Here is a 144,179-nt window from a genome sequence, read left to right on the forward strand (position 1 = left end):
ACAACATTCTGCCAGGGGCCATTTAGCATTAGCACTGTTACTTTTCATACTTTATGTAGATTTAATTGTGGTTTTGTACATTTAAGTAACATTTTAAATTCAAGATTACTTGTAGTTACTTGTAACAAAGTATTTATACATTGAGGAATCATTCTGTACTTAAGTGTACAATCTGCTGCTTGCCTTCCCACTGGTCAGAACAATTCCATTAGTAGGTCATCAGAAAATGAACAATTTTGATAATAGATTTATTCTTTAAATGGGACATATTGAAAAACTCACTTTTTCACTGTGCACATACATTTGAGTGTCTAGACAAGACAACACAGTCAGGTTTTGGTGGGCTGCCTACATCAGAAAGTATGTGATTCAACATCAGATCAGATGTGGCTTCTGTTCCCACCGTGTGTAACATGTAGGCTCACTAGAATATACCCACCATGGCTTGACAACTACCTTTGCAAAGGTGCAGCATGTTTTTCTCATGAGCCAATCAGAGCAGGCTGGGCTTTTTCGGGGTGAATACTGGTATATTCAGACTAGGAGAAAAATAAAGTGTTTTTTGAACATTAAACCCACTTTAAGTAGATTTTCAAGCAAATTTACTAAATATTTGTTGGATTCAACTTCTCAAATGTGGTTTTATATCATTGTAAATTGAGATTTTTGGGGTTTTGGATTGGTCATTGAACCTAACAATGAATTTGAAGATGTCATGTTGGGCCCTGGGAACTGGGTATATGGTTTACCTTTGTTGAGTAGACAGAAAGTAGACACCATCAAGAGATGAGGTCCCCAGTTGGAATTGAACCAGGTACATGGCGACAAGGCCTGTGTCCCAAACCCCGAGGTCATCAGGACTTCTGAACTCTTACTGTTTTTATAGAGATCAAACAAGGAATCAATTCATTGATAACCAATCTGTTGCTCAGTGATGAAAATAATGATTAGTTATTAGGCCTAAAATAAATGTGTTTGGGACGCATAAAGAATGAAGCAGAATGAAGGATGACTAGGCGGAGGAGTCACAGGGAAGTGAAAGAGTTACAAAAAAGGTAGACTGAATGCAGGCAACGTGGGAGAGACATTGAGAGATGAGGGAGAGCTTATTCCTTCCCCCTCATCTGCTGTCCTTTTCTTCTCCTCTATCTAGATCTGGCCTGCATATCTTGGAGCGATCCCTCCCCGGGGTTCCTCAAACTGCCCCTCTGGGTTTGGGCGAGCTTGAAAGAGGGCTGATAGTATTCAAAGTACCACGACAAGCGAGTGACGCACGCGGTCGCTGGGTTTTATCTCGCCATCGGCAGCTGGGAGCACGGCTCCCCCCCCCTCCTCACATTTCTACAGCGGCGGGCCCAGATGCAAGACGGGCCGTGAGAGGTGCTTCATAGGTCAACGGCTTAGTGATTTATGAGACAATATAGTACCACGCTATAGCAATACACTGCAGGGTGCACTCTGGTGTCACCTGAAGAGATGAATTGAAGGTCTCGAAATGTTATCAGCTGGATCACCCGTAAGCCGTGAAGAGATGAACTACAAATTGCAGAACGCCTCGAGGGCCAGTCAGCTGATAACTTAATTATGTCAATGTGCCAAAGCGGTTGGTCTAATTTCAAACAGCTTGTTCTAGGCAGAGAACAACAGGATGTATGTTATATTTCAGACCAACCAGGGTGCTTTCCTGCATTACTGTCAGGAAAACTGGCAAACGAAACCCACCGCCAACTGAGCGGATGTCACTAAAACACCCTTCGGTGAAGATGTGTGTTGAACTCTTCCTCGTTCATATCAGGGCCTCAGATCGCTGGAGATGGCTACGAGGTATTTCACATACAAGGGAGGTCGATGCTCCATTTGTTGCAGTTTTGATAAATAATGATTGTGTTTGTTTGATCTGCAGCATTTTCTCTTTCTGGATATTCAAGTAATCTTGTAAAAGCAGGTCACAAATACCACCTTTAATCAGATTTGCTCTACTTTGAGATTCTTTCTCATTGAATGTGAACAAAGAGGTGGTTATAAATACACATGGTGTCTTAGTTTTCATCCCACAGTGGATGATTTCACAGAGGCTCACAGAGGTTACGTTTTGGGAGTATGCTGGTTTGATGTCAGTGTGCACATGTGGACTGTGTTTCCAAATGAATGCAGGCGCATACATGTAGTGTCTGTTTGTTTACCTGAGGATGTGATCAACAGGTTTACCAACGGGGCACCGTGTCCCAGAGGCCCCAGACTCTCAGGGGCACCAGGTATTCTGAGTGCCACTTGTTTTATGGTAACTGATTCATTCATTTTGTTTGGGAATATGCACCACTAAAGGCATTGACGGATTATGAGACAATGCGCCCCTGAGCACAGACATGTAAAAAGCCCCCACCCTGTCGACACAAGATCAAGACACCCAAATTCAAAAAGTCTACTTGATGTCCGTTTGTGGTCATTTGTGGCATCTATTTTTAGTCATTTTGCATCTCTTATTAGTCAAATTCCATCTTTGTAATTGTTATTCATCTATTTTTAGGGGTTTTGCATCTTTTTGCAGCAGTTTTGAGTTTAATTTTGCGTCTCTTTGCTGTTATTTTATGTCTCGTAGTTGTTTTGCATCTTTCTTTAGATTTTCTTTTTTACGTTCCGATGTGGTCATTTTGTGTCTTTGTAGACATTTACGGTCGTTTTCGCTTCTTTTGTGGTCATTTTGTGTTTTATTTTAATTCTCTTTTTCATCATTTTGCTTCTCTGTGTTTTTCTTTGCATCTATATTTAGTCATTTGCATCTTTCTACGGTGGTTTTAAGTTATAGTTTGCATCTCTTTGTAGTAATTTTGAGTCTCTTTGTAATCATTTTGTGTCTCCTATTTGTTTTGCATCTATCTTTAGATTGTCTAGGTTCCAATGTGGTTGTTTTGTGCGTCTTTGTAGTCATTTAGTCTTTTGTAGTCAATTTGCATCACCGTGATTTGTTTGCATCTAATTCTTGTCAATTTGCATCTTTTTGTAGTTTCATTTATTTGTTTTACATTTCTTTGTGGTCGTCTTTGCATTCAGTTTGTAATCATGTGTGTGTGTTTGGTTGTTTGTATCTATTTTCAGTAATGTAGCATCTCTTTGCGATTGATTGCATCTGTGTGGTCATTTTGTGCCTCTTGGAAGTCATTTTGGGTCGTTTGTTGTATATGTGTGGTCATTAAGCGTCTCTTTGTGTTGGTTTTGTGTTTTTTTAAGGGACATTTTGTGAGGCAGGACCCCTGACCCCTTTGGGGTATCTTCTTTCAAAGGATCATACATCGAGTCGTATTATTGTCAACATACGGATTGGCTCCTGCGGGGGTGTAGGCAAAATAAAGTAAAGCTGCCATTTGTAGCATGCAACTCACAGACAGTAGAAAGAACAGAGTCTTATTAATATGTAGGGTAATCCGGCCCCGCGAATCATTAGTAAAGACTGAGATGATGTCTGTGTCCTACAGGACGTCACGGTGCCTCGGGTCCAATGTTCCAATGTTACAATGTACTGTTTTTGTTGGAGATGAAAATGTCAAACGTTGAGGCACCATGATTTGGGACTGTGTAACCTGAGCTTTCAACCCTTGCCTGATGTTACCTTTACCCTTGTCTGTTCCTCTCTGAACGAAACTCGGACCTGGCGACTCGTTTGATGACTTGACATAAGATAGTGAGGTGGTGGTTATTGGTGCGAGCCGTGATGCATATTAGATGAGCTTTCAATTCAATTTGGTCTTTCTCTACTGGTTGAAAACAAATAAATATTGGCCACTATATGAGCAAAGCAATAAGCACATAAGAATTTCAATTCTTAAAAGTTAAAAAAAGTTGTTGTTGCAAAGGACCGCGAACAAAAGCAGATCACTGGTTCCTCCTAGTGTTCACTAAAGGTAATCAACCTGACACTTGCACACAACTCAGGGTGAGAATCTGAACTCTGCACAAGCAGTTAAAGCACATTTATTACTTCTATAAAAGAAAACAGTGGCTCCAGCTGTAAACCTCTCTCTAACGTGGGATTTTGTTTCTCCTCTTTTACCGTAACAGCGGGGGAACTTTTTACTGGATCATTTGGAGACCTCACAGAACTCCCTCACTGATTCCTCGCCTGAGAGAGACTGTTAATGTGTGATTAGTGGTCGGTGTGCGTGTTGACGTCTGGTGCTCTCCCATAGGCCCCCACGCTGCATGCTACCGTGACTCCAAAAAAGCCAGACTGGGCCGTGAGTCAGAGAGGACAGGGCACTCACTCTGCCAGCTGTGACTGCCGCGGTGAGGCCTTGGCTGCGGATAGCCTGTCGGCTGCTGTATCTGCAGCAATCTGCGGTCAGAAGTCTGGACCTCAAGTGACCAGTACAAAGTTCTCGTGGTCCTCAGGGGGGAGATGAAGGAAAGTCCCAGACGGAGTCATATCCGAGAGAAGCAGCCTTGTAATTCTCCCCATGGATGAAAGTAAAATTAGGTTAAGATGACATCTGAAGTCTTAAAACTTAAAAATGACTCGTTCCCACCTGCTGGATCCTTAAAACCGCAAACAATGACAACTTATTGACCACTTCTTCCAGTTAAGCCAACAAAGTGCCTGGACCGGATGTTATAGACCGGATCCTTTGAGGTTGACCATGAGTCACTGAAAGGGGACAACACCCTCCCTCCCTCCCCTCTGTTTCGGTCCCCTCCCACAGCTTTGAAGTGGTGGCAGATTGTGCACAAACAACATAAACCTTCCCCGTGACAAACACTGTGATTTACCACCCAAGGCAAGGAAATGGCCAGTAAGACAGTTCCATTCAGTTTATAGGGCTGTTTTGTAGCCTTCGTACCTCCGGACGGACGCTCTTTTGTGACGGCCACTTTGAGAATGCTGGAAATGAGGATTCCCAAAGCGGAGCCTGAACAAATGTCTGGCCAGGCCCCTAACGGAGGCTTACAAGCTCAGGACAGTTTTGTCCCAACAAAACTCACACTCTCGCTGCTGTGGTGAAGAGGTCCTCTCTCAGGCTCAGGATTCACACTTCACCTGTATTCCAACAGTAAAACTGGATAGCTTGTTGGTTATTGGACATATTTTGAGTCAACTACTAATGGGACTGAAACTGAAATCAGTCCAACTAAATTAGAAATCAAACAGAGTGTATCTGATTTTGAAAAGTATAATGCTTTTGTTCTTATAGATATGCATATTTTATATATATATATATATATATATATATATATTTACAGATTGATTTGAGAGCATGTTAATTACACCATCACTAAATTTGTAAAACAGACTTGTCACATACACATACAAGTCTTTTGGGGATATTCATAATACCAGAAAGAGTATTCCCCTACTCAAATACAAAATGTTGGTATTAGTACTTTACATGAATACTTGTGATTTATTTTACTTTACAAGTCTTCCTTTTTGTTCTAGAACTTTGCTTGCTCTAATGTTACCCACAACATTTACATTCATTTAGAAACACTTTTCAGTGTAATGCGGTCCCAAACTACAACCGTAGTAATAAACATACCTACAGTTAAACGAATACCTCTATGAAAGTGTCAATGAAAACCGATCATTGTTATCTTTGTAAAAGTAGAATTAATGGCTGAGCTGTTCTAATGGATTGCATTAGATTTGATAGGTTTACCTAATAAAGTGGCAGTAACTTTCAAACGAGCGCTGTAGTCTAGGTGGTCGTATTAGAAGTACATTTCTCTACATACAGATGTTGATACAGTATGTGTCTATAGTTGAATGGATTTATATCCACAGTACCTGCTTAGACTTATAAGTGACAGTAAAGATGTACATCCCATGATTGCACAAAGTATGTATTACATAAAGTATAAATGATATGTATGTACACTGAGATGATTTAGTGTTACAGATTCGTTCTACAAAAATAGTTTTCTGACATCCAAACCAAATGTCACTCCCACTCAAAGTCTTACTTTACTATCAGGATTAAAGGTTCACCAGTCAGAGTGGAGCTCTGCTGGAACAACGGGAGGTCACCAAACCACCAAAACCAACAAGAATGACAACGGTTCGACTTCTCTTATGAACAGCAACAAAAAGAACAGGACGAAGTCAGAGAGATGTCAATCAAACACGACGGGCTCTTCTCATTTATCTTTTTATTGAATGCCTGTTGTCTGGACTCCTCTCTCCTCGTGTCGCATCCTTGCATCCTCTCTTGCATGTCCTGTGGGAGGGGTCTAAAGGCCCCACTTTACTCAGTCCGGAGAAGGAGTCTAACTCGGGTAAATAAGTGCAAACACGTGTGGGCGGACCATGTGTTGGGCCTTTAAACTCACTAAAGGTCTAACTAATCAATTATAAACATAGTAGCAAACAGGAGAAAATACACCATTTTTTCTTTTTTTATCATTTTTATACAGAAATATTTAAACTGTGAATGAATGTGTTATTTATAAGGTCAAAATGTTAAGGATCGAGCCATAAATTATAAACAAGTTGTAATCTTCCAAAGTAATCACTAGAGGGCAGCATGTTCTAAGAAATCCATACCACGGATTCATCTAACTAACGTGTTATTGTGACATTGGCTGAATATATTCCTTTTCTATTTGACAACATATTTGTCCAAAGTACTTCTTAAAATCTAGCACTAAAGCATAATATAGTACTGTGGTTTCTAACCTGGGGATCAAGAAAGAATTGAGAGGACAGAATAATACTTCTGGGACACAAAATGATGGATACTTTGCCCTAATTGTGGTGAACAACTGAATGCTTTCACCTCTCTAGGCCTCTAAAAATCCCTCAAATCAAACAAATGAAACAATTTGAGAAGGAAAAATGACTCTTTGGTTGAACTGCTCACAGCCAAAGTCCACACTAAAGCCAAGACCTGAGAGAAGTAGCAGAGATCAGGACTTAAGACTTGACTTGTACTTTCAGAAAATAACTGTGTATCTCTGTGTTTGAGATCTAGAAGGATGTGTTCAGTTACAGTGAATAATAAACACGAGTTGGAGACCCAGTGTAATTATACGATACGGTTGTACTCTAACTGTCATGGTTGTTGTTGCATGCATAATCATTTTCCTTTTACCCTGATTAACGCTAATCTATATCCGTTTTTAGGGACAAAGTACATTTATTGACTTTAAAGGAAAGTTTTCTCTGTGTGTTTTTTTTTAATATGACATTGCAATATCTGGTTTAAAGTGATCATAAACCAAATAGCTAATCAATGCTGCTACTGTTTACTAATAGATAAAGGAGTGATGATAGTACATGACTGAATTCCTTAGACATAGCTATGCAGTGATCTACGCAGACCGGATGACATGCAGCCGATCAAGAATTACTTATTACAACCAGAAGATACTTGGACTCCAGCTCAAAGACTTGAGACTTGATGTGGACTCCAGCTCAAAGACTTGAGACTTGATGTGGACTCCAGCTCAAAGACTTGAGACTTGATGTGGACTCTGGCTCAAAGACTTGAGACTTGATGTGGACTCCGGCTCGAAGACTTGAGACTTGATGTGGACTCTGGCTCAAAGACTTGAGACTTGATGTGGACTCTAGCTCAAAGACTTGAGACTTGATGTGGACTCCAGCTCAAAGACTTGAGACTTGATGTGGACTCCAGCTCAAAGACTTGAGACTTGATGTGGACTCCAGCTCAAAGACTTGAGACTTGATGTGGACTCCAGCTCAAAGACTTGAGACTTGATATGGACTCCAGCTCAAAGACTTGAGACTTGATGTGGACTCTAGCTCAAAGACTTGAGACTTGACTTGGACTCCAGCTCGAAGACTTGAGACTTGATGTGGACTCCAGCTCAAAGACTTGAGACTTGACGTGGACTCCAGCTCGAAGACTTGAGACTTGACGTGGACTCCAGCTCGAAGACTTGAGACTTGACGTGGACTCCAGCTCGAAGACTTGAGACTTGACGTGGACTCTAGCTCGAAGACTTGAGACTTGACGTGGACTCCAGCTCGAAGACTTGAGACTTGATGTGGACTCCAGCTCAAAGACTTGAGACTTGATGTGGACTCCAGCTCAAAGACTTGAGACTTGATGTGGACTCTGGCTCAAAGACTTGAGACTTGATGTGGACTCCAGCTCGAAGACTTGAGACTTGATGTGGACTCTAGCTCAAAGACTTGAGACTTGACTTGGACTCCAGCTCGAAGACTTGAGACTTGATGTGGACTCCAGCTCAAAGACTTGAGACTTGACGTGGACTCCAGCTCGAAGACTTGAGACTTGACGTGGACTCCAGCTCGAAGACTTGAGACTTGACGTGGACTCCAGCTCGAAGACTTGAGACTTGACGTGGACTCTAGCTCGAAGACTTGAGACTTGACGTGGACTCCAGCTCGAAGACTTGAGACTTGATGTGGACTCCAGCTCAAAGACTTGAGACTTGATGTGGACTCCAGCTCAAAGACTTGAGACTTGATGTGGACTCTGGCTCAAAGACTTGAGACTTGATGTGGACTCCAGCTCGAAGACTTGAGACTTGATGTGGACTCTGGCTCAAAGACTTGAGACTTGATGTGGACTCCGGCTCAAAGACTTGAGACTTGATGTGGACTCTGGCTCAAAGACTTGAGACTTGATGTGGACTCTGGCTCAAAGACTTGAGACTTGATGTGGACTCCAGCTCAAAGACTTGAGACTTGATATGGACTCCAGCTCAAAGACTTGAGACTTGATGTGGACTCCAGCTCAAAGACTTGAGACTTGATATGGACTCCAGCTCAAAGACTTGAGACTTGATGTGGACTCTAGCTCAAAGACTTGAGACTTGACTTGGACTCCAGCTCGAAGACTTGAGACTTGATGTGGACTCTAGCTCAAAGACTTGAGACTTGATATGGACTCCAGCTCAAAGACTTGAGACTTGACGTGGACTCCAGCTCGAAGACTTGAGACTTGACGTGGACTCTAGCTCGAAGACTTGAGACTTGACGTGGACTCCAGCTCGAAGACTTGAGACTTGATGTGGACTCCAGCTCAAAGACTTGAGACTTGATGTGGACTCCAGCTCAAAGACTTGAGACTTGATGTGGACTCTGGCTCAAAGACTTGAGACTTGATGTGGACTCCAGCTCGAAGACTTGAGACTTGATGTGGACTCTGGCTCAAAGACTTGAGACTTGATGTGGACTCCGGCTCAAAGACTTGAGACTTGATGTGGACTCTGGCTCAAAGACTTGAGACTTGATGTGGACTCTGGCTCAAAGACTTGAGACTTGATGTGGACTCCAGCTCAAAGACTTGAGACTTGATATGGACTCCAGCTCAAAGACTTGAGACTTGATGTGGACTCCAGCTCAAAGACTTGAGACTTGATATGGACTCCAGCTCAAAGACTTGAGACTTGATGTGGACTCTAGCTCAAAGACTTGAGACTTGACTTGGACTCCAGCTCGAAGACTTGAGACTTGATGTGGACTCTAGCTCAAAGACTTGAGACTTGATATGGACTCCAGCTCAAAGACTTGAGACTTGATGTGGACTCTAGCTCAAAGACTTGAGACTTGACTTGGACTCCAGCTCGAAGACTTGAGACTTGATGTGGACTCCAGCTCGAAGACTTGAGACTTGACGTGGACTCCAGCTCGAAGACTTGAGACTTGACGTGGACTCCAGCTCGAAGACTTGAGACTTGATGTGGACTCTAGCTCAAAGACTTGAGACTTGACGTGGACTCCAGCTCGAAGACTTGAGACTTGATGTGGACTCTAGCTCAAAGACTTGAGACTTGATGTGGACTCCAGCTCGAAGACTTGAGACTTGATGTGGACTCTAGCTCAAAGACTTGAGACTTGACGTGGACTCCAGCTCAAAGACTTGAGACTTGATGTGGACTCTGGCTCAAAGACTTGAGACTTGACTTGGACTCCAGCTCGAAGACTTGAGACTTGATGTGGACTCTAGCTCAAAGACTTGAGACTTGATATGGACTCCAGCTCAAAGACTTGAGACTTGATGTGGACTCCAGCTCAAAGACTTGAGACTTGATATGGACTCCAGCTCAAAGACTTGAAAAAAGTCTCTGATAATAGCCATACATTTATTCTAAAGGGTCACAAGCCAAAAAGGTTGGGAGCCATATTATAGTATGCATAATATACTACTGACCCAGTAGACTTGAAGCAATGTTCATGAAGAAAGAAAGAAAGAAAATATCCCTTGTGACTTTAACTATTCAGCACGTGTAAAATGTAATATTTAATATATGCTAAGCTCCTGTCTGCACTCGTGGAGCGTGTTGACCAGTTTGCTGCCCTCCTGAATAAACAGCGCATTGCTGTCGAGGCCACAGTGAGTCTGGTTGAATGGACTGTCAGGAGCTCAGTGATGGGCCGATAAGAGGACAAAGTCACTACTGTGCTCCAGCGGAGGGCTGCCTCACTTATCCACTCTACATGGACGTGAGCGAAGGCAACCTTATTTACCGAGTCTAAAGAAGGAGAGTCTTTTATTTCGTGCAGATTGTAAAACCCTCTGAGGCAAAGAACATAGTCACCACATACAACAGATTTGTTTTGGGTATGAATTAATATGTTTAGATAGTTCTGATGGACAGGTTGCACCGTGCATGGCCATCAGTGTATGAATGAGTGAATGATGACATGAAGAGTTTAAGCTCTTTATGTGGTCGGAAGACTAGAAAAGCTCTATACAAGTACAGTCCATTTACCATTTATATGATACAGTACAGGTCACTTTTGTGGACACTGTGTTTCATTAATAGTGGATTTTTTTTTACATCTAACAGTAATATAGATTTTTAAGCTTAAGTGCCTTATGGATAGTAATAACAGTACTTTACCTCTGTTCACATCTAAAATAGTTTTTAAAAAAGCAACATTTCGTTCATTGACCTTTATAAGGCATTACACTACTTTGCTTTGATTCTGGAAAAACCTCAAACATTGGGCCTTTAAATGAGAAAGACATTCACCCCACAAATAAATGACTAAATACGTCACTAAATCATACTAAACAACCAAAGAGGCTTGTTTTGGTTACAAATGTGCTGAACATCAACATGACTCAACAGTAAACTGCATCATAATCTTGACCACAAATTCATATTAAGATTTGTTTTAGACTATCCACTAAAACGGGCGATGAGTTCATTCAAACATTTTGCACCCCATAAACATTTGGATAAATAATGAGTTGCACTATCAAAGGCTGCAGATGTTACCACAGAGGAATGCATGATGTAATGTGATCAAACCATAATCTTATGGCCTCCCTATCAAACTCCTCAACTTTAAACCCCCTTGTCCTCCTCCTCCCTCTGTGGACCTTTTTACTGTCCGCGCTTTGCACTCACATTCTTCTATTCCAATCAGAAAAGCTCATTAAAATTCCTGCTTGTAAGAACCATGCGAGCATGGAAGAGGAGGCCAGCGAGCCTGACGCGGGCTCTGGCCCTCTTTGGAAGTACATGCTTGTTCAGAGTGGCAACTCAGGCTTGATGATGCAAGCGCACGGAGAGACAGTAGGTGGCAGCACCTGGAGGCCCGAAACCAAGCAGCCTGACCATCCATCTGTGAGTCAGTCTCTTTTTCATCCTCTCCATCCGTCCACCTGGTTTTGTCTCAGCAACAATGAGATCCTCAACGTAGGGATGAACATGTCGTGGGGAAAGACTGAGAGAATGAAGGGATGCAGCCTCAAACTGAGGATTGTATTTTATTACTTCATTTCATAACAGAACTACGTATTGTAAGGTACTTTTACTTTGCTCACTTTTTTTCCATTTCATTCTACGTTGAACTCATATTCCACTACACTCCATGAGGAAATGTTTTACTTTTAGCTCCACTACATTCATCACACAAAATATATAAACAGTTAATCAGAGAGGATGCATTGTTCTGAACCAACAAGGATACACTGATACTGATATCAATATCCATGTTAGGCCGATACTGACTCAAATAGCTGGGTCAGGTACTATGACAACAGGGCCGATCTATTCAATTCAGTTCTACGTTTAAATACTTCACACATTATATACTGGAGTTTAGATTCCTGTTTCACTTTTGACCAATTTGTTGCTGCATTAAAGAGGTTCGCACTTCAAAAGTAATTTATGTTAAAAGTTGCTGGTGTACATTTTTTTTTAATAATAAATACCAATTCAGTTCATTTATATTTACTTATTTATCATCTACATTTTGTTTTACAAAGTTAGGAGAGCAGCCTTATACATAAAAGAATGGCCCAGTCCCTTCCCACAGTGAGTCACTGTTCATGAATGATCTCCACCAGCAACATGCTGTTTACCCCTGACTGTGGAACAACTCATGATAATAATCCAATAATATCAAATATATTACATGATATGTAATATATGTACTCATACATTTTTTATAATTTCTATATCAACTTTTAAATGGCGTAGACTTTGTCAGTTATGTGAGTTACATCTTTTATGATATTATTTAATGTATGAACTATAAATACAATATATGATTTAGAACTCAACAAGGACTTTTGGTTGAAAGAAAATAAATCAATGAACCACTTTTGCTTGGTCAGAATATCTTGACAATCTGTAAGGAAGGTGTCTCCTGCATCTGCTATCCTCCAGGATGTGCTCCTGTTTCTTTGTTTTAGGGCAGGGGTGTCAAACATACGGCCCGCGGGCCGGATCCGGCCCGCCACGTCATTTTATGTGGCCCGCGAATCTACCAGCAAAAAAAAAAAAAAAATGGAAATCGCGCACGGCGGAGCTCCTCCCCGATCCGCGCGCACACACCTCCACCAGCGTATGTGGCAGCAGCAGCAGCCCCCCCCCCCCCCCCCCCTCCCCCCGCCGACGACGACGACGAAGGAGCAGCAGCACCCCCCCCCCCCCCCCCCCCCCCCCGCCGACAACCGGCCCTTTGGGGGCAACCATGATGCCGATGCGGCCCCAGAGCAACAATGAGTTTGACACCCCTGTTTTAGGGCCATGTGATGTTCAGTGTGTTTTATGCAGCAATGATTCATCTTTCTTCAGAACATCAACTAACAGAAGTCTGCTATTATTGTGTGTCACATGGGATGGACTATGTCAATATCACACAGACACAAAAAATACATCATATTAATTAATAGTTTAAAAATTACATTTCCTGCAATTTTTTTATAAAAGTAAAATGTGGGACTTTCACCTGTGATGAAACATTTTTAGATCATGGTGCTCTGAGGCTCGGTTACCAGTTGTCCCCGGGCCCTGGAGCTCCAAGGGCCTCCGGAGTGCAGTCAGAAACCATTACAACAAAATGTTAACTTATCTTCTCTCAAAACTTTAGAATTAATGTCATCTGAAGAACAACAATTAAAATAGATGATTGGTATTTTAGGAAAGTTACAGTCAATTAGCATATTAGCACAAGAGGAAATGTCTGTCTCCTTCAGAATGACTGTGTGTGATTAGGACCCGTCTGTTCTATTGCATCTATTAAACTGCAGAGGCTGCAATAGGCTTCTTTTGACTGGAGCCCTCCAGGACCCCAAATACATTCCTATTTAAATATTATTATTTTTTAAACAGACAATGACAAGAAAACAATGATATGAAGTTATTAGGAACAAATTGATTGACACAGTCGTGAGAAATTGGAATGACAGAATAAAGCACCAGTGAGATATGAGCAGGTTTAGCTCGTGTTTCTTCCATTATCTAATCTCGACAGGACTTCACTGTGTCTACTTTTAAGACCTTCAACACTTCACTTGTGTGCTTATGTGTTGCGTATTCATAAATTCATGTTTTGAATAATAAAACCACGCAGCTTATCTGTGGCCAAGTCTGTACACATTGTTCACACAGAGTGGGGGGAACAGTGAGGCTGATTTTCTGTCTTCTCTTTACTCCACTTTCCTTTAAAATAACAAAGAATTAAAAAAAAAAAATACTAAACGAGCATTTAAATGCACTGTCTGGCACAGACAGGGTTGTTTTGGATGAAATCTACATGAATGGCATCATAAATGCTGTTTGTCCACATCACATCGCTGAATAAAAGGTTCCAGCCGAGATGAAAAAGAGCATGGGAATAAACAAAGCGTGAATTATGAAGATTGTTTGCTGTAACTATAAGGTCTGGATGTGCTTGTTGGGGAATGTGCTGGTTGGTCCTGTTGGTCTCAGCCTTGATGATCTGTCCACCCACTCACAGAATCACTACAGAAAAACAACACAATTAGACTCCGTGAGCTCTTTTCTTTTCCAACGAGGAACTTCATGCAACTCTTCACGTCAACACGAGCGTTTCCTTCTGGAGCGATGCGACGGATGCAAACGCAAAGCGGGATCATTCCCGTCAATTGAGCCAACCAGTGTGAAGGGGAAAAAATCGAACAATAAATGAAACTTTATCTAACTTTTTCCCCCCACCCGTCTGCAACTGCTGGATAGAGTTAGCCCGGCCCATCTGGTGCAGCAAATGGCCCAACTCACCAGGGAGCAAGGGGAGTGAGAGAGAGGGGGAGATGGTAAAGAGGGGGGAGGAGAGAGAAGGGGGGAGATTGAAAACAGATCAGCAGCCTGGAGATCTCTGCACCACCGCATGTCTCTGCAACAACTGTCGAGTGAAGCCAAACCGCTCTAACTTCCAAACTTTTACTTTGTAGAGAAAAACCCAACAACAACAACAACGAAGCTTGAACACATCACGCTAGTTTGCTGAAAAGAGCGCTAAGCACGCACGCGAGAGAGCGCACCTCTAGGGAGAAGATGGATTGTATGAAAAAGTTCGGCTCGCCTCGCGCCCCGCACTGAAGTCGCTCTCCGGGACAGAGAGGAGGCGGTAATGCCGGTCGAACTCTGAGCGTCTCCAAAACTTTTTTCCTGACTCGGTTCATGGAGTTTCGCGTCAAGTCCGGAGAGGCTCGTTCCACGGTGGTGCCCGCCCGGTCCTAGTGTACGGGAATCTGACTACAGGGCAAAGTTTTACTCGGACAAAAATAAAGAAGAGAGGGAGCGCGAGAGCCTCGAGTGGTTTCGAAGTGTAGAAAAAGAGACGGCGGTGAAAAAGGTAAGGGCACTTTAGCGGTGATGCTGACAGCGGCGCTTTCTTTGCGCCGTGTGGTTCCTCTGCTCTTATGTTGACTTTCGGTGTATTTGTCAGTGTTTAGCCGCTGGCTCTCCCCACTTTCCCCCTCTCTCTTTGTGTCTGTCGCCCTGCGTGTCAGCGGCGGACGACGGCTTCATGTGGCAGCTTCACATCTCTTTTGCACTTTGAACTTATCTGACACAGGAATCTAAAAAATGTTTGGCCGTGCAACCTGATCCATCACGGGAAGAGATGTGATCGGGAAGCTCGGCGCCAATCCCTCCTGCACACAGCTTTTAATAGTTCAACACTTGACGGTTCTGATTGTTTTCCACTGAAGTCTCCAAACAGTGACGCTGCTGTTATGGTTCCATCTCAAGATCTAAATCCAATTAAAATAATTAAAAAAAAAAACTTTTACATTTTAGTACGTTTTCCTACATCAAGAAAAACCACGTTGCGTTGTTTTGTTTCCACCTTTGTGAGGCTTGAATGGAAAACTAATAAAACTATTACCAGTTTGGAGCCCTTCACTTTTTTATAAGCTCTTAATGTCACAAAGCTCACATCAGGCGTAAAGTGTGTGGAATGCAGTAGCAGCGTGGGGACGTCGGCCTGTGACAGGGCTGTGGGAGATGTGTACTTATTGTTGAAAGATTCAAAGTTTACTGTTTGCTCTGCAGCCTGAGCAGTCAACAAACACTTGACGCCTTTGTGGGGCCCTTAAGCAGCGATATTTGCTGTTGGCTTTTCCTCCCATCTAACAGGCGCTGCTAATGATCTCCAAACTCATGTGTGCACTCTCGAGTCCCACTTTTTCTGTTAGTTCTTTTGGCCTACATATAAATGAAAAAGAAAGTGTTTTCTTAAAGCTTTTCCCAAATAATTCAGATTTTAAAAAAACATGCCGGATCCCTCCTTGATCGACTTTTTTTTCATACTGATGAGAATAAGATCTAGAAAAGTTGGAATATTATTTGAGTTTAAAACTCAGAAGAGCATGCTTTTAAAAAGATGAGTAAAGATAGAATTCAAGTTAATTAAAAAAAAGGAATGGTTGTGCAAAAATTTCAAATTACAATATATCTTTTTTAAATCCACCAAGAGTTTTGTGCATGTGTGTTTTCTGCTTCACATGATGACAAACCGGGTCGGGCCGAGGTGATTTGCATGAGAAAAAAAAAGAAAAAGTTTTAGTGCGTTTGGCCATTGTGAGGAATGAAGAGTTCCAACAGTTAGGGCCGACGGAGAGTGAAAGGAGCGAAGAATGGATGAGCCTATTCAGCTCATTCAGCCTCGGTTCAGGGGGAGACCCATAGTGGCCATGTCACTTTCATCTCCACAGCCGGCCCCTCTGTGCTCTGTTGTGTGTCCGCTGCTTTAGCCCCGTTTTCACACACCACCTCTGTGCACAGGCCCCACTTTATTGATCGGCCTCCCTTTTTATTTTTTTTTGTGCTTCTTTTCTGGAAGTCTGCAGAAAATTGAATGAACCAAATACTGGAAAAGGAGTGACTGTGTGTGTGTTGGAGGGGTATAGGCCAAGGAGGAGGAGTTGGGGGGGGGGGGGGGGGGTACAGCTCTTTTTTGAAAGCAAATACCGATGAAGTCTAGCGTACAGGGACAGAAAGGAGGGTTGGAGGAGCGGGTGAAGAGGGTGAAGTCTGAGTGACTCTGAGGAGGGGGAGGAGCACACCCCACCACCACCCTCCTCCTCCTCCACCACAACCACCCACTCCTGCTGAGTAAACCCAGACAAGTTGGAGGAAAAAAAAAGGGAGAGAATTCCTCGTGTCCCTGACTTGAGATGCCATATACTGTACCCATGACACCTGTGTCACCTCATGATGGCAGCCCTAAGAAAACATGGCCAGTGTGGGGATGCTGCAGGTTTGTGGGGGGGGGGGGGGGGGTTGCCTGTGGTTCGGCTGAAAAATGTTTGTGCTGGAGTTCAGTGGCAGTGGATGAAGAAGAGCTGTGGCCTTCACTGTGTAAACCTGCCCCTAAACATACTGTGGTTAACAGCATTGCATCAGTGCATTCTGGTCGACTGAGGATGTAGAAATAGGTATTTGTGCATGTTGTATCATGATGAACCAACACGTTGGTCAGTGGCCATCCGCGTCTGAAACCGATGCACTCTTGAGCTCCTGAGTGGCACAAAGCCCAATGTGAACCCATCTTCATCATTAGGATGGATGGGTCAAACCAACACAGGACTTTTTACCCAGGAGACCGCTGTTCGTGTCCCGTGTGAAAGCAAGTCAACTGACTTACTTTACCGTCATTTTGTGACCTAACTTCTGGACTTAACTTACACTAGTTACGTAACAAATGTAGTTATTTAACCTTATTTGAACCCAAACCAGGATATTTTTCTACACCTAATCACGTAGTTTTGTTGGCTGAGTAAACCTAAAAACTACTTCAGTTGGAAGTTTATTTTGAAAAGATATGATGCAGAAACTTGACACGCCGTTCCTAACCCGTCCAAAACTGACACTAGAGTTCTAGTTTGAAGTAAAGGGCCACTGACCAAGCGAGGTGGGAGTGAGAATGTGACGAACACACGCAGGTGTGAAATGTTGCTCTTTTGTTTGGATTCATCAAAGATGGATAAAAAGAACTGTGGATTTATGCTTCAGTTCTATCAAAGACATCTTGTATTTTTCAGCTTGTTTAGTTTTTAGGCACAGGAAACAGGAAGGATATTTTCTCCGCAGTCATATCAGTGTTCACAACTGAGAATCTGTAGCAGCAAATGTTTGATATTTCTTACTTAATAATTTACTTTAAATAATAAGTTGGTTCTGAATATCATTTTAGAATCCGTGATCTGAGTGAGACTTTGGCCGTCGCGGTGTCTCCTCCACACACAGAGGAGGGCCGCGTTGTGGATTGAAACTTACCCATGAGCAGGGATGAATTGATGAGACTTTAATGGCCATTTAGGGGGCTGTAAAAGGCAGCTATGTGTCGGGCGATGCCACAGCCATCTCTCACAGTCAACCTCCACTTCAGACGGAGGGAAGAGTGGGAGAGCTGGAGAGAGATGGCCGCTCACACTCATCTGTAGAGCCCTTCACTGAATCCCGTCTCCTTTGCCTTTGGCACGGGGGACGGCGCTGGACAATCCCCGCTTGTTTTAGCACCCGTTGTTTCACTCCCCTCGAGGCATCCTGTTCATTCTCCCTCAAGGGGGTGAGGTTAAATAGGCTCACATCATATCTGGGTTGGGGTTGCACACATCCCCCCCCCCTTTTTATCTTTACACTACAGCAGCTATGAGTGGGCACTCCAAATCCCAGAACAGAAAGTGAGGTCATGCTGGATTGTACCGTCAAAAGAACACGTAAGGCCCCTAAAAACACACATGATGGGCGCAGAGCCCGATGTGCATTTAACAAGCCATTTTAATAGCTGTCCGGTAAAATAACTGACAAGCTCATTACAGGCCGATTGACCTCATCAATCACTATGGAATTGCAGCGGAAGCAGGTTGTCTCAGGAAGACTGTATTTCCAAGTCGTGCAGCGAGGTTTTAACAACCCTCCTTCTATGCTGGTGCCTCAGACTGCAGAAGAAGAGGAACCTCAGCAGCTCCAATAACTCCAAAAGGGAGGAGAGTTTAAGCAGATTGAGTGTTGTGTACAGTGTACTCCGTGTGATGCATGATGTGTCATCACCGGCACGCCACACAGAGATCTTCCCATCACGTCCTGGCCGAACTCTTCACACACTCCTCGACTCGCATACTGAGTCATAGGAAACCCAGTTTCCCAAAAGCATTTCAGCAGGAACCTCATCATTGTCCATCGGCTTACAAAGGAACAATGGCAGTGGTAGCTCTGGGGTCTTCAGGGGGAACCCTGCCCAGGTCACGGGAGGTCACTTCATTTGTAGGGGGGGGGGGGGGGGGGGGTGAAGCTAATTTCATTATCTCAACACAAGATCAACTCCACAGACAATGTAAAGGGACAGGTTGTTTTGTTATCCTTATCTTTTTACACACCACTGCTCACAGTTATAGAGCCTCAGTGATTAGTCGATTCATGTTGCAGGTATTCTGATCATCAATTCATTGTATAAATGAGTATAATCCTCGAGTTCCAGCCTCTTAAATGTGCATGTTTGCTGATTTCCTGTCTTCTATGACGGTAAACTGAATATGTTTGTCTTTGAAAACCCATAATGTGGACTCAACAATGAAGATAACTTCTCAATTTACTCTGTTGTTTGTACGAAGGCATGAGACTAAGGAGAGTGTCATGTCATGATTATCCTGGTCAAAATGATATTGCAATAATCATCAAAATATGGTTTAAAACTCTTGTCAATGGCACCAAAATATATGGAAACATATGGAATCACTTTACCTGACATTTAGTGCTATTGCATCACAGATAGGACACACATCTTTCATTGTTTTTCATTTTCATTGAAAAACAATAGGAACATTTTAGATAAGTTATTATGAATCAGAAGGTCCCCCTGCATTAATACAGGATCAATCAATAAAATAGCAACATTGTGAGTGTGTTCTATCTTAAATGATAATTCCTCTATTTGTCACTGCTCTACCATGATATATACAATCCTGTGAGTTTGGATGTTTCACATTGAAAAGTGAATGAAATTGACTGCGACTTAAATGACCGGCCTGGCTGGCGGTTGTAAAAAGCTGATCAGCTGTTAGCAGACTGTAGGAGAATGATCACGACTCCCCCCTCACTGTATCATTAACCCTTCCTCATTAAACACCCCAACAGGCTTTGCTGTGTGACTGTGGGCTATGGAGATAGTGACACAGGCCCGCAGACAATGCCGTATTGTCTGCGATGTTTGCCGCGGGCCTTAATCTGATGCAGAGGCAGAGATCGGGTCTGTGCAGAGGCCGCTGACAACAACATGCAGACAGCACAGAGAAAGCGCGAGAGAAGGGAGGGAGGGAGGTGGGATCTGTTTGTGCTCCTAACTCTGGGGTTTGTGTTGGGAGGGGAGAGGGTAAGAAGTTATGATCTACGCTAGGCCCTCCCATAGCTACAAAGTCAACGCAGCCCCAAGGGCAAGGGCGGCTGGGCTCCCTTTCTTACGTTTCCACATGATGGGAGATATTAGATTCCAAAATTGTGCTGACTCAGTGCCAGGCCACAGTCTCCTCTCAGATAGAAGCCGGAGACAAGAGACGGAGAGACGGAGTTCAGCTTGGATATAGAGACATGTGGTTGTCTTTAGCAACGAGTCCCGCAACTTTCCCCCCTCCTCCCTCACAACACGTCTGTTGCTGCCATCATCATCTCTCTCTCTCTCTGCCTTTCTCTCTCTCTTTCTCTTTCTCTTTCTCAGGCTCCGGGCCAAAGGGAGGTTTGTTCATGTTTTGTAATCAGCTCATTAGGGGGAAAGTGGGATGAAAACCGCACTGGTTACGTGCTGCGCAGTCTTTCTGCGCTCGGTTGTTTCACATGCAAGACCCGGTAATGTGAGGCTGCTCTCAGACTGAACTCATCAGTGTCAACAGGTGGTCGTAGCTTAGCACGGCATTCCAGGAACAGAAAAGGTGACGAGGACAGCTGAAAATCTACATTATACATTCTGATTGTCAGTGTGGAAGGCTGCATGCATAGCAATAAAGTATTACTGGTCAAACAGACCTGAAGTTTGAAAGTTGCGCATGTAAGACGGCAACAACATTAAAATGTGGTTGTATGTGGCTCTTGATTGATTGGGTTGGATTTAGACTGACTCACTAAACTAGATCATTCAAAACACGCAATTAAAGGCTCTGCTGAGTTTACCAGCCTCCAGTTCTAAAAAGTGAAGTCAAAGCAGAACTGCCTTAAACTTGCATTCTGTCTAATGTCCATCAGGGGGCGACTCCTCTGGTTGTATAGAAGTCTATGAGAAAATGACTCTACTTCTCTCTTGATTTATTACCTCAGTAAACATTGTAAACATGAGTTTATGGTCTCAATCTCTAGTTTCAAGTCTTCTTCAATACAGCATGATGTTCATTTAGTAAATGATGGTCCATTTAGAGTCAAATAGACCATAAAGAGGAGTATGTTTTAGGGCGGGGCTACACTCTGATTGACAGGTCTCTACCAGAGCATTATCCGTGTTTTTGTCTTAAAACGTTAACCCTTTCAAAGTGTGTTTTCACTTCATGAAAGTAACAACTTGATTGCCTAAAAATGATTTATTCAGCATTCGGTTGCTCCACCTTCTCGTGTCACTCCTAGTTGCACGAAAAACAAGATGGCGAAGGCCAAAATACGGAACTCAAGGCTTCAAAACCCTAGTCGACAAACCAATGAGTGACGTAATGAAAAAGGAATGTTATTTGTGTTATGGGAAATAGAGGATTCAATGACTAGGTGTCAGGATGTCTCAGTCTCTGCATCATCGATTTTGACCATTCTTTTTTCTTTTTAAGCTCTCTCTCTTGAGAGTCCGCCAATTATATGCAAGTGCAATAGTAATTAGGAAAAAAATTTAGTACTTGGTTCCGTTACCAGCGAAATTCCATGATTCTCGGTTCCCAATTCAATACCACAAAACAAACAAAACTGTAAATCCCATGTACTTAAACATACACTCTTTTATTATTGTTTGCATACTGTTTTTTGCAAATTTATTGATGATCTGCCTCATGTTTATTAACCAAAACTACATTTTACAAGACAACATTTTAACATATGATAACGTTTTAATTTATGTTCGCACAATACAGAGTTTGAGCTTGAATGCGTCATGATGTAAGTCAATGCAACCTCCGTTAATGTTAGCTCTGTTATTTAGCCAAGCAGGAGTGCTCTGCCCACCGACTGCTAACAGCTAACATTAGCTAGCTCTCCTTCTGCCAATTTTAACATGGATGTGTTGTTCACAATGTAGTATTATCAGGGAAATGTTCATTATCCCCGGATGACGTTAATACTATAGAAAAATGAGAAACGCTACGTGTTCATAATTTTGCCATCGCGGCTGCTCGTGATATCATAATATTAATATTGCGTGTGAAATGTGTGAATGTGCCCACAATGTTTTCAAAAAGATCTCCACCCTCAATAACAAAGAAAAGGAGGTCCAACCTCCTTTTCTTTGTCTTCCTGCAGTCGGTTCATCTATCAAGGAGTTGAATCTCAGCTAAATAAAGCCTCACTTCTGTCCCCTCTTGCTTTTCTTGATCACGATCAAGCATTAACACAGCCAGACTCTGGATTGAGTTCATCTCATTTACAACAGAAGGAGCATGAAATAGTACTTTAATATTACAGCAGGCTGTGAGCAAAGGGCTGAAATGGTGAGAAAAAGATACATAGTTAGTTCCAATTACCACAGGATCTCACCTGGTGACATGCTCTGACAGCTGCTACAGGCAGGTCCTGGTCCAACACAAACACACAGACACACACTGACAACCCCCCAACTTCAAGGGGAGTCCCCCTCCCGTCACCACAGGCCTGAGATCTGACTTGGACGTAGCAGCAGCTGGCTTGTATGGGCTTAGCAATGCACAACCACAGACTGTCAACTATCACAAGCACTTGTACTGGAGTGCTGAATCCACCGCAACAATGTGGAAGTCGCACCACAGCGAAACCTGAGAGCAGCGAATGCCAACTTTGATTTGGCCAAATCTTTTCTCACTGGCTTGTAGGCATATCCGCTGTGGTTCTGCGGAGGAACACATGTGCACGCACACAAAGCCAGTTTTGCTTAAGTAGTTGCGAGGTTATTGACAGCTGAAGCAGTCAAAGAGTGAGTGCTAACAACACATTTAGGATGAATGGCCCAGTCCAAATGCTTCAGAGAGGAAGCTGGCTCCATTCAGCAGCGTGCAATGTGGCACCAGTGACAGCTGTGACTTTTACACACACCTTCATTACATGTTCATTCAGCTGTGACGTGTCAGCAATAAAACATCACCATTTTAAACTTTGATGAATAGTTCAGAATATAAAATGTTTGAAGATGAAGCAAACAATTCCCAATTTTTAAGAGCCCGAGCTGACATTTTTACATTACATTTTAAAATGTTTTCACATTTTACTTTTTTTCTCTGAAGACCAAAAAAAAAATCCATGTAGATTCGTCCCTGCCTGGGACTGTGTGTAGGCCTTGAGCTCCACATCTGTTTTCTGTTGGTTGAGGGAGACGAAGAGATCAACCACAGGATATTGCCTTTACTAGCAGGAAAGGTCAGGTTCAGGGGTGGGGTAAGAACTCATCCACAGGGCTTTTCTCTGCTGTTTTAGATGCCTTTTATATTACATCAGTTGTAAGCTGCTCATTACGCTCTATCTTCTGCAATCCACTGGATGATTGGGTTTTGGTAAGGGATTTGACTCCGTTTGGATCGGTCGATGGAGAAGATCTTTTTTGATTTTAAGTGAAATGTGGAGGAAAGATATCTTTTTAAAGCCCTAATTTACATGATTAAAAACAGAATTGACATATATGAACAATCCTGCTCTAGGTCAATATGATAAACCATTTTGATTTTGAATTTCAATCATGAGAGTTTAAATTTCCCTTCCTTTCTAATGTCCTCAGTTACTGAGCCATGTAAAGCACTTACTGAGCCATGTAAAGCACTTTAACAGCCAGTCTATAGAAAACCTGCACCCTGGTTTGAAAAACGCATATTGTGGCAATACTTTCCTTCCTGCTTGAGTGACCTGAATCTATACGTGTGCGACAGCCTGTAGTGATGTTGTTTCAACCTCTGAATCAGACTAATGGCTAATGTGTTGCTGCAAGACCTCTCACATCTACTTCATGACCTTTAAGACCTGAGCTTCAAATCCTCACGGAGACGTTTCTCCAAAGAGTGATTCACTCATGGAGAATGTGCCCTGTCCCAGTCTAAACTTGTCTTCCCTCAGAAGTCTCTGAAAACTTGCTGTCCATTGCGGTGTATCATCTGTCAACATAAAGATTCTCAGTCTGATATGAATTGCAATGCGATGGTGTCATGCAATTCTTATTGGATTTTCAGATTGTTAATGTTTTTTAAAGTACGAAGGTAAAAGGTAATCATCAAATAAGATCTTGTCAATTCACATGTAAAAAGGATATACGGTGAAAATGTATTTTTTGGAAGAGCGTCAAATATTGCTATAATTTTTGGTGTTTAGGTTAGTATTTTTCTCTAATATTTATTTAATATTTAGTTATTAAACACACACCAACTTCTTGGCCACTTGGGCTGTAAATAAAGCGACTTATTAATACCTTTTAACTTTTAAGCATTCAACTCACCCTTTGCTAAGCCCCGCCTCCTGCTGCTACTCAGTTACCACGGAGCCCACACTGACTAACTGCACTCCCTGAATACATATTATCTAGTTTTTGGAAAATCAAAAAAAAGATTCCAAAGAGAAGCAGACAGAAGGGTTTAAAATATGTGTTTGAAGGATATTTCCCAGATGTCAAACTGATTCAGCAGAGAAACCAGGTTAAGATAAAGATAGAAGCTGCAGATCACAGTGTAAAAGTGAACCACCACATCATCTGGAGATCGAGACAGAAGACAATGAAATGAAGGAACAGCAGTGTTCCTGTAAAGCCGGGATGGTCTTTAGTCAGTTTTACAACAATTATAAAGCAATGTAGACATTCAGGATACCTTCAGTAGCTAGCCTAGCATAGAAGTGCTAGTAATGATGTGCTCACATACTCTGTTAATGTTAGCTCCATTGAAACGTATAACTCCTTCCAATCTCTCAGGGTAACGAGTATCTATTGTCCAGTCTGTGTTTTGAGGGGCGGGACATAGCAAAGGGGTCATTTGCCTGTTTACAAACCCAATGTATACGTAGCATCATTAGCATTGATTTTGACTTGTGTTTCTTTCCATCTCTAAATTTTAAGTTGACTTATTATTCTCATTTTAGGTCTGTTTTGGTCTTGATGACTAACTTCTAAGGAAAATATGTGTCTCTTAAGCTGCTAAATGCTCCACTATGTTCAATGGCTAACTGTTGTCTGCCATTTGGTGCTGGGCAGGTAGTGCACTGTGGGTTTCAAGTGCCTTTTCTGTGAAAACAGCTGCTTTGTGGGCTGTAAAATCCCCCAAAAAACTATTGGGCAAGAAAATCCAAAGGGTCTACAAAGCACATTTGATAGACTTCTGGGATTATGCCTAATGGATGGGTGCTATAACATAAACTTTAACTTATAAAGGCAGCTTACTCTATAAGCTGTAATCGAGTTCACCTCACTATGAACCAATGATCGTGTTAATATGTTTTCTCTTTATACTGGCCAAAAAAAATGCAGAAATCAAGCAGTTGAAACAAATCAAGTTACGGTTTCAAATGTGGTAAATCAAAAGTAAATTTTTTAGAATGTGGTTTATAAACTAGAGTTGCTGGCTGCTGGAAGTTGGACTGCATTGCTTCATGTTTAGCTGGGAGCTGAACAGCACTGCTGGATTAACTTTATATGACGGAGCGGATGAAGTATTGAGTTGCAATAATTGGAAAGCGCATTACTCAAGGGTATATTGATGATGATATGAGACACCTCTCAAACTCTGGCAGTACTCAAAGAGTGCTATTCCTATTGTCTAGATTTTATATCCATAGAGAGAGGTGACTGCTGAACACGTATTTGTATAACACAAAGTATGTGTTCATAATGTGGGAAAGAAAGCTAGATAGAAAAGTCCATTTCTTTGCTTCCCTCTTGTAAATTCTGGTCCCACATTGGAGTCAATGGGGCAGTTGGATGGTACTCCTGTCACGTTGATGCTCATGGCGCAAAATGTGTTACTTAATTTGCTTCAATGCTTTTTCTTTCATTATTTTTGTGTGTTTTTATGAAAACGTAATGTGTGAGCTGTCCATTCATTTGAGTAGGGGGGAAATTTCCCCCAAATTGTTAAATATTTTAGAACTTACAAAAAAGAAGGTCCTCATTGAGCTGAACAGTTTGAGAGTTTGAATAAAGTTTCTACATTAAACGGTGTTGAAGTAGTTAGGTTCCAAAAAACAAGGTTAATAATACGAAAGCGAGACAGACAGAACATATGGGATCGCTTCCTCCGGTCCACCAGTGAGTTCCATTTGACTGTTGGGTCTTCAGCCAAGACTAAAAATGAGCAGTGTTGTCTAAGGAAGTCTTTGGTAGGCTCTCATGGAGAGAACATTTGGTAAGTTAAATTAAAGATTTCTCATAAAACTGTCGCAGAGTACCAGAGAGAGTCCGGCCAAGGTGGTTAGAGGGGAAAAACAGCTGTATTTTGTATGAATTATGTAAGGACCTCTCTGGATCCGGATATAGTGAAGGTACAACTGAATCACAGTGAAACAAGAAGTCGGTGTGGACTCACCACCACCTCCACCTCCCCTCGCTCCTCCACCTGTCCACCTGTAAATTGAATCTGACGGTTCCAGCATTCCTCCAGAGTGTATCATCGTGTTTAGCCTTTTTTCCCTACTTAGGGTGCAACTAGAGGAAGGGTTAGGAGTGGTTCTCTGTGTGTATCACAGCTTAAAGGAGGTTTTGGAGTTCCTCAAGAATGTCTTAAAGAGTTAGTCATTGGAATCATCCTGTCCTCCTTTGAGTATTCTGAGAGACAATCAATACTCACAGTACTATAGGTAGCACAATACATTCTGAACCAGTTCTCAGAAATACCACGTCAACATCGCAAAACACATGAAACCAAATCATATTTTGTCTTTTGAAGGTTGTTACGTTACGCTGGATGAGTTCCTCTGTCAGAAACCTGAGTAGAGAGGTCTGCAGGTGGCATAGGGGGCAGGAGACCTCACCTATACTCCCCCTCTGTGTCTGCCAAGTGAGCAGAGTGTGGGACAGCAGTTGGTGAGCCGGTTATTGTGTATGCGCAAATTCACTGTCTGCACCCATGTAAATGTGTGTGTGTGTGTGTGTGTGTGTGTGTGTGTGTGTGTGTGTTCTGCCAGGAAGAGAGAGCCTACCAGCATACGGATTACAATGACTGTAAGATAGGAAGGAAGAAAGTAAGAAGAGCAAAGCCTGGAAATCTTCAAAATGAGAGGGCCTCTTTTGATGTGTGTTTGCATTCCTTTCAGTGTTGGTGAAAGGGGAGCTGTTGAACGGTAGTGGAGGAGAGGAACACTTGAAACTGACCGGGGCGCTAAGAAAAACACACACCAGGGCTCATAACAAAAGTCATGGTGGAGGGGGGTGAAGGTAAATGCGGGAGAGAGAGAGAGAGAGAGAGAGAGAGAGAGAGAGAGAGAGAGAGAGAGAGAGAGAGAGAGAGAGAGAGTGGAGAGACGAGAGAGGGAGAGAGAGAGAGGAGAGGAGAGAGAGAGAGGAGAGAGGAGAGAGAGAGAGAGAGAGAGAGAGAGAGAGAGAGAGAATTGCCTTACATACATTTCTGAACTTTAGATGAAGCCAGGTTAAAAGTTCTTGTTTCATTTCGTTGACATTTCAGAGTCAAATGTTTTTTATAGAGGACATTTTGAATATCTCTTTGCATCACTCAATAAATCAGAAAATACAGCCCAAAGAAAATCCACTTTCTCCATTTTTTAGTGACAAAATGTTGCATGAATCCAGCTCTGATATGTTATATGAACAAACTACTCTGTAAAAACCTCCAGAAATACAAATACTACTGAAGTGGAGAAAATAATTTAGAGGAAATGTAGAATTGACTACAGACTGAAAAAACTACAGATGAGTAGGGTGAATGAAAATAATAGATATCACTATGACACTTCCCCAGTTGATTACTTACATGAAGACAACCGTTTTCTGTATTACAAGTTTTATGAAATGTTAAAATATGCAAATGAGGCATTATCTAATGCCAGCTTTTGTGAGTTTTGGAGAAATCTCCAGACGCAAATAGACAAAGTAGTAAAATAAACACCTAAATATGTACGTTGGATGTTTTCTTTTCACGATTCGTACATTGTACATTTAGTATCTCACCCATCAGAGAAAATCTGCAAATGGAGCAAGATAATGACTGACGTGAGTTATTCAAGTGATTATTCTTTCTTGTTTCAAGATATCAGCATACTCTTAAAAAAAAAATACACAAACCAGTTCTGCACTGGAAACAAGTGAATCTGAACCCTGTATGATTTTCAGGCTGACCTTGGCAGAAGAAAATATAACAGTGACTTTCCCCATTACCTCAGTCTTTTTCCTGTGCCTGGTGTGGTTAAGTGGCATGTCTGGATGGTGCATCAGAGCGAGGGCTGCCGGACGGAAATCGAGACGTAAAACATCTGCTATAAACTGTACTTTTCTCTGTTTAATATTTGCCATCCTGTGCACTTACCCCGCTCAAAAAGCTGACGTTTTCTGTTAACCATTTTATTTGTAATTCATAAAATATAAGCCGGAACATATTCATAGCCTTCCTGGTGTGGGTGGACTGAAGGAATTTGTTAAATTGAATAAATACAAGACATATTTTTTGGCATCTGTGATCAATTGCAACAGTTTAACCTTGTCAAGCACTTGGATGAAAAAAAAACAGACAGACAAAGAGTCTTCGTCAAACCTCACTTTGAATATTTGTAAGATAATTCACGAAAGCAAAGACATTTCTCAATGGAAAGAAACATCCAGTTCTGTGGCTCCGAGTGGCAGGAAGCAACAAGAACAAAGCAGCCTCACTGTAAAACTTAGGGTTAAGGTTTCGGATATGGTTAGTCTAGCCTTAAAAAATACATCAAATAAAAGCAGCTTTGAAATGAATGAAATAAATCACTTAGAGCTGTAATCTGTAAATTCTTGTTTTGGGAATTGGCTGCTAGACAGACACTGCTATGGATGTTTTTTTGCATTTCCCAGAAATCATGTGGTGATCGGACAGTCGATCCTTCGGCATCTTTTTCCTTCATTTTAAAACGTTTTGAGGTCCGTTCAGCATCGCTTCCTATGACAGGTCCTCAAGACACCACATGTGGCAGTTTGCATGATGTAAAGAGGTGATATGTATATCAGACATAAAATGGAATATGTATTTGTTTGAAAAGGGAAGAAGTCTCCGGCCTGTGATCACATGGCACAACAGGGGGGGAAGGAGGTGTGTGTGTGTGTGTGTGTGTGTGTGGGGGGGGGGGGGGGGGGGGGGGCTTATCCTGTTCGTGCTGCAATGGGCTGCCCAGCCAACCAGAAGATGAGAAAAGAAGTGCACCCTTGTTGTTTGTTCGCCTTTGGCCCCTGCCATCTGTCCGCTTGGTTCCTGACACCTGTACCAGCCTGTCAGAGCTGGGCTTCCCTGTCAGCAGGGACCACGCGGGTCCGGCCTGTAGGGAGACACCAGGGTGGGGGATGGGGGGGCGGGGGGGATAAGGGTGAAGTTGGGGCCACTTTTTGGGAAATTAACTCAAATCTAGCAGTTTTATATAAGCCTGGTGCACTCTGGAGGATTTTCAAATCTTAACTGATTTAAAAACATGGGAGGCCACAGACAGATTAAACCGATTTTTATTATTATTCTAACCAGACCACACAGTCAAGACGCAGGAGCACCCACTTTATATGTATACTAAACCATTTCAGTGTGGCGATTCCAGGGACTTGGGATCTCACAGAAACTCGCGTGACCAAATGTGACTTCTGAACAAACGCATACATGGAGGCTGACTGTCTCCGTCACATAGTTGCACTTGTGTGTGCTTTGCACCGAAAACAAAAATGGAGGAAGCCATGTCATTATTCCACTCGCTTGTCCTCCTGTTCTACTGTCCACCTGGCTCGGCAGACAGAAGTTCTATTCGTGCTGTTGGCAGCCATGTTTCTGTTCTAAACAAGTCCACCACATCCTGTTGGTGACACTTCTCGGTCAGCTCTCTTCTCATTGGCTATTGTGGGTTCCTGCTCAATACCATCCCATCACTGTTCCTTCCAGAAAACAGGATTTCGAAATCGCAGAGATCTTTGCTTTGGTGACCGTCCATGTTTTTACTGCCGCTGGTTCAGCCATCGCCATGTTGAGAAATGCCCCTAATCTGGTATTTAGCACCTTTAAGATTATATCCATAAACCTCTCACACTGAAGGATCATTTGGAGAGATAATCTGTTCGGTCTGAATCGGGAATATCCCTATTGTTTAGAGGAGTGAATGTTAACCAAACTCTGCCCCAGTCTGGGGCCAGCATTAGACAGTTTAGATCTAACCGTCCCCTAAACTGCTGATTCAGTTTTTTTTATTTCTAAAGTAAATTACCTTTACAGGTGCCTCCACCCCAAACCTCATCAAAATGTTGGCTTGGGGTTCAAAAGGCAATTGGAAAGCAAATAGTTGGCATGCTGTAAAAGCACGGAAAGAGCTATTAATGCGGTGCCAGATGTTCATCAGACGGAGATGTTAAGGGCAGGATTCTCAGTTATTTTTAAGGGAAAGGCTGCTTGAAAGGCAAGCTCTGTTGCTGCGAGCACTGATGTGTTCACGGGCACGTCTTATCTCTGCCAAGAGGGTTCACCCCCGAAAAGGAGCCCGTTTTCTGGCCAACTGTGAATACGATAAAAGCCCATGAAAGAGCACATTAAATTGTAGCACAAAGGTGATGTCAGAGTGACGGAGTTCTCCCAAGACAAGACTCGAGGATGTCCTGGCACCAAGAAAAAAAGAAACAGATGCAGCCTAAACCTGTTAGTCACCCACCTCTAATCGGCTTACACTGGCCCGGTGACAGGCGACTGGCACCTCCGAAGGGTCACAGACACGGCTGCTAATACACACACCTCACACTGAAGGATGACATGTTGGATATCCACATGAAACCGAAGACAGCACACGTTCGGCTAGCGGTAACCAGATCACTGAACAATGACTTTTTTCCTTTCAAATGACAGCATCACTCTCAGCACTCATAATTATGTATTTGCGTTTCCATGTTCTCATACCCTCTAGTGTTACAAAGAGTGTTTTTAATATCCTTTGATCCCTCAGAGTTTTTTTCTGGTCTTTCTCTCTTCCAAAAATCACAGTTGTTTCCCTGACTTGAGTGAAAATGAATTGCCGTTTCAGGGTGTTGTTTGTGTCATTTGGACACAAGTCAAGTCGTAAACACTTTTGTTTTGCAAGACTTGAGATTGCAAAATTATTTTGTGTAAAAATGTTTTAATCAGCTGACTTCCCGTAGCTGCCAACAGGTGTGAGGAGCTGAACTAAAATTACATTGTTTGGATGCCCAAAAGCACTCAGACGCATACTAAAAATGTTTTTCCCTTTTCCAAACATGAAAGAAGTCTTTCTCCTCTGCACCTGTGAAACATGAAGTCACCCCCTCTGATCACATCCACGTTGCTCGTAATGTTGTCTCAGCGCTCTGTCAAAGCGCGCTGACATGTTCTCCCAGCGTCTGAGAGCAGGTGGAAAAAGCGATGACCAAAGGAATGACCTCTCCCTCCCCGGCTGGGAGCTGCAGTCTTGTTTGTTCTCGGTGGAGGATGATCTTGTAGGTCCCACCAAGTCAAACAAGTGGCGCGTTGCCAAGTCATCGGGCCATTCACACAGACATGAGGAGGTATTGACACAGTGCGAGCGGCTAAAAACCTCAGTGCTAAAGGGCCACTCACATTTACAATTGGAACAGAAGAGGACTGTGGAGTCATTACATCTAACTGAGAAATCCGTCTGTGTGTTTAGGGCCTGACCTGACATAAGTTACACTGACAGAATAAATACATCAATCACAGTGTACACATTGTAATACACTTCAGTTTGTGTTGCTACATTGGAAAAAAAAGACTTGCTTCTTTGACGGTCTGGTAATTGAAAAAAAGTGAACAATTCAAGGATATATTTGACTATATTTAGCTTAAAAGGGCAATAGACAGCTATCCAAAAAATTAGCCTTTTTGAACAATACAATTTACTGGGGGGGGGGGGGGGGGGGGGGGGGGGGGCGGCTATCTTCTTTAACTAGAAATGATCAATACGATTATTTAACAAGGTTTTGGTCATCCTTTGAGAAAAAAATGAAACGTGTTTCAGGGGTTCACTATCTAAGGTTCTAGGGTGAATGAGTATGTTACACTTTGCTGGAAACCTTTAATAAAATGAACAAGTACAACAAAACTACAGCTCCCATAAACTTTGTTTTTCAATGCAGTACCTATTTTCTGCTACGCGGTCACAGCCAAGATCAAACATTTGAACCTAACACTAGTGCCTCTTGCCTCTCCAGGTTGTGACGGAAATCGAAGAGCAGCATGGAGACTTCAGCTCCAACAGCCACTGAGAAGAAGGAGTGTAAGGGTTCAGGTCTGGATGGGAGAAGCTTCTCAGAAATCCCAAAGAAGCCCTTGCCCACCACTCTGACCAGAGGTACAGCTTTTTTTCCAATCATTTACCCTTCATTCATTTGGTCATTTGGTGGTAACCGACTTCAGCTATTATAATAAAGTACTCTAGTGTCCTTTTGTTTTCTGTAGCATCATGTACTTATAGAGGGAAACATGATGGCCAGTCACATAAGTAGCTGGTTGCACATGAAAAGAAGAAGACCAAGAGATGGGGGACGCATGTTTCAGAGACGTCAGAGAATGGGTGATGAAAAAGTGTTATAATGAGGTCGAAAGACCTTGTTCTCACCTCCCGAGTGTAAATTTCATGAATTACTAAAGAAGGCTGGCATAGCAGTGGACGACATGGTGTACCAGGGTCCTCGGATAAAGGCCGGGCGGAGGGAAGCACCTTTGAAATGCTAAGGAGACATCGGATGACATTGTGGCGTGAGCGGTATTTCTGCTTAATGATGGGCTTGGTGGCCTGCCACGAGAGGAGCCATTAATTGTTTAGGGATGTGGGGTGAGAAACTAGGACGTTTCAGCGTGCCCTCCCTGGCACCTCCACAAAGAGGACACAAGTTTTTCATACCAGCAAAGAAGAAAAAAATAGTGCGCTTGCCATGATATGAATTATTTAGTCAATTACACTGTTATGATCATTGTGTATTATGTAGACTGTGGTGGTTGAATTTTCATAACCTTGCACCACTGAGAAAAAATAAAGGAGTCTGCTGCACCCATTAGGGCTTATTTGTGCTTGTGTGGTATCACAGAGGTTGCAGGGTTTGCAAGATTCCCACTATAAAGGGGTCATAATTAAAAGATGAGCGCTCATGTTTTCATTAGTAGATGTGTGATGAAAACTCCTTCTAACGAGGTCTGAGGACCTTGTTCGGGCCTCTGAGGTACCAGTGTTATAAATTACTAACGCCTGCTGGTGGAGCCGGCTGGTGGACACTAAAACCCCTCAGGAAGACACACTGGCATCATCTGAGGGGCCACTGCAGGAACATATCATTCAAGTTGTTTTACTGTTTAATGAAGGGCCTGGTGGCCTGCCATCACAAAGCTCAGCACGTCACACGAGGGAGCTGTAAAAGTAGGACGTTAGTTTGTCTTTAGCTAGTTTTAAGCCTCTGCTTTTGTTTCCAATTTGATGATTCTTTTCTTTTTTATTTCAAATTAGCATGCATGTGGAAACCCAAATGTGGGGTAAATTTGAATACATCAAGTAGCTTGGAAACATTCTTTGTAAGATGTCACAGACATATTTTCAGTTAGCTTACTCGTATTTGAAACGGAATTGCAAAGTACTCCAAACTATGCGGACTACATTATAGGTCTCTGTAAGCTTGAAAATGAAACCACACAATACAGTAGTGTAACTTAAGCAGAAACATCCTGAGAACATCCTGTTCACCCTGATCCGCTGTGTCAGCCGGCAACGAATCTCATAACTTGTTTGATGAGAGCTCACTTTGCTCGTGTTTCATAGAGACATGCCTCACCCTGTTGGACATGTCTGTGAGTGTAAAGACATAAGTATGTCTGGCCACTTATGCAGAGTGTGCGTCAGGGTCCAAGGGGAAGCATAGCAAAGACGATAGAGGCCAGGGATGCTGGCACTAGTCCCTATGATAGGAGTCTGGCTTCTTTCTCTGGGCCTTGTTAATGGTTTTAAATGGGCACCCGCATTTCGTGTCACAGCCTGCATCCATCTCGCAGCTACAGGGCATGCTTCCACAGGCTACGGCCCTTGCAACCTGACTCCCAGGCCCCCGGGATTTACGAGTCTGTGTCGGCTTGTGCTTCACCATGTCAGAGTAACATGTGTCCAGATTAGGTACCAGGACTGTAAAACATCTCACGGTTTCAAAGGAATACCTGTGATTGATGCACCCCCCTCCTCCCAACTTCACACCATAAGACTGGCATATGGATGCTCGAAGAAGTGCGGAAGAAGACTGACCGTTTTTCAAATGCAGATCTGCCAACTTGTTGTTTTACGGCCCTTATTATATCCCGAGAAAGTTTGCCAAAGAGAATTTTTCCATCATCCCTCACTTCGGTGTTGACTGTACGAGGCCAGTGGAGCAGACAAGCTCGCTAACACTGATTATTTCTGCCTAAGCAGTGTGTTGTATTCATCTTTCTTGGAGTTCAGCCGTAGCTTGCGAACTCCCGACAGAGATTGATGTTCTTCAGCATAAGAAACCCATCGTCCACAGATAATTATTCACAGCTTTGATGTATCTAAGGAGGATGCCAATGAGAGGCGGCACAAAAAGAAGAAATGTCCTCACCTTTGTCAACACTTGCCGTCTCACTTGTACTCAAACAAGAATACGGCATTAAATCACCCGACCTTTAGTTTTTCTGCATGAAAATGGATCGGCCAAGTCTGATTCGGAGTGGTCACTGGAGCACAGATGGATGCAGAAGAGAAGTCTGGTGTAATTAGTCTTGCAGTCAGTAGAGCAGTGGCTTTGCGATAAGGAGCCGTGTGTTAATCATGGCCATCACGGGTGAGTCTTAGACGGCGCTAGAGTTTGAAGGGTCTCCGAATTGGTAGCAAGGGCTTTCTCTGGAAGGTGCTCTGGAACGGGTCACCTCCCCCGGCAGAGAAAAATGTCCCAGAGCAAAATATACCCCCTCCTCCCCCAGCTCCCTCCCCATCCACAGGCCTACTCCAAAGGGACAGCCACTAATCTTCCTGAGAAAGAGATTTCTGCCTTTCTTTCTGTGCTCCTAAATGAGGCTCTTACGCTGCTGTGGTTCCATAGATTGGGTGAGTGGTGGAGGCGAGGGGGTGGGCGGGGGATTCAGTGGCCAGGGTTATGCAGGGATGACCACATTCAAGCCAGACCCCTTGCCCCCTTTGGTTTAACTCCTTGGCCCTCCACCTTAGCTGAAAGAATCAGAGAATCCATCTCCTGATGCCTGAAGTATTCTACTTAGCAAAATAGAAAAAGAAAAATACAGTTGTTCACGATGGCCATGATGCTCTAACATCCGGACCAGTTCATTATTGTTTTTTGACCAAGGAACAAACCTGTGGGTTAAGTGTATCTTTTCCGGCGATGTTGGTACCAATACCAGTGAAATTCCGCGATACGACACCATTAACCATAAAAACATCATTAAAAACAAAACAAAACTATAAATCCCATGTACTTCAACATACACTCCTTTATTAATCTTTGCATACTGTTTTTGCAAATGTATTAATAATCACTGATGATCCGCCTCAAGTTTCTCATTTATACTGAAGAGATCTTGAACGCACCATAATACAACTCAATGTAACCTGTTTGCTAGCTGTTAGCTTGATTATTTAGCCAAGCAAAACTGGTCTGGCCCATGGCTGCTAACAGCTAACATTAGCTAGCTCTCCTCCTGTTGATTCTACAGATTTGTAGTTCATGAATGTAGCATTATCAGGGTAATGTTCTATCCGTCCCCGGGTCGTTGGAACGCCAATCAAGCCCTGATCCCTGATACCTGCAGTACTGTAGAATAGCAAGTACCATCATGGTTTCAGAATTTTGGCATCGACTTGGCAACAAAGTACATGTTCTCACGACGTTCCCTAATCTTTGCTATTTAAGGAAATACTGCAGATCAAGTTACGAGGCTGTACATAGAAGAAACACATCCCCTGGTCCCGAAGGCCTCCGAACATGTCATGGATTTCATTCAACAGCCTGGTTTCCATATTTGCATCCTCAGTGCGAAAGAATCAGCTCTATCAGGTGTCATCTAAAGTAACGTTTTGTAACAGCATCAATAATGCCTCTACTGATACTTGAGATGACCTGCAAGCAACAAGCTTACAGGAAGGCCTATTGACCAAGTCCCAGTGTTGTTTATTTTCCTGTCAGGGTCTATAGCCACACACTATCAGGAACTCACCGCTGTCCTCCAAGAATGACTTTAAGAGAGACCGATATTGTTTCTGTCCCGGAATGACTTTCAATTTATGGCCTTCATCATCTGCAGAGTCAGTTTACACTATGTGCCTGATATGTCCAGTATGTGCCCTTACTTGGGACTGCTCACATCTAATTCAATGTCACATCCATTTTTTTTGTATTCACATATTCCCAGTCTGCATGGGGAGAAAAACCTGCTAAAATACTTGAATGGCTGACTGGCAACCTGGGTAACAGATTACTTCATGTGGCTCTTACAAACAGTTAATTTGGTCTTTTCCCAAGTCACTCCTCAACTCCCCTTCAGGCTTCCATCCTCACATTTCTGTCTCTCTCTGTCATATCTTGAGTTTCATTTTATTTACTGGCTGGCCAAGACTGGATCTAAATATTAGACATGTTAAGTAAAAGCATCTTGTTTTTTCATAGTTTTTTGAAAGGTATATAAGAAGTGGACGTATTGTCACCCATTGGTTTGTGGACTACGGTTTTGAATCCTTGAATTCAATATTTTGGCCATCTCCATCTTGGTTTTTTTTTTGGAACCAGAAGGTGGAGCGAAGTATAACCAACAACACTGAATTAGACATTTTTAGGCAACCAAAATGTTACAATTAACTTTCATGAACTGAAAACACACTGTGAAAGGGTTAAAGTTCTAATATGCAAACACGGACAACTCCCAGACCGTTCAAAGCTGTGGTAGCAACCTGTCAATCACAAGGTAGCCCCGCCCTAAATCATACCCTGCTTTATGGTCTATTTGACTCTAAATGGACCATAATTTACTAAATGAACATCATGCTGTATTGAAGAAGACTTGAAACTAGAGATTGAGACCATAAACTCATGTTTACTAGAGTCATTTTCTCATATCATCGCCCATCACAGAGTTTCTGGCCTACATACTAAGAGAAGGGAACTGCTGTAGGATGGTGAATTCATCCAGGGATTGTTTGCAAGGGTTTTAAAGCCTTACAGCCTTAGAGAGGGGGCAATTCCCGCCTCTAGGAAAAGGGGCGTAAACGTAAACGGGAAGACGTTATCGTTTCACCGTAGCACTACCAGCCTAAAGTACCATCTCAACGCGACGCATGCGTTGGTCGGTGAGGGGAGTTTAAGTGGAATGCGCCAAACCACCCTCACTGAACAACGTAGTTCCCTCACTAAGTCTGCCTGTGACAAGTTGACTAGCACAGTTGCCAAATGGATTGCAAAAAGCTGTAGACCGATTAATATTGTTGAGGACGAGGGGAAGTTTTGTGAGTGGCAACGGGGGACTCGAGCATCAAAGCACCGCAAAGACGCACAATAATGACAAAAATCGGTAATATGTGATTAATCATGATTAATCCACAGAAACCTGTGATTAATTTGATTAAAATTTGTAATCATTTCACAGCCCTACATTTAATATAAAGCTGTATTATACATTAGTTTCCTGGATTCTTTTTTATGTTTACTTGAATTAAGAAGGCAAAGAAACCACAAGATGAATCCAACCATGGGGTTCAGAGGAATTCTTAACCAGTTTTAAGCACTATCAAGACTCGCTTTCCTAGTTTTGAAAAAGAATGTCTCAAGACAAATGTTTATTTTAGTGAATGCTTACAAGACAGTCATGAAGGCAAATATTAAGAAGGCTATTTTCTGAGCAAATGCCTTGAGTATGACACCCTTTGGAAGCTCTCTAATGTGGTTATGAAACATAAATCAGGCTCAAATGAGAGGACATTTCTGATATTGGTTGTTTCTTTGGAACGCTCTGCCCCCGCTTCAAAGCAGCCAGAGTTAAAAAAGCAACGCGGTATGCTTTGGGCAATGTCTGAGAATATAAATCGCTCTGTACTAGAGACGTCTACAAACACACACACACACACACACACACACACACACACACACACACACACACACACACACACACACACACAGGGCCCAAAGACAACATGTTACATTCCTTGCCGTTTACAAGCAGTGGGAGAGGAGGTGGGGGCAATATATGGATGCTTTAGGGGATTACCCAACACCCCGTCCACCAGCTTTCTCTCCCCATCCCTTCTTCCCTTTTTCTTTTTGAGCTTCATCCTCTCTTAAACAGAAAGCTCTTTCCCAGCATGCGGAGTGTAATCCAGGCCCCTGCCTCTAAGACCCTTCCTGTCTGTTGTGTTTGTCGGCCTGAAGGGAATCAGCCCAATAAGTTATAGCTCTCTCCTCTTCTCTGAGGTGTCGCCTCAGGCAACCGCTTTCTTTTGACTGGAAGGTGCCGCATGTTATCAAAGAACTTGTTGGTTCGAGGTCCATGCCCACGCATTTCTACGCCGTCAACTCCCTGACCCGGTGCAACCCTCCGTGTCCTTCAGACTTGAGCCACCAGCCTGCCAGCCTCGGCTACTCCGCTAATGTAGCCCCAACACTCACAGTTCAAGTGAAGCAAAATAAACGTCCGAGGAGTTTAGACGTGGTAAAACAAAAATGTGTGCTAGCTGTAAACACGGACGGGAGGCGCTTGTGTAAACAGGCCTGGTTCCTACGGCTGAGTTGGTCTAGAGACGGGACAGTTTGTGGTCGGGCTCTTCCGGTTCGTACCCCCGCACACATACCCCCCCACCCCACCCCACCCCACCCCCAACGCCTGCAGACACAGCTGCGGTCCGCCCTCGTCGGAACGCTGCTGGAGGAAAAGAATCAATCACAGCGCTGCACGGAGAAAAAAAAAAGCCCACTCACCCATGATGAGAAGTGCATGTCTGCAGTTGCTGAGGTATCAGACGAGAATATATAACGATAAACACCTTACAAATTTGCATCAACATATGTCTTTCCAGGGAGAACGTCGGTGTGTTTTATTATGTTAATGTTCCAGACTTCCAGACAGTGAACAATAGGTGCCTTTACAATTAATACCTGCTGTAATTGTACTGTAGCTTCCCAAGAAAGCAAGAGGAGGAAATTGATTTTTTACCATCAGTGAAATTCCTCCTGAGAGAGGAGCTGCTTCTTGTAATTACAGATCTAAGGTTTCACTGCTGCTGCTCTCCAGCCTCTGCTAGCATTTAGCAATTAGCCAACTCACTGAGAGTTCTGGGGCACAGCCTCATAGAGCCAGACTTGTTCACACGTATCACCTGCAAACCAACGGGTCAGCTAAGTAAAATGAACTGGGTTCAAACGTTCAAACTAAAATGGTCGCGGTGAGAAACAATAGCAAACCATCCTGCCCAGTCAGCGGCTACGTTTCAGTGGAGGTGGAGGAATTCCATAAACATTTATGAAAAAATAAACTTTGACGATGTATGTTCATGGTCACAGCCCCAGGAGGGTGAGTCTTTCTCCAGATGGAGTGTGCGGCCGTGACACCGGTCATCCTCCATGGACTCATTCCGAGGACAGGACGCAGGCGAGTCACAGTAAACTGTGCAACCAGCAAAATAAGCAGCTGAGGTTGCCTCAGTAAATACAGTGGACTGCTGTCCCTTCCCACAATTCATTGGCTCTTTAAAACATCGTCCTAAAAACTGGATCACACTGGAAAAACTGAAAGGCTTCTTAAACAAATGTCACATATCAAATTTGGCTTCATTTTTGCTTCCTGCAGTTTGTTATTGATTTTCCTTTTTAATATTAAGGCACAACTTTTACTACGGCTGTTATAGTCTAATATTTTTAGCAGTATGATTAAAATCTCATATCAAGGGTCAACACATTTGACAATTGCATCTCAGCGTCTTCTTCAAATGGAGCTGCTCAGGTTTCATCACGTGACCTCAGTGGAATGTTGGTCACACGATAACAAGTGGACACCGAAGACCATATTTACAGCGACGGATAAAAGGAATCGTTAAATAGGAAATGTGCTTATTTGATATCTGTCTGAATGAGAAGAGAAAATCATGTCTGTGTGTTAAGTATGAAACTAGAGACAGGGAGCGCTTAGCTTAGCATAAACACTTGATTCAGGGGGATACAGCTAGCCTAACATTGACCAAAGTTTAAAAAATACACCTACACGTGTGGTTTTAGGGGAAGGTGTCAAAAGGTCTTTGATGTGCACTTGTTATTTGGGGTGTAAAAAAATATTGATACGCTAATATATACAGGAGTATCGCGATATGTCGCTTTATGATACTTTATCGATTCTCAAAACCATGATAGATTTATAATCAATATTTTACGTGCAAGGATTTGGGGCACACAGGTGCTCAGATCACACAAAAAGAAGTGCTACTGTATGATGTTGGATGTTATAGGGACTGTGATAAATGCAAATGCAGATGCCACTGTTGTGATTGCATACAGAAGTAAAGACAAATACTATAAAGAAGGAATTCCAAATGGAGGCTGGTTGTCCTGCACTCTTCCTCTTGTACCATTCTTTTCTGCGGGTTAAAAAAAGGACTTTCTGCCAGCCATACGCTACAGTGTCATATTCTTTGTGAGAAAGTCATTCTGGACTGGGCTGCTATTAGTTACACTGCTCTGTAATCACAGCAAAGCCTGTCATAAGGCCATTGTATGGTTGTCATGGTCCAAACAAAATGCTGCCATATGGAAAACTGATTTGTAATGTAATTTATCATACAGCAGCAGGAAAGTGGAATAAAGACAGTGGTTCTGTAACAGCTGGGTAGCAACAGATGATTGAGTGCTGAGCCTGGCTGGGGTTGGCAGTTCACTTTTTTGGTATGAAAGGCACCACTACGTGTCCAGAAACAGGATGTCTGAGATTTAAATCTGAAATTCTTACCCAAACATTACATGTGATACGATACATTTACTCAAAGTGCTTTCAGTGCTTTGTTTGTTTTTTACTTAGATGGCCCTCAGTACAATTCTATGGTTGTGGTGCAGCAAAGTAGATGTTGTGGAACATTAAAACTATGACTGCTGTAGATATAGTTTCAGCATTGACATTGCGATGTGTGCATGTGCAGTAGTCACAATGCAGGACGTGCGTTGTCGGCAAATGACCTACGTCATGCTACAACTTTGTTGCCGTTTGATATTTTGCTTGGAAAGGCACAGGGGGAAGGTCGCCTGTGGCTCTTACCACAAGCTTTATAGCGCCCCTCGTCGTACATCGCCGCCTCCCCAGGCCGGTGACTTCATGCTTGCTGCGTGGGTCAGGGCTCTCTTTGCAACTGTCAACCATGGCGGACTTACTCAGTGCGAGGGGTCTGCTACAATGTCGGCAACCCGCCTGACTTGTTTATTTTTACCATTCATATCTATACAACCATGGTGTTTATGATTACAATTTTAATAGAACACAACATTTCTTTAAAGTTCTTCATGAATCCAGCCTCTTCATTGCGTTCTGAAAGTGCACCGCATTTAGAATATACAACATTTTCTTTGTATCGCTAAATATATCATAAACATTTTTTTTTAATATTGTGCAGCTTTAATTACAGCAAGGTGTTGTGATTTTGTGGCTATACTTTAAACCAGAAAGTATGGAAGCCCATTTCCCCCAGCAAAAAAAATGCACCATCACTTTTGCTGCATCAATCTGTAACCATGACACTGACCAGATGTTTCCAGTTGCTGTTCAATGAAGGTCGCCACCTCAGCCACATCGGTGTTATTCTTTCTACACCAGAGCTGCTTCTTGCTTAAAATCCTCTCACGGGTGCGTTTGCTGAGTACAATCCCCCGTGAAGCAGCAAGCAATTGAAGTATTTCATTTGTTGTAAAGCCACGTTTAAAGTCTTCAATGTACTCACAATACATTTATATGTCAAATGTAGGGTAACCTGCCAAAGAGCTGCTTCTATGACTGTTAAATTATCTTATCATTTCGACTTTCTATTTCATAATTTCTCTTTTTTTTTTGTGATTTCTTTTTTTTTTTTGCCGGTGGAAATGGGCTTCCATGAGACAGGCTATGTAAGAACTTAAAGAAATGGAAACTCATGAAATCATGTATGACGCAAAGCGATAAATGTTGCTCAGAGAGAGTGTGAAGTGAGCGATAAAGAGCAGGAGGGAGAAGCCTCTTCACAAGGCAACATGTGATGTTTTGGTCCAGCTACAGATGAACAAAGACGTTCCACTGTTAAGCCTATGTGTTCAAAGTCATCCATTTAAATCATACAATACCAACAATAAAAATACCCTCAAACCCTTTTCTGTCAAATGAAGTTGCATAACTGCTAATTTAAAGTTTTCTTCTGGGGAGATATAATTACACTCTTCATTTTGCGATTACTGCGACGAGGTTCATTGCTGTGCTTTAGCACCATTACGTAAGTGAAAGGAGGCGGCTGTCTAACAAACAGTCTGCCAATGAAAAGGGTTCGTGAATGAAAGTCTGTGTGTTAGTATAGCGTGTAAGCCTGTTGTGTTTTGTTTGCCAGGTGATTTCCCCGACGGTGTTAGCTAAGCCCGAGAATATTTGGCGCTGGCTTCAAAGAGCAGCAGGGTCATCCCCTGGCAGCGGCGAATACAGACATGTTCACGGCAGACATGGCGCTGACGTGCACACTGCAGGCAGACTGTTTGTCAGCTTGACCACCGTCATCTTACATTTAGAAGTTTGTCTCAGGATTTGTACAGCTAGTTTCAGAAGAAGACCGTCCATTATTCCACACTCACTCACTCTATATTTCCACACAGTGGTGAAACAATTAGTCAAGTGACAGAAAAGCTGTTCTTCTATTATTGTAAATTAAATACTTTTTGGTTTTAGACTCAAAACAAAAGAGGCAATATGAGGACACTTTGGCTCTGGGGAATGGTGTTGGTAATTTTCAGATTAGATCTTCAGATGGATAGTTTTTAGAACAGATCACTCTATAACGAAAACTATCATTAGTGTCAGCCCTATACTTACATTCACACACAATGTGCAAGGTAATATCCTATAAGCTGTGTTTAGATTTGACGCAAGGGGTTAACTGTGGTGCCCCAGACCCCTGCTGCGTAGGTGTCGATTTATAATTCGTGAATTGATAGCACCGCCGCAGGACCCAGCCGTAGTGTGCTTTAGTTTGACTTCTTCGCCAGGCTTTCAGTTTGGTTTGTTTGTCAGCAAGGTTACAGAAAAACTACGGGCTGATTTTCATGACCCTTGATGGAAGGGTGTAGCATACATTTTGGAGTGGATCCGCATCACAGAGAAGATCCACATGTCTGTCACTTATAGAAACTGCCATGGTGCGCTGTTAGTTTGTTTTGTTTGTGTCTTAGTGAATATGAGACCCTTCTTCCATAATAGCCTGGTCTGTTACGTGTAACATGTAACATTATTAAACTATGTTTACCGCAACTGTTGCACAAAGTTAACCAGGTATCAGGTTAACTGCGACAGAGGCATTTAATTATCTTCTTATTGTTTCGGTCTTTCAGTGTGGACAGGGAGTTTAATGATAACAACCTGAAAATCATAGCGTGGAGGCATTTTTTAAAATTTCAGCCAGCTTACTGTGGATATTTTGTCTCACAATCACCTCTGGACCCTGGTGGCTTAAACGGCCTGTCTCCAGATTGTAATCTCATCAGAGATTATAAGGTAAACTGTCACGGTAAAAGATTGTACCGTCTGACGGGTTGTGGCAAGGTGCTTCTTCCGCAAGCACAAGGTATCATATCACTCAATGCACACGTCCTCAGGGAGCTTTCAAAAGCTGAAATACTGAGTGGAGCCATTGATGCAGCATTTTCTTCATTTTGAAAATCATATTTATTTGTCACCATCTTGACTTTATAATTAATGCTAATAAAATAATAAGTGTTGTAGCATTACTGGCAGTGTGTGTGTGTGTGTTTCAGGGTATGCTTTATCCATGAGCGCACATTCTCTGAGTGTTAGCTTTGGCGGACAGGTTTGAGATGCTTAGGCGATAAAGGCACTGTAAATCCTCTTTATTCAGCAGAGTTGTAGTCTCAGGGAGAATCTGGCCCATCTGAAATTCCCACGGAACAAAGAGGGAGGCAGGGGGGTGACGGAGAGGAAGAGAGGGAGAGGGTACTCAGCTGAAGAGGGGGTATTGTTTACATATCAAGACGCTTCCTCTAACTCCCAGGAAAAGCAGTAATTTACCGAGCAAGGTTTTACAGTTTAATTTCTCCATTGTGCTGGGGGATAACGCCTTAATTATAGAGGAGGAAGTGGCCCTAAGCCCCGGACAGAGGGCGAGGGCTCACGGAGAGCCTCACTGAGTTCTGGACCCCCACTTCTTCAGCCTCGATCTGGATATCTCACTCCCTCTTGGCTGTGGCCCTTTTGCCTGTTGATTAGCACTTGTGGGGTGTCTGGGCACTGGCCAATTAGTGCTCTGCTCCAAGTAATATTTCCTTCCATGAGGCCGGACCAGTTCTACTAGTGGAGACTTCTAGGTGTCTTGGGGGGGGGGGGGGACTTTCACCCTCTACAGACTGGAAATCACTTCACACAATCATCCCAACTTTTGTAACATTTAATACAAAAGCCATCTAGTAGCTACTGGGTAATATCACATCCAGACTGGTTCTCTTGCACAGTTAGTCATAATGACAGACATGAGCAAATATTGACCAAAGCTATAAATGTTCAAGGTATACGGGGTCAAATATATGGATACTGCAAAGCTATCCATCAACCACTTGTTAAGTTGTGTATTGAGTTTGAAGAAATGTGCTGAGTGTTTTGGGTTTTTCACGTTTTTTTAAATGCAGTTTAACTTCTGAGTGCCAAAAACTTAATGGACGTTTTCTCAAGACGTTTTCACATGATTTAGGAAATCTCAGTTTTACTTGGTTACTTTGATAAAATAACTATTTGCCACTGTATCCTGAGAGTAGTACTTGACACAGTAATCTGTGAACAGGTCAGGTTCCTCTGCGTCCTCATAGTGCCGTTAGGAACATCTTTTAGAACCGAGAAATGATTTCGTTGACTGATGAAGATAATCGTTACGACCTGCTAATTTATTGAATCAACTCATTCAGAACATGAAGCCATCGAGGACAATATATGTTCTTGTTTGCACGCCACAAGGTGAGAATAATTTTTTTTGTGAAAGCTTTATTTAGTATAGCGTAAGGCGTGACTGACTAACTGATGCAAGCGGCAGGGAAGCTGCAACAGAGCTGTATTTACATGAAGTAAAGTCAATACTGGATGGCTTGTGATCTGGTGAAATGAGCCTTGTGCATATATCGTGTGTGTGTGTGTGTTATCCTGAGTGATTGCTGTAGAGAGGGTTAATGCCCCAGAACTTGGCAACAATAAAACAAGCTATTCATTTAGTGTGACTCACCTCTCCTCACAACAAGGACAGCTAACAAAACTAGCCTAGTTATGAATATTTTTCTGATGTGAAAGAGTCTGTGAAGGATTATATGTGTGTTTCAGCTCAACTGTTGCCTTTGCTACACTCAGGTAGTTTGTGTTGCCCTTGCCATGCATGAGTCTGCCCTGGGAGAAGGAACAAAAAATGATTGCAGAATTCTGCTATTCAGGGCTGCAAATTGTATTCTGATTTCACTGCCAAAACACTTTTAGGTTTAGAGGCCTGTGTTGATGGTACTATATTTACATTCTTGGAACCTTTTTTATAAAAACTTTCCAAAGCATTTAATGCTAATAAATCTTTGTTTCTTTCATAGCTACTAATGCAACACAATATTGACATTGCTACACCTCTGATCTTTGTGAAAGACAAGCATCTCTACGCTTATTAACCTCTGTCTTTCTCTTCTACTCTCTAACTTTCTCTCTCTCCCTACTCCTCCCTTCTCGCACTCTACTGCCACACAGTTACTAGCACCATTAGGCTGTCATAACACGGCACATATAACCCGAGGTGATCCCAGGACTGAGTGAACCGAGCGTCCCCGGGGGCGAGGCGCTGCGGCAGCCAAACAGGATTGCTACCTCATGGTCTGGGGTGATGGGTACCACATGTAAGCGGAGGCAACTGCTGGCCCTAATAGGAGCCGACATGTGGCGGTCTGACGGGGAGATCAGATGGCTCGGACTGGCCTATCGCTTTAGTAACAGGGCTATGTGTCTATAGGCCCTGTGTTAGAGTGGTTTGCTTCAAATAGAGACTTTGTACAGAAGAAACGCTCACTCATGGCTCCCCTTCCGCCTTGGTCTCGCCATCATTGTAGAGCGAATCTGGCTTGTTGGAATTCATACGTTCCACAGACTGGCCATTTCAGTGTCTCGCTCAAAGACTCGACAACATGCAGACAGTAGGAGACGGGGATCAAACCGTCAACCTTTATGGATTTCAAAGACTTTGAAAAATGAACTTTGTAAATGTGTTATGAGGAAGGAAACATACTCGACGCATTTGTTAGACCTCAAGGATGATTAAGAATGAACGTAAACATAACTTTGGTTTGTTTACACAAAAACTCCACAGAGCTCCTGAAATGAGTCGAGTTGGATTGTGGGTAATGTAGGCATCAAGTGTAGACAAGAGAGAAGTCATGTTATGTAGATATGATGTGTGCTTTTAGTTGCCTGTCCTGGACAACAAATGCGTTGCAATCATAGACTGTATACAAAGATGGACGACATGACATCTCCCCTAAAGTGAAGCCAAAAATATCTAGATCGCCCCCTGGTGGCTGCCTGCAGTTTAGCTCATAAAGCCCGCCATCTCAATGTAAGCAGGTGGAACTTTCTGTTTCATCCATAAACTGTATCTTTATATACAGCAGCTAATAGATTTTTATATACAGTCCATACGGCCACAGACCGTGTTGCTAGCTAGCTTAGCAACATCTCCACTGACTGTAATGTTCTCGAGCGCACTCGGACGGGCGTGTGTGATCGTATCCACACAGAGAGGTGTGTGATTGGGCGGTTGTGTGGGCGGGTTTCGACACCGCGGCTCCGCCCCCCGATCACTACTGTGCAGACTTGATGATGAAGTCAAAACTCAAAATGGCAGCACCACTGTCCGGGATGTGCTGATAGTTGTTACATGTGTTTGCCTACGTTTATTTACCATGCTGGTAATTTTAGTACTTAGAATCTGTTCGATATTAAACAGGAAGAATGGCTCAGCTGTGATTGTTGGCCCAGCAGTAGTGGCTTTGGTTGCCATGTAAATCTACAAACCAGAGTGCATCTCTATTGAGATTATTTCTGTACGATCTAATCTATATCGTTTCACTATCTCATTCAGAGTTAATATTTCTCCGACCTCTTTGTCTTTCTACCATTTTCTCCTCTGCTTAAAAAGCTCTTTAGACTCTTTAAAGTCCTCCCCACAGTTCTTCACCTTAGGAGCTCTCTTAAGATGCTTTGGGAATAACTTTTATCCTCATAATGCTGGGACTGTGGCTCGCCAACGTCCGCAGAACTCGAAGAAGATAAATGTTTCTCCTCACCCACTGTGACACTTAGAACACCACACAAGAAGACATGCTATCACCAGCCCGTGGGGGATATGAAAGAATCACAGCTTTTCTGGAGTGTCAACTGGTATTAATGGCAGGAAAGTAGGACAGTGGCGTTTGCTGACATGCAATGACTTTACATTGAAAACAGCAGTACGTACTAAGAGTAGGCTGCGCCGTACACAGCTGCTGTGTTGCACTTTAAGTACTACAGACTTTTTGCTACTAAGGTCTTTGAGTGGATGACAGAACATATCTAATAGGCTACATACTCATGGAGACATGCAAGTGTTGGTGGGCATAGGTAGATGGGTGGAAACCAGTGGATGACTGCTGAATCCACCAAGGATCACAACTGTTTTTAACCCCATTGTTGGAGCCATGATTCATGCCCCCATCTCCTAAACCACAGCATACAGTGTGACTTCACATGATGTTTGCTGTAACTGCTTAATGTGGTTCATTTAAAGTGAAGATTAAGAATAATACGGTGGCAGCATGTGGCACCCTTTACCCACAGAAAGAACAAGAGTTGGTTGATGAAGGTCACCACTGTGCCACATGTGGATCATTATCAAGAGCCAGGCAGCAACAGTTAAAACTTCAATGTGCTCTTAGATTGGGGCTTTGAAGCAGAGCAAAGAAAAAAATGCTTTCTAATCAAGGCCTTGCAAAAGCAAAAGCCACAATGCCCAAACTGTAAGACGACCATCTCCAACCTGAGGAGCCAGATGGTTTCTGTTTGTTTGTTTCTATTACAGGGAAAACCAAACGAAATACTCAAAGAATGATATGATAAGTCAGGCTGTAGTCATCTGTCTGTTTAGTACATAAAGGCTGAGTAAAATGTCCCTTTGGGGATTCTATAAGATCTATAAAACAACAACATGTTCTAGGTTTAGTGAATGGAACTTTGCACTGGAAACAGACTGTAAAGAGAATTGACCATGTTTTTTTTTTCCTTACTGAATTGAATCAAGATAAGCGTACACGTTTTTACCGTGGATTTGCTCTGGAGCCTGGAGTTTGGCTTGAGTCCACGCTGTAATTGCTTCACCATGTCGCCGCTCAATTGCGCCGTCACAAAGACTCAGATCGCATATGGAACTCCCATTTTCGGTTTTCTTATTTTAGCCCTCCAAATTCTCAAGGTTTGATGATTATTATCGGCGTTGTAGTCCAAGAAAGAAATTCTTGTCTCTTCAATTTGTTCCCCAAATATTTCACTTTGTATGTTGATACTATGCCCCCTAATTTGCAGCATTGGTCTTTCAGTCAGGATGACTCTGATGATGTCATCATTACATCATCAGGGTTAATTTTTCCCACTTTTACAGAGCCACAGAAAACAACTGTTAACACCGGGTGAGTAGTTCTCACCACAACTGGGAAACCGACCCTCATGTTTAACATCGTTGCAGTGGCCCTTTAAGAGAAATAAATGATACTTTAATAGTTCTAAATTATTATTTAAAATACATTTTAGTCAATATATTTTTGAGCAGTTGTTTTTGTCATGAATGTTTTTATGCAGAGCGCAAATATTACGTGGCGGAAAAGCGAAACAAAGCACATTTCAAACAGCCAATCACGTGCAGATTGAGTTGAGGTGTGCCTATTTAAAAGGATTATATACTAACAACACAGGTGATCTGTAGTTCTAACCAAGGCTGCAAACTTAATTACTCCTTTCAACCTTGACAAAGGCAGCGCAGACCAGATCCACTGCTTCCGTTCTTACCTTTCACAATAAAAGCCTTTATTGGCAGGCTATATTTGGCATTTTGTGTCGTTTATTCGTGACACCCGCCGGTGTGTGAAGGCCTTTGTACTGGAAGTGACACATCCGTCACTCACTGACTCTGAGATTGAGTTCAGTCTTCCAAGAAGTAGCACAACAATTGTGCTTTCAACAATGAGGCCCTCATCTCTGTAATTACAGCTCAGTCGCCTCCTTCTCTCTTAGTTTCAGGTTGCATGAGGACCAGGGATACAGGGAGTTCAGGCTTTAATCAGAACCTGCATGCTTTAGCTACGTTTTCAACTACTTGATTGTATCGCTGTCATCGCCATTTCCATTCTCTTTTTCATTTGCTTTAACCTCCCCGAAGCGGCCTATAAAGGTTTTGATCATACGCCTCCATGTGGAATTGGATTCTTGTATTTTGAGATTTTCATGTTTTGACATGTTCGCTGAAACATTGTCAGGGTATATCTGAGTAGTTTAGAGCAAATGAACACAAAATGCAGTCCAGATGCAGAGAGAAAGTATGCTATGAGTCAAAGGGAATCCGATGGTTTAATATAAGAGCCATATGAACACGGGGAGCTTTGCAGACGGACGTAACCCTTACGTTTGACATAATTCAGAGGAGTAATTTGGATAATTGTTCAATCACTAAATGAAAGTATCCTGTTTGGCAGGCTTTTGTGATCACTAATCAGAAAGAATCCTATTGAGCAATATGAATAACTAATGGACTCTCCATATTCTTCCTATAATCTTCCTTAGAAACGTGACGTCAGCATGGTGTATACCACAATGCCCTGACCTACTAATCATTATTAGGACTTTTATAACAAAGCTAATTTGGTTGTAGTAACTACTGTATAGCTGTCAAATTACTGGAGTAGAGTGACAGTAGTGGCGTAGGGGTATAAAGTAGCGGTAAATAGTTTGGGATTTAGATTTTGGCGGTCCCTGTGGACAAAAGCAGTAGTGTTTCCGAGCACTAAAGTCCTTTTAGAAAACCTCTCATTCTACTGCAGTCAGGCGCTGGCAACGCTCTGCTCCTGGCTGGAAATAAGAGCCGCTGCAGGTCAAAGGCAGCAGCAAAGCCGGATCTGGGTCTGTCCTCAGTGTGGAGGCCCCGCTGGAGTCTGAGCTGAAGGAGTTTCTAGTGAACCTGCATGATTTCATCTGATTTCACTCGCAATCTGACCCGGTGGCACCGATGACGAGCATTAAGAATAACTAGAAATAGACGCTGATGGTCTCGTTTACTGATGTAGGTCATATAGAGGATCAGGATTACAATGAGACTGTTTCATAACCAGTTCAAAGTTCCTAACAGTAACTTGAAGTACTGTACTTTTAACCACTGTCCATTAAGTATTTGAACAAACTAGAAGTTACCTCAAAGTTCTTTGTATGTCACAGACAAGCATCAGTATCATGTCATGCATGTTTATGTGTCCACAGGGATGCAGAAGTGTTAATGGGGATAAACTTGGACCCATGTAAGGTGTTTTTCCAGGCCAGACTGCCCAGCCTGTCTTAAACCAATACTACCCCTCGACCACCATAGGGGTGAAGTTTTAGGAAGACAGACACCTCTCCCTCCATCCTCTGACACTGTGAGATTGCTCCGAGGTTTGTGTGAAGCAAACTTAGCAGCAAGTCTCCTGGGCTTTACTCCAAACATAGCAAGCATGGCCCCAAAGTGGGCAGTACTATTAGCAATATCAGCTTGACTTTGGATGCTGCTGCTTGTTTCAAACATCAGATATACCTGATTGTTTAATTACATTTTAAAACATGTGCTTAAGAATGAGGAATTTAAGCTGAAAGAGCTGCCATAATAGATACCAAATGTTTTCCCAAGTCTTCTAAACGCTAGTTTGAATCCCCGGGCCTTTTGGGAGACTTAACTCAACAGCTACTGTTAAAGTGGTGCTCTCTAAAGCCCAAATGTTCCAGTAGAGATGTTCAGTAAAGGTCTATGGTTGAACTGGGCAGATTCCCAGTATGAATGTGTGTGAAAAACAGGATGTACAAATGCCAGACAAGAGACAAAACTGATATATTTAATCATCTTTAATAGATAGACGGTAAACTGACATGCTAAATTGATGGAGATGCATGATAAAACAAATTCAACTAATTAGTTTTCTATTTTTTGTTTAAATTCTTCTCTTGTTTGTTACATTTTGTCATACATTATTCCTTTATTTCGTCATAATGTAATTATAAAACAGGATCATTATTATCCAGCTTGGACCAACCCTCATGAATAAAAGTCACATTACCAAACTGCAGAGCAGCTTCCTGATGATTGAGAGCCCTTCCCCACCATATCCACGAGAGTGCTTGTCAGATAAAGGACATTCCCCCACAGGCTTACCCCGAGGTGACTCGACTCTCTCAGTGTCACACAAGGGAAGCCGCGTGTTGGCTAATTTTATCGCACAATGCATGCTGTTTGTCAGCGCAGCTCCAGTGACGAATGATTCCTTATCTTGAGGGCTGTTGTTTGTTGTTGCTGAGTAATGTCCTGGCAGCTCGCAGCTGTCTCTGGAGCCTTCAGGGGCTTCAGCTGCCCCGCTGTCAACTGTCAGGGGCCACACTCGCATTACAGTCATGTGTGCGCGTGCACTCACCTGAGCACACACGATCGAAGATGCAAAGGATTTCAATTGCAGCTCTGCGGAAAAGCAAAGTTTCTTTGTACACAAACTCAAGTGTGGTTACCAGCGTAGGCCAACCCGTCGTTACTCTCCACTCGTTAAATACCGACGCTTGGTCAGTAGCCTTCACCATCTCATGACCCACGCACTGAGGCACCCTTTAGCATCAGCATGAGACGCATCAGGCTTTCAACTGACTTTAATGTAAACCTATCCGTATCGGTGTTACACAGTCAGAGCAACGACCTAGATTAGAGAGCGAGTCCTCCCAGCGCGGGTGAGGTTGGATGGGTCGTAAAATAAGTCAACGTTATTTACCGTTTTGTTACGTGATCTCCAGACTTAACTTGCATAACAAACGTATAGTTATTTTGAACCAAAAACCACAATAACTCCTAAACCTAACTATGTAGTTTTGCTGCGTAAGTAAACCTCAAAACAAAGTTTATTTTGAAAGAGACACTATGCATGTGGCCAGCAGAAACTGACATGCCATCCCTGACATAGAAACCTAGAGCGTCAGTTTGAAGCTTAAGCCACTGACCAAGCTGTTGTATTTAGTGGGTTATGCAGTCTTCTGTTTTCTGCCATTTCCTCTCTGACTTAAGCTTTCCACCACTCAGCTTGATGGCCTTTCTATTTGCCCGCATATAATCTAATAAAGACAGACATGTCGACTAACACGGAGCAAGCCCCCCTTTTTTTTTTTCTTTCAATGTTCCGAGTCCCTCTCTTTTATAAACGGTTCGACCCTATTGCCAGCGAGGGACTGATGAAAGCGACATGTGTTACTCATAGAGCCCCTTGTTTATTTGACTTCCATAGTTGCATTAAGGCTCAGTAAACATATCAACTGCCCTCCAGGCTGCAGGCGGAGCAGCCAGAGAGATGCAAGTGTTCAGATCCCTCTCACACAGCGCCGCCCCTCCTGCCAGAGGTAGCTGCAGGGAGGAGACCGACATCTCACCTGGCAATGAATGAACCGCTGATTAATGCCATTCAGCGCTCAGGGTAAAGCTTGTGCGCAGTTTTATATTCCAGAATAATAAGCCTTTGAATCTGGACACTTGACAAACTATATCGTCACACAAAATCAAGTCAAGAAGAGCAAAAAGGAGCATCTCTGCCCGAGGGCCCTGTGGTAATCCTGGCACCCCATGGCAGAGAAACAATCAAATCACATGTTTTGTGACCTGGCAGATCCCAGAGGTCGTGGCCTCTAATAATATAAAGTCGGAAAACCGATGCCGTTTATAACACTGAAGCCACACAGCTCTGATTCCATCTAACTCATGGAAAATTCACAAAATGTAGCTTTTTTTGCCCCCCGTCTCTGCACTTGTTCAGATTGTTGGGCTTTCCACGCTGAACCATGGAACTACTTTCTTTCACTGATTCTGTATAAAACAACCTGGATGCTTCAAGAGCCTTGTGTCAAATAGCTAGAGGGAGGAGGGGGTGCTGAAAGGGAAATGTCTCTCCACAGTTCTTCATCAGAGTGGCCGTGCAGGGTTTGAAAGAAGCGACGCAAGGCTGTGCAGTTAAAGTTCCGTAAGTCGGCTCATAAATCAGTCCTCTGTCGTCACTGTGATAGGTTAAGAATTGTCCTTTTTCGGGTCGCTCTGGCAACAGAGTCCAACTAGCTGAAACAACAACAGATGGAAAACAAGTCAGCAAGCATGCCATACTTTACTGCTCAGGACAGCAGGAGTATAGGGTCCACTAATGCTGCTCTACACTTTGTCCGCTTTAATCACAGATTTATTTTACATTCATGACCAACATCCATCAGAAACAGTAGAAGTTATTTCTCTCGATTTGATATGTAAGTAGACCTGGTCTAGAATCCTACACAAAAACAAAACAGATACATTTCTAGGTATATAATAGAACACTGTTTCAAGTGATTTAGTAATGATTGCAGATTAATTGATATTTCTTTATATAGTTTATGACAAAAAATGACAATGTAAAAATCTTTATTTCCTTTTTTTAATTACTGAATAAAAAATGCTCCAGGAGATTAGAACACCTACTGCCACGGCAGAAATATGAAACATGGCCAGTGATATACTGGGGAACTTGTAAATCAGGGAGAGATTTTTTTTTACAAAATGCAGCAGAAAGTGTATTGTTTATCTCAGTTTGTGGGTCAGTGTCATGTCATCTGCCTTTGCATATCTCAAGAACCGCCCATCCGATCTACTTCACATGTGGCGAGTGTATTGCTGGGAATCCAAGGACGTGCAGTGTTAGAGTTGGTGAAATTTGGCCTCACGCACCTTTGATATTAATAAACTTTGAATAAACAAGGGATAGTGCTCTGTGCAGCAGCAGGGACGGGGCTTTAGGGCTCTGCGGACTGAGTCGAGCATGTCGTCCATAGTGGGTCTTTCCAGGCTTATTGACCAATATACTAACGTTACAACCAAACTTTTCTTCACTTCCGTGGAGTCAACGAGTGACTTGAGTTGTTGTCATCACTGAAAGCAGTACTTCAGAGGACCAAGCAATGTATGGGGCCTAATCTATCTAGATTTGATATTTTCACACTATATGGACGCATGACCCTTAACATAAACAAAATATGGTATGTTGTTAGGGGTCAGTGTGCTGTAGTGTTAGCTGCTAACGCTAACGTTGCTAGCCTCGGACGGTGAGTCGGAGAGTCCAAAGCTAACATAGCTTATTAGCTGTGTTGCATCTTTCACTTTTACTTAACCTCCTCTGTTGGAGAAAAACTGTTCCATAAAGACAGGAGACCATGCTACAAATGTGTCAACTCAACTTTGAATCTATTTTAGCAACCAAGCTGAGCTAACGAGCTAGAGTTTGCTAACTGACAAGCTCGCTAGCTCAGAGAGCTTTGTTTCCCTTCTTTTATAATCTAGAAGCAGCAGCAGGAGACACAGTAGTCTTCCATTGGTTTGATGGTTTTTCATGTATTTCAGTCATATCTGTGGTGTATCGAGGACGTGGTTTCTCAGTATTTAATGGCTTTTCTGGTCATCAGTATACACTTCTTTCGAAACATAATATTATTCTAAGACTGTCTTATCTCCTTGGTATCTTTTAAATAAGGGATGAATTATTTAACTATGAAGCAATTCTGATTTTGACAATATTTCTGTGTCTAAATCTCTCCATAATTTTAAGGAACAGGTCATTCAAGACACCTTTTGATACGAGATGCTCTGTTTCTGTTTAGCAGATAATCGGAACAACTTACAGAGAGCGAGCCAAAACACTTTGCTTTTGGGATAGAGGTCATTATAACTAAGAGGCCCTTTGAGAATATAAAATAGTACATATAACTATCAACTTCATCTTTTCATGCAAAACGTGGACTCTAACATACGGACCGCTTCACAAACAGAGAAAGAGCGAGGAGCACTGTCAGACCGGGAGGGGGATCACCTGACAGCCAATCCAGTTGGTCGGAGGCCCTCTGACCTGCTTCACAGCTGCTTCTTGTTAGTGCTTTAAAACAAATTCCCAGAGCGAGATGGTTTCCACGCTCAAGCCTGCCCTGAAGAAAGAGGCCAGACAAGAAGGGGGTTTATAAGACCCCGCTGCTGCTGCGTGTGTGTGTATAAACAGCTCAGTCTTAATGTTTTATCTTATCGGGATAAGGGGCCTGCACTGAAGATGCTCTGCCCTGTGTTATGAACGCCACCAACAGTCAGCTGAGCTGGTCTTGCTCTCCTCAAAATCTATTTCCAGCTTTAAAAGTATCAACCCTTGACTGAGCTTCAGTAACACTCAGAGGATGTTTAGTTTAGTGAGAGTCGACCTTTTAATTCAACTGTTGCCAAATATAAACAAGTGCAAGTAAGCCTCATCTTAGATGGTACAAACGGATGGTACCAAATGTTTTTGTCAGTTTATTCTCTCCTCTTTGTAATGCAAACAGACATGTAGAGAAAGTGGAGGGGTGTTCGCCGTGTTCTATAGTTAAGTCTGAAATGGGCCACATGTTTTTAAAGCTGTTGTAAACTCTGCTGCTATTAATGTCACTACCAAACGAATGGATATCAGTCGTTTATTTAATAAAACCCTCCTTGCTGACGGGTGTAAACATTCTTAGGGGTATGAATTATTTTAAATATGAATTATTTTTCCCTCAAGAAGAATCCACCTCTGGCCTTTTTAAGCATAAATCCATGTGTCTTAAACAATATTTGGTGTTTTCGCTGTTCAAAAGGGGAAAATGGTGTGCATCATTCTGTAAGAAAGACCACAGACATAACAGACTCAGCGTGGCAGTTTGATGGAGACCAGGCCAGGTCCATCCAGGATACTACTTGGGCCTGGAGAGCAGTCTCTCGGTGTGTGGGGGGGGCCTCACCTCACGGTGACCCTCAGCTGAGACGGCTTTTAGATTGATGGGCACTGCCTCCCTCTCCCTCACATTGTGTGCTGTTTCGGGTATTTCCTCTGCCTTTCCCTCCCAGAAAAAAGCCCTGTTTACAAGTCGTGGAGGGGGAATGCTAAGCTAGTGCTGAAGATGCCGTCATAGAGCGCTGAGGACGCTCTTTGTGTGAACTGGCAGCTTCTCCTTCAGCTGTGTCTCAGAGGTCAAAGGGCTCACAGAAGACAGAGGAGGGCTTTTGGTTCCCGCCGTTTGAAGTGACTTGGCTTGATTGGCGCGTTAACACTTGCCAGAGGGGCAAGCAAATGCTTTTTCTAAGAGAATGAGGAATAGATTGATGAAGTCACACATAAACTGATTTTGTATGTGTTGTTTTGATGAATGGGAATAGCATATGATAGTGACAATTATGTATTTCAAGTATCACTCCTCTCTGTGCAGCCCGATGGACCCTCTCCAACTGGGGCCGAGGTTTTATCTCGTTTTAACTTGCATCCTCCTGAATTGAAATTAGCAGCGCCGCAACAATAACAAACCCAATGCATTAATTACTTGATCAGCCCTACACCTGTGCTCTAAAGGGGCCAGGCGATAAATCAGAAGTCTGCACGGGAAGCTGATTATCCTGACACCTCATCAGTCTTCACAGAGAGGCCCGCTGCCTGCCACAAGGAGAGGCTTGCTAAGCCAGGCTACCTGTAGGCTAGCATCACACACTCACACATGAAGGGCACACCCAGCCCGGCTAAATGCCTACCACTACGGCAGGGTGATGCATGACCGTCGTAAGCAATGATCCCCAAGTGCTGCTGCTGGACACTCCCTAATTATAGCGCCACGTCAAAGATGAAAGCTTTGATTTCTGTGTTTTTAGTCGACTAATGGGCCTCAGAGGGATGAGATCAAAAAAATTCGGAGAGTTTTTAGGAAAAGTACAATTTCAGAAATATTTTAAAGGAAAAAGAAAGAGGTGCAAGCGTCTGAAAAAAGCAAGAGTATCTTTGTGTCACGCTACTCCCCCATGGTTCCTCTTTCACACTGAATGGACTTTAGTACAACCAGCTGATGGCGACCCAGGTGAGATAAGGTCTTGGTAGCACTCAGTCTTTAGAACAATTAGTAGAGGCGGTGTAGCACCTTGTAGCCCAGGTGATGGATCATACTGGTGGTGGGTTTCTGGGGTTGACGCTAAGACTAGTGATTGGCTGAGGCCGGCGTACAGATTTGACAGAGACTGATTGCAGAGGAGAGAGGCCAGCTGGGTCTGAGGGGGATCTGTAAACATGCTGGGATAGGAGCGGAGGCCCTAGCAGCTACACAACAACCCCTATGAGGTGATACAACACATCTGGGGGGGGGGGGTTATGGCAACGCGATATAAACACAGGCACAAGGCCATCTTCAGATTTTAATCTCACACTTGCTGATACGCCCAGCTCATGAGAATACACTCAATAATAAATGTGCCTGTTATATTTCTCGGGAGTTGGTGGAGACCAAAACAGAGTTTGAATATTGCACTGACCTTTGTTCGGTCCCCAGAAACAAAACTCAAGAGTCTGTTAAAAGTGTATATAGGGTCACTTAAGTTAGGGTATAGTGTGAGGGAATACAAATACGCTCTTATTAGAAAAAGTCACGCGTCCCCCGATACTACTCACTAGCTTTCAGAACTACCTGTAACTACTGTTACAATCATTAAAAAGCAAAAGCAGCAGTTTATACATTCAGTATATCTTCAGTAGCTAGCATCGCTAACACTAGTTTCTCCTGTCTGCTAATGTTAGCTCCACAGGTTTTTACGTATAAACGTAATGTTGTAGAAACATTTATCTCCTTCTAACCTCACTGGGTAACAAGTATCACTATTATGTTCAACCATGACTAGCTCCAAATCCACTAAACCTGCCTGTTTAGAAAAGCTGAAATGATTACATGAGAGCCTTTGGAGCAGAGCCAGATAGTAGTCGGACCCTGGTCAGAGATGGCCGACGCTACGCTGTGATTGGCCAGTCTGCGTTTGAGAGGCACGACTTGACGAAGGGTCAATTGCTAATCTTAGCATGGATTCAATGTCAGTTTTGAATACCATGTACTATGGACACATTTCAGTCTGTTCTATAAAAGTGTACCCAGCTCGAGCCATAACTACTGACTAATGGACGCGTGTTATATTTGAAATATAAACATCTGATTTCATAATGTGCTATAAAACAGTTACAAGCTTCAGGCACCATGCTCTCTTCACAGCGCTGACTCAGAGCCTCTGGAAAACAACAGCGTTAGTCTTCCCAGGGAGAGTGTTTGATGTGTACATCATAACATATACAGACTTTACACGAGTTCACAGGGACTAATGAATTTCCGCTCAAACCATCTCATGTCATTACAGGGACCACTGGCCTAATCCACTTACCTTCTGCCCAAAATCCCCCTATCAATAAAAAAGGTATCATTTTACCCTCCCTGAGGGCTGTTAAAAGTAAAGAGCCACTCTGTTAAGACTTCCTTTCATAGATGGCAGTGGTTCCGTGCTCTCCTGTAAGCCTCTAATCCCTCTGTCGCCATCACTCGCCCATGCACTGCCCTAGAGGAAGCGACGTCTTGCGAACTAAACCTGCAGGTTTCGTGTTGTGTGTGTAGTGCAGGATTCCCGGATTAGGCTAAACATACACTTTTTATTAACTTTGGGCATAACACTTGCTGTAGTGTTTTTTGTGTGCGTGTGTGTGTGTTTGTGTTTTAGAAAGGCATGTCTGTTGAACCTCAAAGTAACACATTTGTGTTTGTCTCCGTCACTCTTGATGGTTGCTTACTGAGAGTGAACTGCAGAACAAATCAGTATCTGTGTGTGTAATTGCGAGCGAGTGTGTGTGTGAGTGTGTGTGCATGCACATGAGCGTTTGTGTATAGCCGTTGGCACGGCGCTGTGTAGTTAGGACCCAGGCCAACTTTTTCTGCTGGAATTTCCTGTCTGAATTGAGCACCCCCAACCTCTCCTACTCCTCTACTCTTCACTTCTCTCTCTCTCTCTCTGTCTGTCTCTCTCTCTCTGTCTCTCTGTCTGTCTGTCTGTCTGTCTGTCTGTCTCTCTCTCTCTCGGTCTCTCTATCTGTCTGTCTCTCTCTCTCTCTCTCTTTCTCTCTCTCTCTCTGTCTCTCTTTCTCTGCCCCTTTCTCTCAAAGCACGACAAAGGCTTTTTTTTTCTCCCAAAATTATTCCTGGCCTGGCCTCTCAGGGCATTATTATTATCGTTGAGTACTTCCTCCAAGACATGAGCCCACTCCACTCTCCACTTCAGCATGGTCCTGATCTGGGGCTTCATTTGGACGTAATGAGAGAGTGCTTTTCCTTCTTCTGTCTCTGAGTCATGAGACCCGACGGGGCCTTTGTTAACATCGAACACCTGGCATTGTCTTTAGTGAGAGATCAAACCGGGGCTTTGAGATGAGAAGCTAAAAAGGAGGAGAAGATGTGGCAGGATGTTTGGGTTAGGGGGTGCAGAGACATGTTCAGTCTTAAAACACGTTATGAGATATCGGAGCACATATATATAGTGGCTGAAAACGACCACCAGCTAAAGGTTCCTGTGGCCTGGATTGATTTATTATTTAAGATCACGTCAACAAAAGTGTGCACTTCCTGCTTTGTAATGTATTTTAGAAACATTTGTTATATTTGTTGAAATTCTCTTTATATCCCGACAGTAAAAAAAAAAAAGGGTTTTTTTGGTTGGATAATCTTTCAAATCCAGCTTGCTCTTGCTGGTGTCTCCAGTGTTTCAGACCCAAGCTTTAGCTGCATTTTGAGCCCTTTCCATTAGTTATAAAATATGCACCATTCAGCAAAACACAGCTTATAGCCGAAAAGGACAGAACACCAATGGACCTTAAGTAAAAGTTTTACCTGTCTGAGTGACTGAGTTAACGACAACAAATTCAGGCGTCACGGTTATGATATCAAGCTTATGCTTAAGCACTTTTTCTGATCCAAAATAGCGCTGCATTGAAAAGGGCTTGAAAAGGGTGAGACGATGAAATATGTTTCAGGAAGTGCGCTTTGAGCAGTAGATCTATGATTTCATGGACGTATCTGATGCCAAAACATTGCGCAGGGTTAAGAAGGGATTCTACAACTCTGGACAACTATCACTGTCAGCATTTCGCCCTCCGTCTCAAATGTCACATTGTGTTGTGCGTTGCGCTAACGTCGGTCTGAACAGTCCTCAGCACTCTTTGGATAGACAACATGTGGCCCAGGGTGGAGTAACCCTGCATGCCAGCACACCCAAAGGGGACAGACGGGCGGTAAATCAAGAAGCTGAGGCGTGTGAATCGTCCCGGCCATGTACCTGTCGGTAGCTGTCCCTGCAGCCCGGGAAACAATGCAGCTGTCTGGGTGATGGAAGGGCCTGTTCAGCCCTTATCGCCCCCACATTCAGAAGCCCCGATCTGGGGAGGAAAGCAGCCTCTGGGGCTTCTGCTTGGTTATTTTAGTGTGTTTGTTTGTGTGTTTCAGTAATGAACATCATTTCTTACTGGGAAAAAACACCAAGCCATGCTCACAGTTTTGACGATGACATCATCGATGACAGGGGTTCTCAGTTCATGACAGCTTTTTCATCTGCTACTCTAAATATCTGATGTTAGACAGGTGTTTAAGACTTACATCAATATAAGCTCCCCCAGCTGGAAAAAGGTGAAGAAAGCTACATGTTGAAACCAAGATATATGAAAAGGAAAACACAACACAACAAAAGTGCAATGCAAAGTATTGAATTCAAGAAAAAAAATGAATAGGGCCCTGTTTGACAGTTTAATTGAGCAGCTTTCCAATACTTCTAAAAGAAAATACCAGCACAACCTTTGTCTTAGTCTAGTCTCCTCGTCCTGTGCCCGCCCCGCCCGCCTGCCCCTCTCCACCAGAGATGTGCCAGGCAGCACAAGCAGGGGGCAGCTCTCAGACAAAGCCCCAACTTCTGGCTCCACTTGTGAAACAAAGCTCAAACTCCCTTTCCCAGCTCCCACTCCCTCTCGCTCATTTACCGGGTGCCTCTTTTGGCTTTGTAACGCACAAGTTGACTCGGAATTGGCCGCCCGTCCGGCTCACAAAGGCAAGGGAGGGTCGCTGGCTGAGATCCAGCGGCGTAGATCTTGATAGAAACACAGAGCCCTTAGCCCTCTGAGCTCAAAGACGAGAGCAGACAAGGAACGCAGGGCACCAGATGGATTTTTACAACTCACTTTGGCTTCACGGGTCATTTTCACACATTCTGTGGGAGAGCAGTTTGAGTTTGAAACATATTTTCCCTGCTTACATCCAGTGCTGCTGTGCATATCTGCATGCCTGTCTGCCTGTCTGTAATTTCTGAAGTAGAAATGATCCAACATGTTTCACAGACATAGGCAATACTTAGCAGGTTCTATACGCTGGAATTTTTCTGACAGCTTTGACTTTCATGTTTTGTTTCGCAAAAACAGGAATTAACCAGTCGTATTAAAATCTTATCTTAATCAACTGCATCTTCAGCAAATGTCATAATGTTTCCAAAAGAAAAAACAATCATTGTTGGGTAATGCTTGTTCCTAAACAAATTCCACACCAGTCAAATGTTTCACGGTTCAGGGCTGCCCTCAGGGAAACTCCTCTCCCAGTCGTGTGTAATCCCATCAGAATTAACAAAGAACAAGATGGTACAACGTCATGATGACTACCTCAGTCACAGTAACAAAAGGCTCAATCAGGGTTTAAGTAGCAGTAATGTCTGTCTTTGTAATTGGCATCACCTAAAAACAACATTAAGCGTTGTGCCATAGCCTGGAGGCCCAGAGTCCTGTTACACCTTGTCTTCACCGCGCTGGCTGCAGCGCGTTAGGAACCCTGAGGCACAGCTCAAGCAGGGAGGTGTTTAGAATACGCAGACCTTGACAAGAAAAGCCACAGGATGTTATAATCGCTTGGACGTGATAACACTGGGCGTTACATGCAAATTCCATGTGTCCAAAAAATGAATTTTCATGCAGTAAAACAGCAAGCAGATGAAGACAAAAATCAATATCTGAGAAGCAGGTATTTATTTTGAACAAGCTTATATTAGAGAGGTCTTTGGATCAAGTTTCTCCTCTTTTCCATTAATATAAACGTCCATATTTAACTGTTGTCTTGATAAGGTTAAGGTCTCTGCATATACTCAGACTGACCTCTCCACATTTTTAACAGTTTTACTTTTTTTATTCCTTAATTGTTTCCATTCACTTCCACTTTTCTATATTTCTTTGCCCTCAATCAATCCAAATACCATTAATGAAACACCTTTCTTCCTGCACCGATGTTTCACATTAAAAGACCTCCAGGGGCTGAATGGCTATAATTTATTCTATTCCTGGCAGACTTTTAATGTGAAAAATAAGCAGGAAGTTTTGGGTTTCATTGTCAGCAGCATTACTGCGATCGAAAAAACTAAGTGATGATAAGAAAATTGAACTAGAAGAACAAGAATAGTGAGCATGGCATTACAACAAAATATACATTTTGCTGAATGTCTTTTAATTCTGGCAGCATGTCCTTTGGACTTAAACATCCTCAATATGTTTGCTCGTGGCACATTGGCATCACATTGGTTTGAGAAGAAGCACCCATTTCCAGTCCCAGTGGTCCTCTCCGGTACAGATAATGATCTGCTCTCACTGAGCTTTGGCCTTTAACCCTGGTGGTCTCTGCTCCCAGGTCATCCCAGGTTTACTGAACCGTACAGCCAAAGAATCCTAATAGTAACCAGGGATCATCTCAAGGGAGCTGCGTAGCACTATGCTCTGTCTCTGTCCCTCCACAGTGCACACACACACACACACACACACACACACACACACACACAACTGAATGGGCTGTGTGTTTTTTCTTTTTTTCCTGCATCAAACATGTGGAACTTTAACATATGTAACTGGAGATAATTAGTAGGCTTTTGTCTATGATTAGAGCTCTCCTCCTTCAATCAAGACAATAAAGTTTCCTACTCAGCCGTTGTAATCACAGTAATTAATGGAGATCGGCTGTGTTATCCTAATGAGACTTCCCTCGAGCCATCAGACCATTTATGGCAGGAAATGGTGGATGCGTGCATTCTTTGTCTGACACATAAAAACACATTCATTGTTGTGTAAACCCTGCTCTGGTCTCATTGGATAGAGAGGGCCATTAATGAACGCTTCTCGGAGCAAAAGCCACAGACAGTGGAGAAGGTTTCAATTACTGCTGGATTACAGGAACTGTAAAAGGGTACAGTTGCATCTCACGCTGCGTTGCAGGCATGAGTCAGGAACTGTATATCAGCCTTAATATTTATTGTTCTATGTTACATCAGTACTACTCCTCTTATTGTTTCACTGTATTTTGTTGTTTTTTGACGTGGGACCGTTTTCTGTCTTCCGATCACTCACAGGTCCCCACCACCTCTTCCCCACGTTTCACACGCCCATCCCGATCGACATGAGACACCACGAAGGGCGATACCATTACGAGCCACACCCACTCCACGCCATGCATGGGTAAGTAGCATTAGATGTCGGCAGTCCTGTATCTTCCATAACAAACAGTGACCCACCGGTGGGCCGCTCGTTGCACCCATTCCAAATATCAGCTGATTGAATGGTCGTTATCAGTTGTTATCACTATCATAGTAATGCTTTAGACGGAGCAAACTGCACCCACCAACACTACAAATAAGTATGTTTGTAATGTGACACACAAAAGTTCTCTATGTTAAGTTACGTTACCAAACGTAATGTTATAAAACATTACGGTGGTCGACTAAGTGAATAGATGATAACAGCCGTCTGAAGCTACTAGCAGGTGTAGCAGGTCCCTTCTTACCCATGTCTATGAATCATTCTGTGTAACCAAACATTATTCAAATCCACCAAAGTTTATTTCTAATTTTAGTGGAGATCCAAAAGTTTCCAAACATACCAAATATGCAATCCTGACCTTTAGGGAAAAGTGCATTAAATGATGAATGAGACGTCTAGAATATTTCCTTTTGATGGAATGGAGTCCTTGGTTTGAATACTTCACTTTGTGTTAATATCATACAGTTTTAATGAAGAGTTGATGCAAGTTGATTCATATGACACTGTAAGACAATGTCAATATAATGATTTTCTAACCTTTCCAACTGTTTGTTTACAGATTAATGAAACAAAATCCTGTAACCAACACAAATTAATTTCACGGCCGTCGGCCCTGTTTAATAATCAGGAGATAATCTCTCAGTAAATTGAACACATTGTACATATCATTCATACTGACCAACAAAAGAGTCATAGGATCCCCCTGTCAGTAGCAGGGAGGCATTTATTTACATCCACTTAAAACGTTTTTACAGAGGTCTGTCACTTTTCATTGCTTTCTCTCTCGGAGAATTGTGCTACTACTCCCTCCTATTTGTCAGCACCCGAGCTGGAACTAAAAACTGCCCCTCTTTCTGAGCTTCATTGACAGAGCCAAGTTCAAATACACCAAAGCCAGACACGATACATGGAGCAAGAGGGAGACAAGCTACATTAGCACAGTACAATAGACTGTTGACATGTCCGCTATCTCCTCTCCTAAAATGTCATGTTGTGGGAATTCTAGCACTCTCTAGGACAAACGCTGAGTTGAGATAACGTCCAGTGAAAGACATTGTTGGAAGAATTACATGTACAAGTATGTTTCACTTAAAGCTACAGCGAGGATTTCACTTTCCGTTGATTTTGGCGGTCCCTGTGGACAAAGGCGGTAGTGTTTCCGAGCAACAGTCTATAATTTCTAAAAAGCATTCCATTTCAGAACATAAAGTCAGAGTTTATTGGTAAGCATAAATAGTCCAGTTGTGTGCTTGGATTTGAAACTTGTATCCTAACCTGACCTACAAAGAAACACCAATTTATTTTCTGACTTTATTACCATAAAAGTCTGGCCTTCCTAACATTGCCAGGCCTCCTTATGCTTATCTAAGATATACGAAATCCGGGAAGGGAACCCAGGAGTAAGATCAATGGAGGTTTTGTGAGAACTGTGCTGTTACATTTAAATTCAGCGAGATCAGGTGATACACAGTGTCTGCAGAGCTATTCATCACCTGCAAAGCGAGGCGATGGGAGGAGGGAACAGTGTGGCTGCGCACCCGGTTTTGTTTTGATTAATGTGACGGGACTCTGACAGAGTGCTCCCACTAATTCATCAAGACCTTGATCTAGCTGTCTTTTTCACTGCGCCAAATTCACCTAATTACCGTTGTCCCGGCGAAATGGAGCAGGGTGTCGGCGCGGGGCGCTTGGTGGCAGCGTTTTGTCGGTGGCTGGTTGCTGTGTGTCAGGGTTGCACTTCCTGTCTGAGGGATCGCGCTAACTCCATACGGAGCGCTCTTCATCACTGTTTGCATGTAACATAATGAGGGCTGCGGGTCACAGTGTCACAGCTGTCATGGTGCAGATGCTGCAGTACTCACTGCTTTGGTCCCTGCTTTGCTCCCCGGCTGACAGTGCTAAGGAATAGACTAGGTACTAGACTAGGTAGACTGGGTATTGATGTGACTCAGAAGGCCAATGCTCGTACCCCATGTGTACAGCAGCTTTGAGTGCAACATATCATTTCCTGACTATCTCTTAGCTTTCTCGTCAACATTTGCTGTGTAATTTATCTGAAATTCAAAGTATTACGAAGTAAAAATGTAGCATTGCACTCCTGTAACATAGTCTGAGTCACTTTGGACAGTTTAAAGAAAATTATCAAAATGCAGCGGAACCAGAAATATTCATCAATATTCCTCCGTCGTGAGGCTGTTGGTATGTTTTAATTGAGGTGTTTTTTTTCTTTCAATCTGCCTCTATTCAAAAAGATTCGACACACAGGTGGTTGGACAAATGTATTACTGAAGTGTCCGTATATAAAACACCATCTTGTGCCATCTTTCTGTCTTTCATACAGGATTTAAAAGTAGCAACCTTCGAGCTGTGGTCCCACTGCCTTTCACAGACGTAGCAGCCATTAGAGGGAAAAAACATGCAATGTCTCTGGAACATGTTAGGAAGAGCCTCTCATGGGATGACAGTAGAACATGAACTTACAGTAGAGACAGCTCTTGTGTGCTGTTTACTGCATATTTTGTTGTCGGGCATCTTCTGTACGAACCCACAAGCCAGGAAAGCCAGCCACCGTGCCAGTATGTTTGACCGGGTAATTAGCGATCCGAAATCCGGCCTTCCCTTCCCGGAACCTCAACGACAACGCAACGGATGAGAAAAACAGATCCCCCGCTCATTCCACAGCCCGTATTTATGCTTTTTGGGAAGCAGTCGGGGGACAAATTGCAGCACTGCAAAAGTTGAAATATTCCCAAGGTTTTAGTGTGGCAGGGCTGCGGCCTGTACCGCACCGCCCCTGTACACAAACAGATGTGGTCCAACTCGCCAGGCAATTAGCCTGCTCAAGGCCCACAGGGAGGAATGTGTTGATTAAATACAGTTTACAGATCAGCCATTCGGGCCTGTGTTGTTTTTTCCCTTCTTTGTTTTGGTTTGGTTAACATGGAGGGTAGGGAGATGAGCAAGTAAAGGGAGGGAGCCTGGCTGTCAGTGGTTGTGACAGACAGTATGGTTATGTTACGTTGTTGCTTGTTGGCTCCAGCACCGGCTCATCGTCACGGCTGTTTGAATTCGGATGCTCCCCTGAGTTACAGCCAGGAATGTGCTACTGGAAAGACAAGGGACCCGTCAATCAAAAGGCTGGGAAGCTGCAAATCAATAGCCTGACATTTCCACGGCTTATCACATGGTCTCACCGTCATTTTTTCGCACTCAATAAAGACTAAATGGGATGTGACAGCAACGGAGCCGAATAATGGATAATTACCCCTCTGTATTATCCCATCGACCCCCCTCCTTTGTGCACAGTCCTCTCTTCTTCGGAAATACAGTATCAAGTTGTGTCCAAATCCTCAGCATCCTGATCAGGGCCCCAAAAACAACTAAGGCAGGATCTTAGCATGTCCCCTGTGGGCCAGCGTGGTGATTTATCTTGATCGCCTTGGCTGCCCAGAAGTACAGAAGGGAGTGTGTCACATCATAATTCATCCCACGCTGAGCCAGTAGGGAAAATGCCAGAGAGGCAAATTCTAACTTGTTGGTCAGCCAGGAGGGCAGGGAGGCAGGCAGGCAGGCAGACAGGGAACTTGAAGTTGAAAGTGTGGCTTTAACACCTCACCTTGAAAACAAGTTGCATGGGAAGCATCTTGTAGCAGTGAAGATGGATGATTTTCAAAGGCATCACTTGGAGAACAAACCTGTCCGACAAAATTGCGTTCCCACACAAGTAAACTGCACTCTCAAGTACGTTTTGAGGGAAGGTATTTTCTTACGGACCGAACAGTCAGTTTTAAAGTTGTGGTAAACTGGGGGAATAGAACAGATTACATTTGATAGGTTTAGGTAACTGACCTCCTAAGTTAGGTTGCAGAAATGTTCACACTACAGTGAAACTAGATTGGTTAAATTTGCCTTACAATTACCTTACAATAACCTTATAACCACCAATAACCAGTCCATATGAAGAGTTAGTCGACCCTGTCCGAAGGCAAAAGGTATTCTGCCTGTTCCAAAAAGCCACACTTCACTTCACACGTGCACTCTGGTATGTACTTCCTCGCAGGGTTACTCATGTGCTCTACAAGCTGCACCATGTCCAATTCCCTTTTTCTCACAGCAGAGTTTTAACAATGCAACAACAGAGAGCATGGAATCACAGAACACAGAGACAAATAGCAATTACCTAGTCGAAAGCATGTCATCTGCTGACTCACATTGGCTCCCTATCCCTCTATCTCTCCCTGGCCCTCCTCAAGTATCATCCTTACGAGGACGGATTCCTGCTACTGTTGTTTGGCAGCAATGAAGAATTTAGATTAGAGTGCGTTTCCACCAGGCCAGCCACCCATCGTGTTCAGGTATGGTGGAAGTTTCTTTAAATGGCAGCCACTTATTAAGAGACAGGGCTCTCCCAGGGCTCTGAGGCCCTCAAAGAGCTTCGCATTGCACCTCTGTGACTGACGCCTCTCGACAACACACTGACTTCAAGTAACATCTTGTCAGAAAAAGGGTGGATCAACAAGGCTTCAATAATGGTACCTGCCAGACGGGACTATCATTTGCAGCCTCCTGACAGGCAACAGCAGTAAATTTCACCTTATTATCGAGCCTTCATACACACTCTTGGTCGTTTGAGTGATTTACTGCAGCTGGAGTGATGTGTGTGGACACGCTGGTTTGCTATCGGCTAAATCAAATAACTATTGTTGGCGGATGCAGATTGTAGTCAAGTGTTGCAAAATGGTTTTGAAATGTATTTATTTTCACACTTGTGATTATATTTGTACCTTTAGCAAACACATGAAACACGCTGAGGATTCTCATATCACAGAATGGGGGGGCTCATATCATCATTGTCATTGTGTTTGAACTAGCTTTTTTTTAGATGATGCTATACTAACGTATGTAGCTGCGGCTCGATTCATCAGTGCCATAGAGCTCCATATTGTTGTTAAACGCGTCATTGAGCCACACTGTTGCACTATTTGACATGTTCCTTCACTACAATGAACACACACTCTTACACAGTCCCACATACACCAAATCACTCATCAGAGCACCAAATGTGGATTAAATGAAAAATGTAACTATACATTTGTGACCAGTTATTAAAGAATTACACCTTCAGTAGGAACCAATGGGCCCGAGACACAGACAGTGGAGAGAACCCAACCTGTTACCAGGTGTGCTGAATGATGAATCCCACTACAGCATAAATTGGAGGGGTGTGGAAGATTGTTTATTATTAGCACAGCTAACGCCCACTGAACAATATATAAGGGCAGGTGCTGTGCCGTGTGCAAATACTCTGGCACATGGCCAAGAATTGAAGAGATGCCCCCAAAAACAGCACATAAGAAGAAGAACTTCAGCACAGTGAAATTGAGGTTCGGTTCAATATATTTAAAGAAAGTGAACACGTGAACTTTTACAGGAAAATGCATTCAATATCATCCAAGAGTTTATTTAGTCTCAACTGTTGATAAGTGGACAAACAGTCTTTATTTAACAACCTAATATAATAATCTACAGTTTACTACCATATTCATGCACATTTGTTTTTTTTATGTTATTTAAATTTAAAACTTGCGTAGGACACAATTTGTGGACGCTGAAAACAAGATTTGTTACAGTGCTCTCGACAATAAAATGTTCTCTTTCTTAAGAGAAGAATAAGAAAACCTTTGATGAATCCCAGATATCAATGCGTACTGACAAAATAACATGTGTGGATACGAACAAAAACAAGAGCAAATTTGTACATGTGTCCGATCCTGCTATCGCTGCATGAGGCCCAATGTGTGTTTGCTTCCTTTAGAGATGGAGGTAATTGATGAAGTGTGTTAAACAGGTTCCTGCATTACATTTGTGAGCCTTTTCTGAAATTCTATCCATTCTAGAAACATATGAGACGATATTGCATTATAGCTTTAGACGTTCGCTAAATCGTGGCAATCCCAGTGTGTGATTACTTTGATGACCCTTGAGTCACCCAGACTGATAAGAAAGAAAGCCAGCACCAGTGCCAGCTTACCCAGGTAGTCCTTCAGTGAAGCACCCAGCCACTAATCTGAGGCGGCACTGCCAAGCTCCCTGTATGCTGCATCGAGGCGGACCGAAGGAAGCATGTTTTTGTGTATGGAGCGTCTGTTTCTTCTCACTTCTCCCCTCCCGCCCAGAACAGAGGGCTCTTTATGGTTGTTTGTAGGGGAAGACTGGGCCTGACGGCAGAAAGTTGGCTCTCGGACAAGGCCGGCAGTCTGCAGGCGCTTACTGGAAATGGAGCGAGGGCCGAGGCTCTGGGTTGGCTGGCTCGGCCCGAGTCGGGGCAGGGCTGGGCCCGGGTGCAGGCTGGCAACCGCACAGAGACAGTGAATGAGAGACTGAGCAGGGTAACTCTGAGGGGGGGGGGGGGTTCTGCCAAGCATGCATGCTAGGTCTGAGGCCCCCCTTTCATAGACACAGACATATAACTGCAACCTGAACCAGTCACACTCATTTCATCAGAATCAAATGATTTGACAGCCCTGACCAATTTATTTCAGATGTATAATAAGATATTTAAGCTTCTCCAGAATGTTGACCAACTCTACTATTTACTGGCCTTAAGGCATGTCAGTCCACAGAGATACAAAACATAGATGTAACATTACTAATCTCCATATTTAATTGAAAAGCATTACTGAATCATGTTACCAGCTGAGTGATCCGGGCAAACTTTTAGATGAACCGTTCTTTACATCCTTCTCTTACACATGCAGCTGTTGCTGCCAAGAGTTAAAACCACACATATAAACACTCATGTGTTCACCGCAGCCATCATGCTGCTTTACTGTCAGATTAAACAGAATTAGTTCTTCGGCCCTCATAAAGACAGCTATTCTGTTGTTTTGATTGTGTTGTGTTCTTGTATGAGTGTGTCACTGTGGTCACATTTTCTACAAATGAATCACTCCCGCTCGACCTGGTCAGTGGCTCTGAGCTTCAGACTGAGACCTCAAGTGTCAGTTTTAGATGGCATTGCTTGCATAGCGTCTTTTCAAAATAATCGTGTTCAAAGGAAACATACAGATTCTACTTGTGTCTTGACTTAAAATAAACTTTAAATGTAGGTTTACTTAGTTTTTAGCTTAACAGAGTTTTTAGGTTTACTTTTGCAACAAAACTACTTGGTTAGGCTTATGAAAAGATAGTGGTTTGGGTTCAAATATGTTTGTTACGTAACTGGTGTTAGTAAAGTACAGAAAGTGAAAGTTGTGTTTGTTTAAACCCATCTAACCTTCCCTCCCCACCACCCTACTCTGACTTTCTGCCTCCTCATACTATGTTATTTGCTCTGAATGTCTAATAATGACTACGATTGGTTTACATTTAAGTTAGCTTAAGTAAGCCCCCATTGTGTCTAAGGGCGCTCTAGTGTGTCGGTATCAGACGCCGTGGGCCACTGGTCAAGCATCAGTATTCGACGAGTTGGGAACGGGACGCCCGGTTATGAGGCGGATTGAAGTGGAGTAAGTAGTGTGTGATCTGTGACACATAAAAGGACCGGCATGAAATCACTCCATTTTCTCAATACAAAACGTGAAGTTGGGATAAACATGGGAGCAAAATGACCAAAGAATATAAATATTTTAAATAAAAATGTTTAACTGACAGTGAAGTGAATTCCATTTTGAAAGGAGGCTACGATGCCTAAAATTGTACTCATGAAAGAATTACAGAGTCATGAGTCTTCTCATTCCCCTTCAGGTTTAATACCCTTAACCATGGTCTTGTTTTCCTCCTTTTATCTTAAGAGAGATTGAATGATGACTTACTGTATAGTTACCATACCATTAGGGTTAAAAATACTTGTTTTGTGTCTTGTTGCCACGTCCATTTTTCAGGAAGACAATGGCTTATGGGGGGGAAGTAATTATGAATTGTAGTCAGTATTTGTTGTCTTCTATGCCTTCTTTCTCCTGGATGGAGTTAACTTGTAAGCCAGGTAAAGCATTGTAATCTACTGGTCTGTTCAACCATAGAGCAGTTTCAACCTAAAAGTCCACTTCAATTTGAAGCTCTAAAACAGTGTTGATTGACAATTTATTAGTTACTGTAAAACCAGCAATGTAACCAGTCATTCAGCCTTTTCACCTATTAGTCATCTTCCCCCCAGCTTAGTAGTCATCCTTGAGGGTTGACTACTACCAGGTGTTCTCACCACACACTGGTGGAGTGGCGGGCCTCTTATCAGAGCTGAACTAGGTTTGACATAAGTACTAATGCCCCTTCAAAGGGTTGTGCCACTGCCAGCGGCCAGCCAGACGTTTTTATCTACAGTTCAGCCCCTCGGGGCTGTTGAGCACTATAACACCCACTTGTCTGTGTTTCTGAAAGCAGAGCCGCCTAGTACCTGTCAGAGATGACACATTTACTGTATAGCCTGTTGTGACCGACAGGCTGTCAGACAACTTCTGACTTTTCTTGCTAAAGGTGGCTATTGGCAGCTACTTAAGGTTTTGAGCATCCAGTTGCACTCTCTTATCAGACACTATGTATTAGCTGATGTAAGAGACCCTGTAGTTTTGCCCACCCAAACAGATAACAAATACGCTTCCTGGGAGCCTTGCAGTGGAAAGCCCTTGGTCTCGACTTGTCTGTAGCTCTAGGGCTTAATAGGAGAAGGCGAACAAGAGGGGATTATTATGTATTAGCTGTGGGACTGGGAAGGGGAAAGGGTGTAAGTGGATTGAGACTGCAGACACTTTGGTGGAATAACAGAAGTTAAGGCCTGTCTATGAACATACCAATGAAGATCACTCACAATGATAACGGAGCACAATACAAGTAATCACATTAGTACAAGGTCTTTTCCCCCCTCCATCTCCCACTATGTGCTTTTTGTCTTGCTATCTACCTATGACCCTCCTCCTCTATCCCTTCCTGCCTCCACACCTTCTTTCTTTGTATCATTTATTTAGATTGGTCTAATTTTGAATTCCTCTTTGTAGACCTCCAGGACTGACGGGCAGTCCAGTCATCTCAGACATTTCCCTGATCCGTCTATCTCCCCACGGGTTGCCTGGGATGGTTGAGTCACCATTCAGCCCTCCACATCCTTACGTCAGCCCCCACATGGAGCACTACCTTCGCTCGGTACACGGCAGCCCCACCCTCTCCATGATCTCAGCGGCCCGAGGACTGAGCCCTGCCGAAGGTAAGATTCACCCCATGTACCACCAAGATATAGACTAAGATATCGATCTGATATCTACAATTAGATGTTGCTATTACCACAGGAAAATATGAACCATCACACTGCTGTATAACGACCTCGACCACTATAACACCTGAACAGCAGTATCACACATGAGGAACACAAAGTGGCACAGGGCTTGAGATCAATTTGACAACTCCTCATCTGGGTTTAAAGACAATTTTTTTGACGCTGCTTCCATGTGTTTTTAACTCTTTGTATTTTAGCTCTTCGCTCTACATTACATTTGGATACCTACTATGGATGGCTTCACAAACACAAACTGCAGCTGCCAATCAAATTTCTCTTCTTATTTTCTTACTGGTGGTTAAAGTTGTTAAACAGTTTTTCGCCATCCTACTGGGCTGCGTTGTCTGGTGAATTTGGAGAATCGTTTCCTTTTATGTTACTTGTTGCACATAAAAGTATTTACGCACACTTATGGACGAAGTCAATTTACTTACCAATGGCAAGCGCTGGAACAGAGTGCGAGAAAGACATACTAATACTCACACGCAGTCATTCACTCATATAAATGGCTAATGTGTGAATAACTTGCGATGCTCAGGCACACACGTTCCATCCATAAACACTCTAATACCTGTTAGGTTGCAATCAGCATCATGCAAGGTGGAAACACTCCGCCTCAGTGTTCTTATGATGTATGCAATGTACACAGTGTGAAGAACAAACTGCAAGTGATGTGGAAAATCTTTGACAAGTTAACATTAAATAGGTGGGATTAGAGTTGAGCAGGTTCACAATTTATGTATCCTGTTCACTATAAACCAACTGTGTCTGCGTGGATGCAGCTCACTGCATGCACGCTTTAGTTTACACAGTTGATTATTTAACCAACGTGATAATTAGTCTTGCACCCTATACACTCCCCGATATAAGCTAGTGAGGCACACGCTTGTTATGGTGTTTTGGCAAGTGTGTGCATGCTGGTGATTTGTGGGTGTATCAGGGATATGCTTTTCGGTATGTGCAACTTCCCTGCTTGTCTGTATATATGTCTTTACAGGAGAAAACATGGAAATTAGCACAGTAAAGAAACATGCGTCACCGCTGCACCATTGAGTTCACACGATGACAGACCTGTCCTCGCTACCCTTGCTCAAACAACAGGTCGGAGAAGTGAGGAGCCACAGGCCCGCACCCAGCACCAATAAATCACCAGGCACACGCTGCTGGCAAGTAATGCCTCGCCGCTCTTCAAGAGAAGCAATGCGGAAGAGATGCTGTCCCTGATAAAGTGGCAGGGAGGTATGGCTCCAAATGGAGGGCACTCTACAGCTCTAAATAAAGTCAGTGGAACCACGGAGCTCAGTGGAGCACACGCAAACCCTCTGATCGGGATACCTGGGTGTCAGGCATGTGTTAAAGTATACTCAGAAGTGGAAAGAGTATTAGAATATTGTACTCAAGTAAAAGTAAAACGAATGTGCTTGAATGAAAATAAAGAGTAGGTCAGTTCAAATGTGCTCTGAGTAAACGTCACGGTAATAAATAAAAAGAGCTATGGACACCGCGGCGGGTGCAACAGGTCATATTTAGTGTCATACAGTAAATGACACTTCTTACAGAATCAACAGCAGATAAAAACATAGGCATCAACAGGGAGCTGTATAATATAACACCATAAACTCCACAGCAGCTGCAGCCACAAACACACATGTTACAGCAAAGGAGAGCCTGCATAGCTTCTCTGCTCGTTCACTGTGCGGTTACCCCTTAACTTGTTATATTTTGATTTATTTTATCAAGTAAAGTTTTCGAATTTGCTAATACAGGATAACCACCGCTTCACTCGGCTGTCTTAAATAAGGAGCTGGACGTATAAAAAAAAAACTCAAACTGGTAGGAGAGATAGATATCCGCACACTTAAATCTACACTATATGTTTTAGCTTTCGGTAGACCAAAGCTAAAAAATAGTGTTCTCTGCATAGTGTGCGGATATCTATTCTACCAGAATTGGCCAATACACCTGCAAAAAACAAATGGCTTTCCCATCTGTGAAGATGGAAAACATTATACATGCCAAACACTAGCATGTTAGCATTGTCACTTACGTTAGCATATGGCTCAAAGCATCACTGCAATTAAGTGCAGCCCCACAGAGCCACTAGCATGCCTGCAGACTCTTCAGCTGTAAATGTTCTGTCATTTTATTAAATGTACGTATGCCCTACATAGTCCAAAATGTCAATTTACTTCTCCTATGGTGTAAACTGCCCAGCATTTCTTATATTTGGGGTAGTTGATGAGTGAGCAAGAGAGGGAATTCAGACACAGTGTCAGTATTGTTTCACTACAACATGGTGTTGTGTTTTTCTTTTAATAAAAAACTTTTTACCGGTGTTACTTTTGTCTGATTTAATTTGGACCAGTGGAGGTGGAGCTGCTATCTCTCATCATGTGTCCATAAGTGAGGTCACGCACAGACTTGAAATGCTACTCTGCAGAGTTGGTAACATGATCTGGCAGCCACGGACAAACCAAAGGTATATGCCCGGGTCGTTGCAGCCGGAGCACAAACACACTGCCTGTGCACTGTTACCACAGCCATGGCCTAATAGCTTCTGATGGATCCAGATTTTTTTGGTTTATATACGCGATTATGTGTCAGAGGGTGGGGGGAGGCTGTGGTTTTGCTCCCCCAATATCCCACTTGGCTCCCACTCAGTGATCCCAACCCCCACATCCCCCTGTTTCCACCAGCATGCATATTAATCTTCCATCGGCCCACACCCCTGTCCCCTCTCACACTACTGGGGGAGGTTAGGGGGGGAGCCGGAAATGGAGGAAAGGGGGACACAGGCACAGTTAGATGCAGGAAAAAGGAAAACCAATCCATCTCTCACTCTTATAGTTCCTGACACTTTTAAACGCGGCTTTATTAGGAGCAGGTGTTAACACATTTTACGTCAATATTACCTTTGCACAAGCAGCATTTAAGGCTTCCTCGGCATTATGAGCATGCGTCTGTTTGCACCTGCAGTGTATGACTTCAGCCTGTCCAACTTAGAGAAGTGCAGGAATGTGGTATTCCTTCCCTCCGTAGCCCCCCCCCCCACTCCGCCCTGCTCCATCTCTCCCTCTACTTCCTTCACTCCCTAGAGATATTTTCCCTTAGCCCAGCGAGCCTCAAAGACAGACATCTTTTATCAAAAGGCTCATGCCCCGCGGCATGCACGCAAGCGCGAATCCTCAAATCTGTAAAGCAGATCCTTCGTCTCCTCTGTTCAGTCCTTCTTGTCTGTTTCTGTTTTTGTCTCTGTTTTTATCATTCTGTCAAGGGGAAGGCAAAATAACTAAATCTAAATGTTTTTTGCGTCCCTTTGACTTGTCAAAGTGTTCAGCATCACTTTGTGGGTTATGACCGCTGTGCTGTGGCACCAGCCGGTATTGTATCTAATACAATCCCATTATCTGTGTTTTTATTTTCTTGATATGGTCAAATTTCTTTCACGAGACGATGAATGTTTAAAAATAATAACACATGCTAAAATTACAAGTCGGCATAAACAGAGGGGGATGGGAAATTGACCATGTGACCATGAAGACAAGTAGACATTTTTTTTTCTTTCAAGAAGAAGAAAAAAAATAAACCTGTTCTCCTACATCTTCTATTTGTTCCTCCCATTTCTGCTGCAGTGACCCACGAACACCTGAAGGAACGCGCCCTTTTTAGTCTCCCTCCTCCACCACCAGGGGCCAACCCCACAGAGTACTACCACCTGATGGCCAGTGCCAGCCAGCGAAGCCCTTACGGAGACCTGCTGATGCAGAGCAGTGCAGCAGCAGCAGCCGCGGCGGCTGCTGCTGCGGCAGCTCATCTGCCAGAATACATCAGCCCTGTGGATGGTGAGGATGAACTGACAGCTTGTGATTTGTTGCCTTTTGACAGAAATACAACTTAAAATGTTATACTGCACCTAAACAATTTATGAATGTACAGTCCAGTGTAGCGGCATATCTACAGTTACAATTTGCTATTCATAAAATGAGAATTACACTATATACATTAATAGCACATCAGATTATAAAACTGTTGGATTTCAACGTCATTTTATCATATCTTAATCTAGTAACACATTTTGTTTATCTAATTCGAAATCTGTTATTATGAAATCCACATTTTACTCCCAATGAAACGCAGCATATTTGGGTTTCACTGGGAGATTCCGACTTCTGAAATTGACAAGATCTTTTACTACAAGACTTAACACTGCTCAATGTGATCTCCCCACTCTTCATTTATTTGCTGTTTGGGCAGCGTTTTGCGTAATTTCTTGAAGCAGAGGGTTTGCACGTGTTAATGTTGTGTAGCAGTGGCGGTTAACGCTGTAACACACGGTTAACATTGTGAAATGTCACGGTTAACGTGTTAATCTTGTGAAACGCCACGGTTAACGTTGTAACACATGGTAATATTGTAATAAGTGACAGTTAACATTGTAACACAATGTTGACATAGTAATAAGTCACAGTTAACGTAACACATGGTTAACATTGTAGTAAGTCACAGGTAACGTTGTAAAGTGCTTAATGATGTGAAACGGTTGTGGTTAGGTTTAGGCCACAAATCTACTTGGTTAGGGTTAAAAACAATATCATGGTTTGGCTTAAAATAAGTACGCTTGTTACGTCAATTAAGCTACAGCCATAACCTCATGTGACTCAGTGACATAACATCAAGTGACATGACTTCATCAGTGAAAGTAGGCACGGGACACGGACGGCGGTCCCCTGAGTGAGTGTCCCGTGTATGTTTGACCCATCCTCCCAACCTTATTGGACTGTTTTGCTCTTCGTACTACTTCAGTTGCTCTGAACGTCTCATAATGATGCGTCTCATACAGATGCTGAACCTTTACTGGAAAGCTTACTGAATCACCAACATGATATGTCAGTTTTATATTTCCATGTCAAAAATGAATAATTATCTTTAATAACTGCCATCCCAGTAATACTAAAGCACATGCCTTTCATCCCTGGTACAGTAACAGCCAGACTTAACATCCATCTTGCCCTTTGTTCTCTGCACCAGGCATGTTTATACCATCCTCTTATTCTTCCTCTTGAGGCGTTTTCATGGAAGAGTTCACCACATCAAAGCTAGTGTAGCTCTTTAGACTTACACGTAGTATGGGGGCCGCAGCTAGTTGAGGGTTGAGGGTGCATAAACACTAAAAGCCCAAAGGCCAGGAGCTCGTAAAAGCACGTGTTCACTAAGAGTCTCTTGTTCTGATGGTGGTTCAGGTGTGCTTCTACTGAGCAACGTCCTACAAAACAAATCCAGGGCAACTGCAAAAAGAGCAGCATGAGGAGAATGTGTCCGTGTGCGGCGGAGTGTTGCTCTGAGACCTTTGCGTCTGCTCTCTCTTTGTCGGGTGGTTAAGGCAGAGGTTACCCTCACGGGCTGCACGGCTGTCCACTGAACGACGGGGATGAGGCAGCTTAGCGCTGAGACACACACAGTGGTGCACAAAAAATGTAACAGCCAGGCAAATAGGCGGGCAAATGCTCACACGTGTTTGCACACAAGTTCACAGAGGCCAGCCTGTTCGCTTTTGCCGGTAAGAACCCGGGGCCTCTATCAAGATGACGGTCCGGCACCAGAACAGACGTTTGATCTCAGCAGCGAAACGCATCCAAGAAACCTTCAGCCCTCATGAATGGGGAACAGAAAGCACACAGACTGGAAATCTGTCCGTGAAAGTCAGCCTTTTCGATGCCTGATAATCAAATACTCCACTTGGCACCGACGCCCGCCCGGCTCCAGGAGCCCCTCGCTCTTTCTGTCATCCCGTCCAACCACCCACCCAGAGAGAGAAAATACTAATCTGCCCCACTGCTTTCACCACTACAGTGTCACACGGTTAACACACGACACCGCAAAGGCAGGCATCCTCACGCACAGGTAGGAAAACACAGCGGTGCGGAAAGGAAGTGATTCCGATGCGGGACTGCTTGGCAATTAATGTTTAAAATGACCTCAATCACTTAGTTAACCACAAAATGGAAGGACTAGGAGCCTTGCAGAAACTGTAGACCACCTCTCCGTCCTCCTCCTTTTTCTTCTCTACCTCCAACCACCTCAGTGACCACCGCTGTCCTGCCTCGCCCGCACTTGTTTGGCGAGACTGTTTGCTCAAATAGCCGCAACTCCCTCCGCTCTACGCAGCGTCCACACTTGCTGCCACCATCCCGGCAGCTTTTATTTAGTGTTGGACCGTGCTAGGAGTGATGTGGTTAGGTTTAGGCCACTCTGCCAGCCTGGAGGCTCTTCCATTGCGGCCTTGAGACACAAGGTCCGTATTGACCAAGACGGCCAGCTAATGGTCATCGCGGGCAGCCTCGGCCTGAATCAAAGGCCTCATTTACTGCCAGAGCGTGGGAGGAGGAGTAGTGGCAGAGGTGGCAAATATGTGCTTCATCCCTCAGCGTTAGTTTTGGAAGGCAGCGCAGATAAAAACCCATATTAAAAATCAATTTATGCACTAATATTCAGCAGACCCACCGCAAAAACTGGGAGCCCTCAGTGAACCCATAGTATGGCTCCTCACCCGCCTCCCCCTCCGACCCCTGTTTATCCTCTGGATAAGTGAATTGCGAGGCTTACGGTTGAGCCATGAAACACTGAGTGCTGCTGTGCTGAAGTGTGCTGGTGGAAAAGTTGCGGACACATGTGTCAGGGTGGGGGGGTTGTCAGTGCCACAGGTCCCACTTATGAATTTTTCGGATTTACTGTTGGTTTTGCCTTAAGTCAGACACTAAACTCAGGAATGTCTCTCCTCTTCGTTATATGAGGAAGATGTTGTTTTAAGTGCCACAACTACAGACCGCCACAGACTTTGGGGGAATTCTGTTTGTGTTCCCAGTTAAAACACAAACCTACGCAGCAGAATGGTTGTTTGATTGCAGTCTTACTGTTTCAAGATCCGTAAGCCGCTTGCTGGGTTTTCCTCCCACAGAATTGTGTGATGGACAGGACTGCTCTGCAAACATGGCGTTACCAGCGTCTGTAAAGGCCTCGCTGAAACGCTTAGCTGCCTCTGTAAGCCAGTGTTGGAGTCTGCGGTGTTTTTCACACATTAATCATCTCCTGTTATCTGATGAGAGTGACATGGATTCTGAGTTGAGCAAACTGGACTAAAACAACAAAAATACATTATTTACAAAAGAAAATGTTGGTTCAAATCTCCTTGAATCACACATGCGTGAGCCTTGTTTTGAATGACATACTTATCTAAAACAAGCTGGATTTTCTTCAGACTTAAAAAACTCTGATAAAATGTTAATCTGTGGAAGATCTTCTCCCTATGCGGGATGTAACAATTGGAAGATGAATGCCAGAATCACACATGGCATGCCTGCAATGACTTAGCTGAGAGACATTGGAGACACTTTGGGGCCCAAATACTCAGACATTTCCCTGTGTGCTCTCATAACATCTTTCACAATTCATCGTCTACTTTATACTTGATGACATCACTAATGTGAGTTTAATAGCGCAATCCATTGTTATCCAAACTTGGAACAAAAACGAACTCCGACATGGAAAAGTGAAATGGAACGGTCATTCAAATGGATTCTAAGGACACTTGTGCAAGATCCATCTAGTCCGAGTTAGCCAACATAGATAGACTTGAAGTCACAGCAACATGGCAGCGCATACAGTGAACTGTTAGCAGAATTACCGTTTCATCAATTTTTACTTTTTGAAGTGTTTTATGTCGTGTTTTGTGTCGTGAAAAGTGCTGGGAGAAAATAGGAGGCATTTCCATCCAGTTGATTTGTGCTCATTAAGAGGTGATGCCTATTTGCATGAGAAAACCCCACAGGACTCACTAGTCATTCAGTTACAGGTAGTTTGGTCTTCTGTCACGAGAGACTTGCCATGCCTACATTAGTTAGCTGCATGTTTTCCCAATTAGATGCACTGGGACACATTTAGATCAGAAGTTGGAAATACCGACTCAAAGTTAAACTTCAGACTTGCAATGGATCATAGCATTAGCACTCTAGTTTTGGGGTTTTGGAGAGCGTTGTTCATGTTTTCTAATATTTTTGATATAGTGATAACGTATGGATTTTGAAAATGGACGTAGTTCCCTTTGAAGACTAAATACGAGAAGAAATGACTTTTATAGAGGCCATTAGTTTCTGTCAGAGATGTCTTTCCCCCTACAATTAGGCGGGGCAGTTGATAAACCCGGCCTTATTAATATTCTGGTCTGTGAACCTCAATAGAAGTAACAAAGATTCCAATACGAATGAAAAGACATTTAACCATGGTCAGCATTAGCTTTGGTGCACCACCACTACTGTAAGTATAAACAAAGTCACATTATGGTATTTCACATTGGGAGGCATTCAGAACACTGTTTGTATATGAGCGAGCGGGTATGTGAGGGGTGGGTGGGCAGAGAAACATCAGAGCGGCTTGCGGGAAAACGCTGAAGCTCCCACGACAAAAGCCGTGGCCAAGGTAAATGTGTGCCACCCCGAGGAAAAAGGCTTTAGTGTTGATGCAGCGGAGGGAGTGAGGGAGATAGATTTGTGTACTGATGTGGTGGTGCGGAGTGAGGGGGGCGGGGAAGACTGCATACACAAGCACTTAACCTTAACTATATGTTGGTTCATGAGCACATGGCTGGAAGTGTGTGCTTAAACACACTGGCAAACACAACGGCGGCTTTGGGCTGGACACTGGGGGCTCATAGAGGATTCAGCGCGAGCCCCCTCGCTAATAATATTCACAGTGTTAGTATTAGTGAGATTTAGCAGGGAAAATAAACATTTTTCTCACTCCGACCAGCCTGTGGGGTAGCTAGGCTGGCTCAAGATGTGGAGGCCTGAGGCCCTGCTGGCACGGACTCAAGCTGCAGTGGGGGGGGCTCCTGTTCATCATAGAGGGGGACTTTGCTGAGGCCTGCTTCAACATGGTCAAGGCTCATCAGGATTTTAGATATCTTGGAATCCATTTTTTGGAATAAATTTGAAAACACATGAACTCCACTGCAATTTATAATTTTACTGAAGTTGATGTCACATGATCACATGTAAAACCACTCTGGCTCCATACGTTAGCAATGTTACTAACTTGGCCTGGTTTACCCTAAAAAAACCCAGCAGTGCACCGACCAAAGGATGCACCAACACTGATAACGGATATCAGGATCACTAACACGGACTCAAATAGATAGAGTATCGTGACAATGGTGACGCTCTATTCAATTCAATTCTATGTTTTAATACAATATAGAGTGAAATTTGCTGCATTTAAAAGATTTACTCCTGAAATGTAATTCCTGTTCATTTTGAAGATTCTTTACCAAATCGCTGGTGTACGATTTATTATTTTAGGATAAATAACAATCCAGTACATTTATACCTATGTATGTATTTGTTACTTTTTGTTTTACAAAGTTAGTAAAGCAATCTTTAATTAACTCTGATGCTGCTCACACATACAATAATTATCCCAGTCACTTCCACACAGTTACAGCTTATTAATCTAAAAATAGTATCGGATCGGTTCTCAGTATCGGCCGGTACCCAAAGACCAGGCATCGCTATCAGTATCAAAACTTAATAAGTTGGATCAATGTATCCCTACACCGCACAACACCCCCTTACTTAATGGGTTAGGTATTTGAAAGCACACAATTCACATTTCCAAACGCAAAACACAAAGTACTGACCAGCTGCTTGAAACCGTGGTAACACAGGTCCAAGTGCAGCACCGTTAGCTGGTGTTATGTCACCAGCTAACGTTGTGTCCGTCTCATCATCTCCCTCTGGAAACGCCTCTCCCTCTAGCTGTCATCGGCCTCTATGCTCTCAGGCAATTTAGTCTTTTTGCACAAATAGCAGATAACATTTCTTTTACCATATGCGGCCCATTTGATGAATGGGAAGTTACGTTGCCTACAAGGAGGTGCTCCGTGTGCCCGGGCCGGGATGACACCGAGAGCTAACCCTCCAATTAAAGTGTTTTCATTTTCCACAAAGCCGTTTCAGTTGAAACATCTCAGGCAAATGCTTAAAATAATCACACACACACACACTCTCTTCACTCCCATCCTTTTTGATATATATATTTTTTTACTTTACTGTATCGATGTGCACTGGAACGCCTGTAATTATGACTCCATATAAATCCAGATCCCACAATTACAACCAGCCCACGATGCAGTCCCACACAGACACACACTCCCATATTACACACACACACACACACACACATGCCATGTTACCACATACTGCCGCGCCGCCATGGCCTGTGCAACATCTGTTTTCTCACTCCCTGCCGGAACCTGCTCACCCTTTCAATTATAACCGCCACCTATAAAACACTCCTTTACCAAGTGGTGAGAGTTGTGTGCGCACATTTGTGTTAAAATGTTCTGCAGGTAAAAGTAGGTTAGACCAGTGACAACAACGCTGAGCAAAAGCAAAACTAGCTTGTTCGCACCTGAGGTTTAGAAGGACGGACATTGTAGGCATATAGGCGTTGAGAATTCTTCCGAGCTGAGGTGGATTTATAGATTGAGGGGGTGGTTTTGACGACGGAGGCGGAGGGCGGCGTTTTGGGCACAGTGCCCAGAAGCGTGAGGCAGGCGCCAGGCTACCAGGCCACCAGGCCACCAGGCGGTGAGGCCTGTTTCCTGCTTTATAAAAGGGGAATATTAATACACGTATCTCCCATTAAATCTGTTGCAAGCTCGCCTCACTGCAAAAATAGCAAATCCTTGCTGCTGCACGACCCGTATGCGATGCATAGCTTATCAGAATGAACTCCTCAGTCACGACGGTCCGAGTGGAGAATGGCCTGCCTCTCCACACTTAAGTGTTTTCTGTTCCTCCCCTCCTATCTTCCTCCTTTCCTCCATCCTTTCCTCCTGTATGTAGCTAACTAAAGATGACACATTTATTTATTAGCCCTAAAGAGGCACATTCCTGAGGAACGTTTGTTGCTTTTGCCAACTCTTTCATACACGTCTCTATCATCTCCACCAGTCTTCTTTTTTTTTCAGGCCCCAAACTACTGTCGTCTGTCGTCCCGGGGGCCTTTTTAACTAAGTGCATATGCCTGTGCTTTACGACTCGCCACCTCCAAACATAATAGTTTTGGAAGTAAGATCCTGGTTTATGGCTGTAGGTCTGGCGCGGTGATTATGGCAGTGCCTGGACTCATTTAGCTTGAGGGTTTGTGAGTTCCACCAGCTAAGAGCCGGGGTGTGGGCTACACATTGACAGCGGCAAAGCTGACGTGCAGCGTGCGTAGGTGAGTTGTGATGGGCCTATTATGAGTTTCCTGCCTCTCGCGCCTCTGATGATGTCTGCTGTAAGACCTAATTACACGTGCGCACAAAGACACACATGCCGGTCCTGCTCTCTGTCCCCCCACCCTTTTCAAGCAGCACCTGTTGGTCCCAAGCAAGTGATCTGTCTCTGTGTCCGTGGGAGTGGGACAGACGTATTCCCCAGAAATGCAAAAGAAATAAATACACATGCATGATGGACTATCAGTATGAATGGAAAAACAAATAGCCTTCTCTTCAAGTTCATGGGAAAGTAGTCTCCCCGTCATTTTCTTGTGCTCTTTTTCTATGAGAATAAGAAAATAGTGCACCAGCCAGGTCTAGCGGAAGGCCATGAATGCTACCTTTGTGAGTCAGCCTTGTTCTTTTTTTTAATGGTATTCTGAGATCAATTTGTTTAAATTGCCTCCATTTAACTTGCCCAAGTACAGCGGTTTGAAAGAGATTGCTATCACGGCAATTACTGAGAATGATTGGGGGCGATTCATTATGCATAAGAGGACGTGAATGTTAAATAGGGGAGCTGTGTGTGTGTGTGTGTGTGAGAGAGATGCAGGAGATAGAGTGTGGCTTAGCATGGCTGTGACCTCTACTAGAATGCTCGGGGCTGAATGTTTCTTCTAACATGGTCCAGGGTAACTGCTGGTCTCTATTGAGGCCAGGCAGAGGTTTAGTGGAAGTACGAGGAATTAACACGTGTGTCCTCCAACCTGGTGACTGTGAGCCCTGCCTGCATGTTAGACATCATGTAGTCATTCGTCAGCAAGCGGTCGATTTATTTTGAAGTCGTCCATCGAGGTAACAATGCCCGAGATGGCTGACATTGTCTCTAATGTGTCTCCTTGCGTCTGTGTCCAGTTTCACGTTTCTCCAGCCCCCGGCTGACATCCCGACTGAGCAGGAAGAGGGCGTTGTCCATCTCCCCGCTGTCAGATGCCAGCATTGACCTGCAGACCATGATCCGCACCTCACCCAACTCCCTGGTAGCCTACATCAACAACTCCCGCTCCAGCTCGGCCGCCAGCAGCTCCTATGGGCACCTTTCAGTCGGAGGGATCAGGTAATTAGACACGTGCATGCATATCTAGCAATTCTCAAACACGCACATACGCACATTTACAGGCATATACACTTTTCATCATACATAGCGGGAAAAAAAGCTTTTTATTACTAGTTTATAGTATTCAATTAAACAAATATTTGAGCTATCTTTTATATAACTTTATTTACTGGAATCCATTGATGCAGACTTAACACTGACAATAATTAGTAGTACTTTAACAAGTTATACGTTTTGAAGTACTACCCTATTTGTATCCTATTGTATCCAGTAAAGCCAAAGCCCTTAAGGGGACAGGCCCGTTTGTTAGTAGACATGATGATGTATTTGTGTGGGTGGAGAGTAAGTGGAGGGAGAATAATTCTCTTCTTCTCTGTATGTTAGCTGACGCTCTAGCAAGTTTTGTTGGCTTGTTTTTTAACAATGGCTGAATGAAATACGAGTTCCTCTGAATATGTACAGTCACTCGCTGTGAGTGGTACTTGAGAAAGTTATCATTAACCTACGGGACCAGACTGGCAGACCCTTACACGCTGACTCGATGGCCAGACGTTGGCCAACAAATGAGCTATTTACTCCTCTTTGGGTTCGGTTTAATAAAAACTGCAGTGCCCAGCTGTTTGGGGAAATTGCTTCAGATTTTCATGTTCAGTAAAAACAAATGGATTTGGGCCACAGACAAGGAAGGAGAGTCAGAAAGTACGGGGAAGACAGACTAATGCTTTGCAGGTGTTGGTCTTTTTGGGGGAATAGTTCAAAGATAAGTCCAGCCTTATCTTTGAACTATTAGCATACAAGCTATTATGCTAGTAGGACCCTGCAAGCTGATGCTACATGCTACAAGCATCCTGTTTGCATCCAATCAGCATGCCAGTGGCCTAGCACATGGTGGGTCAGTTGTAATTCTTTCAAATCTGATTCATGTTTGGATTTAGTCTTCGCCTATTAGCCACGAGACAAATGTATCCATTCCATTTACCAAAGGATAACTTCTGTTTTTCTCTTGCTCAGTCCCTCGTTCAGCTTCCCTCATCCCATCAACCCTGTGGCATACCAGCAGCTGTTGTCCCAGCAGAGGAGTCTCAACGCCTTCGGCCACACACCTCCTCTCATTCAACCATCACCGTCCTCTTTCTCTGCCCGCCAACACCCACTCACTGCTTCACCTATGACCATCTCCCACAACAGCTCCAACTCTGAAGCAAACCAGGTAGGAATGGAAGCATTTGTACCTTTCAATGTGACACTTGTATACAAATAGTGCACAGATTCAAGGGTATAGTATACACTTTCTCTTTCAATCTTTCTTACCTTATTACCATTATTCCGATACCTGAACTTGTGAATTTGCCGATACCGAGTACCGACTTGTGTGTTGAAAACACATCGCAGTTTTATTGGTGGGATGTTCCAGTGTTAAATATTGTCACATTGCTGACATTTTGCGATCGGGGAGCGAGTGAAATGTGTTGTTGTTGTTCCTGTGTAGCGTAAATGAGCTGGTAACATGATATCGGATTGCTACACAGACTCAAGGACTCGTCAATACCTGATCCAGTATTCTTGTATCCATATAATACTGGTGTTATATCGGTACCACTCCAATTGGCTCGGTTGTTTTTTCAACCGGGGAAACAGCCGTCAATAAGATTAACTCAGCAAACCTATTTAAGGAGATTTGGATAGCGATTCAGTAGTTTTGACAATCTGGGTTAAGTCTGGGATGGAAAACAATGAGACACAACATTGAAAAATAAACATGACCGAATGTTGAACTACAAGGACAAAAAAAAAGAATTTCTTTATTTAAAAATGCCCATCACAAGCTCACAGAGCCAACAGGTGACATCTTTGAATAGATACTTTTCTCCAACAGATATATTGAACTGACTAATACTGGAATCAAGCATGCCGTGGTTTAATTTGATGTCAACAAATCAACCAATTGTCCATGTAGCACTTATTCAGAACAGAGGATGAAGGCTTGCACTGTATTATATGCAGCCTAAAATTACAAGTAGTCATGAATGTATGAATGAAGTATGTTTTGTAAATTGTCTCAAGTCCGAAATATGCATGAGACTCCCTCCCAGTGCCATCTGTCTTACTTCCTACTGTCTCCCTGTTCTCTTTATCAGCGTCTGTATACACCACAGCGTAACGTAATGTAAACTTCGCACTCAGTGAATCACTCCGCCTCACACTGCTATCAACTGCCTCCAGCTCTGTGTCAGCATGCTGTCTACTTACACACACACAGTATTTGAGAGTGTATGTTTGCACCGTGTTGCTTACTCTCACACACACACACACACACACACACACACACACACAAGACACCCCCCGATTCCCACACATGCACAAACATTCGGCTCCGTTTCAGCAGTGATCAGAACCATATTTCCCTCTTGGTTTTCAGCCAACGGAATGAATCATGGAGGCCCCCAGAAATGCCGAACTGCACTGCAGCGTCTGGGTGGGATTAGGAGACCCCCCTCTTGTATTGGACCCCTTCAATGAACCTTAATATACACAGACATGCACAATCATTTATCAGCTGCTTTACGTTTGATATCTTTCCTTTCTTTTCGTCTCCATTAGAGCTTTAACAGGCCTTGTGTGTTGTCGTCTTAGAATCAAAGCCCCCCCACACACACACATCCACAATCCCCGACCCTGCCGCCTTCCCCCTCTGTACCGAGGGCAATAACTCCTCTTCTTTCATATTTCCTTGTGGCTTTGGCGATCATAAAGCAGTCTAAACTGTTTAGTCTCGACGGCGGGTCCCAGTCTGACTTATGTGCCGCTGTGGCTGGCGCAACAGGGACTCCACACATCTCTGTGTAGTCGACTAGCGAGCCAAAAAGAAATTTGCGTGGTATCTCCTTGATTCTGTTATCTGATTCCCATCTGACTGTGTGGAGTCTGTTGAGTCAATGGAATGTTTCACTTATAGATTATGAATGACTGAGTTGTTGAGAAAGTGTTTTTGGTTTCCTTTCATTTATAAGCATGAATGACAAAAGGAAGATGATTGAAAACCTCCTTTCCTGCTTCAAAATACAGTGGAAAAAAATAAACTTGTGCCTCTTCAACCCTGTCCTTCAGAATGCCAGTGGAGACCCAGCAGTGAGTAGCACAGTCAACCCATTGACCACCAAGAGGTCAAAGGTTAAGACGGAGGCAGAGGGTCCGCTGCCCATCTCACCATCTTCTCAGGTAGGACAATCACACAGTAGTGGTAAAGAATCTTGAAAACAAAAAGCAAATGCATCTTAAGTATAACTTTTCCAGGTTGCACATTCCAAACCATGATTGATTTCATGACCTTGGTATGCATAGATTGTTTTGAACTATCTTTATCACAGCTTCAGCCATTTACAGTGGAAAAATAGTCGCCTCTTTAGCTGCAATTTGGCTGTTATTGATTATAGGTGGGGAATAAGAATGCAGCTTTAATCAATGACTGAAGGTGTCACGCATTGAGATCAGGCAACAACTCATTAGGATTAAGTACCAGATAACATAAGAGAGATGCAAAACAGTACGGAATGCTTCTGTAACATCTTGACCACAGTTTCAGGTAAAAGATGCAGTCTGTGTCTGTATCTTTTTATTTTAGTCATTTATACACGTTTGTGGATGCACATATCTGTGCTGTCTGTTCTGACAACGTCCTGTCCGCTTTCTCCAGGACCACTGTGGGGGGATCTTGGACCTGAGTGAGGATCTGGATAAAGACGAGTGCAAACAGGAGCCCGAGGCCATATACGAGACCAACTGCCACTGGGAGGGCTGTACCAAGGAGTATGACACCCAGGACCAGCTTGTTCATGTGAGTGGTTTGAATGGCTCGCTCTGTTTTATTGCAGCCCATACAGCTCTTTGAGCTGTGCTGTGAAAACTGTCCAATGTTTCGTCGTGCTATTCTCGGTGCCGTCTTCCACATTATTAGTTTCCGTAGTGAAAGTAAATTCCAAACTGTGCCATCAGAAACACCGCGTTTTGTTTTTGTAAAAAGGGAAAAGTTCAAACAACTCTCCTGCTCCTCATTAAATCCATGCCGATTGAGCCCGGTCAGAAAGCTGACCAGTAACTGATCCTTTCCTGTTGGGTTGACACGCGCAACGTTAATGAGCCTGCCGGCTCTCGCCACATTCAAGCCCAAGCCCTGCAGCTGTGCCCCCACGTCCAACCCGCCAACCCCTCAGCCCCACGACCCCTAACCCCTAACCCCTTACTCTTACCAACACCCCAACCCCCCATCCCCCCATCCCTGAAGCCCAGAGGGCCGGCCATAAATCCATCGTCATGCCAGAAGCTCTGGAGTTACGGAACCTCACGCTCCCCCTCTTTTCCAGTCACGTCAGAGCGGTGGGCATGTGTCAGGTCCGCAGACGGGTGGGTAGTGGTGGGGAACGGGTTGCCATGGGCTGCTGCAAGTCAGGACCAGAGTTACCTTTAAGAACCTTTGCCCAAACCTCAGCTCCCAAGCCAACTCTGTGAGAGCTTGCCAGGATTAGTGAGTAGGCCAGCAGAGGATCGCTGGTTTGATCTTGGACAATGTGAGGCCAACACATTTTTAAATCCTCACAGGACAATGGGTTGTTTTTTTTAAAGGCCTCTGCTTTCTATCAACTTTTAAAAAAAAAAGAAATCTAGGTTTGAATAGCCATTTTTTCTGAAAAAAAACCTCCTGACAGCATCTCCCTAAGCACACCCAGGGTTTCACACAAGGTTAATAAAACCACACACACACCTACGGGTTTTTCTGGCTTCTGCTTAACCAAAGTAATGCCGTGTCAAGAGCCCCCAAATGACGGATTCACAGCAGTGTGTAACCTGAAGATAGAGGCCTCCGCTCATTTCCATTCCTCATCCTTCACCCAAAATAGATCTCAGCAGAATCGACAACCAGCTTTTGCTCTGGTGGAGAAGTGGCCACATAAGTGGAGCGTTGTGGGCCTGGATGTCCTCAGGAAATGAAGTGGTTCCTCTGGGTGTGTGGATATGTGCGTGTGGTGCACGGGATGAGGGTTTTTTAAGTGTGTCTGTTCAGAACCGGGTGCGTATGTGTGTAACGGTGGTTTGTCTGCAATGTAAGTCTTTTGAGTTTGATAAAAACCTGTTGTATCAGAGGGCATAATTAAGATAACTGAAGGTACACTGGCGCATTGCACACATTGTAGTTGGAGTAACTGACGGCCTCCTGCTCCATAAATTATTCATTTTAACAGGACAAAAAAAGGTCTGTAATTTGCAGTGAAGATGGAACATTTAAAAGAGAATTCCCTGAGATTTCACATTTAGGTTTGCGATGTAATTTGTCTGAAATTACTTCACAAGCTAGTACAAAAGTTTAAAATGTAAGCATCGCACAGGAAACTTTGTGTGTCCCTCACTGACTTCCTGATCCATTAAAAGTAAGGGGAATGGAAGATAAAAACAAGTCGGTTACTCTCTTCCTGATCCCTTTTACTGGGATCTGAGGAAGTTCCTCACACACACACACACACACATAGAGAGAGACACACAGAGCCTGAAAAAACAAAACAAGCTTTTATAGTTTTTGTTTCCTGTTGACAAATGCATAATAACTGTCAGCCATAATGGATGGCATTGTCACCCACAGTGTGTGTGTGTGTGTGTGTATGTGTGTGTGTGTGTGTGTGTGTGTGTGTGTGAGGATGCACAAATGAAAGAGCGAGACTCTTCTGGTGGGAAAAAGACAAGAATTTGCTGTCTCGTTTTAATTAATACACACACATGCTCACAAACACTTGTCACCATTTTGATAACTTATCTCAACGTCTGTATCGCAGGCGTATGTGATGCTACGGTGTGGAGATTTACTTGAATTCAAATTGTCTCCTCAGCACATCAACAATGATCACATCCACGGTGAGAAGAAGGAGTTTGTGTGCCGCTGGGAGGAGTGTTCACGGGAGCAGAAGCCCTTCAAGGCTCAGTACATGCTGGTGGTCCACATGAGGCGTCACACAGGGGAGAAGCCGCATAAATGCACAGTAAGTACCTCGTATCCCTGCAAAATGCTGCGGTGATATGTTAGCAACTAGCTGCTTAACTTACTGTTCATCTGACTCACTGATTGGCTGCTGCATTTAAAAGCGAACTCTAGTAATTTAGTGTTAACTTTTCTTTGAAATTGGGGGACATGCCAGAGACCGAATTTAAAAAGGAATTGTCAAAATCAAAGCAGCTGAGGCCGAAATATCCTGACTTTTAGTCAAAAGCACTGGATCCTACATTTCCCATAATGCAACCATGTATCTTTTGATAGAACCTCCCTACCTAAACTTCCCACGCTCCCAATTTATAATGCAGGCTTTTGTCTTTGAGCAAAAGCTGACATACCTTGATGACATCACAATGACATCATTCAGGTTATTTTGTGAGACTTAAAAAAGCTTCTCCAGAGCAACAATAGACATTAATCAACTATCTTTATTGTCTGAGTCTGCAAAACCCCCTTACAAAAATAGATTTATGTGTGCTTATTGTTGATATCATTTTAAAAAATGTCCGGTGATATGATTTTAATATATGGCTTTTTTATAAGTGCTTTATAAATGCTGGGTCATTAAAGACCTGGGGTATGCAGGATTGTTTGAAAAGACACCCATGCATTTCAGGCTTAACTGTCTGCTTAACTGGTTGGCCAACCACTGGAAGTAGAACGCACTCACTAGCAGCCCTACAGTCTCTATGCTTTAACCCTTGCCTTTGCCCAAAGAACATGTTCTTGTGATTTTCTTTGTGCTTAGAATCCGTGATATTTTCCAAATCATGAGGGTTTTATTGAAGCCTTCATTTGCTGTGTGAAGATCAAATGGAGGGCATGTTTGCTCGGCTTCAAAGCTTGCTCTTGTGAATGCATTAAAACAGATGACTTGTGAAGGAGAGAGTGAAGAAAGCTGATTGACAGCGTGGGCGTGTAATTAAAATCTGCAGACAAGCAGGGGGCCGTGGGTTCTTATTAAGACCAGGCTGTGTATTCTCTGCACAAGTCCCACGTGCATCTTCTCACAACACTCTAACTCCCCTTTAGTCTCGTCTTTAATGGAGAATCTTCTGACTTTTATATCCGATATCTGCGCTCGTCTAGTTTGATTCTCTTTTAATTTCAAAGCCAATTATGTTCACAATGACTGCTCAGAAGGAATACCAAATTACAGCTTGTACAGCACAAGTGAACACAAAGGCTAAACACAGACTTCTCTTTGTCTCAACAAAGCACAGCAGCCAAAGAGCTCTACCGCACTTCACACTCAGTTTAGATATGTCGCATAATAGCCCTTTTTACCAAACTGTAGCACTGCTTTGCTTTGTGTGGCATGCCACAGTAGGCGGGCACGAGTCAAAGAGTAGATTACATTTAAAAACTGAAACGCACCGAGCTTTTTTTCTTTGTCGTTTTTTTTCTCGTATATTTTTTTTGTTTTTCTCCTGCCAGCTGCAGACAAAACAGCACAGCACTCATGCATTCCATCTCACTGTCTGTCCGTCTATCTCCATCTCTCTGCAGTTTGAAGGCTGCGCGAAAGCTTACTCCCGCCTGGAAAACCTCAAGACCCACCTCAGGTCTCACACAGGGGAGAAGCCCTATGTGTGTGAACACGAAGGCTGCAACAAGGCCTTCTCCAACGCCTCAGACCGGGCCAAGCACCAGAACCGCACACACTCTAATGAGGTTTGTTCACGCATCGATCAGCTGACTTATTCAGTGGCATTTCATGCATTTGACCCACATTCGGCTTCAAGCTTAGTGTAGTGGGAATTATGCAAAACTCTGGGGTGCCATCATGAAACCAAACAAATATTCAAAAACATATTATGCTCAAAGGAGAACATATGTATGCTGTAACAGACCAAATAAAAATATAATTGAATTTTAGTTGATCTTTAAATCCCTCTCGGCAGAAACCATATGTGTGTAAGATTCCGGGCTGTACCAAGCGCTACACGGACCCCAGCTCTCTCAGGAAGCATGTTAAGACAGTCCACGGACCCGATGCCCACGTCACCAAGAAACAACGAAGCGACGCACCTCCGAGACCGCAGCCTCCCAAAGGCAACGGGGAGAACGAAGCCAATTCTAAGATCGGTACAAGAGTCGCGGACGGCAAGATTGAGGCCAACAGCACCTCTAGAGGAGTGGAAGACTGCCTACAAGTCAAATCTATCAAGACCGAGAACTCTATGGTGGGTCCCGATCACATGCATTTAAAAAAAGCCATCCCACACAAATCTCTCTTTGAGTTCATAAAATATTTGTGTGCGAGAAATTGATTGTTTTTATATAAACTTTGGAGTTTGATTGAATGCATTGTGGAGGAAATGTACCACTTTGTGCACACCAAAAGAACAGTGTCGCCTGTTAATATAACAGGTGCATATAATTGTATGTTAGGACACAATTCTTTTCCTGATTTTCACTTCCAACTACTAACATTGCTCTGAGGTTAAATGTTTACTGCTGGTACTGCCTGCATCCTTCCTAACTCACCTCTCTGGTTGTTGCTTGAACTTGCTTCTCTCACGTTAACCTTTCTAATGGACAGGCATCACTGAGGTGAGCACTTAAACTCTCTCTGACTGGTCGCAACTCAGCATGGGAAGATGTGTGAATGTTTCGTGCTACATCGGTGCATTCTTACGTGATGTAAAATGTTCTTTTTGCATGATTATTCATTTTCACAGATGTAAAACATGTGTGTTTGTATATGGTATACATACACATGCATGTATGGAGACATAAGACTATATTTTTCTGTCCACAAGATTTCTGGCAGTAGCCTCTGTGGTCGGCCGATGATAAAAGTCGTTGTCACATTAATATGCAGAGGCTGGGACTGTTTTAGCATGTGTGTTGAACAAATAGTGCCAGCATCAAGCTGTGATCAAGACTTTAGTTCATTTTCGTCCAGTTTGAATTACTATCACTGCTGGATTGTGGCTCACAGAACTCATCTATTATCCACTTGTTTTCTTGTTGTAAATAAATCAAATTCATGTATGATTAATGAGATATGGAGCTATAGACCCACATTAGTTATTGAGACACCATTACAATCAGAATGTCTTATATGTGGTGATTGTTTAATATTGAAGAATTTAATGGAGTTCTCTGAACTTGGCATGTCACTATAGCTTTTATTATTTCCCTCTTTTATTTTTCAATTTAATTTCTTATTTATTAGTTTACAATGTAGCTCTGTCATTTCAAATAAAGCTCCTATAGTTTGATACATTCCACTTACATCAAATTCCTCCCTGCTGTCCTCAACCAGACGTATCAGTCCAGCCCTGGTGGCCACTCGTCATGTAGCAGTGAGCCGTCACCTCTCAGCAGCGCCAACAACAACGACAGTGGAGTAGAGATGGCCTTGCACAGCGGGGGCAGCTTCGGGGACCTCAGCGCACAGGACGATTGCCCCATGGTTGACTCCACTGTTACCGCTGGGGGACAGCAGGCTGGGATGGGGCTTCAGTTGAGGAAAGCTGTGGGTCATGGTGGCGCGGTCACCATCAAGCTGGAGAACATCAAGAATGAAAGGCTGAAGACAGTGAGGGACTCCTGCCCCTGGGTCAACTCTGCACCACAGCCACCGCAGGGCCAACGCAACAGCATGAAGCTGCCTCCCATACCTGCAGTCGGTAAGTGTGGGTTGAGGAAATCTGTGTGCTATAGTATTTTAAGTCCTGTGAGGGTGGATGAGGGTGCAAGATGGCTGAATCACATCATGTCTACATGTAGAGTGAGTCCAATAGCCATATACATAAATGCTTAGTCTATAACTGTAAATAATTTGAACAATTGAATTTGAACAATTGTAAATGAGTTGGTGTCATTATGTAATAATGTCCTTTGTATCTGCCAGGTTCCCTGCTGGAGAGCTCCAACATGATCAGTAACTTGAGCGGTTCGTACCCTGGCCAACGCATGGGTGACCTGTCTTCATCTGAAATAACACTGCTGAACCAGCTGAATGAGCGCCGTGACAGCACCACCAGCACCATCAGCTCAGCTTACACCATGAGCCGGCGCTCCTCCGGCATTTCACCCTGCTACTCCAGCCGCCGCTCCAGTGAGGCGTCCCAGTTTGGTGCTTACCGCCACAACAATATCAGTTCGGCTGACTCCTATGACCCGATCTCCACTGATCTGTCTCGCCGCTCCAGCGAGGCTAGCCACTGTGGAGGTGGTGGTGTCAGTGGAGGAGGTGGAGGAGGTCTCCCCAGTGTCCTTAGTCTGACACCAGCTCAGCATTATCGACTTAAGGCAAAGTATGCTGCTGCCATTGGTGGAGCTCCACCTACTCCTCTCCCAAATATGGATCGAATGAGCCTAAGGACACGTATGGCACTCTACAGTGACTCCCAGGAAGGCATGTCGCACTCATTCCATCAGCCACACCCCGGAACTGTGCCACGGCGATGCAGTGATATAGGATATGGCACGCGGAGCATGATGCCCCATGAGGTACCCACCAACCTTCCACGTCGTGCCAGTGATCCAGTGAGTCGTCCCACTCTGGACCCTCTGTCCTTTCCAAGGGTTCAGCGCTATAACAGCATGAACAGCATGAACCCCATGAATGGTCCGTCAGCTGAACGCCACCAGACCCTGGCTATGCAGGGCTACACTCGCTCTGATGGCAGCCTGCAACGCTACCCATTTGCCCCCAGACCACCCAGCATTTCTGAGAATGTAGCCATGGAAAACATGGCAGTGGATGGTATGATGATTGGAGGGGAGCAGGGTGGAGAGGATGACATGGTGCTTCCAGATGATGTGGTGCAATACCTTAGGTCCCAGAATTCTGGCCCTTCAGGTCACAACTTGGGGCAAGTGGATTACCATTCCAACAATCAGACTAAGGGCTATCAGACAGGCATGGCCCCACCAGCATCATTTTATTCTCAGAGGAGGATGGCCATGGCGGATGTCACCATGACTCAGTCTGGTCAGGACATGCAATCCTGCCAGATGGGTCCCGGTGGCTCCCATCAGTCCTTCTCATCACCACCGGGCAATGTGAACAAGACTAACATGCCAGTGCAATGGAACGAGGTGAGCTCAGGCACTGTGGATACCACAAACAAGCTCTCCAAACAACTACAGCATCCTCTGAGAGGGAACCTAGCTGTTGTTCAGCAGAGGCATAATTTTGGATCTTTCCAGGGACAAGGTCAAGGCCTGGGTAGCAATCAGCAAGTAGTGCCTATGAGTCAGAATATGTCTATGCAGGGGTATGCGAACCAAAACAGCCAGAGGCTGATGAACATCTCCCACCAGCAGCATCAGCAACAGAGGCAATGCAACAGTGCAAACTTTAGTGAGCAAATGAGTCCTCAGCAAGGGTTTGGCCAAGAGGCAATCCCAAATTCTATATCTGGGAGCACTAGCGTGAGACCTACCCGGAACAATATGGCAGTTCCAGAACTGCAAAGTTGCAAAGCAAGGACACAGGCTGATGGGTATTGTCATGTGAACCAAGTGGATCAGCAGCACAATTACAGTGTTGTCTCTCAGCAGCCCAATGTCCATAATGGAGGCAGAGGAATGTTACAACCCAGGCCTCCCATAGAGCCCAAGTCTATTGCCAGACAACAGACTGGGTCTAGCATGATGCAACCAAACCGAATACCCAAGTCATCTGATTTGAACCCCAGTTGTGGTACTGACACGTCAGAGGCGAGCCCAAAGAGGCCCAGTGGCTCAGCAGCCCACAACAGCAGCTCTGCAAATCCAAACTCTGCTGTGCTCTACACGGGTCAGATTCATATGTTTGAGCCAGCTTTAATCAGCTTTGATGCCCCCATGTCCCCCAGTGCTAGCCCGGCTCCTGCTAGCAACACCACTGCTGCAGCCAACATGGCCTCACCAGGAGTCAACCACGTCTCCAGCAGTACTGTGGATTCTTCCACTAGCGGATCCGGTGGTACAGAGCATGCCCAGATTGACTTTGACACCATGCTAGATGATGGGGACCACTCCAGCCTAATGTCGGGCACCCTGAGTCCTGGCCTCCTGCAGAGCCTCTCCCAGAGTTCCTCACGTCTCACCACCCCCCGCAACTCTGTCACCCTTGCGTCTGTACCGGCAGGGATTGGCAACATGGCCATCGGTGACATGAACTCTATGCTCACAGCCTTGGCTGAAGAAAGCAAGTTCCTCAACATGATAAGCTGAGAGCAATCAAACACCTCATCATCCATCCAGTCTTAACTCTTTCTACATCAGGAATATATGGACTACACAAAGCACTGATTGAATAATGCAATACTGGCTATTTCAGACATTGTTTTCTTCACTGTCCATAATAATATGCTCGTCTTGTAATATTCGCTTGAGATTATATGTTACTTTGAAAAAAAATAATATTAAGTATAGCTAGGCTTTAGGACCATTTCTATCATTATGTGTTAAAAAGCCATACATTTTACCTTCAAATATATGGGTATATAAATGCATCTACAAACAATTGCCATTCAGTATTTGCTGGTGTAATAGCCCTTTACAAAGTGGTGCACTGAAAGCAGTTCACATCAACATCTGAGTACGACAGGAAAACAGAGTTACCAGGAAATGGACATGTAGATAATCTTTTCTCATAAAGACTTGTATGTGTATAGATTATACTGTATGGTACTTGCTTTAAGTTATGCTATAGACTTTTAATGTTTAAACTAGGGCTGTCAAAGGTAAAGTAACATATGGACTCCTACTATATGTTCGCAACGGATAATTAAATAATTTTTTAATGACATCAGTTCTTTTTTTTTGTTTTTTTCTTTGTGCTAACCACGTGGATTGCAAAGGAATCTTCTCACAAGACGGAGCGATAGTTTGTTACGATATGTGAGATAAGTGAAGAGTCTGCAGTGATAACCCGACACAATGAAAATGAATGAGAAAGCTGAATTTGTTTGTGACATGGTTTATAACTTGATCACATGGCTCAGAAGGACATACATAGTCATTTATGTCATTTTTTACGCAGGTAAATTATCACAGACCTACAGTTTATTCAGCTTTTCCCTTCACCACCACACATGCAGGTATTTAAAGCGCTGAGGTTAATGAACAGCACCCATAAAGAAAATATACATGTAGAAGTTGATACAAAAATACATGTATTTATGCACTTAATTTAATCTTGCAGCATAACAAAATGGCAAAGAAGGGCCGATACAATGACCTGTTTTTGTATTGCTGAGTTTCAATTACACATAGATTTTGAAATGAAGGCTGAGAACGATTCTGAGCAAATTTTGTTTTCATTAAACATTTTAAATGACCTTTCATGAAATTCAATGCGTAGTTTATACCCTTCAACCAGGAAGTTAGGACTTATTGTGAGTCACAAGAATAAGCATTTGACAGCCCTAGTTTGAACACGTGGTTGTACAACATGACGATCCACAGATATTAAGTGCTTTTTGATCATGGTCTGAGCTCTTGGGGATGGCACTGTAAAATCAGATTTCCTTCTTTGCCCTCTGGATCAGAGGCATTAACTCTCAGTGGTCCCATCTCACAAGGGTAGATGATTGAACAGGACAAGGATATGCCTCTGTGTTAGTCTATCAGGGCATATGAACCCCTGTGTCTGAAGAGTATTCTCTAAAAGAATATACAAGTACCTCTGTGTGTTCTCAGTAGTGATCCAATCCTAATTAACACATTCATACCACCCCCCTTCACTGCACCACATGCTTCCCCTGGGCTCTGGATGAACTGCAGAGAGTCCAGGAAGGGACACAGACTTTGATAAAGTAATCCTGTTTCGGACAGGATTGTGGAACTCGCCCTGCAAATTCCTCAGTTTTATCATGTTTACTGAATTTCTAAGTAGCCTTTAAAATGTTTGTGTGTATGCTACCATTCACGTTTACTATGCTCTGTTTGTGTGAGTGTGTGTGTGTGAGAGTGTGTGTGTGTATGTGTGTGTGTGTGTGTGTGTATATAGCTTTTGTACATTTCAAATAAACTATCTCCTTTTTTTCTGTTTAAAACCCTGTGTTGTGTCGTCTTTGATATAGCACGCTCTGTGGCCCCTGGAGGCCTCGTGGGAGTAGGGCCAGTGTGAAATCACATGTGGCATGTTCTCAGACCACTGTCGAGTCCAGCTGTAAGGGCTAACACCAGTATACTCACTGTAGCCATATGTATGAAGATGAAACACGTAAAGAGGATTCTGAGCTCCAGATTTCAATGAAATCAATCACCAGATATTAATGAAAACATGGTCCTTATACTGCGTGGGGCCTACACAATAATCTAACGTTTGAAAAAAGAAGCACAAACTAATCCATATATAAAAAGTATAATTATTATTTTTCATACTTGTGACTAGTAATTGTGGCTGATGTGTGATCAATAACTGGCAGTTGTTGGATTGGCATTGTCATTAAACATCTTTGAATTGGCAATAACTGGCTCCTTGGTGGCAATGGCAACAACACAACATTGATATATAACTACATTTAAATGGCAAACTTGTTATTATTGACATGACTAGTAGCAACGGGGCAACATTATCATTCCTTTGGAGTCGTGTTTTAGCCGCCTGATGAATGTGAGCACAATATTCTCTCTTTTAGCTGTTTTTGGTCTCTACCAAGTCCTGAGGGAATGGGAAAGGTGTCTGGCTGCTAAATGCTAGTGTCTGACTCTGTCTGTTGGCTGATGAGCAGGTAGCTTTAAATTCAACAAATAATTCAGTTCATCAATAGAAGCGACCCCTTTAACACGGTCACAGTTTCGTAGTTTAAAAGCATCAGTTGATGTAATGTAAGAAATTGTTATTATTTTTATTATTAAAATAACCACAGCGGCTTTTATGGAAATGTTCGACCTTTTGGGAAATTTGCTTTGGTAGACTGTCAAAAGACACCTAAAGGAAAGGCTTTCCTTTAGCTAACTAAAGAAGAATGCTTGGGTTTCTCAGCCAGGCTCATGCAGTCACATTGTGGAGTCTGTAAATAGTTCAGCACCAAAGCAGTACGATCACAGCTGGACATTTTTACACTCCACACTTCACAGACAGGTCTGAGATTGATATTTATCTTGTCCTCTAATGGTCTCTAATGTCTTTAGACTATTCCTGACTATAACAAGTCATCAAACAGACCATGACGATTTTTGGGGAAATGGTAACGACGCCTCACAATTTATACTGGTTTATAACTTTATTATTTACATTATGATGACTTTCTTTTCTACAAGTTTTACTTTCATCTCTACCTACATTTCATATAAAATGCTGCGTTAAGTAATGATTTGCAGCATCAATGATGCTGTGTCGTTCTACTTTTGCTCAATTCAGGTTTTGTTTTCAGGTCCTCTGAAATGTTCTTGCAGAGTTCTGAGTATATGAATTGAGTCGAGCGGACAACATCATGAGAGGCGACAGCGTTCAGACAGAATGTAAATAAATTCCATATTTAACCTGATTTATCCAAACAGCTTTATTGGGGGATAAACCAAAGAAAGATTTGAAAACAATTCCTCCAACTGTCTGTTTGCAGAGCTGTATTTTACTGTTGCTGTCAAAAGAAAAACACCTTTAACATCGGTTCATTTCACATACGCAGTATATAACTGCTTCACTGACGGGGTGTCAAATGAAACCAATTTGCACACACCTTCCTCTTGTCCCAGAGTCAGGTCTCTTTAGATTGCTCTTTGATAACTGCAGTGCATATGTTTCAATAATAGAGGAGGAACATTTGTGATGCTTTGAAGCCCTGTCTCGCCTCTCCATACATCTGCGTATCTTTCTTGATGCTCTGCTATTAAAAAGATAATGTACTACATGTGGTAGTTGTGCAATCTATTCTTGATTCTTCATTCAAAAAGGTGAAAAGGAACACTCCTTAGGCACAAAATGCACACGGAGCAGTTTCTAAAGTTAGATGGCATGTTGTCCAAAATGAACAGTGGCAGGCCGACCCTGAAGAAATGGCTCTGAGAGCAACATAAAACAGGAAGGAAGACAGAGGAGAAGAGGTGGCACAAGAAAAGGCAAAAGGAGAGGAAAAATCAAGAGAGAAAGAGAGAGCTACTGTCAAGTTGAACAGAGCAAAGCTAGTAGCAGGAGAGAGACTAGAGATAAGGGAAGGGGATGGGTATAAGAAAAGATGCTAGAGCGCTAAAAGAAAGAGAACAAACCACTTTTAATTTGACAGCAAATGCAGCTGGGGACTGGTTAGAAGTGGAGCCCACTGATTGCGTTTGCCACTGGAATTCCTTATTCTCTTAGAGAGAGGATGGGAGAAAAATAGCCCCAGGGTAAGGGTCTCACCAGAGAGGAGAACAAGAGGTTAGTGAGGCAGAAATGGATGATTAGACAAAGCACACAGATGAGGAGAGATGGTGTGCTCTGAGGCACTCGGCTTCATACGTGAAACAGGGCACAGACATACGGTACAGTGTATCCATATGTAATCACCCTGATTCCTTGACTATGTTTAAACTTTAAAGGTTCTGTACACAGGAAATACAGCATTATTATGGCAGCAAACAAGTATTTTCTAATGTCTCTCTGTGTTGTAATCCAAGCTTCTCTGTGTTTTTGCAACAAGCTACAAGCAGCATGCTATGGCCTTATAAATGGTATTGCTCTAAAGTTAGCAAATAAGTGCCTGTTCATACAGCTAGCAGACACAGAACACTCATTTGGAATCGTGTTTCTAGCAACTTGATGAATAGAGATCCAATATTTGCAGGTTTTTGGTCTCCACCAACTTCTGAGAAAAATACGTCTCTTTAGTTGCTAAATGCTAAACCAAACCACCAGGAAGACTTGTTGAAATTGTTTGCTTCTGCAATCTATGGAATGCTTTGAAAGTCTAGGTTTCTGTGCTAAAAATGTGTTTCTTAGAACCGTTTATTGCCAATGTATTTTTCAGATACAAGGAATTTGTCATGGCGGGTGGTGATTACATTAGACAATAACATTAAACAATAGTATTAAACAAACAACAATCAACAGTGCAAGAAATAGAAACATATTAAAATTTACAATAGAATTTAAAAGAATATAAAATAAAGTGCACAACAACAGATAACAGGACTGTAAACAAGTGTAGTGTAAGCGTAATGTAGAAGTGTAGAATATGAAGGGATGGAGCGGGGAGTAGTAGGGAGGGGAGGAAATTGTCCTGAAAAGCAAAACTACTTGGTTAACGTCATGGTTTGTGTTAGAATAATAACAAACAATATTACAACTGTACATCACGTAAATAGATAACACCCATCCATATCTGACTTATACGTAATGTTAACAAGGTGACATAGCGAGTGTAAAGTCAACATTTACATTTGGTTTCACGAGGGAAAAGAGGTCCCCTGGGTGAGTCCCGTGATTGTGAGACCCATCCACTTCCCATCCCACCCACTTGCTATAATTGTTTCAATAGCGCTTCATAGGCGACGTCTCTTGCTGTGCGGGGTGCTCCGAATGCAATAATGTCCACATACAACACATCCGTGGTCTGCAGAAACGCACAGCGCCGACATTATTTCCTGGCGACTGGGCAGAAATGCCCCACTACTGTATGCTACTAGTTGCTAATATTGTCTGTCTAACATTTGGTGCTAGTAAGTAGTGTGGAGGTGATTATTTAGAGCTTTCTCACACAATAAACGCTGCTTGATGACACTTAGCTAAAAGAGGCAAAAGAACAACAACAGAAAACTCTACAGGGCTGCAGAGTTGGTTGATAATTCTCTTGTGCTTTGTCACTATGAGCAACACTTTCCACATTACACAGAACATATTGATAAGCGCAGCTTCAAATGAATATTCAGCTAATATTTAAAGAATTTGACACAAAAAATGTCAGTAGTAAAGACCTTCAGTCACCCAGTCTTATCTTGAATTATTTGTGATCATATTCCGACCGAGTCAGCACTACTTCAAGATTAGAATGAATATGTAATATTACAATAGTTCCTTTGAATGCACTTCCCATTTAAAGCTGCACAATCATGCATTACTTATTGTTAACCAAGGTCTCAGAAATGTCGAGAGGCGGGCGAAGGGAAGCATCCAATCTCTATCAGAGGAATCCCTTTCTACTGGCTCAGCTGTTGGCAAACATCTCACTGCAGGGCTGCTGCCCATTAAGTATCAGGCATTCTGACGAAGTCAGCTGTTGTTGGTGACATTCGCACCCCGCACCTCGTATCCCAGACAAAACAACAGGCATCAGAGGGGCAGGGGGTCAGTGGATGAAAGACTGCTATCCTCAGCTGACCCACAATGGAACAAATGCAAGCTTCAACGCTTTAAAACAGATTCTCAGACACAGTAATGTGCTCATAGCTTTAAAGTGTAAGTAATAGGATATTCATGGGCCCACAGCACCATACAATCTGCATAGTGCTAAAAAGGTTATTGATTTGAAACAATGACACAGCAATTACTTTTCTGGGGAAAAATTGCTTTAAAGTTTACAATCCTGCAATAAAGTAATGTTCTTGAAAATACCTTTGTATTACAGTATCATGAAATAGTGCCTCCTTACTGTATGTATCTTATTTGTCTCACTTTAGTTACACTAGCTGCATGACTCTAGGACGGCAATGTTGGTTGGACCCATTGACTGTATAAAACATGGACTTAGTCGCAGTGACTTCACCTGTAGGTTTCTGAAGAGCCAAAGTGAAGCTCAAAGTGGGTGGCTCTGGCTGTCGCCACTTTGTTTTCTGGCAACCAGGAGTGATCGTATTTAGACAAGAGGGTGGAGTCGGGAAATAGCGAGCCTTAGGCCATGTCCACACTACTCCTTTTTCGTTTTAAAACAGTTTTAAAACGAAAACGATATCCGTCCACACGGTGTTTCAGCATCGTTTTCGAATTGATCTCCGTCCAGACTAAAACGCCTGAAAACAAATATCACGTGACTATTCATGTACACTGCGCATGTGCGTGGGTGCCGATGTAAACAGGAAGTAGATTGGTTGTTTAGTTAAAATACGACAAAATAAAGTAGTCTTTAATAATGAAGGGTCGTGTTTGATACTTAAAATCTTCTCTAAAATCTTCCTCTAGGTTTAAAAGTTTTATTTTTTTTAACGTTAGTTACAACGCTGCGGTTCTTGCTCTCTCTCTCTCACATATCAAATTTACTCTAAAATCAACACTTACACATAAAAGTTTACTAGATTATGGTCCATAAATGTGGTCAACACTCGTTTCCTCAGTTTCGTTGTTGTCTGTTCTCACTCTACTGGTGGCTTAACTATCTGTCATACTGGAGAGCAATTACTCTTTTGTTTCTTTTACATTCTATCTGCCGAATTACATTACAGTCATTTAGCAGACGCTTTTTATCCAAAGCGACTTACAATTCAGGTTCTATCACAATTCTACACCGTAGGCACAGCTACTGCTATCCATATCGCCACAGTCACAAATTCACAATAGTTGTTCAGAACAAAATAAGCATTAATTAAGGACAGGAAAATCCTCCGCTTTGTGTCCATCACCCTCCCTGAAGCCGCTAACCGTGACTTCAGACGGCCGCTCCGCAGGTCTGATAACGCCGCTGGTCACGCCGTTCACTAATCGCTCCAATAACAGCTGCTTCCTCCGTAATAATGCAGACTTTAACTGAACAACAGCTGTTAGTAAAGACAAAAAGATCAGCATCGCCTGTAATCAGTTGTCCATGTTAAATTAACCTGGTAGTCGATTGGTATTCAATGTTGTTGTTTATGATTTCCGGGTAACGGTCACGTGATAGACATGTGACGAATCAGGGAAGGACACGTCATGACTGCTAAGAACCAATCAAGTAGCGAACGCGGGTGTGGGCTTCATCGTTTTCAAACGTATCCGTCTTCCGGAGCATTTTTAAACGTATCCGTTTTCGTTGCTCGAAAACACTGCCGTAGTGCGGACGCTCAGTGTAAATATAGCAAAACATATGCGTTGTAAAATGGAAACAGAGTAGTGTGGACGTGGCCTTAGTGGAGACAGGCCCCGTTAGCATTACGAACGCTAAAGTTATCAGCTAACGCTAGCGCTAGCTTGGTTAGCAAGGTGCATCCATAATTCATGTTAACATATTGATTTGGTTACTAATTTTGGCTAAAGAAAAACTGGTTTGTTTAGAATGGACCTTCCGGGAAAAATGAACAGCCGACTCCTCAGTGCCCTTTAGTACAACAAGCTAAGCTGCCAAGCCAGGTATGGTGAGCGCAGACACAATACCTGCTAATTAAGGCCAACACGTTATATAAATGAAGTTAAAGTGGAAATTCAGGAAGACTATCTTTACACTCCTTTTTATTCATAATCACTCAGCCTCTCTCTCCCTGTGTTTACTCCGTCAGCAGTTGGTTCACTTTCAGTTAACCAACCAGGTTCTGAACGGTTTCCTTAAGCCAATCACATCGTTGCTGTCAAACTTTAAAAAGTGTTGTCCTCTCTTCTGCTTTCAGTTGTCATTTCAGCTCATATCGGATGTGACCCTCCTCCACCCCAGTCACCTCCAGTCAGCATCACAGTCATGCTCCTCATCCATCAGCGGATTGCAGCAACTCCCTTCACCACCATCACCACCAGTGTCTATTCTCCAGGGGGATCGTGCCTTACCTGACCTCAGCATCACCCCTCTATTATCCTACTTCATGAGTCCAATCGCCACACACTTTGCACTATTCATTTCTTATGCATGTGTAATAAATTAGTGTTAAATTATAATGAAGTCTCTCCAGATTTTAATAAAATAATACCAGAATTTCACTCGCTGAAAAAACTGGAGCAAAAACGTGTTGAATTAATCAAATAATCAATTTGTTTGTCATTAGAAATTGTACAAGGCACAACTGCAATGCCATCTAGTGTTCTGTCAGATCTGTATATAATACGTTAGAAAAGAGTCGAATGGAACTGTACAATAAAGTTATTCAAGGTTTTTGAGTTTCAGTGAAACAAGGATGTTACAGTTCATGATATCCTGTTAGAAACTGATGCGGATACAGAAATCAACCAGACCATCATCCAACAACTGCACATTATTGCAACATGCCCTGCATACGAATAATCACACAGCAAGTCACATTATGTCACACACACATGTCGAGAGGTCAAGTTCAATATGCATAACTTTAAGCCTTAAAATCACCCGTTCAGTCGTCATGAACAGGGATATTAGCCATAGAGACCAAAAAGGGTTTTTGTACCAGGCTGTAAACATATTTCTGCTGTAAAGTTTTAACATGGGGTCTATGGGGTTTGACTCCCTTTTGGAGCCAGCCTCAAGTAGCCATTCGATTTTTGGCACTTTCACATTCTTCATATTTCAGCTCCAGAGGTTGCCATTGGAGGTTTGATCACACTGACCTTCCGTTATTCCCATATTCGATGGATTGCCAAGAAATTTGGTACGGATTTTCAAGGTCCCTCGAGAATGAATCCGAATTACTTTGGCGATCACCTGCCTTTTTGTTAAGTTTTCCCTTATCCTGTGAAATCTCTTGACATCTACTGGATGCATTTGGCACATAATCCTGTTCAGACATTCATGGTTCCTGAATGATAAACTCTAACAACTTTGGTGGGGCCCTGTCTTTTCAAACAGCCCCATCAGCAGGTTTACAGATATTCATGTTTGCCAAAGGATGAATTGTAATAGCTTTGGGGATCCCCTTACTTTTCATCATGTGCCATCATCAGGTCAAATGTTCAACTTGTCCAATACTTTGGCATAAGACTAAATCTACTTGAAAAAAACTTACACAACTGAAAAATGACATCCCAGTCAGAGTCAGCGATCCAGTGATTAGGGCTAATGAGTACTAAACTTAGCGCATTTCTTTTCTTCTCTTTTTGATGTAACTTCATTCGTTCATCTATTTCAGTAATCCATTAGGTCCCCTAAGTATTCTTTACTACTTAAGTGAGAATTTAGTTTCTTAGCAGTTCACCAGTTCCCAGCGGTGTGTGAACAGTAGTTCATTGTTTGATTAGACCAGCTGTTATTGACACTTCACAAATCCTTTCCCTTGTGGAAATGAACCATACTTTTTTAAAGACTGTATTGAAATGGGCCAAAATTCAGTTTGAAATGTATCCCCTACGTATCGTAGGATATTTGAAGAAGTATCGAAGTGTGTCCCATTTTGCTCTTTGACCTTTGAGGTCGGGTCATCATAATAAAGCTATTCACTGACTGGGGCTGTTGTGCCTTTCTCGCCAGGCTTGGCTCAGTTTCTCATCAAAGGCTTCCTGCGTCGAGCTCTGTGCCTACCGAGATCAGAGGGACGTGACCCGTGTCTGAGTCAGGGTTACCTACTGCTCCAATAGAGCTTTTGCCCGTCCTGCTGCTGCTGCTGCTGGCCCAAGGGCAGAGCGTGCCCCGCTAAACTCTGGAAGTGCAAGAATTATGATCAACCCGCACAGAGCCTAGGGGATGTTTGTGATGAAGGCCAGCATTGTGGCCTTCCTCGGGGGAGTGAGAGTCCAGGGTCAGTCCCTAACCCGGATGATGACCTCTCCTAGGTTGCCAGACAGACTGGAGGTCAGATGCTCTGAGAGTTTCGTCATGAGTAGGCCGTTGAGGAATGTCATCGTTTGATTGAAGTCAGGGGGATCTTCTGATTAAAGGCTTATGTGAGTGAGAGTGAGTGTTGAGAGGAGATGACCTCCCCTTAGCTCTTGGTCAGCAACGTTTTGAGCTTCTATTTAATGCTTTTTAGACTTTTCCTTTTCCTGTTGTAACTGGCACAAAGAATGTACACCCACTCATTTCCCTCAACCGCTGCACTTTTCCCTTTGACACGAATGGTGTAACAGTGCTCATAACGTCATTCTGATTGTTGGTGGATAATTTACCTTTTGTCTGCTGAATAGGATACTCTTGGAATAAAACACAAAAAATACTGATATTCCTAGATGCATTAAAAACAAATGGAAGATAGAAGTGTTATAGTGGCAAAGAAAAATGTACTGGGTTAAGACCACAGGGAGTATGGGCAGTTCCGTTTTTGCTCGTGTTCCTTTGGTTTGGCTCACACACATATTTCTCTGAGCCGCATTGGCCCGAGCACCTCCCCAACACTGTGAAAACTTTCTCAGCGTAGCATTTTTGCTTCTTCTGGAGCACACACTCTAATAGGCCAAAGGAGGTTTCCCACCCTAAACCTGAACCATTGACCTTGTTTAAGGGTTGGGAGACCTGAGCTGAAGCTGATGTTGCTACAAACAAGCTGTTGTGACTGAACTAGTGTTTTCACATCCACAACACTGTAATTATGTCGTGGAAATGCCAACTGGAACTGCAGTTTGAGTAGCTGAGTAGAGCTGAGAGACGGTGGAATGACCGGGCTTCAAAAAACTAAAAAGACCTTGCAGACAGATATTTCAGCGTGTATGTTTTCCTTAATCATACAGGCCTGCAATCCCTTAAAAGAGTTCAGCACTGAGATATAATCTTCATACCACCATCAATCAATGGAACGAGGAGGATGTTGGTGCCATAAGGCCTTTTAAATAAACCAACCACAGCACGTTAGGCTCTGGGGTCAGATACTTTTAACTGCTGCAAGAGTCCCAGCTGGTGACTTGAGTTTAACATGAGGCCTTACCATCTCACAAGTATCATATATTCACCCTTCTTCCCCCAAGGGCTGGAGGCGGGAAAGGGGGTCTGATGCAGCAAAAGGCATCAGCCCAGACAAAACACAGATTGTTTCCTTCCATACAATGCACAATGGTCCACTTGCTAAATAAAGTACCTCTTTTTAGGGAACACAGCAGGTCTATGTAGAATGGTAAACCACTGTGGCGCTGTTAGAAGGAAGGAACAAGTGTTCTGGACACAATGCCAGCATGTGGGATGTTGGCTATTTTAAGGAACTACTGCTTTCCTCTTTCATTCTCTGTGATCTCCAAATTGATATTTGAACCACTGGAATTTTGGTAAAACTACATCTGAAATTGCATAGAAAGTTGTTCAATGTTATCTACTCAAAGGTATTTAATGATTGCCTGATAGCTAAGTCGGTTAGCATAGCAAAGCCTCTCAAACACTAAAGGACGGACAAGTGACGAATGCTTCTTCAACTGCTTAATTCATGTCAGTAGATGTCCCAGATGATGTTTGCAACTTAAATATTCAATGAGACCACTAAGTCAGTCCTTCATCTAGTCAATGAATAATGCTGTTGTGTTTGCAGATAAATATACGGCAATATGTTTCTTATTGAAAATAAATTGGAAAGACCAAAACCAACAATGAACTAACCCTACTAACAGTTATGTGTGAATCTAAAGTTAGTGTACATCTGTACGTTTGAAAGGCCTCTCCTTCTGTTATGGTCAACACTGCCGATTAAAACAATATTTTTGATGAAAATTCTACTTTCTGTCAAAGACAATCACTGAACGTCAGTGCCACTGGGATTTGTTTTCATAGCGTTTTAAATGTCCATGGCCTAGTGCACCTTGATGAAGTCTTCGATGATTATGATGATGTAAACAAGACCACATGAAGTCTTCTTAGCTTAGTGTTCTTGCTGTTTTATAAATACGTGGCCTTTAATTGTGAAACGCACAAAGGTTATGCAAAGTGACTGTAAATCTCCCGTGTGCTTATTGTGATACAAAGAGTATATGTCTCAGGCATCATGGTCCCGATGGATACAGCAAAGCTTTACCAAGAATGCACAAAGCAAACTGTGGACAGCTGTAGCGTAATGCTCTCTGGCACTGTTAACAATCCTCACAGTGACCAAGGTAAAAATGAAGTACTGTAAGTAAAGATTTATTGTGAAGAGATGCTTCACAATAAAAGAATTTTATACAAGACTCACAAAAGACAATTGACAAAACAGTAATGGATGTGATAAGTGAGCTATATGTTAGTTCAAACGCTTCAAACAGATCTATCTACACTTAAGGCAACAATAGCGTAACACGATGAAAATGATGGTCACTATGATGGATGGACAAGGCAAGAGTTTCAAGAATCTGATCATTAATTTTCATTGGAATAAATGGAAATAAGGCCTGGAGCTGCAGGACATATTATTATTATCATTATTATCTATAATTATATATTCATTTGTTTGTGTGAAGAGTGTATGTAGAGCAACACTTTATTCAATAAACTATTATGTGACAGTGAATTTGAAGATTAATTTATGGTCAACTCACAATAAAACATGGAACCTCAAAAATCTGTGTTGTGATTTGATTAAAAATAGGAAAATATAAGAATTTGTTTCTTTCTGTTGCTATGTTTTATGTTCATGTACATACAGTTAAAACACCATTGTAGCACAACTGTTTTTTGGCATCTTTGCTCCACAAAATATACTCATTGAATCAAATGAGAAAACCCTCATGTAGGGTCTTACCCTCCATGGATGAGTACCACATGTATTTTGTTCTGTGTTGCATCCTTACAAAGTGACGGAAGCAAAACCACTCACTACTTGGCTTTTAGTGTAACTCAGGTACAGTGCTAAAGTCCTCACTGATATTCCTGCTTTTAGCACCCAAAGTGTCAAAACGTCCCATTTTAGGTGACAATGCATTATCACACATCTAATCTGCGGCTGCATGGGTGGGGTGACTGACAGCAGGACACTCCTGCTAAATGCTCATATATACCCTGACATACCCCATACAGCTGCAGAGCTATTCATCACCAACAGATGTACAGCAGAGAACAGTGATCTAAGTATGAAACGATAATGCAAACACATTTAGCTGTCTACTTATGGTAAACCCATTATGATCATTCTGTTCTTATGTATAATCATTATATATCCAGGAAACCAGCAGGGTTGAGAGGATTAGCTCTACTTTATAAATGTGTTCTGATACAAACACTATCACAGGTTAAAAAATCTAAACAGTAACCTAATCGAAGTATTCCAATATTAACGTAACTTTTGGATTACCTCAATACCTAATACAGAACGAAATTCCCTACCAAACGGAATTTCGTTGTATCACTACAATGACAATAAAAACCTCTTTATCTTTATCTTTATAGCATCTTCCCAACACAAGTCCCAAATTGTTTTTTCAATAGTCGTATTAGTAGTATTGACATGTTAGCTAGGCTAGCTAACTCTTACCTTCAGTTACCTGTGTGTAGCTAACGTTAGCGGTTAGTCTCTCTTTAAATTAGCTATGGATTCTTGGATGATGACAGCATATTCACAGCTGGAAGGCACTATCCAGTGATCTTGTTCTCTTTAATGCTTTACGTACGAAATAACGGCCAAAGTTCCACGCAGTGAAAGCATGTTTTTCACTAACATTAGAGGCCATTGTGTGCATGGTAGTATCATGGGCGCAGACATGCAATAGAACCAACCACCTCTCCCACATAGGAGCCAGACACAGTCCTTATAGTTGTTTAACTTGTTTTTGTAGTTATTTTGTGTTCATTTTGTGAATCTTTGTAGTTGATTTGTGTCTCTTTGCAGTTGTTTTGCCCCTTTTTACTATGAGTCTTTTTGTGGTCTCTTTGCAGCTATTTTGCATCTCTTTGTAGTCTTTTGGTTTTCATTATATGTGTCTCTTTGAGTAACATTTTATAGGTGAAGTTAGGTCAGTAATCTATCCAAGGGTAGTATATTGCTCTTTATTTACAAATTTGTTTTAAGGTTGTAATCCTGCAAATAATCCCCATTTGTATTAAATGTAACAGTATAAATGTATCCTAATTACATAACATTGTTCCATGTATTCCGCCTGGAAACCAGCCGTTTTATTCTGGATTTAGAGACAAAATACTGTAGTTCTTAAAGTGTAAACTGTGTGGAACAAAGTACTTTACTGTTCTATATTGTACTGTTTATTGACACACTGACCACTTTTGCACCACTATTGTACTTAAGGTTTCACAATACCAACAAATTCTGTATTAGGCAGACATGACAGAACTGTAATGGAAAAAAAAACATGAGTGAAAGATTGATTTTCAAAGTACATTTTGACGAAAACATTTTCCCACCCTGGCCACTATCTTAGGCTTTTAATGTGTGGTGTTTTTTTTCCATCTTGCCAGCCAGAAAGAAGCTGTTACTTTTGTTAAAAAATGTACATTCAGATATTGAATGAATCTTGGAGCCGTTCCTTCAGGAGGTGCCACTTTAATGTACCCTGGTTTCTTGTTACCTTTGTACCATGAGATCAAAAATGATCCAATACTTTGAGTTTTGGCCAAATAACCTCAAAACTACTGACATCTCCATCAGCATCAGCTGTACTTTGCATTTTGTGCGAAATGTTAACATGCTAACACACTAAACAAGAATGGTTAACATGGTAAGCATTATAATTAAACATCAGCATGTCAGTATTGTCATCATGAGCATGTTAGCATGCTCATTTGAGCATTTAACGTGGTGCAGCTTTACAGCATGGCTGTAGATTCTTAGTCCTTTTAAAACACTTAATGTGGCCTAACCTTGTTCTACAGCCACAAAACAGCCTTATGAGTGGATGACGGGCCTTTTCCTCTCAGTCCACCATTTGAACAAAGTCTCAGAAGAAGGGAGGCCCTCTGGTTCTAAACCAGTAATCCAGGGGGAAATAATAGACACGGGGTTAATAAGGATGATAGTCCTTTAAATGCGTAAGAATGCAATGCATGTTTTTCACACACAAAGCACAAAATCTTTGTTAGGATTTCCTAGAAGATCTTCAACTTTTTACGTACAGCGCACCAGACAAACAACGTGAAACAAACCTAACCAATAATCATAATAATAGGTGAATTTCTCTCTTTCACATAAGCCTTGTTTATAAATCCATGCTGCCATCAGAGTATGAAAGACACTGACTGACGTTCTCGATGGAGACATCATGTGAGCTGGCAGCAGCACAGGGCCCCCGAGTGTAAAAGCTGTTCCCTGTGTTTAGAGTGAAAAACCTGCTTTGTGCTGAATCAAAAAGCTCTCCCCTGGTTTCTCTATTCTCCTCCTGGCTGCACATCTCTGTGACAGCGCTTCCAGGAGCCAGACCCTCGCCACCACCACACTTCCCAACTCCAAAACCCCTCTCACCCTCTCATTTCTGTCCATTAGCAATCCAGAAGGGGAGGTTTTGCTGTAAAAAACAAACAACAACAAACAAAAGACCAAAGTGGGGGCGAGGAGAGCGGAAGGGGTGTGGAGGAGGAACTTCTGTGTGAAATAATTGCGAGAAACAATTTCAAACAGATGTCTGTTTGGACTTGGCCCTGGGCTCGTGTCCCCGTTAAATATAGTGATTTGATTGGAAAACAAGCAGCGTGAGGTGGGCTGGCGGCCAGCCGGACCATGCGGGGCCTCTTTAATGACCCCCAAGGGTCGAAGGGTCGTCGGAGTAAAAGCAGATCAGAGAGGATGTGAGGCTGGCAGCCAGGACAGGGCCCATAAATCTAGCCCATTCTCAGAGGAAGCTATCTTTTTTCACTCCGCCATCAGAATTCAAATACAATCACAATCGTCACATTGTGCTCCCGCCAGTGTGCAAAGGTTATAATTTAAAGCTAGCAGACAGAGTTGGGAGGTTGGGTTGGGTGGTAGTCGACTTTTGGGAGGAAGGTCAACAGGGTCGTGTATTTTAGGCTCTATGAGAACCAGTGCCCAGGGGGTTGTGGGAAACTGTCCGACAGATCCTATTAAACTCTTTGATTACTAAGACTTGGCTGAAAAAGCAGGACATTCATAAAAGTATGACTGTGAAATTATTTCACACCAACAAGTCATAGACATGTTTATTCCAATCCACTAATTCCAGCCCATGATCCCAGCAGTAATGTACCATGAATGGGATGCATTATTGCAGTGGGAACAATGTTTGCGAAGTCAAAATCTCTGATGGCACAGCTGACCGAGAGTTTTTCTTCCAATTTTCAGCCGGCTCAGCTTTTCACAGATGTGTTAATGCAGGGTGGACAGCTGCACTTTATGGCAGAATGGCGCAAGATGATCAGGATCATTTTCATCCCCACTGACCATTGAGGGAACACAAGTGCTTTTTCAGTTTTAAAAAACTTGGTTGGGCAGCCAAAGAAAGAAAGTGTGAGAGAGAGAGACAGAGAGAGAGAGACAGAGAGAGAGAGTGAAGATCATTTTTATTTCTTTTCCGCAACAAAGGGTTTAGTCAGACCTGACTGTGAGCTGAGATCAGTGTTACACAGCTCTGATGCGCTCTCTACAGGGGAGGAAGAAGTGCGGTAAAATCACTCCAACCCTCACAGGCCACGTTTTGTACAGCGTACATGTCACGTTTTTAATGAAATTATCTTTTACTGAACTCTCTCCCAAGCCTATGCTTAAAGTACATTCAACATATAAATAATAACTATCAGATCTGGTTTGTTGATTCTTCTTAAGATGGCAAAACGTGCCATGAACACATTATAACATATCTAAATATTAAGATCAACACTAATGGGAGCAGTGCTGTTTTATGATTAATACCTTGACATGGCAATCAACCGCAGTAAAAATCATTTGTGGCCATTCTTTTTTCAACAAATGTGACATTAGATCAAAACCAACAATGTGTGTCTCTCAATACTTTCCAACTCCCCCACCCTGTCTGTGGCACTCCGCTTCATTTTTTCCAAAAGTTGACGAACTGTAGTTTTTAGCAAACACTACACAAACAAGAGAAAATAGAGCATTTGTTTGGGACTATTTTATGCGTATTTATGGAACCAGGACCGGGAATGTGGGGTTGAGTCAATTAAACTACTGTGTGTGCGTGTGTGTAGGTGTGTGTGTAGGTGTGTGTGTGTGTGTGTGTGTGTGTACGTGTGTGTGTGTGTGTGTGTGTGTGTGTACGTGTGTGTGTGTGCGTGTGTGTGTGTGTGTACGTGTGTGTGTGTGTAGGTGTGTGTGTGTGTGGGTGTGTGTGTACGTGTATGTGTGCGTTAATGGTAATGAAAGAACATGTCATGGATTAATGGCTCTATTGGATACACACACTGACACAATACTGGCGTCAGTAAGATCAATTCTTTGTTGGTTTTGGTCTTTTAGTGACAATAAGTAAGATTTTAAATATTACTAGCCTTATTTTTTTAATTATTGCTTATGAATTTGAAAATGTAAATCAAATTGCACTGTGGATAATGCAGGCTGAAGGTCTTTTAATAGTGATATGTGAACACACTGACAATATTTTTGTGGCTGTCCATCATGAGTCTGATTAAGTCATAGGGTTGCAATGCTAAATGCGGGGAAAAAAACAGTGGAGTACTCTTAATTTCACTGTAATTTGCAAAGTGAGTGGATTTTATATTCCCAAAACTTATACTGTCTTCTCTAACACATTCTCCAATGAAAATGTACCCTCTACAGTCTACAGAGACACACAGCAGGATGACAGAATAACATGCTTGGTTCACTTTATCAACCCGTACATAATGAAGATGGAGTATTACTCTGATCTCTGACAGGGATAAGCAGGCGAATCATATTTCACTCGGTCACTTGGACCTTGTTGACCCTCTACACCAGAGGTGCAAGTTTCAGGTTGTGTGGGTGGCAGCAACACACTGTTCACTGACCAAAGCCAATCACGGAATGTGTGACGGAATGTAGTGATTCAGTACACTCGTACGCATCTCAGGTGGTCATCCTTCTTTGAGTATTGAAAAAGCATCCCTGTCTTCTCTTTAATCTACACCTGTTTGGTATCCACAGCTCCCTTTCACTACAAAATGCTAAAGTGAGGACACACGTATCACCGGAGTGACCTTTGATCCCCAAAAGATGACCCTCAGAAGATTTCCTTTCAGCCATGTGTTGCAGTGCCACATCTGACTCAATTAATCGTGACTGACACAGCAGAGAGACAGAAACACTGCATACCAATGACCAACTTAGCTTGTTATTGCCATTTTGTAAACCTGCCAAACTACGGCTTACTAAGGCCTTCACAGATGAAACAGCATGGAGATACCTGGGCAATAATACTGCTTGTATGTGTAAACTTATCTCCATTATCCTAACATGCTGTATATCATGGAATGCGATGTGACAAAAGATATTAAAACTGAACAGAAGCGTATGATTTGTTGGTGTCTTTATGTTTTCTCTCATGGAATGTAGACATACGATCTCGTACAGATGTTTGACACTTGTTGAGCCATCTGCTGCTCTGACATCAATGTGACACGCACTAGGCCTGTCTCCTGAGGGTGGAGAACCTGCGCTCACAAAGGCCAGAAAGCAACATACATATTCAGTAACAGGCTCCACACCTCGCTATTCATCACGACCCACATGGCCACACGGCATCTGCAGCAACCCTGCAAGAGCTTTAGCAGGCTAGCCTCTGTCAATAGAAATGGCTGAGTGAGAAACAGATAATTCCCCGATGACCATTCAAACCTCAGATGACACAGCAAGTCAGACTGTCCATCAACCAGAGGCGGGAGATCTCCTGTTTGGCGACCCTGCGACTCCATCGCCTGCCACAGGGACACACCATCCTCCTCCTCCACCTGCGAGTTCACTTACAACCATCTGTCTATTGTTGCTATGCACCCTAAATGAGGGGATGCTAAAATGTATTGGCATCCTGTGAACTGCTTTTTGCATCTCAGCCTTTGGTTTGAACATGAATTTTGGTTTTCAAGACATCAAACTATAACACTCATATAAGGGTCATCTGCCACATATGTAAATAAGTTGCATAAGAATGCTGTTTTCCAATTATGTTCCCTTATAATGCAGGGATTCATTTTATGCAATAGTGAATTTAGGTTAGCTTTAAAATGACCTTTTTAATTAGATATCCTCATCTTGTTTAGTGGTCTTAGGCAACTATTGTTTCGCATAAGTTGTATGAAGGGCAATCACACTGTAAAACACAAAGCATGGGTTTTATCATCTTTGAGCTTGTGGCGCCCTCCTGTGTGTGATACAGGTAAGAACATCCTTATCTGGACAATATATCTTGATACTGTAGCATATAAATCAAATGTGTATCTGTATGATATATTAGTAACTAAGGCATGTAAACAAAATGACTTAGTAAAATGCTCTACAATGTATTCGGGATACTGAGTTTGAGGATGGTGATGTGCTTCTGAAGAGTTTCACTGGATAGCACCACATGGTGCAGTGCAATTTAAATAACTTCTTACACCGTCATGTTACAGTTCATCTTTATTAAAAACGTAATATAAAAATCAATGTCATCATTGTTTTTCATGGTATGCAAAGAAAGCCATTTGAACAAAAAGTAAAAACTGTTGTATTTCAAACATCAATTTATGAATAAACACACAAAATCCCCCCCCCCCCCCCCCCCCCCCCAAAATAAACATTTAACAATAGTCATTTTTGTGTAAGCAAAACATTGTTTAAAAGGTTATTTTATGTAAATGAGTTAATCAATAATCAAATATCAACAATCAAATATACTACATTGCACATTCTTACATAGTTGTTAAAGCAAACCATTTTTATTGAATAGTAAATGTAATGTTAAAATATATGATGCAGATTATATCATTTCATGGAACAATATTATTAAGTTGCTGTACAACACATTTATTCAGTGAATGGAGAACATGATAAAAGGTAATAGGTAAAAAATGTATCTCTATATAAGAGATTGAGAAGATTTCTGTTGCGTCCTAACCACTCTCAACATGGCGACGGCTGAGACGGCAGCTCGCAGCTAATTATGCTAACAGCTCTAGCAATACAAATGATGGTGAAAGTGCTGACAGTGCTAACAGTGTTTAAATGAGGGGGAACAGGACGGTGGGCACTACGAGCTGTATGTGCCGTATAAGAGCAGTGCAGAGTGGTGGCCGTGAACTAGCTAGCCAGTGAAGCACGCTCACATGCACAAACATGCACATGGTATCAATAATGTAATGTGCAGAGCCAGGGATGCACACAGAAACATAACACTGCGTTCATTGATTACGCAACTTTATCACTTTTCAAAGTACACAATAGTGTATCACACCGATGGATCCACAATGTTGGAACAGGCTGCTTCAACGTTCACTTAATGTCAAGTGCAACAGGGCCTTTGATCGAGAAACCGATAAAGAACGACACTTTTGACTCCTGGGCATGCCCACTAAGCTGACTTTGAAACATTGGGGTGATTTCCAACTTCAGACCTGGGATACAAGTATCTGCCAGAATCAACTTGTTCTTCACCTGGCCAGTGACCCTGCAAAGGCGCTCCTCCACCGGCTTCTCTTTCCATATTTTTCCATTTTCCCACATTAAGGTGAAATCTTCCTGCCCAGCCCTGATGCACCTTTTGATTTCCCCTAAGTGTACCAGTCGTTCATAGCCCTGCTTCTTCCCCAGGATGAAATGGACAATGGGCCTTTTGCCATTGTTCACTTCATTCATCAAGATGTGATAAGAGGTCCTCATCTGTGAGATGTGCATCCCCAGACTTTTAGATAGAACCATTTCCGTACAGTGCTGCTGTGGCCACAACAGCACAACTGCAATGAATTGCAGTGGCAAGTTCTCATTTAATGGGATTTGCTCATCCAGAACTTGGCAAAGGAGATGAATTAGGTTCTGGTAGGGCTGAATGTGTGGTGATGCCAGTCTGATACAACTCAACACAACATTGACATAGATGAAGTTGATTTTCTCCTTCACAGTCGGGTTATGTTCAAGTGCACAAACAAAAGCAGAGAGTCTGGCGATCTTCTTCATTATTTCAGGTGAGATGTCATTTGAGAGACAATTCAGAATCCCAGAGTAGGTATCAGCTTTTTGCATCTCCAGGTATTGTCTTGCCTCGTGTAGTTTCAGCATGTTGTTCATGGTTTTATTCCTCAAGAGAGCTGCAGAATCAGTCTTGCAGAAAAGCTTTGCATACTCTTTGAAGCATCTGAAAAGCTCATGAAGCATTCTTTGCTCACGACTGTCTTTCATTCCAGATCTGGAGCCCAAGTTCACATAAAAATTGTCAAGGAAGTCAAAGTTCATCTTCATGCTACATCTGAGGATGCAGAGTACATCCTCAAACTGTTTGAGGATTTTGTAGTATTGTGTGTGCTTGTTGTGCCGTTTATCATTTCTCTCTACAGCCTGAATTTTCACATCTCCAGAGAGAACTTCACTCAATATGTCATGGCGGACATTGTCATGAGAAAATACGGGGGTCTTTGCCAGCACTTTAATGACAAGTACGCCGACCTGAATTTCTCCCAGGCACCCTGCTGTATTAAAAGGGCATAATCGCTGACTTGACTCTTTCTTGGCAAGTTTCTGTGCTTCCTTGAATGCTTCTATTGCTGACTGAGCCATTTTGAGAAACATTTCCAATTTCTCAGGACTTACAGGTTCTTCCTTGTCGTTTGCAATGGCATACTTCAGCTCATGCTTGACAACTTGTGCTAAAGTGTCGGCGAAATATGAGCTGTCTTTGGATAGATCTCTTGCTCTCAATGCCCAAACTTGTGCCTCTGGGAAATCTGTCTTTTTTAGGTAATAGTACCTGGCTAGTAACTGAGCGACAACTGCATCTTTCGCAAATCTTTTTGATGCATTTCGTAGCACCATCTCTTCCAGTCCTGGGGTTTCACTTGCAATGTGTTGAATTAGTGGAGAAAACTGAGATTCATCCTCTGAATAATATCTCTTCACCAAAATGTGGCGAACGTCTTGCAGGAGTTTGTCTTTGCCTTGTGTGCTCTCATAAAGCTGGTCTGTGGTCAGCAGAAGGTCAGTAATCTCAGCTTTGTTCACATTGTGTGTTGTTCTAAGTTCCTCCAAACACTGACTTGCAATTCTTGAATGGATCATTTTCACAGCTTTAAAAACTACCTTACCCTCAACTGAGCAGGTGGTAATAAAAGTGGAAAATTTCCCAAATCCTTCTTCGACTTTGATGGTTCCACAGACTGGTTTTGGTTGAAGACCAAGAAATTCCTCACACAGAGAGACGGAGAGAGAGGCACTCTTGCAGTATACATTCAACAGAACTAAAACAGCCAGGAGTTGTGCATGTTTCTGATTTATGTTGAAGCTCTTCAGAGTTTTGCGGGCCACACCCTGAACATACTCTGGATTAAGACAAGGATTATTCTTCAGGATCATGAATCCATAGAACGTGTCTGCATTCTTGTGTGTTTTCTCTATATCTCTAAGTTTTTCCTCAAACTGTTTCTGCTCCGTCTCAGAGAGATTGTTTCCAATGAATACTGTCTCCTCAGTTTGATCAGTCTGTTCAGAGGACTCTGACATCATACAGTTCAGGAGAATTACCTGTGCAGACTTAGACGGAATGTTTTTCTTTGTACATTCTTCATCAATGGCCCGCTGCAAGTCAAATACTTTTTCCTTATCATCAAAGTGATCTATCATCAGCAAAACAGGGACCCGTGGTAATTGCTCCTCATGGTCATACATTAAAAGTTTGACGACTTGATCAGCGACTTCAGCAAATTCTGCGTTGCTGTCTCTGAGGACAGCACAACGGAATTTGTGCCGGAGAGCCCATAAAGTATGCATGGCCAAAGTTGTCCCACCACATCCGGGTACATGCATGAGGTTGAACAACACGCAGGCTTTTCTCAGGGAGCACAAATCTGGTATGACTGTGTTCATGATGAAGTCAAACGTGTCTCGTTTGATAAATGGTGTAGATCCAGGCTGCTCTGAAAAGTAGAAATTCCACCATGACACTTGTCCTCCTTTGTAGAAGTTCTCCTCTATGACAATTTTGTCCTCGTTTCCTCCTTCACATTGGTTCACACATAGTACCTCCAAGGTATTCAAGTCACGCTCCACTTTCTTCTCAAGAAGCACATTACTTCCCCCGCCACATGGTAGGAAACGGCTGGATCTACGGTTTTTTGACAAAAGACTAAGGACAGTGCCGTTGACTTCAGTAAAACTGAGCTCAGATATGCATCTGTGAGCAATGTTGATTCCACACCGAGCATCAACTAGGTTCGTCCAGGAGGTAAATGCTTTTTCATTGTCACATATACAAAGGATCTGCTCTGTGCCTCTGAGCTCCTGCCAGAACGTACTGAAAGACTCAACAAGAGGGTCCATCTTTTTACTCACTGTTGACCAAAGTAAGAAAATTACAAGAAATTTCTTGTTTGGAAGCACATCTTTTCGACACAAGAAAGAAATCACATCTCGAACAGAGGACCCCTTATCCATCAACCACTCGTCTATGTCTGAGGGTGCCTCACCCTCAATCCCTCCATTGCAGAATACCCAGCTGGTGGTTCGAGTTAATTTCAACTTGTTTGCAATGTCCTCAACCCCTTCTGTGATTTTATACTGTTCTGGTAAATGGACATTCACTGTGCTCAATTGTTTAAAGTGACATTGTAACCCATCTTTAGCTGATTCTGGATCAAAGTCCAAAACTGCTATTGGGTTGAGCTCTGCAAGAAATCCTAGTGATTCAAAGTGGATTGGGTGTGATTTGTTAGTTACTATCACATACCGCTCAAAGTGTGACTTATCTAAAGACAAGGATCCACCAGTTATCATCTGACTTAATCTGGAGCCCTGAGTACTGCTTTTTATCACATTAAGGTGCTTCTCTTCAGCTTGTTTTCGGAGTTGTGCTCGCTGTGCCTGACCGGCAACAAACTGGTTGTACTCTTCCATCGCTTTGGCAAATGTGGTTGGTGCGAGGAGATCCCTGCTGCTACCGCCGTCTCGGACAAAGAATTGTTTCGATGGTTTTGTTTCAGCTGCGGCCGTTTCTTTAACTTTTGCTTTTTTCTTGGCTTTTTTTGTGTCCATGTTGAAAGTGTGGTAGATGTTTTCTTCACACATCGTAGAGTCAGGGACTATGTCCACTTCTATCACCCATTTGTCAGATGATGTCTCATTCCTATTGAGAACTCCAACAAATCTAGGAGGTTTGATGCAACTATGAGCAGTCTGTTTGTGCTTATGCTCAAAATAATCAATGGCAGAGTTTAGTTTTTTTGCATAAGCCTCTCTGTCCTTTACAACCACTCCCAAGACTTGACCGTGTCTGAAGTTTGGTTCGTCTCCTATTCCAAAATGAATGGTGCCATTGGTGCGGCTGTTCATGCAAGCAGCTGCAAAGCGGATAACCTCTTCAGTTAACCTGGCCATTGTAGATTCATCTGCTGTATAGTTAAAAGCTTTATACTCATGGCAGGGTTCAATTAAGTCTGAGGCGCCTGATTCCGTAATATCAAGAATGTCGCTCTCCATGTATCTATATGTATCATTGTACCTACAGAATGGATAGGGCTTGCATGGTCCTCTAGGCAGATTTGTTGAGCTTGTTGGCTCCTTCTTTAATTTCACTATTTCATCTCTGGTATGAATGATAAGTTTTGCTGGTCCAAAAGTCACTCCGATTTGTTTGAAGTCTTCTGTATCTAAAAGCAAAAGACTAGGCCCATTAATGTCCTGTTGTAACAGTATCTCTGCAACACTGTCATCTACATCGTCCAACTTGAGAGCCCATTCTCTCACTTGATGTTTACTCCAATCCTTGATGTCAGGTGGCAGATCTTCATCCTGACTCTAAAATACAAAATACAGTTATTTTCCCTCGTTTTTAACTCAATTCACTGCACACTTCTTAGTTGATCATCATTTAGTGTTTGTTTCAACTGTTATTCACCTTCATTTTGCCTTTATGTGCCATGACAGCGTTGGTTCCTCCCTTCTCAAACGTAGATCACTGATGCTACAGAAACAATTTAAAAAGAATATTCACAATGGAGGACTAGACAATGTACTGTTAGCTTACAAAACACAAAATGGCAGGGATTTCAGCTTTACCTTTAGTTCTCCTGGTCATCCATGATAGCTGGCTCTTTTTTCACAAATCTTGACCACTAGCGCTGTAAAAGAAAGTATAAATATGAATATATTGATATAAAAAGAAATGTCTCAGCATATTTAGGACACAGTCACAAATGTTAATTACATTAGTAATGAAATTATCCGGTGATAGTCATATTAACATGCATTTTTGATTCAAGCATTATTGACAATTGGGTACACAGTTTTTAACCTTTTCTGTCTATAAATACAAATAAATGACATTCATAATGACACGTAACATTGTATTACTGATGGCCATTATTAAAGGCAAACTCAATGTAGGAAAATAGGGCAGGCCATGATTCCAGTCCATGGACGATGACAGTATTTTCACAACTTGAAGACATAACTTGTACTGTACTGTGATGTTGATCCCCTTTTCTGTTTTACATACTAAATAATGGTGAAATGTCATTATTTACATATTTGGTATTGAGGTATTCCAAAAGAATCGGAAAGTGATTCACTTACGTTACTTTAATATTGTGATACTTGAATTAGGTCGGTGTTTTTCAACCTTTTCTGAGCCGTGGTACATTTTTTACATTAAAAAGATGCCGCGGCACAACAACCAAAAAAGTTACAAAATGACACATTGTAGCATAATATAGCATATATGCTGACAATTTAATGACAAGTCTCTCAATTTGTTGATCCTTACTCGGTGTAAAACCTGGGCCTGTTTAGATGAACACAAAGCTGATATCCTGGCAGAAACTGAAGAAAGGCGCACACGAAGCTCTTCCTCAACAGCTCTCAGTCTCTCTCTGTTTTTAGTTTTTATAGCAGTCATGCTATACGAAAATGGGAGCAATGTTGAAATAGCTCTGTTTGCCAGAATGGGGAACTCCTTGGCAGCAGTCAACCAAAAACTGTCCAAAGGTAGATCAGCAAAGCTCAGCTTTAAACAGTGTCGGGCCGTCAGGGCCTGCAAAGCCTTCTCTGCTGGCCTAAACAGAATCACAAAGTTATAGCTATTTTATAATTTAATATTTTTTATTAAATACACTACATGTATCATAATTTATAAAAATATTTTTCCCATTATCTTATTTTCTCATTGCACAGCTACTGTGTTCCTCAGTTGCTCTGCTTCCAGTGCAGCTTGTTTTAAGTAGAGCTTTTATCCAATCAGATTTCACCTCTGTGTCTCTAGGTAGAAGAGAGGCCCCAGGCCTGCAGACTCACAAGTGAATCCATGTGTAGTTTAAGTGAATGGGGACGATATTGTTGATTGTCATAGTGTTCAACCAATCAGATCTTTAGTTTGAGATTCTTAGACGCACCAGAGCCTGCAGGCCTACAGCTACGTCAGCATTAGCAGCAGCGCTGCAGTGAGATTCTGTGCTGTGATTGGTCAGTGGGCGAGCACGTGACTGTCGTGAAACGAAACTTAACAGCAGAGGCTTAGTCAAGAGTTCATAATAAAAGATATGAATGAAATTATGATATTTTTTGCATTTTGCTTGGTGTAGATTTAAATTTGTTTTTTTGTTTTTTAACACTCAATGGCTGAAGGAGGATAAACGGATTTGTGAGTTGGGATTTAACTGTGGGATTAATCTTTGTCAACAAAGAAAAGAGGATGTGATCAGCATTTGATAAGTCAACTGGTTCGTTTTTTTACATCTAATATCTGAATGGTCCTTGAGTGTGTAGCAGAATGCATGTTACTGCTGTTGTTTTTCCTGTTAAGCTAGTTAGCCTAGCACACCCAGAACACTTGCGGAGCATCAGCTGTTTTTTGTTGTGGTTCTTTTTGTTCCGGTTCAGCGGTCACACAGAGCGCTGTCTCCTACTGAGCGCAGAAAACATTATATTTCCTACATTTTAGGCTTCTGTATTTTCCAAATGCACTAGTATTATTCAAACGTATTGTTCGGTTTATAAGCCTCGTACCAAACGGTTTAATACAAATACGTAACGTTATTACAGCCAAGAAACGAATAATAACCCTAGCTGTGGCGCCATCCTGTGGTTATAAGGTGGTATTTCAGCAGTGAAGGCCCAGGTATAAAATGCACGGCCCGCCACTGGCTTTAAAGCACGGTCTTGTCTCAGTTCAGTTAGGTCCTCCTGCTCCTGTAAAGTCATGTCCAATCCATTTGATTTGTCTGTGGTTGTGAGCAGGTTTGCATTTCGGCCTTGCATTCGTGTGTTCAGTTCAGGCCGGTCTGGGTTAAAAATGCTAGGGCCGATTTTGTGTCCCAGTCCACACTTGCCTGTATTTTAGATAAGGACCAAATACTTTCTTGTGTGCCGCATTATCTTCAACGTGACACTCGCTAAATCCTTTCATAGCCAACTAAACATGTCTGCACTTGTAATGCAGAGTGTACGTAGTGTGTACTGCATAATGTACGGCTTAGTTATGTGGGCTGCCGACTTTTTCAATCCGGGTATAGAGTAATCAAAAATATTGTAGTCGCTATTGATGGTACCTTGACTATTTAAAAATGGCGGGTTTGTGCAGGATTATCCACGATTCTCTCTGACAAATCGGTGGTCTGTACTAGTGTTCTAATTCCAATTTCTAGTATCGGCTCAAATAGTCTGGAACCTCGACCGAGCTGGTACCAAAAATTGAGTGGTTCTATTGGCACCATCCATCATTTCTGCAAATGGAAATGCAAAAATAATGGTTCTAATGTTTAACTGAACTAGACGGCTTGGTGGAAAAGCAGCTTTAGTAGCTGGTACTGCAGTAGGCTCAGTACTTATTACTTTGTAGCTGGCTAAGTGACCTTCAAGCACAAGTTTTACCAGTACTATTATGAGGACTGGCTTGGCTCTCTGTCCTCGTCTCCAGCCCCTGCTCACTTCCCCCAGGCCATGTACTCTCCTCTAACTCCCCTGACCTTCCAGCCTCGAACCGTCCACTAGATGCTCCAGACGTTCCCTGCCACCTGCACACTTATTCCCACTTTACCTCATCAGCCCTGCACTTGCCTGACCTGCGTAGCTACCCTCACCAGTAAGGTGCAAAGATTTACACTGCACAAATAGCACAAGGGAAAGATGAAGACTTTGAGAAACAGTGATACAGAGGGAGTTGTATGAAAGAAAAGATAAGACTTAACTGTATGTACTGGAATGATTACGGTTGAGCTGTGTCTGTCACACTATCAAAGGGAAATTATCAAGTTTTACATGGTCAGAAGGTAAATGGCAAGATTTGGCTCTATGGGTAAGAATATCAGAAAGTCCGAAAGCTGAAAATCGGCAAGACACAACAAATCGACACATTCAATCCAATCCAATGTTGAATCTCCCCGAAAAGAAATTCAGCTGTGTTATAAAAAAAATAAAAAGGGAAAAGAGAATTAGATGAAATAATAATAATTGTTAAGAGAGAAGCTGACAACAAAAGAGAATGAAAGGAAAGGTAACAAGAAGTTTTGAGGAGATTGGAAAGCTTTTGGATTGATGAGGAAGCACATTTAATGGATAGAAAAAGGGAGGCAGGGACAGAAAACTCCTCATCTGTGTCTCAGTGTGTCAAAAAGAAGGCATGGACGAGGCAGAGGACGTGGGGGCAGAGGAGGTCATGGAAAATGATCCGACGCATGCTTTGTCTGGAAAACATAGATATTGGGCGAAAGAGCGTCCAGACGAGAAGCAGAAGGCTGATTGAAGCCATGAGGAGTCTGGGAGAGGGATGAGGCCAGCAGCAAATGAAACACGAGGTCTGGATGAAAAGTCTACATATCAAGGCAGTAATTGCGCCACACCTGACACACACACACACACACACACACACACACACACACCATTGAGTGAAGCAATAGAGCAGTAGGAACAAAAACAGGATCAAGATGACACTCTTGAAACTGGCACATATGATACTACAACAGAAACTTGTCTATGAATGCCCACACACACACACACACACACACACATCACGTTTTTGGTAGACTCAAGTGCAACAGTCAGTGATTAAACAATCTGTTTCAAACACCTCCAAAAATGAGTGGCAGATAGGTACGCTCAATGTTTAAAAAAAAAACTCATCAAAGTATACGATAATTAAGATGAGTATAGAAAATGTTTCTGTTTTTGGATTAAATTGTTAACTAGAGCTAGAGCACAGTGTAAAAATGCTCTGGTACATGTAACAAAGAAGTCCTGCATTCAAAATGTAAAATTACAAAAGTATTAGCATCAAATTATACTTTAAGTACCAAAAGTCAAAGTATACTTATAAGTATACTTATTATGCAGAATGGTCCATTTAAAATAATATATTTACGGCAGTCCTATATCATTGATATATAACTATGGATGCATTAATGTTGCAGCTAGTAAAGGTGGAGCTAATTTAAACTACATTGTATACTTAATAATTAGACTTTATACTACTAAATAATATATAGTTTATTACTTAGTTTATATTTTGTATTAAGAATCCAAATCTGCAAAGTAGCCCAAATAGTAACTAATATTGTCAAATAAACTAATAAATCAAATAGTGAAATTAAAAGTACATTTCCCTCTGAGATCTAGTGGACTAGAAGTATTAAGTTTCATGAAATGGAAATACTCAAGTTAAGTACAAGTACCTAAATATCCAAGTACAATACTTAGCCTAAATGTACTGAGCACCAAATTGTTAACAAGAGCAGAGTTCTTCATAGATCCAGCTTCTTAATTTTGCTCTCAAAGTGCACCAGATTGATGCATTTAACTGTAAAATATAATAACTTAGTCTCAGAAATCCTGTGTGAAACTCTGCTGCTGGTTGCTTCGTCCCACAGGCTGGCTGCTCTATATCATGTGACCCGCTTCCTGAACTTTTGCATGCTGCATTTGTGCCAATTCAAATGACGTAGCGATTAGGGTAGTGTTACCATCAGAGGCTTTTTGTTACCATGAAGTCCGTTTTAATCATTTGAAGGTGGGACAGTTGGAATTCTCCTTTGGGCCATCTCCAAATAGTTCATGACAAAAAGCATGATTTCATGATTACGTATGCGTTAATCATGATTTCATGATTTTGTCATTGTGCTCTCTGGTGCCAAATATGGTTGAAACATAAAACCAGGAAGATGCTTATAAGTGTACTGCACAATACCAACGTAGCTACTTTAACAAAAATAATATCATTTTATAATTGATTGCATATATGACAATGATATTATTGGGTTTGATAGGATGTCATAGTGGAAAAAGATATATTCTCAAAAGATTGTAAATCACACAAACATAAAACCTGCAAGTGGAATGCAGGAAGTCGTTAACATAGGTTAACAAAAGCCACATCACAGAACGAGGAAACATTGCTTTTCATTTCAAATGATGTAGATTGTAGCATTAATGTTAGCTTTCACACGTTAAAAAACATACTGACAAAAAACCACTCACCATCCGGACGCATTGTGAGCAGACTCTCCGCAGACCGCTGAATTCATACGCGTCGTTCTTCAGAGTTCGTGTGACAGACTATTCGAGACAAGGAGGCTGAAGTAAAATACATCTGTCTGTGCCGGATCGCAGAGAAGAATAAGAGATCAGTGCCGACTGAGGCGGAAAACAGTACCTCGGGCAGTGGGCGGGCAGTTCTGAGGAAACGAAACCAAAGAAAGCCAAGACACGATACAAGAGCCAACAAGACTCACGGATCCGTTAGAGCAGGGGTGGCCAACCCGCGGCTCGCGAGCCGCATGCGGCTCTTTGCCCGGTTTCATGCGGCTCTTACGTTCATATCGAAGTTTGTATTTGTGTTTTTTTAATGTTCGTGTTCGCTTCGCTTGAGTTAAATACGGTATTTTCGTCAAACGCGCATGTGCGGCCACAGATTACGTTCCTCGTCGACCCATTTAACGCCGAGACGGACTGTTTGAAAGCCACACAATAAATACAATAAATCTGGCTGAGCAAAGGTATGTGTGTGTGTGAGGAAGGGATAGGGTGATGTTCATGTGTGCCCATGTGTATGATGTGGCTCTTTGCGGTAACACAGTAAAAAATGTGGCTCTTGGTCTCTGACTGGTTGGCCACCCCTGCGTTAGAGTGAAGACATGATCTCTTTCGCCATTATCCTGATGACTTTGCATTACTGTCTGCTGTGTCCTCGTTTAACCGTTTCAATCCTTTATAGCAGTTAGAACATCTCCCCCATTGATGAAAACAGCACCAGCAGCAGAGTATTATGAATATCTGAATGTCATTTGAGCTAACTTTACATGCACTTCTCTCAAAAACTATCCAGTAAGATTACATTACATTTGACATGGAGATATATGGGGTCATCATGAACAGAACTTTAGCTATCCAATGAAGGAATTTTTTTTTTTTTACAAATCAAAGATTATTATTAGGTAATATTATAATTTTCGAACCCTTTTTCAATTAAAGATTATAGAGCAGTGTAATTTCAGATCATTTTATTGTTGTATTTCACTTAATGTACAAAATGACGTTGTTTTTGACTTGTTATATCAAATTAGACAAATTATTGATGAAATATTGATCTATTTCTGGGCTTTTTGGGCTATCCAAGCACCCGTACCGTAACACCACGAATAGACGAGCATTACATTTCAAACGCCGGCTGACGTGACCGAAGTTCCGCAGATGACGGACCACTTGACCGCAGTGAAGTACCGCAGATGACGGACAACTTGACCGCAGTATAATATGGCCTTAGATATTGTCACACATCTGTGTGAATCATGTATGTTCTATATATCTTGTCAGTATTACTGTCACAGACAGTCCTGTATCAATCATCATATCTACTCATATGATCACAAACGGGGTAAACAAATAAAAGTCACGTGTGACCTACACTGTAAATAAACAAGTTACAGCTAACACATTTAGTTTGGGGAAATTCTGAGATGTGTAGGTGGGAAGCACAAAGAAAATGATTATACATTTCAGAAAGGTTTAACTATATTATGCTGCTACATATGCTGCTATTACACCCCAGAATTCAGAAGCACCCGGCTTACAAGTACAGGTTATGTCTGCTTCCCTTACTCCATGCTTTCTTCCACTATTTACAGTATTCCACTTTCATATAGCCAGTAGGAACCTGTGCATATTTTAGTGCCAAATTGTTATGGAATGACATTGATTGAGTTGAGTTCTGTATTGTCTTTTATTTATATTTGAAGTAACTGAGTGTTACATGTTATTCATGTTGATACAGTGGTATGAATTAGAGCATCCATACTGCTTATGTCCTTTGAGATCAGTCATGTGACACCCTGTCTCAGCCACTTCAACAGGATGCTTCTTCATGTCTATGTCTTGAAGGCTTGTATCACAGCATGATCAGGCAATAATATTAGGATTGGAATGAAAGATGTTTAAAATCGCAGCAGCAAAGTGCAGCTCTTGGATCAGCAAAATAGCGTTTTTAATGCTCTGAACTTTGTCTTAAAAGTTTGTCCTAGGTAAAAAAAAAAGACGTTTTCAGGTCATCCAAGGCATTCATATTTCTCAATAATCTAGACACAATGTTATTGAAACACACTGGATTCAGTAGAGGTCAATGTAACAATAGATTGTCAGGGTGTCATGAGTAATACAGTAAAGCAGAGGCTGGTCCGTGGAGCAACACCCTGAATTATGTTACTATAGGGCATTCTCTTACATTTAACTCCACTTTTTGTGATTTCATGCTACATAAATATAGAAATACCCGGTGGAAATCGGGGGTCGTCCAACCCCAGGTTTAGGTCCACGACAGGCTTGCTTCAGGCAACCTGTTGCGGCTCTGACTGGCTGTACTTTACTGCGGAAAACCGTTCCTCGCACTCACTGTTCATGTTGTGAAAAATGTTTCACAGTTTGAGTCGATTTTTGTGGCAATTGCAAGTGCCAAATAATTGTATTGTGATTTTAGAGACCCTGCGAAATGTTGCTACTGAGGCTTTCAGTGTCTATCAGTCCCGTATTTCGCACACTGCTTTGTACTTTAGCTGTGTGCAGTTTTGAAGTTGAAGTTGTCAGGTGACCCACCCGTCCCCCACTCTCCCTCCCCCAGATTATATCTACCCTTACAAAGGCTTCTCACCCGAGTTCAAGCATCACATATTATTGTTTTTCTCCCACTGTAATTACATTGTCATTTTAAATACATGCTGATGAAGATGAATTTACCTGGTAATGTCCTGGCAGTGTTGTATAACTCAGCATAGACTTTAGGAGACACTGTGGGGAACCCTGTCCTCTAAACACCAGGAGTAGAAGTGGAGAAGGTTTTCTAGCTCCAAGTTTCTAGGAACACACATCATAGAGGACCTCAGATGGACAACCAACTCCACTGCTCTGGAGAAGAAGAAAAAAGCCCTGTTTCGCGTGTACTCAGCAGTTTTACATGACACTCCAAGTTAAAAGACACTTGACGAATCGCGTGCCGCTGAGTCTTGCGTTGGTGTTCCTCTTTTGCTTTTATCCGGTAAAACCGTAAGTAGCAATGTTAGTCAAGCAGAAGGCCGCATGCCGGTCAAACTCTAAACATCAGCATTTTAGTGGTTTACTAAGAAACCAGATCCACATCTCTCAGTTGAAAGCCAATATTGCAAATCCCGGTGAAATATGGTCAAAACGTGAATGTTCAATCAACGTCTTTAAATAGTCGGTGAAATAACTTACACTTTTAAACGTCTTTTAAACGTCATCGCATTTTAGAAGTCTTTTAAACGTCGAAATGCTCAGTTAAATATATAGCAATTAAATACTTAGGCATAGTAACACATTATCAGTTTCCACTTACAGGACAAAGAAGACCAAGTGACACAGGCAACAGTTTGTATATAAATACATTTGTATTTATTAAGCAACAATATAGAGGATGGTGACCATAGTTGTTTTTTAACAATTTTTTCAACGGAAAGATGCTGACTTGGATATTGTGACGCGCTACGTATTCGAAGCTATACTTCCGCGCGCCTTTTATTAGATATATGTATATTAAAAGACAACATTTTTAATTAATAAAAACAAGTTTTATTTTTATCTAAAAATTTCTTTTATTCTTTCCCTTTTAATCAGAAGTATGGTTCACAAATGAACAGAGGCTCTCCGTCCGAGACGGACTGTGGTTGACCCAGGATCTTTCGGAGTGTCTGCATGCACTCTTACTCGGATCCTCGGCGGCGAGGGACAGAATCCCCGTCTGCCCTCAGGGTGAACACGGATCAACGGGGCTCTTGTCCCGAGGTCCGGTCTCCCCCGGTGAATGGCTCCTGGGCCGCAAGGGGGCGGCGAGAAGAAGGAGGCGGGCCGGAGCCCCTTTGATTTACCTCTATATTATTCCACTCAACTGACCTAAGTTTTATCGTTGGCCTCTTGTTTTGGACTGATTTGTTAAGAAAATCCCCGACGGGATGTCGCTTTCACCACAAAGTAATAAATCACCAATATGAACCTTTTAACCTTTGTGCAAAGTTATTTGATCTCGCCAGTTAATTACCTTAAGTTAACAATGAGTAGCTATCTGGTCTACGATCAACTTCTCAATTTTAATCTCAACAGTCAACTGTCTTTTTAGAAATCCTTAATAATTTTCCCGGTGCTCATAAAGTAGAAGCTGTTCTTAGTTTATTACCCCCTGGATCAGAGCCTAACAGATATTAAGCTCGAGCAATTGTCCTACGGATCTCTCCCTACTTTTTTAGAAACAGATGTATGTGGTGTGTGCTGAAGGAGCAATCAGTCGTGTAGCCGTGCATGGATCCTTGCTTACCTGCAGGGGTTGGTCTCGTCCCCGAAGAGGTGTCCCCTCTCCCGGAGGCCGGAGGTCACCGATGGGATGGAAAAAGAATCTTTGACGAAGCGCTAAAAGTTTTACTTATTTATTTTCTGCCAATTACAAGTTTCCTATTTAGGTCCCAATGCATACAAAAATGATAACAAATAAGGTAAAGAACAAAATTGAAAAGACTGAAAACCTCTGACACTCAGTGAGATACGGAGTTTACAAAAAGTCCTGAGAAAAGAATAAGGCTTATGCCTTCAAACGACTATATGTCTACCTTCCTTACTAGTGCCCCGAACATTTAAAAATCGAGATTTTTTATACTCTCAAGAGGGGGATTTGTTGTCCCCCTCCTTTCTATCTTAGGGCCAGATCCGCCTTTGGCCGTAGCCTTTTGACAGCCGTCTTGTGATTTGACGTATGTCTCAACTTGAACTTGCACTTGGTCTGAACCCTGACTTCCTCTTTTCTTTGTAATTAGGTCACAGGACTTCTTGCACCACCCTTTGCTCCCTCGTGATAACTTCTGTACAAACATATGTTTAACAGTGCTCAGGGTATGACATTAATCCATTTCACTCATCAGAGATCAAGAAAGGACAACATCATATAAACATAATATCAGTCATAATGCAACTCATAATACAAAATCATAATACAGTTTGTTGCCCAGCCTATGATTAAAATAATCGAGTATTCTTGTTATATGTACTCTCTTGCCTAACTGGCCCATGTTCCCTTAATGGGTTTGGGCCTACACGTTGAAGCCTCTATGGATGTATTATTAATCATCCTAAATATTGATCAAGCAATCTTAACACAGTGGTCCTTTTTGATATGTGTCATGCTTGTGGGTGTGTGTGTGTATGTGTGGGTGCATATGTGCTGAGTGTGCGTTTGTCAGTTGGTGTGTGTGTGCGTGTGTGTGATCGGCCCCCCTGATAAGAGGAACTTGGACATGGGGCCCAGTCAATGTGTTAGAGGAACTTCTCCCTCAGACACGACACTGTCAGCAAAACACAAGAACCATCTCTGTCCGTCTTGCATTAAGCGGAACTAGATTCGCTTAGGTATCCGTTTCTTCGGCTGCGCAGTCTTACGAAAACCCCAGATTCGCTTAGGCAGCCTTTCTTCGGAGGCGCAGTCTTACGAAACCCTCAAGGGTCAAACCCTGAGGCCTTCAGTTACATTTTTTGTTTTTAGTAGTCATTTTCTTTTACTGTTTTCTGCTAAGCAGCTTGTATGGTGTCTTTAATACCACACGGCCCTGGCATTCCGGGGAGAAGCAACTCTCAAATTCGCAGATACTTCATCTCCTTCAACAATATCACACAGTATAATATTAAATATTGTTTGTATATTGCTCTATGCCAAACAACAATGTTTTGACCGTGGTCTTATTAGTACATCACTTTATTTTACTCAACTCCTCCCCATTTAAACTGTGTACAGTCCCACTTGCTTTCTGTCGTGTATTTAACATGTATAATGTCCTAAAAACGAGTGACGCAGAGATCAGAAAGTGGCCGATGGTATGCCACTGTTGTTCAGTGGTTTATTCCGATGCCTGGAGTGGTATGCCAGTCCTTTTCTAACATCATATATCGTTTCCTGAGAGCAGGTGCCGCTTGAAAGTTCATATTAGTGGTATATGCCTTTGAATCAGAGTGGTATGCCATTCATATCAGTGGTGTGATTTATATATATATATATATATATATATATATGTATATATATATACATTGGCCATAATATCAGTTTCAGGGCACATCAGCAAATACTAAATCACTTTATTGTCATTTTGAAAGCCTCAAAATATCCGAACAAGAAAATGGACGTTTATTCTGTCAGCTCGTTCACTTCGCTCCGCAAAGTTTCCAGACCAGTGCAACTTTCAGAGTTTTAGAAGAAGTTGTTCCATCAGTAAATAACACACTGGTATTTTACATGAATGTACAGACAGAATGTTCTCTGCTCTCATTACAATGTCCTGGGAGCTTCTTGTTGACAGCATACAGTCTATAGTTCCATATTGATGACGTTTTCTATGAAATATTAAATGCATTGAAATCACGTCTTTGCAGTGGCGGGCCGTCAGGGGCTTCAAAGCCTTCTCTGCTGGCCTAAACAGAATCACAAAGTTATAGCTATTTTATAATTTAATATTTTTTCTTAAATACACTAGATGTATCATAATTTATAAAATTATTTTTCCCATTATCTTATTTTCTCATTGCACAGCTACTGTCTTCCTCAGTTTCTCTGCTTCCAGTGCAGCTTGTTTTAAGTAGAGCTTTTATCCAATCAGATTTTACCTCTGTGTCTCTAGGTAAGAAGAGAGGCCCCAGGCCTGCAGACTCACCAGTGAATCCATGTGTAGTTTAAGTGAATGGGGACGATATTGTTGACTGTCATAGTCTTCAACCAATCAGATCTTTGTCAACAAAGAAAAGAGGATGTGATCAGTATTTGGTAAGTCAACTGGTTCGTTTTTTTACATCTAATATCTGAATGGATCTTGAGTGTGTAGCAGAATGCATGTTACTGCTGTTGTTTTTCCGTTAAGCTAGTTAGCCTAGCCTCCCGGAACACTTGCGGAGACTCAGCTGTTTTTTGTTGTGGTTCTTTTTGTTCCGGTTCAGAGGTCACACAGACCGCTGTCTCCTACTGAGCGCAGAAAACATTATATTTCCTACAATTTAAGCTTCTGCATTTTCCAAATGCACTAGTATTATTCAAACGTATTGTTCGGTTTTTAAGTCTCGTACCAAACGGTTTAATACGAATACGTAACGTTATATAGTTACAGCCCAAGAAACGAATAATAACACTAGCTGTGGCGTCATCATGTGGTTATAAGGTGGTATTTCAGCAGTGAAGGCCCAGGTATAAAATGCACGGCCCGCCACTGCGTCTTTGTGTAGACCACATTTCACCGACCAGTGCAATATGACTTTGGACAAATACGTTCAAAGTCACTATTATCTCTCTTTCAACCTAGAACTGAACAAACCATCAACATTTTAAAAGAAATTGGTGTTTTGTGAGACGTTGATGTAACCACAATTTAACCGGTTGAAAAGACAGTGAAAACAGGTCCAATTTTCAACCAGTTTTTAACCAGAAATCAACGTTGAAATCCCGGGTGGTGCTCACTGGCTACTGTCAGAATCGGTCTCCAGATCACGAATGATATGATGAATAGACTAGATAGAATAGATTCTAGGCATATCCCAAGAGAAAGGAGAAATTTGGTAGAATGGGAAACAAGTTATGATCTGTCAAGATTTCTTCAGAGTTTCTCTAGCTAGACCAGATAATACACCTGATGTTATTAATCCATTTATGGGGGTAAGTTACTCTCACCTCTTTATACGTTTTGCAGATTGGTAAACTAATAATGTTTTGGTTCTTTTGCTGTAATATAATATAATTCTTAATTTCTATACTGTATTGCTAAGTTAATTCATGAGTGCGGTCACAGGTGACTCAGTGGGCAAGCCCGGACCCATAATGCCTGTCTATGCTGCCAGGACTGGATGGGACCATGGCATACAGTGTTGCAGTAAGACAGACAGCTCACAGACATTTTGTGTGATTCAGATGAGCTGGTAGACTGAGATCATTTAACTAAAGGTCATGACTATTGCAACACCTCAAACATTCCCCGTTCTATCATGTCTACAATGAACATGTCTGTTCTTGTTTTTCCACACTTGCTCCAATTCAGTTCAGCACAGCAATGGTCTTCCATGAGTGTCAAAACAACATCTGTATTTACGGTGATTGTCTGTTACAGTCACTTATCGTGTTTCTAGCTAGCTTAGCAACATTTCCACTGATAGCCAGCACTCTCGGACCACCGTGTGTGTTCAGACACCCAGATGACTTTCTTGAAACACAAATCACTCAATTTGTTCATAAATGTATTCATCGAGATATTATGGTTAGTTGTTGAGTCTTTCTAGCCAAATGGCAACCGTGGTGCTAGCGCAACCGCTAGGTGGCTCACGCTAACAAGCTCTGGCTGTGCACAGCTCATGATTGGCTCAAGCGGTGTATGGGCACTTTTACCAAATTTCAAATGACACCCTGTCAAGACAAAAGCTTATTTATTATATGCAACAGAAACAGCCAACATTTCATTTTTAGGACAAGCATGAAAATAGTGAAGGGACTTGCATTACATTAAAACAACATAATACAGTTTTGTTCATTTGTTTTTTCTATTTGTTGGCATGATGATGTGTGACATTTACTCTGCTTTTTAATCATGAAAGTCATTTACTTGCATTTATAGGTGTTTAAGTAAAAAATGAATGCACATGAGAAGAAATAATTCAGCAGTGTTTACCACTAATTATAAGACATACTTGGCATGAATCAGTAACTTAACAACAATGCAAATTAAATAGAAAAGAAATTAAAGAAAACTCAAACAAAGCGCAAAATCATCAGCAAACTGAAAGCCTACTAGCATTTTCAAGTACTATAAATCTTAGTAAATGTTACATGTTGCAATCTAGAAGGACGTATATACAAGCTGTGCAATTCCACTGATTCTCGGTGGAAACGTTGAATCTCCTGAGTGCCTATTGGTCATTTGAGCACAACGTGGTAGCCATCAGTGTTTTCATCTGGATAACAGAAAACAATCCCGTAAAATAACATTCAAAACTACCAATAATCAAGCTACACAGGAGGGATACTGAATGTTTAACAGTGAGTAGTGAATTTAAGGGTTGACAATAAAACTCAGTTACCTCTTACAATGCTGAGGATGAAGCTTGTTTCCTCCCTGAAGATCTGCACCATCTGAAACGAACGGATCGACCGATGTCAACACAGATCATTTAAGTGCTGCATATCAAAAACAAAAAAATCCCCACTTGTGGTTCATCATCATGTATAAATCCCAATCCTCCCTAACAACCATCATTTACAGGTGTCATAATTAGCTTTTGCTTGCATGGCAGTGGTAAATAGATAGCGCTAGAGAAAAAAGCCTTTTGTTTGCCTCTTTTGTTCCATTAAATGTAGCTCACATGACTTTTGTTACTTTTTTCGACATACCATACTATGACTTTTTTTGATACATTCATTCATACTACCATGCAAGGTGCCACCTACCCATCAGAACTATGTAAATATTCATACCCATTCATACGCCGGTAGCAATTTAGGGTTAGGCGTCTTGCCCAAGGATACATCGACATGGACTAGCGGAGCTGGTGATCGAACCGCCAATCCTCTACCACTGAGCCACAGCTGCCTACATACTATGACTTTTTAATGACTTTTTCCGACATACTATTCTATGTCATTTTTTATGACCTTTTTCCGACATAATATATTATTACTTTTTATTTAAATACTCTTTCGACATACTAAACTGAGTTGTTTGTTTATGACTTTTATACACAAACTATGTTTTTACATACTACACTAACACCCTCTATGACTTTTTTCAAAATACAATTCTGACTTTTTTCAACATGATATACTTTGACTTTTTGACGACTTTTTTTGACACACTATACAATGACTTTTTTTGAAATACTATACTTTGATTTTTTTCAACATACTAAAGTATGACTTTATTATGGGATATTGTACTATGACTTTTTCAACATACCAAATATGACTTCTTCCCAACATACTATAATATGACTTTTTAATGACTTCTTTCGGATCTTTTTTTTTTTTACTTTTCTGACATGCTACACTATGACTTTTTAAAACTTTTTTCGACATACTATACTATACCATGACTTTTTTTTCGAAATAATATATTATGACTTTTATGGACATACTATACTATGTCTTTTTCATTACTTTTTCAACATACTATACATTTACTTTTTTATGATTCTTTTTTTTTATTTTTTCAAGATATTATACTATTAACATTTTTATGACTTTTATAGAAATACTATACTTTAAAAAATGTTTCACTTATTTTGACATTTGCTATGATTTTCTTGACATTTTCTGACATGCCAAAATGTGACTTTTTTGGACATACTACACCAGGGGTCACTAACAGGTGGGCCGCAGTCCGGACCCAGACGCTGTTGTATCCAGACCTTTGACCTACAACCAATAGATAACTGAGGATTATTAAAGTTTGACGGACCACTTCTACTTTAACCGGCGTAGCTTTTCTAGCCTCTACGGTTCTTGTTCATCGGTCCAGGAAACACACTGAGCAATTGCTTGCGTTGTAAATCATCTCACGTGACGCTGCTCAGCCAATCAAATGTGTATTCTGAAAAGCACCATGAGTCGTATGAGATATATACATACAGGGGAGAGACGGGGAGACAGACCGAATAGTTGGAGAAGTACGTGGCGTGCTCCTAAGAGCGAAATGTGGTCAGCGAGACCAGAGAGTCTTTCACCTAGAATGGATAGACTCTTATAGGTTAATTCTTCCCACAGGCAGTTTAAAACCAGTATGTGTCATATGTTCAGAGACCGTGACGATTATTAAAAGCTGTAATGTGAACCTCCACAAGGAGACAAAGATCACATCTTTTGAGCAAACGTACCCACTTACATCCGAAATGAAGGCACAGAAAAATACACAATCTCAGAGCCCAATATGATCAGAATCTTAACACGTTAATTCACTTCTAAACAATGATATTAGCAGAGAGGAATAGAGCTGAAACAAGTGGTTTAATATCCACATAAAGTCCCTGAACACAAATCTTTCTTTTTAGAAGACAATAATATGAATATCGTAGCTATTTTGGTTGACATCAATTCACACCTGGATGAACTGAATTTAAAGCTGCAGGGCAATTCAGTGAAATTCATTTTTCTAAAATGAAGTACTTTATTTTAAGATGCAGATTTTTCAAAAGCTTTCTGTTGTATGTATTTATTTTTTAATCCAGTCCTTATTTTACTTGACATGAGAGAAGAACAGTTATTTATTATTACCGTATTATTAGAGTATGCATTATTTGTAATTCATCCAGTTCAATATGAAATCTGACAATACATATTGTTGAGATATTATTCAATTAAACTTTCTTTATTTGATTTGACAGACAGTTACATACATAGGTTGATAAAATGCTAGGCTACTTCAATATATATGGGACTAAATCATAACGGCAGTTAGACATTATTGTGATGTACCGGATCTTTGTATGAGGACATTTTCTCTAATTGGACCTTTAATGGAATACTATACCAACATTTTTGTTCAGCTCTGGCTGCTTGTGGTTACTCCTACAAGTTTCCAATGCTGGTGGAGACTATTAAGAGTTGAGCATGAAGCAAGTTGAAGAAAGCTCAATAATCTGCTGCTTTTCAGTCCGACTGCACGCCAGTAGTCTATGAGTAATGAGACCGAGTGAGATAGAAGTTGCTTGGATGTAACTCCAGTTGTATATCAGTGGCGGGCCGTGCATTTTATACCTGGGCCTTCAGTGCTGTCTTGCAGCTGAAACACCACCTAATAACCTCATGATGGCGCCACAGCTATGGTTATTAGTTTCTAGGAGTTTAATAATACACATATTCATATTAAACTGTTTGGTATGAGGCTTACAAACCGAACAATACGTTTGAATAATACTGGTGCATTTGGAAAATGCAGAAGCTTAAATTGTGGGAAATATAATATTTTCGGTGGACTGCGCTCACGTAGGAGACAACGGGCTGTGACCTCTCAACCCGGAACAATAACAAAAAACAGCTGAGGCCCCGCACTTCTGGGAGGCTACACTAAACTAGCTTAACAAACAATAACTCCGCGCATGACGGTATGCTTCGTAATTAACGGACAATGCATATAGTCCAAATCTATAGAATTAACACAATGACAACAAACTCACAAGAACCAGTCACATATATTCATATGACAACAAAGCAACAAATCAATCCAGCAACACTGCAGCGGAACACGCATTCTGCTACACGCTCGAGGGCCATTCAGATATTAGATGCAGTTCACTTACCAAATGCTGTTCACTTAAAGACAAACTCCATCCTCCTTTCTTTGTTGACAACGAGTTTAATCCAACGGTTAAATCCCAACTCACAAATCTGTTTCTCCTCCTTCAGCCATTGAGTGTTAAAAAAACAAAGCTAGGGAAAAAAAAAAAAAAATCTACACCAAGCAAAATGCAAAAATTTCATAATTTCTTCCATATCTTTCAATTTGAACTCTTACTACTCCAACTAAGCCTCTGATGGCTATTTTAAGTTTCGTTTCACAATAGTCACGTGCTCGCCCACTGACCAATCGCAGCACGCGCTGCACTTCACTGCAGAGCTGCTCCTGCAAACTGAGCTGCAGGTAATGCTGACGTGCTTATAGGCCAGCTAGCAGGCTCTGACATGTCAAAGAATACGCCCAACATGTGAAACTAATGATCTGATTGGTTGAAGACTATGACAATCAACAATATTGTCCCCATTCCCTTAAACTGCAAAGGGATTCACTGGTGAGTCTGCAGGCCTGGGGCCTCTCTTCTTACCTAGAGACACAGAGGTGAAATCTGATTGGATAAAAGCTCTACTTAAAACAAGCTGCACTGGAAGCAGAGCAACTGAGGAACACAGTAGCTGTGCAATGAGAAAATAAGATAATGGGAAAAATATTTTTATACATTATGATACATGTATTGTATTTAAGAAAAATTATTAAATTATAAAATAGCTATAACTTTGTGATTCTGTTTAGGCCAGCAGAGAAGGCTTTGCAGGCCCTGACAGCCCACCACTGTTGTATACGTGTATATTTAGCCGAGCGTTGCTCTATATCGCAGGGTGAATGAAAGAAACAAAGTTACTGGGAGGGATACAATTAACAGACAATACAACCCGATCACATTAAATCCGACCTGAACCGTAGACTATATGAAGTGGACGTTGTCACCATAGCGATTTGTGGACCGTGGTTTTAAAGACTCAAATTTGGCATTTTGGCCGTCGCCATCTTGTTTTTTTTAAATCAAAAGTGTCAAAAATTGTGGAGCTAGATAAAACATTTTTAGTAGACCAAAATGTTACTATTAACTTTCATGAAAAAACATACTATGAAAGGTTCTAAGACGAAAACACAGACCACTCCCACACCAGACAACAGCATAGTAGTGACCCGTCAATCCCAGTAGCCCCGCCCTAAAGCACACCCTGTTTATGGTCTATTTTACTCTAAAAGGGACCATAGGTTACCAAATGAACATCATGCTGTATTGAAGAAGACTTGAAACAAGAGATTCACTCTTCAGAACTGGAGGCCACCTGATCTGAACTATAAAGCAAAGCCATAAGTAACAGGACAGCCATCAGCCCTTGTGTCAAGAGTAAATCCATTTAGCCGTGCTCACCAGGCCTGGGCCCTCTAACAGCACCCGTTGGTAAATGGTTCAAGGTATGAAGAGTTAGTGGTTGATAGAGGAGATGTAAGGATACCTCGTCAGAGACTAAGACGTGGATCCCGCTGGGTTTTTGTCTGTAGATGTGTGATATTTGCTGCGGAGTGAGGCTGTACAGCATAGAGATCTTTTCCGAGAGGTCCAACAGTGTCAGCTCCTCCAGGTACAGAGCGTGGTAGACTGCAGGGAAGACAAACGAAGACAGAAGGGAACACATGAACGAGCTTCACGAACAATTCCATGACTACGTTAGATCCCATTATTCATTTTCAAAAAAGAGTCAATTTTATCTGTTTTCCCAGTCCAAAAAATATTTTGTGTGATGAAATGTGATGACGCCCTTTCAGGAGCAGTCAAATAAAGTAAACATAAGAGTATAGGAATCATAAAGTATGTCCACCTACTGTCTCCACCACCTGGCTTGATGGCAGGTTGATGTCTGGTGTGCTGCTGACACACATAGATGGTAAGACGGGGCTGTATACACCTGGTGAATGTGAGCAGAGACTGTACTATTAATACGAGGTAGAACATGCTGCAGTAGTAACATGACTGAAGATTCTTCTTCGTTTGCCCTCTTTCTAGGACTTAAAAGCAGGTAGTGGAAAGGTTTTGTTTTGTCAAAGATCTCTTACACAGATCTCTATTCATTTTTTAAATATATATATTAGTGCTGGGCAAGTTAACGCGTTAACTTGTACAGCTTCTTATCACCCTCTATGTACCAACGTACATTTATAACAAATACCACACATATTACGGTAATCAGCGTTGTGTATGTGTAAAAAAAAAATGATTCATTTAAATTATTTAGAGTTTTTAAAGTGTTTTTGTTTGGAATATGTATAATAAGCATATCATTTAGATATCGCTACTGAGAATTTAACAAACATAAAAAAATTAATTAAAAAAAACATGACGTTTTCAAGGTGTATATTTCAAATTGCATCCATTACACACATGAAGATAAAGTTGTGAACACCGGCTGAATATCTTTTATCAGAATCATCATAACTGTATTATAACTGCTACTGTTTAAAGGGAATACTGCTGTTAAAAAGAACCTAATTTGTTTAAAGTGTTTGCAAACAAAATGTTATTGCACTTTTATTGATATAGCAGTACTTTTAAAATAAAAATGCGCAATACACTACTTTTGAATTCATTATTGAATTTTGTGCATAACAATGCGATTAATCGCAATTGTTTATCGTTGCCCAGCACTAATATATATATATATATATATATATATATTCCTACTATATATTCCTACTAAGTATGACGTAAAAATTAGTATATAGTGTGATAACGCAGCACAGTTAGTAGATTTCTGTGTACCTGAGAAATGCCTGCATGTATACTGGATTAACAAGAATTTTTGAGTGTGAGACATCAGTTTACAATCGCAGCAAAATATATTGCGGATCTTCCGACCGTCCAATGGTGGACTGCGAGGCAGATGGTTAAACTAACCTGTTATAATAATACATGGCGAGCAACATTAAGGTACCGTAAAGAGGAAAAGCACGGTAGCTCACATTGATATGTACCGTAGAAAACATATTAAACACTAAAATATTGAATCATTTTAATTTGACTTAAAATAAT

General features: G+C 42.3%; 3 protein-coding genes across 4 annotated transcripts in view; 1 reads left to right on the forward strand and 2 right to left on the reverse strand.

Annotated features, from left to right (window-relative positions):
• Window positions 1-32,240: 32,240 nt before the first annotated feature.
• Window positions 32,241-99,599, forward strand: gli2a (GLI family zinc finger 2a; the record flags this gene model as incomplete). Its single annotated transcript, XM_079170144.1, has 13 exons — window positions 32,241-32,355; window positions 63,805-63,910; window positions 72,982-73,187; window positions 76,889-77,098; window positions 85,426-85,627; window positions 86,639-86,837; window positions 88,736-88,846; window positions 89,322-89,462; window positions 91,504-91,653; window positions 93,174-93,338; window positions 93,569-93,850; window positions 94,939-95,305; window positions 95,530-99,599. 13 exons carry the CDS (start codon window positions 32,241-32,243, stop codon window positions 97,842-97,844), a joined length of 4,569 nt encoding a protein of 1,522 aa, XP_079026270.1. The 3' UTR covers window positions 97,845-99,599.
• Window positions 99,600-117,978: 18,379 nt separating this feature from the next.
• Window positions 117,979-128,948, reverse strand: LOC306704280 (sterile alpha motif domain-containing protein 9-like). 2 transcript variants are annotated; one of them, XM_079170554.1, is made up of 4 exons: window positions 128,826-128,948; window positions 123,420-123,481; window positions 123,259-123,324; window positions 117,979-123,158 (listed from the first exon to the last, which is right to left on the reverse strand). In XM_079170554.1, the coding sequence occupies exons 3-4, from the start codon at window positions 123,280-123,282 to the stop codon at window positions 118,653-118,655; spliced, it is 4,530 nt and encodes a 1,509-aa protein (XP_079026680.1). In that variant the 5' UTR covers window positions 123,283-123,324; window positions 123,420-123,481; window positions 128,826-128,948; the 3' UTR covers window positions 117,979-118,652. The 2 variants fall into 2 exon arrangements, with proteins under 2 accessions (XP_079026680.1, XP_079026681.1); XM_079170555.1 differs by lacking the exons at window positions 123,420-123,481; window positions 128,826-128,948 and having other exon boundaries at window positions 123,259-123,368.
• Window positions 128,949-137,274: 8,326 nt separating this feature from the next.
• tfcp2l1 (transcription factor CP2-like 1) overlaps window positions 137,275-144,179 on the reverse strand; it is a gene marked incomplete at its 5' end in the record, with an annotated part of 18,439 nt that continues 11,534 nt past the window's right edge. The window contains 4 exons of the mRNA XM_079169970.1: window positions 137,275-137,810; window positions 137,937-137,988; window positions 142,609-142,751; window positions 142,976-143,058. Coding sequence (XP_079026096.1) covers window positions 137,773-137,810; window positions 137,937-137,988; window positions 142,609-142,751; window positions 142,976-143,058 — 316 coding nt within the window. The 3' untranslated portion in view covers window positions 137,275-137,772. The remainder of the gene's footprint in view (window positions 137,811-137,936; window positions 137,989-142,608; window positions 142,752-142,975; window positions 143,059-144,179) is intronic.

The sequence above is a fragment of the Pholis gunnellus genome (assembly GCF_910591455.1).
Source record: "Pholis gunnellus genome assembly, chromosome: 12".
Taxonomy (NCBI): Eukaryota; Metazoa; Chordata; class Actinopteri; order Perciformes; family Pholidae; genus Pholis; species Pholis gunnellus.

What these genes read in the sequence shown, in the direction of transcription:
- LOC306704280 (XM_079170554.1), bottom strand. Translation starts at nt 123,282, where the DNA reads ATGGCACATAAAGGCAAAATGAAG. An exon ending in CACATAAAGGCAAAATGAAG is followed by an intron (nt 123,159 to 123,258) that starts GTGAATAACAGT and finishes TTTGTATTTTAG; the next exon opens with AGTCAGGATGAAGATCTGCC.